This window comes from Nicotiana tabacum, chromosome 19 (assembly GCF_000715075.1).
Source record: "Nicotiana tabacum cultivar K326 chromosome 19, ASM71507v2, whole genome shotgun sequence".
In the NCBI taxonomy this organism is placed as follows: Eukaryota; Viridiplantae; Streptophyta; class Magnoliopsida; order Solanales; family Solanaceae; genus Nicotiana; species Nicotiana tabacum.
The window spans coordinates 90832028-90976206 of NC_134098.1; the positions used below are offsets into that span (position 1 = coordinate 90832028).

At 38.4% G+C, this 144179-nt stretch overlaps 4 protein-coding genes, 1 long non-coding RNA gene and 2 pseudogenes across 9 annotated transcripts; 4 read left to right on the forward strand and 3 right to left on the reverse strand.

The window, feature by feature from the left end:
- The first annotated feature begins 19361 nt into the window (after positions 1-19361).
- Positions 19362-86245, forward strand: LOC142173591 (uncharacterized; annotated as a pseudogene).
- A 7739-nt stretch (positions 86246-93984) lies between these two features.
- On the forward strand, positions 93985-98175 carry LOC107773763 (uncharacterized). The gene is made up of 9 exons (XM_075238196.1): positions 93985-94207; positions 94310-94472; positions 94861-94971; positions 95128-95262; positions 96190-96294; positions 96431-96600; positions 96851-96950; positions 97239-97492; positions 97769-98175. Exons 1-8 carry the CDS (start codon positions 94116-94118, stop codon positions 97488-97490), a joined length of 1128 nt encoding a protein of 375 aa, XP_075094297.1. The 5' UTR covers positions 93985-94115; the 3' UTR covers positions 97491-97492; positions 97769-98175.
- Positions 98176-99537: 1362 nt separating this feature from the next.
- Positions 99538-103081, reverse strand: LOC107820464 (uncharacterized). Of its 2 annotated transcripts, none has more exons than XM_016646752.2 (4): positions 102927-103081; positions 101905-102214; positions 101116-101176; positions 99538-100480 (listed from the first exon to the last, which is right to left on the reverse strand). In XM_016646752.2, the coding sequence occupies exons 1-4, from the start codon at positions 102995-102997 to the stop codon at positions 99912-99914; spliced, it is 1011 nt and encodes a 336-aa protein (XP_016502238.2). In that variant the 5' UTR covers positions 102998-103081; the 3' UTR covers positions 99538-99911. The 2 variants fall into 2 exon arrangements, with proteins under 2 accessions (XP_016502238.2, XP_016502239.2); XM_016646753.2 differs by lacking the exon at positions 102927-103081 and adding an exon at positions 102791-102910.
- Positions 103082-105577: 2496 nt separating this feature from the next.
- LOC107820463 (uncharacterized) lies at positions 105578-107407 on the reverse strand. Its single transcript, XM_016646750.2, has 2 exons — positions 106718-107407; positions 105578-106018 (listed from the first exon to the last, which is right to left on the reverse strand). The coding sequence occupies exons 1-2, from the start codon at positions 107246-107248 to the stop codon at positions 105848-105850; spliced, it is 702 nt and encodes a 233-aa protein (XP_016502236.1). The 5' UTR covers positions 107249-107407; the 3' UTR covers positions 105578-105847.
- An 805-nt stretch (positions 107408-108212) lies between these two features.
- Positions 108213-114302, reverse strand: LOC107820462 (DNA polymerase kappa). 4 transcript variants are annotated; one of them, XM_016646748.2, is made up of 14 exons: positions 113953-114302; positions 113581-113753; positions 112592-112765; positions 112285-112408; positions 112099-112199; positions 111866-111952; positions 111460-111555; positions 111211-111331; positions 110833-110961; positions 110573-110664; positions 110372-110483; positions 109127-109455; positions 108712-109022; positions 108213-108562 (listed from the first exon to the last, which is right to left on the reverse strand). In XM_016646748.2, exons 1-14 carry the CDS (start codon positions 114044-114046, stop codon positions 108439-108441), a joined length of 2067 nt encoding a protein of 688 aa, XP_016502234.1. In that variant the 5' UTR covers positions 114047-114302; the 3' UTR covers positions 108213-108438. The 4 variants fall into 4 exon arrangements, with proteins under 4 accessions (XP_016502234.1, XP_016502235.1, XP_075094299.1 ...); XM_016646749.2 differs by lacking the exon at positions 112285-112408 and having other exon boundaries at positions 112099-112191; positions 113953-114130; XM_075238198.1 differs by lacking the exon at positions 113581-113753 and having other exon boundaries at positions 113953-114094.
- A 2161-nt stretch (positions 114303-116463) lies between these two features.
- On the forward strand, positions 116464-117411 carry LOC142173335 (uncharacterized). The gene is made up of 3 exons (XR_012703095.1): positions 116464-116537; positions 116777-116856; positions 117226-117411. It is a non-coding gene; the product is annotated as an uncharacterized LOC142173335 (long non-coding RNA).
- A 781-nt stretch (positions 117412-118192) lies between these two features.
- LOC142173592 (endo-1,4-beta-xylanase 5-like) lies at positions 118193-121065 on the forward strand (annotated as a pseudogene).
- Positions 121066-144179: the final 23114 nt, after the last annotated feature.

A 144179-nucleotide genomic window follows, 5' to 3' on the forward strand; every position in this document is an offset into this window, starting at 1 on the left:
TATGATCATATCAGAGAACGTCAATATGATGACCCCCATCTGCTTGTCCTTAAGGACACGGTTCAGCACGGTGATGCCAAGGAAGTCACTATTGGAAATGACTATGTATTACGGATGTAGGGCAGGCTATGTGTGCCTAATGTAGATGGTTTGTGTGAGTTGATTCTCCAGGAAGCTCACAGTTTGCGGTACTCCATTCATCCAGGTGCCGCGAAGATGTATTAGGATTTGAGGCAGCACTATTGGTGGAGGCGAATGAAGAAAGATATAGTTGGGTTTGTAGCTCAGTGTTTAAATTGTCAACAGGTAAAGTACGAGCATCAGAGACCGGGAGGATTGCTTCAGAGACTTGAAATTCCGGAATGGAAATATGAGCGTATTACCATGGATTTCGTAGTTGGGCTCCCACGGACCTTGAGAAAGTTTGATGCTGTTTGGGTGATTGTAGATCGGTTGACCAAATCCGCACATTTTATTCCAGTTGGTACTAATTATTCTTCGGAGCGGTTGGCTGAGATTTATATCCGCGAGATTGTTCGCCTACACGGTATGCCAGTGTCCATCATTTCAGATCGGGCACGCAGTTTACATCACAGTTTTGGAGAGCAGAGCAGCGATAATTGGGCACAGGTTCAATTGAGTACAACATTATACCCTCAGATGGATGGTCAGTCCGAGCGCACTATTCAGATATTGGAGGATATGATGCGCGCTTGTGTCATTGATTTTGGGGGTTCTTGGGATCAATTTCTGCCACTCGCAGAGTTTGCTTACAATAACAGCTACCAGTCGAGCATCCATATAGCTCCGTATGAGGCTTTGTATGGGAGATGGTGCCGGTCTCCGGTGGGCTGGTTTAAGCCAGGTAAGACTAGGCTATTGGGTACTGACTTGGTTCAGGATGCTTTGGAGAAGGTTAAATTGATTCAGCAGCGGCTTCGCACGACGCAGTCTAGACAAAAGAGTTATACCGATAGGAAGGTCCGCCCTGTTGCTTACATGGTTGGAGAGAAGGTTCTGCTCAAGATTTCACCCATGAAGGGTGTGTTGAGGTTCGGGAAGAAGGTTAAGTTGAGCCCTCGGTATATTGGGCATTTTGAGATATTTAAGAAGATTGGAGAGGTGGCTTATGAACTTGCTTTTCCACCTAGTCTATCAGGTGTTCATCCAGTTTTCTATGTATCTATGCTCCGGAAGTATGTCGGGGGTCCGTCTCATATTTTGGATTTCAGTACCGTGCAGCTGGATGATAATTTGACGTATGATGTAGAGTCGGTGGCCATTTTAGACCGGCATGTTTGAAAGCTGAGGTCAAAGAATATAGCGTCAGTGAAGGTACAGTGGAGAGGCCAGCCAGTCGGAGAGGTTACTTGGGAGACTGAGCGGGAGATGTGGAGCAAATATTCACACTTATTTGAGGCTCCAGGTATAATTCTAAACCCGTTCGACAAACGTTTGTTTAAGAGGGGGAGAATATAACGACCCGACTGGTCGTTTTGAGTATTACAACACCGTTCCCCCATTTACTGCTCAATTTATGCTTTACAGTTGTTATGTGACTCGTCATGGTGATTGGTTCGGGTCCAGTGAGGTTTTGGAATGGAATGGAATACTTAGTTTCAAGGTTTAAAGCTTAAGTTAAAATAGTGACCGGATGTCGACTTATGTGTAAACGACCCCAGAATAGAGTTTTGATGATTCTAATAGCTCCGTATGGTGATTTTGGACTTAGGAACGTGTTCGAAAAATTATTTGGAAGTCCGTAGTTAAATTAGACTTGAAATGGCTAAAATAGAAATTTAAGTTTGGAAGTTTGATAGCGGGGTTGGCATTTTAATATCGGAGTAGGAATCCATTTCTGAAAATTTTATAGCTCCGTTATGTCATTTATGACTTGTGTGCACAATTTTAGGTCAATCGAAATTGAATTGATAGGTTTCGGCATCGAAGTATAAGTTAGAATCCGTTAGTTTTCGTTAAGCTTGAATTGGGGTGTGGTTGGTGATTTTAACATTGTTTGATGTGATTTGAGGTTTCAACTAAGTTAGTATGATATTTTAGGTATTGTTGGTGTATTTGGTTGAGGTCCCGGGGGCCCCGGATGAGTTTCAGATAGTTAACGAATTGAAAGATTGGACTTAAACAACTGTTGGAATTTTCTAATGCATGTGTCTGGTTTCCTTCTTCACGTTCGTTGGCTAGTGGGGTCTCGCGTTGGCTAGTGGGGTCTCGCGTTCGTGAAGAGGAGCTGGGGGCAGGCGAGGTTGTTCATTGCGTTCGCGAAAGGAAAAATAGCTGGTGAGGATTTTTGCCTTCGCGTTCTCGAAGGGAAACTCGCGTTTGCAAAGGTTCGCCCAGTAAAGCATAGCGTTCGCGAGTTGTGACTCGCGTTCGCGAAGGGCAATGTTGGACAACATAATTTTGTGCTTCACGAACACGAGGGACCTGTCGCGTTCACAAAGAAGAAAAGTCTGGACAGAAAGTTTAAGTTCTGAAAATGGGATCCATTTTTCATTTTTACGGATTGGAGCTCGGGAACAGGAGATTTTCAAGAAAAACAACAGGGTAATTGTTCTTAACTCAGTATTGGTCAAATTACCCGAATCCATGGTTGTTTTTAACATTTAATCGGTGAATTAAGTTGGAAAATTTAGAAAACCCTCTTAGTTTAATTTGAAGATTTGAGGGTCGAGTTGATGTCGAAATTTGGTAAAATTTTTATGGTTGGATTCGTGGTTGAATGGGCTTTCGAATTTTTTAACTTTTGTCGGGTTCCAAGACATGAGTCCCACGGGCGATGTTTGGGTGAAATTTCAGATTTTGATGGGAAATTTGGATTTTCATATAGAATTAATTCTTATAATTTTTATTGACTGAATCTGATTATTTGTGGCTAGATTCGAGAGGTTTAGAGGACAATTCGCGAGGCAAAGGCATTGTAGAATAAAGAATTACACGGTTTGAGGTAAGTAATAATTCTAAATTTGGTCCTGAGGGTATGAAACCCCGAATTATATGTTATGTGATTGGTTTTGAGGTGACCCACATGCTAGGTGACGGGCGTGTGGGCGTGCACCATAGGAATTGTAACTTGGTCAATTTCATGGAACCGTGTAGTTGAATAATCTGTTGATATCCGTACATTTTCCACGTTTTAGAGAAATCGAACTATAAATCATGTTTAAACCATGTGTTTACACTGTTGGAACCCACAAAGGTCGTGTATTTGTGGAATTATATGCTAAATTGTTGTTTTGCACTTAATCACAGTTTTATTTGCACATTTCATCTTAGTCTCTATTGTTCATTATTGATGCATCATATCATTGTTGTTTGGGTTGCTTTTCATGATATCTGAGAGCCCGAGATACTGGAGAGGTTGATGAATGAGTGAGGCCGAGGGCCTAATTGTGAGGATATTTATGGGATCGAGCTGCACGCCGCAGCATGTTTCATTGATTATGCCATGATTGGCTTGATATAGTGCTTGGGGTGAAGGAGTGTCTCTGGAGTCTGTACACACCCCTAGTGAGCGCAGGTACCTACTGAGTGCCGAGTGCTGAGTGACTGAGAGGAATGAGTGACTGTGAGGAAAGAGTGACTGTGAGGTTGGAGTGAATGGGGGGACTGGGTGACTGTTACTCTGAGAGGATGCATTGATTTCATTATTGTTGCATTTCAGTTGTCATATATCACTGTTTTGGAAATTTCTGAAAGACATTATCTTATGTTTCAGTCGAAGTTGATATGAAATTACTGTGAAATTTCAAATGTTGAACTTGAGAGAATGCCTACCCTTTTATGTTGAAAATTACTGTATTTGGACTTAGCCGTGAAGCTCGTCACTACTTTCAGTTCTTATTTATTATTGTTACTTACTGAGTTGGTTGTACTCATACTACACCCTGCACTTTGTGTGTAGATCAAGGTGATCCCGAACACAGTGGGTGTTGATTCTTTCGCACAGTTGATTTTTCAGATATTCAGAGGTAGCTGCCGTGTTTTGCAGACCTTGTCTCTCATTCCCTATCTTCTTGTTTACTGTATTTAGTCTCAGACTACTATAGATCGTGCTTTCCAGACTTGTAATGTATAGATGCTCATGTACTCAGTGACACCGGGTTTTGGGAGTGTATTTATATCCAGTATTTGTGAGATTTTCTCTTAAACTTAATTATTATGTTTTCTGTATTTAAAAAAAATTGTGGGTTATTGATGTTGTCGGCTTGCCTAGTATTGAGATAGGCGCCATCACGGTGGGTGAGATTTCGGGTCGTGACACTTACGATGTAAAAAAATTGAAATGCATAATAACATCACATTCTGATAAAAAGATCCATCATCGGAGTTGATAAAAGCTTACATACATTTTGGTCGAAAAAACTTATCTCAATTGCGATTAGTGGTGGTAAATTGGAGAAAAAATAATTATTCATCCATATTATCTACCAGTGTTTTAAAAGGCATTTTCGGGGAGAGGCGTACCAAAAATACCCCGGGGCGATGGTGTGGGGCGAAAGTCTCAAGAGGCGTACGCCCAACAATTCGGGGCGTACGCCCGGGCGTTTGAGGCGCGTTTTTTTTAGTGAGGAGTAGGCCCCAGAGACTTTTTCAAATTAAAACAAAATTTGTTGAATAAGTCCTTCATATAATACCCAAATTCTCAAAAGTCAGTTTGGTAATTACTCAAAAGGTTTAAAAAGGAACTCAAAAGTATTAAATTTAAAAGTCAAGACCTTTTTTATTGATTGAATCCCTAATTCATGGTCTTTCCCAATTCTTTTTCTTGTCCGCTAGTCTACTAATATCTCCCAAAAGCAACGAATATTAAATTTTTTTTTACAAATAAAAAGAGAACTCCATTCTCCTTCATAGCAGCAAGTTCAAAGTTTAAATTGCAGGTTAATCATCCTTTTTGTTCCTCTATGTAGAAAACTTTATTCTTTTAGACTCAAGTTACTTGTGCTTGTAAGTAGTTTATAATAGATTGTTTTGACTAGTTGTTTGTGGGGATGGTGTGTGTGTGTGTGTATATATATATATATATATATATATATATATATATATATATATATATATATATTTGTTATACCCTATATTTTCGTACGTAAAACTGCGTCGTGAGCAAACTAATGTAGGACCCAAAAATAATATCATCTTTGAAAATATATAAAGCAAGTTTATCATGTTACCTCGGAAGTTACAAATATTGAATATCATGAACAACAAGTACAAAGAGGGTTAGAAGGTTCATAAGCTAAAGGAATTGAAGAAAATAATATTTCGTCGAAAGCCGACAAGTTGGGAATGTTATAGAATGTACTTTTGGGGTGAGACCAGGGTGTTTAACATGATAAGGAGGTTATGTTATGAGTTATGTTATGAGTATGATATTCGTGTGTTATGTTTTGAAGTCAAGGGAGTGGTGGAACAAAAGTCGATGAAAGTCATCACAAGTTACATTCATAAGTTTTACTGAAACTTTGGGTCAAATGTAACTGTAATTTACTCCCAATAGACTTAGAGTTATGGGGTTTTCCACCCATAAAATTAAAGATATATGAGTCTAGTTTCCAACGCATTAAACCGTTTGTCAATACGATATCGGAGTAGAGAGATATGGATGTTTTTGCGAGACTGCGCAGACTGTCACCTACTTGCTTAAACGAGAATCCAAAATTGCTTAAATGAGAGCCCAAAAATGGGGCATTTCGGGTCGTCCAAAGAGGCCTTTTAAAGGCCTATTTTCTTCATATATTAGACTTAAAATAGAGCATAATAACCAGACATAAACTCTGCAAAAAACCTCCCAAAAATTTTCCACAAACCCTAATTGATTTTCTTTCCCTTTCAAGTTCTAATTGGAGGTAAAACCTAGAGTTTGAAGAACCAAGATAGGAGCTGAGTTATCCAACAAATTAGGTAAGTTTACTGCTCTCTTTCATCTATTCTTTACTGTTGTATATGCATAGTAAGTTGTTCTATATTTGTATGAACTCACGGGACGGTGATCGGAAGCCGTGAGTTCGAGTTATTCACTTGTAGTGAACTGTTTTGTAGATTGTTTTGTGGACTATTTGATGTTGCTGTTGGGCTGCATGATTTACTATTGTTTTGTGGAGTTTTAGAGGAGGAAGGGTGTGGAGAAATACCACATAAATTTAGGATGTTGGGCTGGTCATTCGTCGTAACATTTTCGGGTTGTTGACACTACTACGGTAGTCGTTTTATGTATGAAGAGATTGGGGGTGTGTTGGGCTGTTTTGTAGTATTGTGTGGTGTACATAAAGTTGGAAAATAATGTATATATGTTGTTATTGTTGTTTTTGGTGTTGTTGGTGTTATCTTGAATTTGGAGGAAGTAAGGATTATAGGGGAGATACTGTCCGTTTTAATACAAAATAAGCATGTCATTCGTTGTGCGATAGTTGTACCTTTCGTAACTTAATGATAGTATTATTATCGTTGTTGTAGATTAAGGTGATAAGAGGCGAGTTTAACTTGGTGATTGGAAATATCGTGATAAGGTACGTTAAGGCTAAGCCTTCATTCATTTTGGCATGATCTTGTAGCTACATGTGTTAATAATGAGACATAAAGAGAAGTTCGTATTCATGAATTTATTCACATTATTCTAGTCTCATAAGTTACAGTATTTTTCCTTATCGAGACTCTATATTCAATTTAGTATTGTCTTCTTCCAGTCAAGAGAGCAGAGGGTATATATATACAGTATTACAGTATTTTTACCACCATCGAGCTATAATTGGTGGGCAGGCCTCTATTGGGCAACCTGTGATCATATGGTAAGTTATATATACCGAGCCTACTGTGGCCGAGCGCCTATGAGCGAGCCCAGGAAGGTCGAGATACAGAGACTAGTATGGTCGAGCGCCTATGAGCGAGCCTACTACGGCCGAGCAGTTATACGTACCGAGCCTTATAGGGTCGAACATTTATTTTACTTACTATATTGAAGGAGTTGAGTCAGTATCGGCAGGTATGTATATATCCAGATCATCTTTGACTCCCAGTTACTTCCAATTATTATATTATCAGTTCAGTTTTCAGTTATGCTATTGCCCTACATACTCGGTATATTATTTCGTACTGACGTCCCTTTTTTGGGGACGCTGCATTTCATGCATGCAGGTTCAGATAGACAGACGAGTAGACCTCCTCAGTAGGTATTTCCAGAGTTCAGCCTGATTGGTAAGCTCCACATCCTTCGGAGTTATCGAGTCTAGGTTTTCGTGTATATCTTCTGTATGTATGTATATATGTTATGGGTAGGTCAGGCCCCTGTTCCGATCATAATATATCCATCAGTAGAGGCTTGTAGACATATCCTGTTGGTTAGTGCAGTATATTGGGCTTGTAGGCCTGGTATGTATATTTTTGTGGTTTGTCAGTTATAGTAGTTATGACGGCCTTGTCGGCCCAACTTTATATTGATGTTTAGTCAGCGCTAGTTTCCATTCAGTTTTATATTTTGCTTCGCAAATTGTCTTGCAAGGTGGCCCCATGGCCAAATTATGACATTATATGTTCAGAGTCCCTTAGTCGCAATTTGGTACACCAGGTTAGTTGAGGCACCGGGTGCCAGTCTCGCTCCCAGGTCGGGATGTGACAAACTTGGTATCAGAGCAGTTCTGTCCTAGGGAGTCTACAAGCCGTATCTAGTAGGGTCTTGTTTATAGATGTGTTGTGCACCACATTATATAAGCAGGGAACTACATGGCATTTAGGAGTTGGTTAAACTTCTTTCAAATCTAAATCGTGCTGTAGAACTGAGTTATAGGAAATTTGAGTTAAACTTACGTGTTGGTGTTTGCATACACAGATGACGGTGACTAGGAAGACTACGGCTAGCTAGAGGGGAGATACAACAACATGTGAGGGGACCAGCAGGGTACCCCCGTAGATGGGTCCCAGTCTGAGGCCCAAGGTGAGACCTCTACTCACCGGCTCCTCCACCACCTGAGGAGATTCCTAGGGATACCGCACATCGAGTTCCCCCTCTACTTCCACCAGATCAGGACTTGAGGAGTGCGGTGAATTTGTTGACACAATTGGTAGCTACCCAATAACAAGCTAGGGTATCAACTAGTGCAGGATCTTCTAAGGGGTCTGGAAGTTCAAGGGTCCGAGAGTTTATTGCTTTCAGTCCCCCAGAGTTCATAGGGGTAGATCAGATGGAGGACCCGTAGGATTTCATAGATCAGCTTCACAGGATCTTTTGGGTTATGCATGCCACAGAGAAAGAGGCAGTTGAGCTAGCAGCTTTTCGACTCCGAGATATAGCCATCCTTTGGTACGAGGGATGGGAGACTTCCAGGGCACGTGATGCACCTCCATCTAGTTGGGAGAATTTTTCAGATGCCTTCCTTGACCAGTACTTACCGTAGGAGATCCGACAGGCTTAGGTCAATCAGTTTCTAGCCCTCAAGTAGGGCAATATGAGTGTTCGAGAGTATAGTCTTCGTTTTGACTCATTAGCCAGATATGCACCATCCATAGTTGCTACTATGCATGACAGGATCCACAGGTTTATAGTAGGGTTAGCCCCAGAGTTGACCGAGGCATGTGCCACCGCTGCATTGCATGATAATATGGATATCTCTCAGATTCAAGCATTCGCTCAAAATATAGAGAGGGGTAGGCATCGACAACAGGGTGCAGAGAGGACTGAGCAAGGAAAGCGTAGGAGGATGAGATTTCCCATGTCTCAGGAGCAGTCTCAAGGTAGTTATAGGCCCCCGTACTTCGGACGGCCACCTAGGCCTCCGCCACCTCAGTTACAGTGTTACAGGTATGACCGCTATACTCAGTCAGGACCAGGTGAAAGCTCACGGGCGTCGGTTTTGCAACGACAATGAGGTTCAAGGCAGACATGGTCAATTTCTGCCGCGGTGTGACATATGTGGTAGAGGACACTTGGGCCAATGCCGAGCAAGTTCCGATGCTTATTATACATGTGGGCATCCGGGGCATATGATGCAAGATTGCCCAAATAGAGATTCTGGGGGTATGGCACAACCAGCAAGTTCAGCAATAGGATCATCTATGTCTATGCATCCTTCAGGGCGCGAGTCTCAGTCTTTGGCTGGTAGAGGTCGAGGCAGAGGTAGAGGTTTTAATTGAGGTGTTAATCAGAACCGTATCTATGCTTTAGCGGGTCGACAGGACCATGAGTCTTCACCAGACGTTGTGACAGGTATATTGACCATTTGCTCTCACGATGCTTATGCATTGATAGACCCGGGATCTACTTTATCATATAGTACCCCATTTGTCATGGGGAAGTTAAGTATAGTGCATGAAATACTAAATGATCCTTTTGCGGTATCTACACCGGTCGGAGAATCGATTATTGCTAGACGGGTTTACCGAGGTTTTACGGTGACAGTTTGTAGTCGTCAGACCTCAGCCGACCTAGTTGAGCTAGAGATGATAGATTTTGATGCTATCATGGGCATAGGCTGGTTGGCAGCTTGCTATTCCACAGTTGATTTCCGAGCAAAGGCAGCCAGATTTTATTTTTCGGGTGAGGCAGTCTTTGAATGGGTAGGTAATACAGCGGCACCCAGAGGTAGGTTTATTTCCTATCTGAAGGCGAGGAAAATGATTGCAAAAGGGTACATTTATCATATTGTACCAGTTAGAGATGCAGATGCTGAGATACCTACACTTTAGTTTATTCCCGTAGTCAAAGAGTATACATATGTGTTTCCAGATGAGTTTCTAGGTATTCCTCCAGAGCGAGAGATTGATTTTAGCATCGATTTACTTCCAGGAACTCAACCAATATCCATCCCTCCATATAGAATGGCACCTGCACAATTAAAGGAGTTGAAGGAGCAGTTAAAAGATTTGTTGGAGAAAGGTTTCATCAGGCCCAATACCTCACATTGGGGTGCACTGGTACTCTTTGTGCGAAAGAAAGACGGCTTGTTGAGGATGTGTATCGATTATAGGTAGTTGAACAAGGTAACTATTAAGAATAAGTATCCACTTCCAAGGATCGATGACTTGTTTGATCAGTTGCAGGGAGCTAGATGCTTTTCAAAGATAGATTTGAGATCGGGGTACCACCAGGTCAGAGTTCGGGAGAAAGATATTCCGAAGATAACCTTCAGGACCCGATATGGCCACTTCGAGTTCCTTATCATGTCCTTCGGGTTGACGAATGCACCTGCCGTATTTATGGACTTGATGAATAGCCTATTCCGGCCATTCTTAGATTTGTTCGTGATAGTATTTATTGATGATATTCTGGTCTATTCAAGTTCAGAGGATGAGCATGTGGACCACTTGCGAGCGGTACTCCAAACCCTCTGTAATCGTAAGTTATATGCGATGTTTTCTAAATGTGAGTTCTGGTTGAAGTCTGTAGCATTCTTGGGGCATATTGTATCCGATGAAGGTATAAAGGTAGACACTCAGAAGATTGAGGCCGTGAAATCTTGGCCTAGACCTACCACTCCGACAGAGGTTCGTAGCTTTCTAGGCTTAGCAGGATACTACCGGAGGTTCGTAGAGGGTTTTTCTTCCCTTTCGGCACCATTGACGAAGTTGACGCAAAAATCAACTAAGTTTCAGTGGACGGAGTCTTGCGAGCGGAGTTTCCAAGAGCTTAAGAACAGGTTGACCTCAGCACCAGTTCTAACACTTCCAGAGGGTCCAGAGGGTTATGTCGTGTATTATGATGCCTCAGGTGTCGGGCTAGGATGTGTCCTAATGCAACATGGGAAGGTAATGGCGTATGCTTCAAGGTAGTTAAGGAAGCACGAGAAGAATTATCCAACCCACGACCTCGAGTTAGTTGCGGTTGTCCATGCACTTAAGATATGGTGGCATTATTTATATGGTGTTCATGTTGATGTATTTACAGATCATAAAAGTCTACAATATATATTCAAGCAAAAAGAGTTGAATTTGCGACAGAGGCGATGGCTTGAGTTGTTGAAAGATTACGATGTTAACATTCTCTACCATCCAGGGAAAGCTAATGTTGTAGCAGACGCCTTAAGTCACCGATCTATGGGTAGCTTAGCATATGTAAAGGCCGAGAAAAGACAATTAACTAGAGATATTCATCAATTGGCTTGTTTGGGGGTTCGACTAGTAGATTCAGACGATGGTGGAGTTGTACTCCATAACATTGCAAAATCATCTCTCATAGCTGAAGTCAAGGAAAGGCACTACGAGGACCCAGAGTTGGTCGAGTTGAGAGAGTGAGTTCTGCAGCAGAAGAATCCATTGTTAGAGCTCAAGGGAGATGGGGTTCTCAGATACAGGGGTCGTCTGTGTGTTCCAGATGTAGCCGGGCTACGAGACAGGATTATATTAGAGGCACATTATTCGTGGTACTCCATTCATCCTGGGTCAACGAAGATGTATCATGACATTAAGGATGTATATTGGTGGAACGATATGAAGAAAAATATTGCTGAGTTTGTCGCCCAGTGTCCTAGTTGCCAACAGGTGAAGGCAGAGCATCAGAAGCCCGGAGAGCTAATGCAGACTATAGAGATCCCGACATGGAAATGGGAGGCGATAAATATGGACTTTGTCATGGGTTTACCTCATTCTCATCGTAAGTTCGATTCTATATGGGTGATAGTCTATAGGCTCACAAAATCAGCTCATTTCCTACTGGTCAGATCTACATAAACAGCAGAAGATTATGCAAAGTTATATATTAAGGAGATAGTGTGGCTACACGGAGTACCAGTATCTATTATATCTGACCGTGGGGCCCAATTTACAGCATATTTTTGGAGGTCATTTCAGAGAGGTCTAGGGACTCAGGTGAATCTTAGCACAACTTTTCATCCACAAATTGATGGACAAGACGAGCGCACAATTCAGACGCTCGAGGATATGTTACAAGCATGTGTGTTGGATTTTAAAAGAAGTTGGGATGAACATCTACCTCATATCGAGTTTTCATATAATAACAGTTACCACTCCAGTATCCAGATGGCTCCGTACGAGGCTTTGTATGAGCGTAAGTGCAGATCTCCTAAAGGGTGGTTTGATGTTGGAGAATCTGAGTTACATGGGCCAGACCTAGTTCAGCAGGCCGTAGAGAAAGTAAAGCTTATCCGGGAGTGACTGTTGACATCTCAGAGTCGCCAGAAGTCATATTCTGACGTGCGGCGACGAGACTTAGAGTTTGAGGTTAATGATTGGGTATTCTTAAAGGTATCCCCTATGAAGGGCGTGATGAGGTTTGGCAAGAAAGACAAGCTTAGCCCACGGTCTATTGGGCCTTATAGGCTCATTCGGAGTGTGGGCCAAGTAGCTTATGAGTTAGAATTGCCCTCAGAATTGGAGTCAGTCCATCCGGTTTTTCATGTATCTATGCTACGGAAGTGCATTGGCGATCCTACCAGAGTGGTGTCCACAGATGATGTACAGATTATGGAGGACTTGTCATACGAGGAAATTCCAGTTTCTATCCTAGACCGACAAATCCGCAAGCTACGAAATAAGGAGGTAGCCTCCGTGAAGATTTTATGGAGAAGCAAGAATGTGGAAAACATGACATGGGAAGCGGAGGAAGAAATGAAGTATAAATACCCCCACCTATTTCAAATTGAAGATATGGCTCGAGATGGGATGCTACAGCACAACTCTATTCAAGCTAGTAGGTCATCATGTAAGCTCTTATTTCCTGACTTTCAGTATTTATGATTTACGACTATTTGAGGCAAAGTGTTGTTATTTATAGACATTGGCCATGTGTGTCATGCATAGTATGTTTTCTGGCTGCATGCAGGTTGGTTATAGTCTAGTGTATGAAGTAAACTCTGGCAAAATTTTTCCAAAGTCTCTAAAAGTAAACATTCGAGGACGAATGTTCCTAAGGGGGAATGATATAATACCCTATATTTTCATACGTAAAACTGCATCGTGAGCAAACTAATGTAGGACCCAAATATGAGATCATCTTTGAAAATATATAAAGCAAGTTAATCATGTTACCTCGGAAGTTACAAATATTGAAGATCATGAACAATATGTACAAAGAGGGTTCGAAGGTTCAAAAGCTAAATGAATTGAAGAAAATAATGTTTTGTCGAAAGCCGACAAGTTGGGAATGTTATAGCATGTACTTTTGGGGTGAGACCAGGGTGTTTAACATGATAAGGAGGTTATATTATGAGTATGATAGTCGTGTGTTATGTTTTGAAGTCAAGGGAGTAGTGGAACAAAAGTCGATGAAAGTCATCACAAGTTACATTCATACGTTTTACTGAAACTTTGGGTCAAATGTAAGTACAATTTTCTCCCAATATACTTAGAGTTATGGGGTTTTCCACCCATCAAATTAAATATATATGAGTCTATTTTCCAACGCATTAAACCGTTTGTTAATACGATATTGGAGTAGATAGATATGGACATTTTTGCTAGATTGTGCATACTGTCACCTACTTGCTTAAACGAGAATCCAAAATTGGGCCAGTTCGGGTCATTCAAAGAGGCCTTTTTTAAAGGCCTATCACCTTCATATATTAGGATGATAATAGGGCAAAATAACCAGACTTAATCTCTGCAAAAATACTCTCAAAAATTTTCCACAAACCCCAATTGAGTTTCTCTCCCTTTCAAGTTCTAATTGGAGGTAAAGCCTAGATTTTGAAGAACCAAGATAGGAGCTGAGTTATCCCACAAATAAGGTAAGTTTACTTCTCTCTTTCATCAATTATTTACTATTGTAGATGCATAGTAATTTGTTCTATATTTGTATGAACTCACGGGACGGTGATCGGAAGCCGTGAGTTCGAGTTATTCACTTGTAGCGAACTATTTTGTGGACTGTTTGATATTGCTAATGGGCTATGTGATTTACTATTATTTTGTGGATTTTTGGAGGAGGAAGTGTATGGAGAAACACCACATAAATATAGGATGTTGGGCTAGTCGTTCGTCGTAACATTTTCGGGTTATTGATACTACTACGGTGGTCGTTTTGTGTATGAAGAGATTGGGGTGTGTTGGGCTGTTTTGTAATATTGTGTGGTGTACATAAGGTTGGAAAATAATGTATATATGTTGTTATTTTTGTTTTTGGTATTGTTGGTGTTATCTTGAATTTGGAGAAAGTAAAGATTATAGGGGAGATGCTGTTCGTTTTAATACAAAATAAGCATGTCGTTCGTTGTGCGATAGTTGTACCTTTCATAACTTAATGATAGTATTATTATCGTTGTTGTAGATTAAGGTGATAAGAGGCGAGTTTAACTTGGTGATATGGTAAGTTATATATACCGAGCCTACTGTGGCCGAGCGCCTATGAGCGAGCCCAAGATGGCCGAGATACAGAGCCTAGTATAGCCGAGCGCCTATGAGCCAGCCTACAACGACCGAGCAGTTACACGTACCGAGTCTTATAGAGCCGGACATTTATTTTGCTTACTATATTGAAAGAGTTGAGTCAGTATCAGCAGGTAAGTATATCTCCATATCATCTTTGACTCCTAATTACTTCCAGTTATTATATTATCAGTTCAGTTTCAGTTTTCAGTTATGTTATTGCCTTACATACTCGGTATATTATTTCGTACTAACGTTTCTTTTTCTGGGTACGCTGCATTTCATGCATGCAGGTTCAGATAGACAGACGGGTAGACCTCCTCAGTAGGTGTTTCTAGAGTTCAGCCTGATCGGTAAGCTCCACATCATTCAGAGTTATCGGGTTTAGGTTTTCGTGTACATCTTATGTATGTATGTATATATGTTATGGGTAGGTCGGGTCCCTGTTCCGATCACAATATATCCATCAGTAGAGGCTTGTAGACATATCCTGTTGGTTAGTGCAGTATGTTGAGCTTGTAGGCCTGGTATGTATATTTTGGTGGTTTATCAGCTGTAGTAGTTATGACGGCCTTGTCGGCCCAACTTTATATTGATGTTTAGTCAGCGCTAGTTTCCATTCAGTTTTATATTCTGCTTCACAAATTGTCTTGCAAGGTGGCCCCATGGCCAAATTATGACATTATATATTCAGAGTCCCTTAGTCACAATTTGGTATGCTAGGTTAGGTGAGGCACCGGGTGCCGGTCTCGCTCCCAGGTTCGAGGCGTGAAAATATTTCACACATTTATAATTTTCTTCAATTTTTATGCAATTTTACCCATTTATAAATATTTACTGTCATTATATTATTTTATAAAATATTAAAAATTAAATAACTATGGGGCTTACGCCCCGTGCCTCGGGGCTTACGCCTCGCTGAGGCATATATAAAACGCCTCGCATTACGCCCACGCCTTTTAAAATATTGTTATCTACTAAAAAATTATTTGGATAATAAACTTTTTAAATGGGTCAAATAGGGATAAGATCCAAATTATTCACTTAAAAAATAGATACTTAATGAATAGAATTTTTACATTTGTAAAGACTTAAATTGGAGGTTCCACAAATTTAAAAGACTTAAAATTCTCCCAAAAGTGATCACATTCAAGAAATCATGAATAATTTAAATATTTATATTATCCACCAATTCACCTGTTTTCTGTCCGTATTAAATATATGTGGATCAAATATTTTATCCATTTTTACATTACTCGTTCTCGATCCGCCCATATTCGACCCGACCTACCATTTACCGTCCCCAGTGTTATGATAGAGATTGTTTATGATATTAATGTGTGCAAAACATGAAATGTTAAATAGATTGATCTGTAATTAATATTAAGCAGTAAAAAAAAGTTACTACGACCCTATTCTTCTTAAGTTTGTTTGGATTATAGTGTTCAAGTCTAAGTCTAAGTTGTTCAACTCAAATTAATGGACAGTCTGGTACCTAAAATATTTTGTATTCATATCGTATCCCAAAAAATGTATAACTTATTCTAATGTAATTATCTAATTTTATGACTCGATCCCATAATCTATTGGTCACAACTTTACCATCGTTCAACTCAAAATCATTCTCAAATAATTTTTGTTACAACTTGATCAAAGAAAGATTGTCCCTCGATTCCTTTATGATAATGTCACTCCTTTTTTTTAAGGGTAGATAAGTAACTTAACGGCCTTTAACCTACTGGTTGAAAATCAATATGCTGGAATACTTTTCAGTTTTCACCCTTTTCAATCAAAACTTTAATAATGAGTCAATTTGCATTCAACTCATTGTTATTTGCCCTTTAAATATCTCTCACCTAACCTGTTAAATTTTGGACGAATTACTTAAACATCGGTTAAACATTTAACACATGCCTAGTAATGATTAAAACACGAATTTTAACTTGATTTAAAGAAACTAGCCAGCTGCTGTGTAAAGGATAAGGAAACTCAAGCTTGAAAAGTTGAAACTAGTGATGAATTGGTTGTACCTTAACATAATTATAACCAGTGAAGGTATGTTGTGCGTTCAACTTGTACTGTGTCTCAGTCAAAGCATAGAAAATGACACAACAAACATGGAGAAAGGAGTTAAATAAGCACGTTGAATGAAAAGGAAGGTCGAGACTTGAAAATTAATGGATTCCAACTGTCTGCTACGCGTTATTGATAGAGTCTTTTTCAATTTGATTCTGCTTGCCCACAGATTATATTAGTGGCCTTTCCCTGTTATACAATGTAAGTATTTTCTTCAACGGTAATACTTAATAATATCATTCTATTGAATCAAGTTGGTACACTCTTTTGACAATTTTGCATTAATCAAACTTGCTGACTATTCTTATCCATATCCATGAAACTTCCTCCTGCAGACTTTCTCCACTATAAATAAATGTCAGAACATTCCCATTTCTTACATCAAAACTTAAAAGAGTTAAACAACAACATCCAAAACTCATCCACCCAAAAGAAGAAAAGCTACTATATTTATCCTTATGGAAGGTCTAATCCCATTTCTCCTTCACGCTATGAAGAAACAGAAGCCTCACCATAATACTTTCCGGTGTCTCTCTGATACCTCTAATCGGAGCTACCACATGCTCATCGGAGCTGACTCTATCGAGGGCTCTTCTCACCGGAGAACTCGATCGGAGTTTCAGCCTCCGGTCACCGTTGATTTCTTGGAGCTGTCCCAGCCTAAAAGCTTCAATTACAGAGCTTCTTCTCTGGTTTCTCCTGTTTCGAACAAGAATGGCTCCAGATTGGCTGCTACGAGCAATTTACAAGGGACCACTACAGCTGATAATCTCCGTCATAGGAAATTCTGATGCTAGAGATTACGTTTTAAAAAAAAATACTGATGAATAATTTGTACTTTGTTGTGTTCTATCTTTAAAATCCAGAGCAGATGATCAAGTGTACATGTGCAATATTTGTTTGATTCTTTTGTAATACATACTGTTGTTTGAATATTATAAACTTGTGTGCTTTTTATGTTATTTAATGATTTTTAAGAGTCTATCTTCGTTAACAATTCTTTCTTTTTTCTTAATCTTATGTAGCTCGTATCATTTCTTTTGCTATTTCAATTGAGACTCTCCATAATATAGTTGGGTGTTTTGGAAAAGAAAATTTATGTAGTAGAGAACCCCGTTAATTATTCAAACTTCCTTTGTATTAAAAGGTTGAGTTCGAAGGCACTAAAAGCATTTCTAAATTTTAATCCGTATTGTTGGAAAAAGAAATGTTGGAAAATAAACTAAGGGGCAAGAGGTTCACGTAAGTGAAAAATTTCTTAACTTAAAAAATATACTCCCTCCGTTTCAATTTAGATGAACCTATTTTTTTTTTTAATCTGTGCCAAAAAGAATGACCTATTTCCTTATTTAGAAATAATTTACCGTTCGGAAAAGGGCCAAAAATGCCTTTGAACTATTTGAAATAGTTCAAAATTGTCCTCCGTTTGTTTTTGGTACCAAAAATATCAATGCCGTATATATTTTAGACCACAAATATTCTTAAACCGTTAGTCTTGCCATTGAATGTGATATGGTAGTCCAACTGGGTTAGATTTGCTTACGTAGCCATGTTCCTAAAAGAAAATGCCCATCTTTGTTTTCTTTTCTTCCCCTATCCCTTCAAAGCCCTTGTATAGGTTAGGCGCTAGCTCTTTACTAATATAATAAAAAGTCAGGTACTTCTGCTGAGCTAAGCTATGAGTTTCCATTAGCCCCTTTTCTAATTGAAGGAAGAAAGCTATTGAGCCAATCATTCAAAAAAGAAAATAAATAAAGAAAAAGAAAGGTGAACAAGAAGGGAATAAGCTCTCAAGCCTAGGAGGAGAGCAATCTCTTGTGGAAAAAAGGCAATTGCCTAGGAAGCCGTCCATCTAAGCAATTCAGCATGACAAAATTATTTTTTCAAAAAAATTATTTTTTCGGAATTGTTTTTAAAATACAAAATCAACACTTATTCCGAAAAAAGTAAAAAAATTTCGAAAAAATTATTTATTTCAATTTTTTTTTATTAAAATACAAAATCAATACTTATTCCAAAAAAGGTAAAACATTCCCGGAAAAATTATTTTTTTTGGAAATTTTTTTAAAAATAAAAAATTAACACTTATTCCAAAAAAAGTAAAAGATTTCCGAAAAAATTATTTATTTCAGAAATTTTTATTAAAATACAAATCAACACTTATTCATAAAAAAGTAAAAAAATTTCGAAAAAATTATTTATTTCGAAATTTTTTATTAAAATACAAAATCAACACTTATTCCGAAAAAGGTAAAAAAAATTCCGGAAAAAATATTTTTTTCGGATATTTTTATTAAAAATACAAAATCAATACTTATTCCGAAAAAAGTAAAAATTTCCGAAAAAATTATTTGTTTCGGAAATTTTTATTAAAATACAAAATTAACACTTATTCCGAAAAAAGTAAAATATTTCTGGAAAAATTATTTATTTCGAAATTTTTTATTAAAATATAAAATCAACACTTATTCCGAAAAAAGTAAAAAGTTTCCGGAAAATTATTTATTTCAATTTTTTTATTCACCTAAGCAATCCAGCATGGCAAAATTATTTTTTCGGAAAAAATATTTTTTCAAATTTTTTTATTAAAATACAAAATCAACACTTATTCCGAAAAAAGTAAAAAAATTCCGGAAAAATATTTATTTCTGAATTTTTTATTAAAATATAATATCAACACTTATTCCGAAAAAAGTACGAAAAAATAATTTTGCCATGCTGGATTGCTTAGGTGGATGGCCATGTAAGCAAATCTAACCCAGTTGGACTGCCATGTCACCTTCAATGGCAAGACTAACGGTTTAAGGGTATTTGTGGTCCAAAATATAGACGGCAGAGATATTTTTGGTACCAAAAACAAACGGAGTGCATTTTTGAACTATTTCAAATAGTTCAAGGGCATTTTTGGCCCTTTTTCGTTTACCTTTATATAATAATTTATAATCACATAAAATATATGTGTCTCATTGTACACTACAAATTCAAACCAAGAGACTACATCCCAACCTTGTTTAGCAATGCAGGTAACTGAGCTTGTTGATGGCATTTTCATTGGTTGCACAAACGATCAATCATGTGGTAGTTGACGGAACATCTTTTTGACATTTTTTTGGTTCTTGGGATGAGATATCTCGCGGTTCTAATGTCATCTCAAAAATTCCCTTTTTGAAACGTCAATTCCCTTTCAAACTTGACCATTTCTCTTATCGCATTGCTATACCGAACGAAAGAATTAGTGCTGGGCATAGGTTCATTCCACTAACCGTATACGGTCAAAATAGATTTTGGTCTTCATGCGATTGATCGAGGTCGAATCATAATGGATCGAAGAAAGACTTCATAATATCGAGATGGGTTCCGAAGATTGTACAAACAAGCTTCAGATTTCAGGTATAGATCAAACACCGAGTTCGAACTCATTTTCGAACTCGGGTCCGAATCGAACTATGATGAGATGATTTCGAGCTTAAGGGGCAGAGGCCAACCAGGACCGAGTCATCACCTGATCCCGAGTCCATATCGAGCTCTAGAAGCAATACCGACCAGCATCGAGGCCGATCGACCTCGAGCTCACAAACAGGAGCCGTTGCAAACACACTAAGGGAGAGAATCTCGGCGGAAAGTAGCGAAAAACTGATTTATCATGGGTTCTTTACTATGTATTTTTAATTATATCTAAAGTAGGATCCTCCACTATAAAGAGGATGGCTACATTTCTGTAGAGGATAGTTTTTTGCTTACATTGTAATTCAAGCACTATATTCTCATATATTCAAGGATTATTCTTTTAAATTTCATTAATTGATTCATTGTGCTTAGTCCTAAAAATCATCTTCTCTCTAACCTTGTTTATTTTGCATTCTTTGCAATCCATATTTGATATTTCTATTTATCCCTACGATTTGTATCAAGCTATATCACATATCCTTAGAACTACGTACAAATTCAACTCTATATGTTTTTCAGGTAAACAGTTTGGCGCCCACCGTGGGGCTAAGGATAACAGTGGTTATTTGATACGAATCTGCAAAAACACACTGTTATGCGCTTGTTTCCGAAAGTATCTTGGATTTCGGATTAACAACGACTAACTACCAATCAAATGGCTTCACCTATCGACAACGAAGCCGGTCTTCAAGATGAGAACAACAACTTGACACCCAGTACCGAAAGACCACTTGTCAACGTCATTGGAGCTCGAATCGAAGTGCCGATAGATATCAATTCACATGTGGCCATTGAGGTGAACCTACATTCTGAACCTGAAAATAGCATTCATAGTGGCACTCGGTCTGCAGCTCGAGATACCCATAACATCGAGAAAAACGACATCAACTTGCATATGATTTTCGAAATGTTGCAAGCTCAATAGGCAGCAATAGCTCAGTTGCAGAGCTAAACCCAGCTACCGAGCAGGCCGAAGCCCAGTCCACCTCGAGAAATAGCCCACAGAACGGAGCCAGCCATAGTGAGGTCAAATGAGCAAGAATCGGGGACTACTCCTGAAATTGCTAAAATATTCGAGGAGCTCACAAAGCGAGTCGAAGCCAACGATAAAAAAGTGAGAAACATATAACTCCAGGGTCGATCATATCCTGGGAGCTCCGCCAATGATAAAAGGGATGGATTCCAAAAAATTTGTGCAAAAACCTTTTCCCTCGAGCGCAGCCCCAAAACTAATCCCCAAAAAATTCCGTATGCCCGAAATTCCCAAATATAACGGAACGGCCGACCCCAACGAACACGTCACTTCCTACATGTGTGCCATCAAGGGCAATGATTTGGAAGACGATGAAATCGAATCTGTGTTGTTAAAAAAATTCGGAGAGACCCTCTCGAAGGGAGCAATGATTTGGTATCATAACCTACCACCGAATTCCATCGACTCGTTTGCCATGTTAGCAGATTCTTTTATAAAAGCACACTTCGGTGCCATAAAGTCGCAACAAGGAAATCAAACCTTTTCAAGGTAAGACAAAAGGATAATGAGATACTGAGAGAGTTCGTATCTCGTTTTCAAATGGAACGAATGGATCTGCCACCAGTCACAGACGATTGGGCTGTTCAGGCTTTCACTCAAGGTTTGAACAAATGAAGTTCGACGGCTTCACGGCTGTTGAAGCATAACCTGATCGAATGCCCAGCCATCACATGGGCCGACGTGCACAATCGGTACCAATCAAAAATTAGGGTTGAAGATGATAAGTTAGGGTCTGAACCCGTTACTCGAAGGGATATTAATCGAGAACAAGGTCCGATCAGGGATCGATACCGACCGTATAATGGAAACCACAGAGTCGGTGAATCGAGACATAACCCCGAACAAAATAACAAAAGAAGTGATCGAGGTCAAGGGTCCCGGGGGCTGATGAACAGAAGTAGGTTCGACAGGCCTGCCGGGTCTAAGGAAGCGCCTCGGTTATCGGAGTATAACTTCAGCATCGATGCATCCGCCATCGTGTCGGCTATCGGACGCATCAAAGACACTAAATGGCCTCGACCCATGCAGACCGATCCTGCCCAGAGGAATCCCAATCAAATGTGCGAATATCATGGCACCGATGGCCACAGAATGGAAGATTGCAGGCAACTAAGAGAGGAGGTAGCCCGGTTATTCAACAAAGGACACCTTCGAGAATTCTTAAGCAATAGAGCAAAGAACCATTTTAAAAACAGGGATTTCGGCAAGCAAAACGAACAAGAAGAACCACAACACGTCATTCACATGATCATCGACGGTGCCGATACCCCTCAGGGATCGGTGCTTAAACGCACTAAGACATCGATTGTGAGAGAAAAGCGATCTCGAACTCGGGATTACACACCCATAGGAACTTTGTCCTTCAATGATGAAGATGCAGAGGGAGTCATACAAACTCATAACGATGCACTGGTAATATCCATACTTATGAATAAAACTAAAGTTAAGCATGTGTTAATTGATCCAGGTAGCTCGGACAACATCATTAGATTGAAGGTCGTAGAACAGCTCGGTTTATAGGACCAGATCGTGCCTGCAACCCTGGTTCTAAACGGATTCAATATGGCATGTGAAACCACCAAAGGCGAGATAGTTCTACCGATAAACATGGTCGGGACCATCCAGGAAATGAAGTTCCACGTAATCGAAGGCGACATGAGGTACAACGCCCTTTTTGGAAGGCCATGGATCCACAACATGAGAGTTGTACCTTCGACCCTACACCAGGTCCTTAAATTCCCAACATCGAGGGGAGTCGAAATAGTGTATGGAGAACAACCGGTCGTAAGAGAAATGTTTGCCGTCGAGGAAGGGAATCCAATATCCTTGCCTTCGCCAATAAAGGGATCAGGCTCAAAAGGGGAACGAGATACCAAATAGCAATCACAGACATCAGCTTTAACCCGACCAGATAATCAGAAGATCGATGAAGATGATGATCAAAGGATCCCTCGATCCTTCATGGTTCCCTATGATTCCGATGCTACCAAATCAACGATTGAGGCATTGGAGCAAGTCATACTAATCGAGCATTGGCCCGAACGGAAGGTATACCTGGGAACAGGGTTGACCCCCGAACTCAGGAAAAAACTTATTCAATTTCTTATCGATAATGTAGATTGTTTTGCCTGGTCCCATTTAGATATAACAGGGATCCCACCAGATATAACGATGCACCGGCTAAGCTTGGACCCTAGGTTCATAAAGGACGAGGTAACCAAACTTCTCAAGATAGGGTACATTCGGGAGGTGAAATATCCTGAATGGTTAGCCAATGTAGTTGTAGTGCCTAAAAAATGGAACAAACTTAGAATGTGTGTAGATTATAAGGATTTGAACAGAGCATGCCCCAAAGATTCCTTTCCGATGCCCAACATCGATCGCATGATCGATGCCACGGCCGGCCACTAGATCCTTACTTTTCTCGATGCCTATTCCGGGTATAATCAAATCCAAATGAACCCGGAAGACCAGGAAAATACTTCATTTGTCACCAAGTATGGAACATATTGTTATAATGTGATGCCCTTCGGGCTAAAAAATGCAAGAGCTACTTACCAACACCTAGTAAATAAAATGTTCGAGGAACAAATAGGTAAATCAATGGAAGTTTATATTGATGACATACTAGTTAAGTCCCTGCGCGCAGAGAACCATTTGACCCATTTGCAGGAAACATTTGAAATTTTAAGGAAATACAACATGAAGCTCAACCCCAAGAAATGTGCTTTCGGGGTCGGTTCGGGCAAGTTCCTCGGCTTCATGGTGTCAAATAGGGGGATCGAGATTAACCCCGATAAAATCAAGGCCATCGAAGACATCACCATCGTGGACAGTGTGAAATCCGTACAGAGGCTAATGGGACGGATTGCAGCCTTAGGCCAATTCATTTCGAGGTCGTCAGATCGAAGTCATAAATTTTTCTCTCTACTCAAAAAGAAGAACGATTTCGCTTGGACCCCGGAATGCCAACAGGTATTAGAGGAATTAAAACGGTATATATCGAGCCCACTACTGCTTCAAACTCCAAAAACAGACGAAAAACTTTTCTTGTACTTGGCAGTATCGGAAATAGCGGTAAGCGGTGTCCTAGTTCGAGAAGAGCAAGGTACGCAATTTCCTGTTTATTATGTGAGTCGAACCTTAGGAGAAGCAGAAACTAGATATCCGCACCTAGAAAAATTGGCACTTGCACTTATAAGCGCCTCTAGAAAGTTAAGACCATACTTTCAATGTCACCCCATATGCGTGTTAACCACTTACCCGCTTCGTAATATTTTACACAAGCCCGAACTATCAGGCCGATTGGCCAAATAGGCCGTCGAACTTAGTGGGTACGATATCGAATATCAACCCCGTACGGCCATCAAGTCTCAAAATTTAGCAGACTTCGTGGCCGATTTCACGTCGACCATCGTACCCGAAGTCGAAAAAGAACTCTTATTGAAATCGGGTACGTCATCGGGGGTATGGACCTTTTTTACAGATGGGGCTTCGAACTTGAAGGGGTTTGGGCTAGGCATCATTTTAAAGCTACCCACGGGTAACACTATTAGGCAATCTATCAAAACTACCAGGTTGACTAACAAGGAGGCCGAGTCTGAGGCCATGATTGCAGGTCTCGAGCTAGCTAAAAGCTTGGGAGCAGAAGTCATTGAAGACAAGTGTGACTCTTTGCTGGTAGTAAATCAAGTAAACAAAACCTTCGAAGTTCGTGAAGATAGAATGCAAAGGTATTTGGACAAACTGCAGGTCACTTTGCTCCATTTCAAAGAATGGACTTTACAGCATGTTCCACCAGAGCAAAACAGTGAGGCTGATGCACTTGCAAATTTGGGATCATCGGTCGAGGAAGGCGAGATAAGATCGGGGACTGTCGTTCAACTCTCGAGATCCGTGATCGAAGAAGGTCATGCCGAGATAAATTTTATGAGCTTAACCTGGGATTGGAGGAATAAGTATATTGAATACTTAAAGAATGGAAAGCTCCCATCGGACCCTAAAATTTCGAGGGCCCTACGAACCAAAGCTGCTCGATTCACATTAACTGCAGATGGAACGCTATACCAAAGGACATTCAATGGACCATTTGGCAGTATGCTTAGGTCCAGGAGACACCGATTACATCGTACGTGAGGTGCACGAGGGCACTTGTGAAAATCACTCCAGTGCCGATTCATTAGTCCGAAACATAATCATGGCAGGGTATTATTGGATCGATATGGGCAAAGATGCAAAGGAGTTTGTTCGAAAATGTGACAAATGTCAAAGGTTTGCACCAATGATCCATCAGCCCGGAGAGCAACTTCACTCAGTCCTATCCCCTTGGCCATTCATGAAATGGGGAATGGATATCGTCTGCCCTCTGCCATCGGCCCCAGGTAAAGCTAAGTTCATTTTATTTATGACTGACTATTTCTATAAATGGGTTGAAGCACAGGTGTTCGTGAAAGTAAGAGAGAAAGAGGTTATAGACTTTATCTGGGATCATATCGTATGTCGATTCGGGATACCCACCGAAATAGTGTGTGACAATGGGAAACAGTTTGTCGGCAGCAAAGTGACGAAATTCTTCGAAGACCAGAAAATAAAAAGGATATTATCAACACTGTATCACCCCAGTAGGAACAGACAAGCCGAATCAACGAACAAAACTATCATTCAAAACCGAAGGAAGAGGCTGAACGACGCTAAAGGAAAATGGAGAGAAATCCTACCCGAAGTCCTTTGGGCATATCGAATAACATCAAAATCTAGTACGGGGGCAACCCCGTTCTCCTTAGTATATGGCTCTGAAGCCTTGATTCCAGTCGAAGTCGGGGAACCCAGTGCCAGGTTTCGATATACAACAGAAGAGTCAAATAATGAGGCTATGAACATAGCCTCGAATTATCAGATGAAAAACGAGATGCTGCTCTCGTCCAATTGGCCGCCCAAAAGCAACGAATCGAAAGATACTATAATCGAAGAACCAAGTTTCGCCATTTTAAACTCGGGGACTTAGTGCTAAGAAAAATCACCCTCAGTACCCGAAATCCAAACGAAGAAAAACTAGGACCGAATTGGGAAGGACCGTATCAGGTTGTCGAAAACGTCAGAAAAGGATCATACAAGCTCGGTATTATAAACGGTAAACAACTATCAAGCAATTGGAATGTATCACACCTAAACCGATACTACTGCTAAGGTAAGACCCTCCCATATTCGTTTACATTTCGAAACTAAACCCTGCAGGAGTCCGATTAGGAGCAAGGATGGATCCTTCAATACGAAGCCCTAGGTCTGAAAGCACGCGTTGCACTCTTTTTCCCTTAGACCGCTTTTATCCCAAATGGGTTTTTCGGCAAGGTTTTTAATGAGGCAACCAATGATTGTGCTATACGTAGAAATAATTCGACAGTATCCGAGGCCTCTTTACAATCGACCTCGAATAATGGGGCGCATTAGCCCTTAAATATATCATGTTCTGATGCAAGAAAGTTATTTCAGAACAACAGGGTTCCAATAGGAAAAGTTGTAAGAGCCAAATGGTCAAAACGAACCATGCTCATGTAGTGGCCCGAGCCCTAACGCAAAACATGAACACATGTATAATGACTTGCAAAGAAATTTCTCTTCTTTACCGATATCTTATATCCAAGAAAAATTCCTCTATTTCGAGATTTATTATGCAAACAGGATTGAGTTCGAGCAAGCACTCACTCGACTATTACGCCTACGGGCTACATTACTTCGAGTTTGAAACATTCATTCAACTAATAAAGCCTATGGGCTACTCTTATTCCGAGTTCGATCAAGCACTCACTCGACCATTATGCCTACGGGCTACATTACTTCGAGTTCGAAACATTCACTCGACTAATAAGCCTACGGGCTATTCTTATTCCGAGTTCGAGCAAGCACTCACTCGACCATTACGCCTACGGGCTACATTACTTCGAGTTCGAAACATTCACTCGACTAATAAGCCTACAAGCTATTCTTATTCCGAATTCGAGCGAGCACTCACTCGACCATTACACCTACGGGCTACATTACTTCGAGTTCGAAACATTCACCCGACTAATAAGCCTACGGGCTACTCTTATTTCGAGTTCGAGCAAGACCTCACTCGACCATTACGCCTACGGGCTACATTACTTTGAGTTCGAAACATTCACTCGACTAATAAGCCTACGGGATATTCTTATTCCGAGTTCGAGCAAGCACTCACTCGACCATTATGCCTACGGGCTACATTACGTCGAGTTCAAAACATTCACTCGACTAATAAGCCTACGGGCTACTCTTATTCTGAGTTCGAGCAAGCCCTCACTCGATCATTATGCCTACATGCTACATTACTTCAAGTTCGAATCATTCACTCGACTACTAAGCCTATGAGCTATTTTTATTTTGAGTTCGAGCAAGCATTCACTCGACTATTACGCCTACGGGCTATATTACTTCGAGTTCGAATAACTCACTCAACTAATAAGCCTAAGGGCTACATCATACTTCAAGTTCAAACAATCACTCAACTCGACTACTAAGTCTATGGGCTACCTTATTTCAAGCTTGAGTAAACGCTCACTCGGTTATAAAGGCTATGAAGTCCAAATTCGATCAAATTGCCTAAATCCTTATGAAAACATTCATAAGTCATAAATAAAATCTTCACAAGGCAGGAAACAAAACAGAAGCAAGTCGGTAAAATAAAAAGATATTTATATATATATACAAGATTGTTTACATGATTTATTGCAACATATAAACTAAGGGCTAAGTTTCTTGGCTATCTTCGGGAGCGGTCTCTTCTCCGCCGGGCTCCTCCCCATTCTCGGACCCGCTCTTACTCCCATCATTATCATCATTATCATCATCGTTGTCATCGGAAGCCAAGGATTCAGTATCAACTTCGAGTTCTTTGGCCCTTTTTATCTCTTCAGCGAGGTCGAAACCTCGAGCATGGATCTCCTCGAGGGTCTCCCTCCGAGATCGGCACTTAGCAAGTTCAGCGACCCAATGTGCTCTAGTATCGACGGTCTCGGCTGCCTCTCTTGCTTGGACCTGGGCAGCTTCAGCGTCAGCCCGATAGACGGCTACGAGTGCATCCACATCGGTATTTTCCTTTCCAGCATCAGATTCAGCCTTGGCAAGTTCAGAGGCCAACCGAGCCTCGAGCTCTTTTATTCTTCTTGCTTGAACCGAGCCTTTCTCCTTTATACTTTGAAGTTGGTTTTCGGCCGATGATAATTGGGCTCGAGCAGCTTCTTTCTCTGCAACAAAGCGGTCCATACCTTCTTTCCACTTCAAAGACTCCGCTTTTATCACATCGACCTCCTCACGGAGTTTTCCGATCATCTCAATTTTCTGCTGCAGCTGTGAGACCGAAAAATTAGCAATCGTTCTGGTATCGAGCCCATAGGATTTTAAAAGTATCATTACCTACTCGGACAGATCGGTCTGATCTTGGTGAGCCTTGGCCAACTCAGCTTGGAGGTCTTTTATTTCCTCTGCCCTTTGCCCTAAGAGGAGTTTAAGGTAGTTCCTCTCCTCCGTAACCCGTTGAAGATCGGCCTCATATCGACGCAGCTCGGTTTGGGACCGAGAACATGCTTCTCGATAAACTTCCGCGGTCTGCAAAGAAAGAAGAAATGAAGTTAGAAAAGAAAAGCAAACATAAAGGTAATGCCAACAAAATAATTTAAGGCTTACCTGATTCAAAGCCTGCTACACTCTGTAAAAAAGATTCGATGTGTCACTTGTACCGGTTGTATCCTCAACACCGGTAAATAGACCACGAAAAGGATCCTCTCCATCATGAGGCCTGTCTAATTCGAGGGCCCCCAAAGCTTGGGCCTCCCGAATCGCCCCTGCGGAAAAAGCAGGGAAGGTGGGCGAGTCTTCGGTTGCTACTGCCCTAAGTGAAGAGATTCGAGGAGAACCCGTTCAGACATATCCCCTATCTGTTGGCTTCGACGGGAAGCATCTTCGATCTCCAACAACTCGGGGACTCCGCCCGAATCTTTCTCCGATATATCCTCAGTTCGAGGCGGAGCCTTATGAACTACCATCGATCCAGCTGCCTGTGGAACGTCAGTAGTCTTCTTCGTTCGGGCTGCTAGCGCGAACCCATTGTTTTCTTCTTCTTCTTCTTCTTCTTCTTCGTCTTCATCCCTTAGACGCAGAACTGATTCTACGGTCAAAGGAATGATATTCTTGTTCGGCTTATGAGTCGTCCTCTTCTTCGGTTTTGGATCTTCAGGAGCAGAGGCTCTTTTCCTCTTATTATCTTTCACCGGCTTTGGGACAGAGGCTGAAGCCTCTTCCTCGATGGACGAGGGCCTCAAAACTGCATCTTTGCCCACACCTACATATGGAAAATTTCATTAAAGTATATGGAAGGCATCTCGTTCAAACTACCAAAAGGTACGAGAAAGGGGCTTACCATGATTTTTGGCCACCCGTCGGCCCTTTGACAAATCACGCCATGAGCGCTCGACATATGTGGAGGTCGAAGCCAGAGCTCGTATCCAGTTCTTGAGATCGGGAACTGCTTCGGGCATCCAGGGAACCGCTGCATCACAAAAAGAGGAATATCGGTGAGAAAAGAAATAAAAGGGCAAAATAGAAGGAAGTAACAACAGAATTACACTTACGTTTCATATTCCACTCCTCGGGAAAAGGCATCTTTTCAGTCGGAATCAGGTTCAAAGTCCTTACTCGAACGAACCTGCCTATCCAGCCTCGATCCCTATCCTCGTCTATGCTCGAGAATAGAGCTTTGGTAGCCCGACACTGAAGTTTTATTAACCCTCCTCGAAAAAGGCGAGGACGGTACAATCGGATGAGATGGTCGAGGGTGAACGGCATCCCCTTAATTTTGTTCACAAAGTATCGAATCAAAATAACGATCCGCCAAAAAGAAGGATGGACCTGGCCTAGGGTTATTTGGTATTGTCGGCAGAAGTCAATAATAACATAATCGAGGGGACCTAACGTGAAAGAGTAAGTATACACACTTAAAAACCTTTTCACGTAAGTGGTGATATCTTCGTCACAAGAAGGGATTATTATTTCTTTGTTCTCCCAATTGCAATCTTTCTGTAGCTGTTTGAGGTGCCTCTCGGTTATTGAACACATGTACCTCGATACTGGCTCGCATCGGTCGGGAATCGATGAGCCTTTATCGACCTTAAAATCAGAGGTAAGAACACACGCCCCAGTAACGCACTCCTCAGGCCATGGCTCTACCGGTGTTTTGTCGGCGGCAAACTGTGAAGATGAAGCTTTCTCTTTCTGAGGAATAGTTTGTGATGTTTTCACCATTTTCGAGATTAAAGGTCGAGAATAGAAGAAAGTAACAAAGATTTGGTAATTTTGAAGAAGGGCTTTTGCAAAGAGGAATCACAGATTGGCGAATAAACTTAGAAGGTACGAAAAAAAGCTTGGAAAATTTGGAACATTGAAGATGTAAAAGTGGTAAATGGTAAAAGGAAGGGCTATTTATAGATTAAAGCAATGGCGGTTCAATATCAGCGATGGACGACCACCGTCTGACATGCATTAAATGCCTTAAAAAACTAAATCGATGGGATAGCTATCACGTGTGTCATGATCGAGCCCAATGTGAACGTCAGCTTATAATCCAATCGAGCCATTGAGAAATCATATCGTTTCTCACCATATCCATCTCGAGAAACGAGGGGACTATCTGTATACGGTCAAAATAAATTTCGGCCTTCATACGATTAATCGAGGTCGAAACATAATGGATCAAAGAAAGGCTTCATAATATCGAGATGGGTTCCGAAGATTGTACAAACAAGCTTCAGATTTCAGGTATAGATCAAACACCGAGTTCGAACTCATTTTCGAACTCGGGTCCGAATCGAACTATGATGAGATGATTTCGAGCTTAAGGGGCAGAGGCCAACCAGGACCGAGTCATCACCTGATCCCGAGTCCATATCGAGCTCTAGAAGCAATACCGACCAGCATCGAGGCCGATCGAGCTCGAGTTTACAGACAGAAGTCGTTGCAAACACACTAAGGGAGAGAATCTCGGCGGGAAGTAGGGAAAAACTGATTTACCATGGGTTCTCCACTATGTATTTTTAATTCTATCTAAAGTAGGATCCTCCGCTATAAAGAGGATGGCTACATTTCTGTAGAGGATAATTTTTTGCTTACATTGTAATTCAAGCACCATATTCTCGTATATTCAAGGATTATTCTTTTAAGCTTTATTAATTGATTCATTGTGCTTAGTCCTAAAAATCATCTTCTCTCCAACCTTGTTTATTTTGCATTCTTTGCAATCAATATTTGATATTTCTATTTATCCCTACGATTTGTATCAATCTATATCACATATCCTTAGAACTACGTACAAATTCAACTCTATCCATTTTTCGGGTAAATACCACCTATGCTACAAGAAAGGGTGTTTCATTTTTCCTAAGACAATGTGGCCAAGCTAAAAGCAAAGGCCAATCTTAAAATGAACACCACCAAAACTTCATCTCTTCAAGCTGTATTGGCTCATGTTTGGCGATCCGTTATACGTTTCCGACTTCCATCGTCTCAATCACAACTAGGCCTATCAAATTTGGCCCGAGTCCAAATGACCCGTCCAAAGTTGGGCTGGTTGTTAACCCGCCCATTTATTGAATTTAGCTCATCTTGGCCCAACCTACCAAAATAGTCGGAAAGTATCTATTCCGACTATTTTTCGACTGTTTTTAAGTATTCGGAAAATGGCACGTCGGAAAAACATTTCCGACTACTGTAGTCAGAAAATTTATTTTGCCAAAGATCCGAAAAGGTAGGTATTTTCCGACTGAAGTACTTGGAATATTAATTAAATAATTATTTATTTTAAAAATTATTTTCTACCACTGTAGTCGGAATATTATATATAAAAATATTATTGATTAAATATTTTGACTGTTGTACTTGGAACATAGAGGCGTGAAAATAATTTTTTATTATTTTTTCTGATAACAGTAGTCAGAATTTGCAATTTGCTGAAAATTTTCAATAAAGTTTTTGACTGTTGTCGTAAAAATTATTATTTCTGGGTAGAATGTATTATTTTTTCGATTACTTTCCGATTAGAGTAGTCGGAAAATTGGGTATCTTTGGGGTAGAATTCTGCCATTTTATTAGCTACACCACCTGCCAAATAACAATACAATAAACAACCTAGTAATCCAACAAATTCCAAAAAATCATTTCCAACCAATTAACTCCAACCAATCAAATCGAAGAAAATTCAAATTACTAAAGCATTCAACAAACAAATATTCAAATCCCATTAAATAATATCAAGCTAAAACATTAATCAAAGTCTAAATACTCAAACCTATTGAAATCAAATCTAAGTAGCTAATAGATATCGACACTAATATAATAAAGTCTAAACATACCACAACGTCTGAACTTACCATAAAGTCTAAACATACAAGAATAACAAACAACCATAACACACTACTCTTCATCAGATTATGTCGCTTCATCATCATAAGATTGGGGCATGTGCTTTTTCATGAACTTATCCACTTTATCAAAGTGAGCTTCGACTATTTCACACCGTTTCGACAACAATTCAGTCTGCTTTCGCATCAGTTCCATTTCTTCCTATTTTTGCACAGTAGAAGCATCCGATAACAATGGCGAGGGACGACAAGAGGAAGGTTGTACTCAAAGCATGTAAACTGTAAACTCTACCTTTCGATACACCACCTGCCACATCTGTCCATATTGAAATTATATCATCAGGTGACAGTTGAATTGGGGTACCATTCTCAGAAGCGTGCTGCGTCTGATGCCATTCATCCAAGCTTCTATGAAATCCATCCTGAAATAAGAATAATAAGGATTATATAGATAGATTAATATCAAAGTAAAATAGAAATATTCTTAAAGTTATGATCTTACATTTGTTTCCTATGCACGTTGCTTGACCTGTCCTTCTCTTGAACCGCCCTTCTTCTTTTCTTATATATCTCTGCAGAGACCTCAACATGAGACACTGGTCCCCCTTTTAGCTTTTTCTGCAAAATTAATAGGATATAGAATTTAGATAAAAGTTCAATTGTGTTTAAATAAAATCAAAAAAATAAAGGTGAAATTACCAATCTCCATCGATGCGCAGAAAAACTCATAGATCCCCCGGTGTGCAACGAGCCACCCTTTTGAGAGGCTCGGGCTGCCTTTGCTCGTTCATTCTTCTTCTTAAATTCAGTACCATCCCATATTTTTAAATAATTTAGCCACACATCTTCTCTTATCCAATTAGACTTCTTCTTCTTCTTCTTCTTCTTCTCTCGAGCTTCATACAATGAATCTGAAATCTTTTTTTTTTGCTTTCTTCTCGAAAATATCTTTTATTTTATTGTCATAACATTGCTACCACACACACTTCGTCTGCAAATTAATTAAATAAAGTAGTAAAATTGGGTATTTGATAAATAATTTAAAAATAAAATTTATATGTACCCTAAACTTATTCCATGTTACATCTCTGACATGATATGTAATTTCTTTCCATCTGTCCCACGCACCAATGTAAAGTGGCTTAAGAGACTCTATAACCATATGCTTGGGGTAGATGGAAAGAAACTCCATATGTATTATAGATGCAGTGTGGAATAAGTTTAGGGTACATATAAACTTATTTTTAATTTATTTATCAAATACCCAATTTCACTCTACTTTATTTAGTTATTTTGCAGACGAAGGGTGTGTGGCAGCAATTTTATGACAATGAAATAAACAACATTTTTGAAAAAAAAGCAAAACAGAAGAAGATTTCAGATTTGTTGTCTGAATCTCGAGAAAAGAAAAAGAAGCCTGATTGAATAAGAGAAGATGTGTGGTTAATATTTTTAGAAATATGGGATGGTGCTGATGATGAGTAGTGTGCTATGGTTGTTTGTTATTCTTGGATGTTTAGACTTTATGGTAGGTTTGGACGTTGTGGTATATTTAGACTTTATTATATTAGTGTCAAAGTCTATTAGCTACCAGACTTGATTTGAATATTTTTGAGTATTTAGACTTTGATTAATGCTTTTGTTTGATATTATTTAATGGGGTTTGAATGTTTGTTTGTTGAATGCTTTAGTAATTTGAATTTTCTTCGGTTTAATTGATTGAAAATGATTTATTTGAATTGGTTGGATTATTAGGTTATTTATTGTATTGGTTATTTGGCAGATGGTGTAGCTAATAAAATGACATAATTCTGCAAATAAAATCCAATTTTCCGACTAATGTAATCGAAAAAATGGTACATTCTACCCAAAATATAATGATTTTTCCAACTATAGTGGTCGGAAAGTTTATTGAAAATTTCTAGCTAGCATATTGCAAATTCTGACTACTACACTCTGATAAGTGGGGATTTTGACTATTTATTAGCGCCTTTTAGCTTTTGTTTTAGTCCAAAAATATTTAATTGTGTTCCTGAAAACTGTTAAAATGTGCTAAATTACAGGAATATTGGAAGATGGACTCCCGAGATAAAATCCAACTTAAAAAGGAGTAATCTGAACTCAAGGACATAAAAGGCACAAAGGCTCAAAAGTGCGGACTGTAGACTATCATCTGCGGCTGCAGGTTATGAAGGAAAAGCCATCAGAGTTTGGTGCAAAGTGCGGTCCGCACATGAATTGTGCGGCCGCAAAAGCTAAGCCAGAGCAAAGTTCAGAGAAGGTGCATTCCAAATCCCCAAGAAGTTTGGACCGCACAATAATTGTGCGGCCACAAAAGATGAGCTATGCGGCCGCATATGTAAAAGTGCAGACCACATAAGAGCAAGGTGCGACCGCACATGTAAAAGTGCGGACCACAGAAGAGCAAGGTGCGACCGCACATATAAAAGTGCGGACCGTAGAAAGAGTGCATTGCGGCCGCAGATTAGAATTATGAGGCTGCAGACTTCCAATCCTCACAAATTGAAGAAAAGTGCGGACCGCACATGGAATTGTGCGGCCGCAGAACCTCCCCAAGGGCATTTTTGTCCGAAATTTCCAGTCATGTATAAATAGACAAGTTTTATATTTTTAGGTCAACTTTTGACATCAGCTGCTACAATAGACGTTTCCTTTTACTCTTTTTAGTAGTTTTTCATATTTTGAGCTATTTTAACTTAGATTTTATCATTTTGATCTTGCAATATGAGTTTAATTATCATTTCTTCTTCTATTTGTTCCATTTCAAGCATGAGTTCTAGATTTTTACTAGGGTTGTGACCCAACCCTAGTGTGTAAACTTAATAGGTGTTTGATTTAATGCTTGTTTATGGTTGTGTGTTTATTATTTAGCCTTGTTCATGCTTTTATTTGTGGAATTTATAGTTGTAAACATTAGTTCATACCTATTTGACTTGGTCTCTACTTGATAAAGAGAGACTTAGTCTAGAAAAACTTGGCTAACAAGAAATTAGGTCAATCGAGAGATTGATAATCCCAATTAAATGGTTCAACCTAGAGATAGTAATAACCCGACTTGAGCTTTTATCAACCGTTTTGTTCAATACCCATTTGGACTTGAGAAAGCCAAATTGGGTAAAATCACTCTCTGACCGAGAGGTATTGAGTGGGTAATTGAATGTTGATAGTTATAATACTCCCCGATCAATAAAACAAGCATTAAGGTTTATATCACATTAGGCAAACACCTAGGTAAAGGTCATAGCCTTAGCTTTTTACAACATTTGAAAAACAACAAAAACAATCTCTTAGTTTTATTTCCTAACTTGAAATTGTAGTTTTAAATTAGACTTTAAAACAACCCCATTCTGTGAAAGAGTAAACTTAAATATTCAAACTCTCACGCTACGATATATACTACTAACTCCCATCTATAGCTCCCTGCGTAATTCGACCCCGATTCTTTTTGGGTATTATTATTGCATTGACCGTTTTTATAACCTTGAATTGAGGTGTGAAATTGGACGAGACCAATTTTTGGCGCCGTTGTCGGGGAGCTAAAAACGGTGTTAGCTATATATATAGGTGTATTTTTGGGAATATATTCTTTTCCTTCCTTGTTATTAACATGTTGAGAAATTGTAAGTGCAATCATGACAAATAATGAGCTCGAAAACTTACCTTTGGGGGATGTGGATGTTGAGGATGATCAAATGGATGAGGTCCCTATTGAACCTCAAGCCAATAGACGAGGCCGAGCGCCTCAAGACAATATGCCCGCTCCACCCCCACCTCCACCACGAGTGGCTCCACACCGGGTATTGCCGAATGAGGGTATGCAAGTGCTATAGTCCCTCCCCGTATTAGGGCGGGCAACTTCCCAATAACCAACGTGATGCTCACTTTGCTCGAGAAATGAGGGTTCTTCACCGGTGCACCGGGTCAAAATGCATATAAACACTTGAAGGGTTCGTAGATACGTGTTGGGGGAGTAAACAAACAAATATCTCCGAGGATGCTTTAAGGCTAAGGCTTTTTCCCTTCTCTCAATGGGGGAAAGCTTTAGATTGGTTGGAACGTTTTCCAAATCATTCCATTCATACTTGGGATGAATTAGCAGAGAAATTTATTTCTAAGTACTTCTCGCCCGAGCACATGGCTATTCTTCAGGATGAAATTCTAGCATTCAAGCAAGAGCCCAATAAACCACTACACGAGATATGGGAAAGGTATAGAACAATAGTGAAAGAATGCCCCAATAATGATATGACGGAGAACATGATTCAACAAATTTTCTATCGAGGGATCAATACAACCAACCAATGTGTAGTGAATCAACTTGCCGGTGGGAACTTCATGACTACGCCTTATGCGGAGGCGTGTGATATCTTGGATGAGATGGTGGATACTTCATCGGCGTGGCAATCTCGGGCTAATGTTCCACAAGGTGATCCCAACGTGATTCACCTTCACAAAGAGTTACATGATCATGGACAAGCCATAGCCGAGTTGACTACCACCATGAACTAATTGGCAAAGGCTCAACTTCAACAAGTGCAAAACCCGAGGCAAGTCAATGCAATGGAGGGAGTAAGTATGATGGTGAACAAGCGAAGAACAAGAAGTCCACAAGTGCAACAAAGAGTTGCCAATTTTGTGCAAGATGATAGTGGATTAGATAAAGATGAATCTTAAAATGACCAAGAAGAGGAGGTCCAATATGTGAACAACTTTCAAGGGCAAAGAAACAACTACTAAGGCCCTAGCCAACAACAATGGAGACCTCAAAATAATCAAGGCAATTAGAATTCTCACAACCAAGGTAATTGGAGTAGTTGAAACAATCAAAGCAATTGAAATAACAACAACAATCAAGGCAATTGGAGTGGAAGCAATAATCAAGGTAATTGGCATAACAATAATAACCAAAGCAATGGGGGAGGCAACAATCAAGGTGGGTGGAATAACAATCAAGTAAATCGGGGATCGGGTTTTCAAAGGCCCCCGATGTATTAACAATCGAGAAATCCACCTCCTTATACTTCCCATGGTCCTAGTTCTTCCAACAATGAAATAGGCCGTATTGAGAACATGTTCAAGCAAATGATGGAAAAGAACGCCGATTCCGATGCTCAACTTGCTTTACACAACACCTCGATCCGTAACTTGGAAGTACAAATGGGACAAATCTCTTAAGCTTTAAATTCTCGTCCTAAGGGGGCACTACCAAGTGACACGGTGGTGAACCCAAAGGGTGGGAACAACACGGGGCATGCCATGACCGTTACTACAAGAAGTGGAAGAGGTGGGAATGCACCCACCTCAAGTCAAAGGCAACTTCTGGATGATGAGAAAGTGGTAGAAGAAGAGATGATCCCGAACAATGTGGTGCAAGCACATGATGAAGTGCAGATTGCTATTGATGACACTGTAGAAAAGACTCAAGAGGAAGTGAACCCGTCTAGGGATCATGTTATTGACATACCGGAACTGATAGTGCAAAAGGCTAAGGCACCATTGCCTAAGCCACCTCCTCCATAACCTCAAAGGCTCGCCAAGCAAAATGGCAAAAATCAATTAAAAAAGTTCATTAACATGATGAAGAGTCTCTCGATAAATGTACCATTAGCTGAAGCCTTGGAGAAAATGCTCGGTTATGCAAAGTTTATGAAGGACTTGGTGAAAAAGAAGCGGTCGATGAATTTTGAAACTATCAAGGTCACTCATCAAGTGAGTGAAATTGTGCATTCGATGGCTCCTAAATTGGAAGATCCCGGCGCTTTCACAATCCCTTGTACCATTGGAAGTGCCGAGTTTGCTAAAGCTCTTTGTGATCTTGGGGGGAGTATAAATTTGATGCCCTATTCGATTTTCAAGACCTTGGGAATCGGGAAACCAAGACCCATATCTATGAGATTACAAATGGATGATCGTACAATGAAAAAACCGTTGGGTGGTGATTGAAGATGTATTGGTTCATGTTGATAAGTTCATTATCCAGGAGGATTTTGTTATTCTTGATTGTGAAGTGGACTATGAGGTGCCGATTATTCTTGGTAGACCTTTCCTTGCTACTGTGAAGGCTCTGGTTGATGCGGAAGCCGGAGAACTCACTTTCCGGGTAGGTGATGAAAAGGTGGTGTTCCACGTGTGCAAATCTATCCGGCAACCAAATTGCAATGAAGTGTGTTCTTTCGTGGACTTGGTGACCGATGTGATTATTGATGATACAAGTTCCACGATTAATGGCTTCATGGAATGTGTTAATTCTTTGCAAGGAATGGGGTCGTACAACTATGCACCCCGAAAACTTTCCTTGGATCTTGAGAATAGTAAAACTCCTCCTACAAAGCCTTCAATTGAAGAGCCTCCCATCTTGGAGTTGAAGCCATTTCATCCACATCTCAGGTATGAATTTCTTGGCCCTTGTTCCACTTTACTGGTTATTCTTTCCTCTTGTTTGACTATCATGCAGGTTGACTCTACATTGGCGGTGCTCCACAAGAGGAAGAATGCTATTGGGTGGACTTTGGCGGATATTCGGGGAATAAGCCCCACATTTTGCATGCACAAGATTAACTTGGAGGAATATGCCAAACCATCGATTAAACATCAAAGGAGACTCAATGAAGCCATGCAAGATGTGGTCAAAAAGGAGATCATCAAATTATTAGATGCTGGCGTTGTCTACCCCATTGACAGTTCGTGGACTTCTCCGGTGCAATGTGTCCCGAAGAAGGGGGAATAACAGTGGTCACCAATGACAAGAACAAGTTGATTCCCACAAGAACGGTGACCCGGTGGAGAGTGTGTATGGACTATCAGAAGCTAAACAAAGTCACAAGGAAAGACCACTTTCCACTTCCCTTCCTTTACCAAATGCTTTATAGGTTGGCCGGCCGTGCTTTATAGATGGATATTGAGGCTATAACCAAATCCTTATTGCCCCAGAAGATCAAGAGAAAATAACTTTCACTTGTCCCTATGGCACTTTCACTTTCAAGCGGATGCCATTTGGCTTATGCAATGCACCGGCGACTTTTCAACGGTGTATGATGGCGATCTTTACGGATATGGTAGAGGACTACCTTGAAGTCTTCATGGATGACTTCTCGGTAGTTGGGTATTCATTTGATGATTGCTTGGCAAATTTGGATAGAGTATTTTCAAGGTGTGAAGAAACGAATATGTGTTGAATTGGGAGAAATGCTATTTCATGGTCGAGGAAGGCATTGTCCTTGGCCACAAGATTTCAAAGAATGTCATAGAGGTCGACAAGGCGAAGATAGATGTGATTTCTAAACTTCCACCTCCAACCTCAGTGAAATGCGTGAGAAGTTTCTTGGGTCACGTGGGGTTCTATCAGCGCTTCATAAAGGATTTTTCTAAAGTGGTGAACCCATTGTGCAAGCTCTTAGAGAAAGATGCTAAATTTCACTTCAATGATGATTGCATGAGAGCCTTTGAATTGTTAAAGTTCAAGTTGACAACAACTCCCATTATCACCGCTCCTAATTGGAGCATTCCTTTTGAGCTCATGTACGATGCTAGTGATGTAGCGGTTGGAGCAGTTTTGGGGAAATGCATCAATAAAATTTTTCATCCGGTCTACTATTCTAGTAAGACCATGAATGATGCCCAAGTCAATTACACGGTTACAGAAAAATAGCTCCTTGCCATTGTGTCTGCAATTGAAAAACTCTGCCCATACTTGATGGGTGCAAAGGTTATTATTCACACGGATCATGCGGCACTTCGCTATCTTATGAGCAAGAAAGATTCAAAAGCTAGGTTGATGAGATGGGTGCTATTGTTGCAAGAGTTTGATATTGACATCCGAGATAAAAAAAAGGGAGTGAAAATCAAGTGGCAGACCACTTGTCTCGTTTGGAGGAGGAGGGGAGGCCGCATGATTGCCTTGAAATCAATGACTCTTTCTCCGACGAGCAACTCTTGGCTATTTCAATAAAGGAGGTGCCATGGTTCGCGGATCTAGCAAACTTCCTTGTGTGTGGAATCATTCCGGATGAATTCTCTTCAAATCAAAGGAAGAAGTTCAAATGGGATTGTCAAAATTATTATTGGGACAAGCCATACCTTTTCCGGATTTGCACAGATGAGGGTAATTAGAAGATGTGTACCGGACAAAGAGAAAAATGTTATTCTTGAGGCTGGCCATTCTTCGCCTTATAGTGATCACCATGGCGGAGCAAGAACGGCGACTAAAGTGCTAAGTTGCTGTTACTATTGGCCCACTCTTTACAAATATGCAAGTCATATGGTGAAGCGATGTGATGAATGCCAATGGGCTGGTGGAATCTCGAAGAAGAATGAAATGCCTCTCACTACTATTTTGGAGATTGATATCTTTGATTTGTGGGGTATTGACTTCATGGGTCCTTTTGTGAGTTCTTGTGGAAACACCTACATCTTGTTCTCGGTTGATTATGTGTCTAAATGGGTTGAGGCCATTTCTCTACCCAACAATGAAGCGATAAGTGTGGTGGCGTTCTTGAAGAAGAATATTTTCACAAGATTTGGTACTCCGCGGGCTATCATAAGCGATGGGGGGTCGCATTTTTGCAACAAAGCTTTTGACACTTTGTTTAGAAAGTATGGTGTCACTCATAAAGTTATGACTCCATATCATCCACAAGCTAGCGGTCAAGTGGAAGTCTCCAACCGGGAGATAAAGAGTATCCTGTCCAAAACAGTGAATGCTAACCGGACGGATTGGTCAAAGAAGTTTGATAATGCACTATGGGCTTATCGGACTGCTTTTAAAACTCATATAGGGATGTCTCCATACCGGTTGGTGTTCGGCAAAGCTTGTCATCTTCCGGTGGAGCTTGAGCACAAATCCATGTGGGCTTTAAAGAAATTGAATCTTGATTGGGATGCAACCTCTACCTTGCGAGTTGCACATTTGAATGAATTGGATGAGTTCTGGTACCATGCCTATGCAAGTTCATCCTTGTACACAGAGAAGATGAAGTACCTTTCATGACAAATACATCCAAAACAAGGAGTTCAAGTGGGCGATCTTGTTTTGTTATTCAACTCATGATTGAAGATGTTTCCCGGAAAGCTAAAATCTAAATGGAGTGGTCCCTTTGAAATTGTGGGTGTGACATCTTTTGGTGCATTGGACTTGAAGAACAAAAATGATGAGGTATTCCGAGTCTATGGTAACCGGGTGAAGCATTATTTGGGAAAATTTGATGATGGCCACGTGGTGGCAGTTATTCATTTGAAATGATGATAATTTGCATCGTGTCGCGACGTTAAATCAGGCGCTTCTTGGGAGGCAACCCATTTTTTCCTTTTGTTTTCTTTTCTTCTTTTGTAGATAGGTGTTATTTTTGTGCTAACTGGATTTGAAGTGTATTGCATGGATGAGTGTACTTTACAGGAACTGCGCCCAGAAAATTAGCTAAGTGTGGAGAAAAGTGCGGACCGCATGTGTATTGTGCGGACCAGACAATTTAGGTTGCTACAGCAGAAGGGAAGTGCGGCTACACAATTATAGTGCGGACCGCACAAATTGGAAAGGAAAAATGCAAACTCTCTGAAGTTTGGTTTGTCAGAGAAATGGCCAAAGTGCGTCCGCACAATTGTAGTGCGGACCACACAAATTGGAAAGGGAAAATACAAACTCTCTGAAGTTTGGTTTGTCAGAGAAATGGCCAAAGTGCGGCCGCACATCAAAATCTGCGGTCCGCAGAAAAAATCTGCGGTCCGCAGAAAAAATCTGCGATCGCACCACAAATTCTACGGACCGCAGATCAGCAAGGGCATTTGAGTCCCAAGTAACAGAGTGCGGACCGCAGAAGGAATTCTGCGGCTGCACTCATCACCTTTGTCCCTTACTCAGACCATCTGTATAAATAGTGAACTTAGGGTTACTGTACATTTTTTTCCCTCTCTGAGCACTCAAAAACCTAACATATTGAAATCGTCTGTTCAATCATCTGCCACACTAAATCCACATTTGTGATCACTCATTTGAACTGCTTCATATATGGTATGCTTCAATTACTCATAGAATTTTTCAATTTTTTTAGTTTAATTTATAATTTTTTAGGTAGTTTTAGGCCATTTGTCAGTAGAATTCGATTTTACTACCATGTGGGGTTTAAACTGTGTTGGGTCAACTGCTAATTGCTACATGGGGAATGGGTGAATTGATTTTCATGCTTAATTGTTAATAACATGTCGAATTTGTGCAATCATTGAACAACCCTAGAAAGTCTGCTCGTACTTGTTTTGAAATCTGCGGCCACACAAGAAATTATGTGGTCCGCAGAAGTTGAGATTAGGGTTCATTGGTGAAGCATGATTCTGCGGCTGCACTTGAAAATGTGCGGACCGCAGAAATCCCATCGCGACCACAGAAAAGTGAGTGCGGCCGCAAAATAGCCCAATCTCTATCTTTAGAGAATCGATATGTTAATGAATCTCATGTGCGACCGCGATGATAAAAGTACGGACTGAACTCCAAATCTTCTGTCGCACTAATAATTATGCAGACCGCAAATCCAGTTATGCGGCCGCAAGATCAAATTAAGCGGTCCGCATAGCCCAGCCTGCGGCCGCACTTGTAATTGTGAGGACCGCACTTCCCCACCTTGCTTATGTTTTACACTGTCTATTGCACTTGACTTACAACTGACTACTGATGTTGCTTGTTAGAGAAAATGGTGAGATCTCGAGGCCATGGAGATACATCAAAGGGAAGGGGTGAACCTTCCAGAGGCCGAGGCAAAAGTACTTTACCCCTCACTCTCCAAAAGATAATCGCAAAGAAGGCTACAGTCAGCCGAGGAAGAAATGCGGAGACCTCTGAATCTAGTTCTTATGCCCCATATCGGGAAGAATCAGAGGGTGACTCAGTTCAAGAGCAGCCAACTGTCCAATCACAGCCACCAGGGAGGTACCAACTTCGGGATGAGCCTTCCTCCTCACATAGCACCTCCGAGGGTTCGGAGAGTGCTAGTCAGGCTTCGGAGCCCTCTTCTACACCTGTCCCTGAGGCACCAGCAGCTACTGTCGATGATATTCTGGATGATGGCCGAGGGGGTGATACTAAAGTTGCTGGCCTTGAGAGATCGAAGAAGAAAGAGGTCTGACATGACCGTTTCGTCAGTCTAGCTGCCTTCACCGGCTTTCGTGGGTGGTGGCCGGTGAGATTGCTCACTCTTGAGCGACAGTTCCAACTTAAAGATCTTGACAAGTATAATCCAGTAGTATTGAGATAGTTCTGAGACTGGAAGGGATGAATGTGGTTCACCCAGAGTGTAGTTGATGCCAAGGAGTATCTGGTACGGAAATTCTACACCAATGTGGCACATATAAAGAAAGGGACCAAAGCGACAAAAGTGAGGAATCTGAAGGTGAGATTTGACCAACACACACTGAACACGTATTTGGGGTTTGAGGATGTTGAGCAGACAAAGTACTTGGAGAAGCTGGCGATGGGTGATGCTGCTCGCCCATGGCTAGCTGAGATTCTTGTAGCCCCGGGGCCACCTCCACCATGGATCACAGCAGGGGTTCCTATTCAACGGAACACCCTAAACTTTGAGGCGAAGGGATGGCAGACCTTCGTATGCAGTAGACTAGACCCGTTCCAGAATGAAACCAACCCCCCTATTCCGTGGGCAGTTCTAGTCGCCTCCATTATGGCCGGGTACCCGATCAATATGGGTGACGTGATATAGGCCAACATGTCTATGGTCGCCAGGCAATCTGATACCTCTTACCGTATCCCAACACCATCACTGAGTTCCTTACGGATGCACAGGTGGAGCCGAGAGATTTTGACACAAAGTTTCAGGCTAATAAGCCTTTCTCTTGGTATTCTCTGATGGATGCACACAACCCGAAGAGAAAGGGTCAGCCGACTACTACCGTAGGCCAGTCTGATGAGCCATCGGTGGTAACTGAAGAGTTAGCAGATATGCCTTTCACTTTAGCAGAGCCTTCAGCCAATGTAGCTGCCATGCCTCCACCTTCAGCCTCAGTGCCTCCCATCTCGACTTTCAAGCTGATGCATATGCCCTCTACTCCACTTTCTACACTGTGAGTCTCCCAGACACTGGCAAGCCTCAACAACTGGATGCAGATAACTACTGCAAAGATGTTTGACAAATTAAGTCATATTGCAGCACAATCATCTATTCCAGCACCTCAGATTCCACCCACAGTTGAAGAAACCCTAAAGAAGATCTTGGAAAATCAGAACACAATAATGGCCACTCTAGTGCAGCATGGTCAGTGATAGAAGAGCTGGAAAAGGAAGTGAAGAAGATGCGGAAGTCCCAAGCCTCCAAGAAGTCAGCGGACAAGCTCCGGCGACAAGTTACCAAGATTGCAGCAGCCGGAGACATTCCATTTGATATGTTGATAGATCCGTACCACCCAGGTCCAGATCCTACAACACCTACAGCACCAGCTGGACAGTCTAAGGAGCCAGTCACTGCTACTGACACTACTGAGATAGTCTGTCAGATGTTCACCAACCCAGCCACTCCCGGACTTGAGGATGATGAGATCCAATTGGATGAGGCTGAGGTCGGTGCCACTGCTGAGGACACAGAGATGGCCACAGAGCCATAGGGAGTTTTCGTCACTCTCACCTTTCTTTTACTCGTATTTTGTTAAGCATTGGGGACAATGCTTATTTTTATTCGGGGTGGGGGTGCGGTGGGGTGAGGTGGAGTTTCTTTGACACATTTTAATGATTATGTATTTTGATAACTATGAGACATTTGGCCTATATTTTTTGCTTTGTCGCTTCTTTATACTTGTTTTCTTATTAGTTAGTGTTTAACTAAATAGCTTCTTTTTGAATTAGTATCTTCTTCTTGATTTAATAGCTTCTTTCTATGTTTTAGTGGATAATAAGCCTTTGGTTTTCTTAATACCACGGTTCTTTCCAAAGGTAGTTTTGTGTGAACCGGGTGACTCTTCCCAACGATGGATGGCGTGACAACCTTCTTAAGGGACTGAGTCCATTTTGGTGTTTAGGTAATAATAGTAGTAGTAATGAATAAAAAGACCTAATTGAGTCATGCTCGAAGAGTCAAACATGCTTCACTTGGCACCAACACACTTAACTACGTGCTTATGGTTAAAAATAAGGTTTTTGGAAAGAAATAGCTCTAGTTAGTGACCTTGTGACTCTTGTGTTGACTTAGGCAATCATCGAGTGGTTTGATCGAACCATAGTGATTTTCAATCTTGAATATGGTTGTTGTGGACCTTCGACTCTATCCTCTTTAACAATCCAGCTGCGTGAGAGGTGAGATGTTTGTGTTGCAAGTACCCGTGTGAATGGTCTCGAGCTTGCCCCGAATGTGTTTCTAGGCGAAATTTTAAGTTTTGCTTGGCTTGAGAAGTGATTGTAGGCTCTCCTTGGCCCACTTGAAGTTTTCCATTGTCCACCAATGTTGTTATCCCTATTCAACCCATTTGAGCCTAAAACCCTTCTCATGTGATAACTATGTTACAAGACTTTACCCGTTTTGTCGTGACCCTCTCTTGGCACCCGAGCTTTCCTTAACACTCTTGTGAAATAATTGGCTAAAAACGTAAGTTTAGGGAAGAGACGAGGAACTTGAAAGAGGTATCAAGGCAAAAAAAGAAAATAAATGATGAGAAGGAAAGTCAAGAAAAGAAAAAACAAAAAGAAAAGTGCAAAAAGAAAGTGAATAAGTTGAAGGGTTGATGGGATTCAAAGAAAAGTAATGATGCAAAGCATGGAGAAATAAAAAGAGGGAGGAAATGAATATCATGATCGAGAAAGAGTGATGTTAAGTCTCTCTAGTTCCCCCAAAGAAAAGAAAATGCCTCAAAGAGTTGGCAAAGCATGAGCCTAGAAAAGAAAATGGAGTGCTTAAGGAAAGATGAACCCGTTCTATCATAGCATATCCAACCTTAGTTCAAAAGCCTTCATTGCATTCCGAAAAAACCCTACATGATTTCAAGCCGGGTGAGATTACATTAGTGGTGATCTACATGAGGGGAAAGCCTATGGTACTTAAAGTCGTACTTGCGACATTCTTTTGAGATAGATGAGTGAACCTTTCGCAAATCTTTGGATTGAGTGCTAAATTCTTAAGCGAGATAGGCAAACGGAGAGTAGAGGAGGAGGATTTTGGGATCCACAATGACCTACATGAAAGAGCGAGCTTTCTTGATGAATAAAGTCAACTCTTGATGCTCAAGTGTCACATTAGAACTATTTGTGCATGAAAGTTTAACTTGTTGACTTGTTGATAATTCATAAGTGGTGTGGGTAATTTTTGGTCCTAATTGATATGTGAATGACTCACTTTTGATTAGCTGGAATGGCTCTTAACTTGGGGAGGTGGGAACTACTTTATTTGCTTGAGGACAAGCAAACACTTAAATTTGAGGGAGTTGATAAGTGGGGATTTTGACTATTTATTAGCGCCTTTTAGCTTTTATTTTAGTCCAAAAGCGTTTAATTGTGTTCCCGAAAACTTAAATGTGCTTAATTGCAGGAATATTGGAAGATGAACTCCCGAGATGAAATCCAAATCAAAAATGAGTAAACTGAACTCAAGGACATAAAAGGCACAAAAGCTCAGAAGAGCGGACCGCAGAATATCATCTGCGACCGCAGGTTATGAAGGAAAAGCCATCAGAGTTTGGTGTAAAGTGCGGTCCACACATGAATTGTGCGGCCGCAAAAGCTAAGCCTGAGCAAAGTTCAAAGAAGGTGCATTCCAAGTCTCCCAGAAGTGTGGACCGCACAATAATTATGCGGCCGCAGATGTAAAATTGCGGACCGCAGAAGAAGAGCTATGCGACCGCAGATGTAAAATTTCGGACCGCAGAAGAAGAGCTATACGGCCGCAGATGTAAAAGTGCGGACCGCGAAGAGCAAGGTTTGGCCGCACATGTAAAAGTGCGGATCGCAGAAGAGCAAGGTGCGACCGCACATGTAAAAGTGCGGACCGCAGAAAGAGTGTATTGCGGCTGCAGATCAGAATCATGCGGTCGCAAACTTCCAATCTTGACAAATTGAAGAAAAGTGCAAACCGCACATGGAATTGTGCGACCGTAGAACCTCCCCAAGGGCATTTTTGTCCGAAATTTCTAGACTTGTATAAATAGACGAGTTTAATATTTTTAGGTCAACTTTTGACATCAGCTACTACAGTAGACGTTTCCTTTTACTCTTTTTAGTAGTTTTTCATATTTTGAGCTATTTTAACTTAGATTTTATCATTTTGATCTTGTAATATGAGTTTAATTATCATTTCTTCTTCTATTTCTTCCATTTCAAGCATGAGTTACTAGATTTTTACTAGGGTTGTGACCCAACCCTAGTGTGTAAACTTAATGGGTGTTTGATTTAATACTTGTTTATGGTTGGGTATTTATTATTAAGCCTTGTTCTTACTTTTATTTGTGGAATTTATGGTTGCAAATATTAGTTCATGCCTATTTGACTTGGTCTCTACTTGAGAAAGAGAGACTTAGTCTAGAAAAACTTGGCTAACAAGAAATTAGGTCAATCGAGAGATTGATAATCCCAATTAAAGGGTTCAACCTAGAGATAGTAATAAGCAGACTTGAGCTTTTATCAACCGTTTTGTTCAATACCCATTTGGACTTGAGAAAGCCAAATTGGGCAAAATCACTCTCTGATTAAGAGGTATTGAGTGGTTAATTGAGTGTTGATAGCTATAATACACCCCGATCAATAAAATAAGCATTAAGGTTTATATCCAATTAGGCAAACACCGAGGTGAAGGTCATAGCCCTAGCTTTTTACAACATTTGAAAAACAAAAAAAACAATCTCTTAGTTTTATTTCCCAACTCGCAATTGTAGTTTTAAATTAGACTTTAAAACAACCCCATTTTGTGGAAGAGTAAACTTAGATATTCAAACTCCCACGCTACGATATATACTACTAACTCCCATCTATAGCTTTTTGCATAATTCGACCCCGACTCTTGTTGGGTATTATTATTGCATCGACCGTTTTCATAACCTTGAATTGAGGTGTGAAATTGGACGAGACCACACTCAGAAATAAAATTTTATTTTCACACCTCTATATTCCGACTACAACAGTTGAAATATTTAATAAATAAATATTTTTTTATATAACATTCCGACTACATTGGTCGAAAATAATTATTTAATTAATTTTTCGACTACTTTAGTTGGAAAATACCTACCTTTTCGAATATTTAGCAAAATAAATTTTCTGACTACAGTAGTCGAAAATGTTTTTGCGACGTACCATTTTCTGACTACTTAAAAACAGTCGGAATAGATACTTTTTCGACTATTTTGTGTCACGACCCAAACTAACCCCTGTCGTGATGGCGCCTATCGTGGAACTAGGCTAGCCAAATCATTTCCAAAACAAACCGATATTTTTATTTCAAAGATAATTCCAATGTTATTTAACATAAAAACCTTCGTAAAGGAGTTCCAATCAAAATAAAAGTGCGGAAGGAAAAACCCGACATCGGGGTGTCACTAGTCATGAGCATCTACTACAATATGTCTAACAATATCAAGGCTAACTCAGCCTGAAAAATAGCTAAATACAACTAGAGGAAGATAAGAGGGAGAAGAGCAGGAGCTGCGATTGCCAAACAGCTACCTTGCTATCTCCAAGAAAATCTACAACCAGAATAATCAATAACCGCTACCGTGTCCAGCTACACCTGAATCTGCACACAAGGTGCAGGGAGTAACGTGAGTACGCCAACTCAGTAAGTAACAACAATAAATAAAGACTAAGTAGTAGTGACTAGCAATAAAGCATATAACATTCATATTGGGAAATCTCAGTAAAATACCACATGCTTTTAAAATCAGAATTTGAATCAAAACATCTCGTTTAACCCAATTCCAGTAAAAATCATTTAAAGATATTTTTCAACAGTTTTAAGACAGAGGAAAAATGCAAAGGTGAGCAAAAATGATGAAATCATAAACAGCCCCCGGGCAAACCTCACAGTCACTCGTGCCACTCAGGCATACCTCACAATCACTCATGCATCTCAGTCACTCAACACTCGGCACTCGCACGCAGTAGGTACCTGCGCTCACTAGGGTGTGTACAGACTCCGGAGGGGCCCCTTCAGCCCAAGCGCTATAATCTGCATGGACAACTCACGTGCTAGAATAATAAAGTATGCTGCAAGCGGGCAGCTCCGATCCACACTCATCCTCACAATCAGGCCCTCGACCGATATCAACATACTGCGGCGTGCAGCCCGATCCCATAAATATCCTCACAAATCAGGCCCTCGGCCTCACTTAGTCATAAACCTCTAAAGCCACTCTGGCATTTTAGTAAAATAGGGCATTCGGCCCAAAACATTTATATGCATCAAAATAGAGTCATAAAACTGAGTTATGCGATAAACAAGTATAAACATGACTCAGTATAGATTTTCAATCGAAAACAATGAGAGGATAGTAAGAAAAAGCCCCTAAGGGTCCAAACAGCACTGGCGCAAGATCCAAACATGGCATTCAGCCTAATTTACATAAACTCTTTCTAAAACATATAAGTATCATATAGTTTCAACAAAGTATGCAACTTTACAGTTTTTACGGGACGTACCAAGTCACAATCCCCAACAGTGCACGCCTACAATCCCCTTTTCCGCATCTGCGCCCCAGGTTTTGCACCTGCGGGCTCGCAGATGCGACCTCCAACTCGCACCTACGCGACCTGCCTAGCCCAGCATTTCTCGCACCTGCACACTCCCCACGCGCACCAGCGGCCTCGCACCTGCGACTGTCTCTTCCACAAGTGCGAAAATAGCAGTAGCAGCAGTTTCAGCTGCATTTTCCAACTTCAACAAATCCGTTAACCACCCGGAATCACCCCGAGGCCCTCGGGACCTCAACCAAAAATACCAACAAGTCATATATCAACATACCAAATTATGCAAACCTTCGAATCACTCAAAAAAAACATCAAATCATCAAATTACCCTCGGATTCAAGCCTCAGAACTTCTAAATTTTTAAATTCGGCAACCGATGCCGAAACTGACCAAACCACGTCTGAATGACCTCAAATTTTGCACACACATCACAAATGACACTACGAACCTACTCCAACTTCTGGAATTCCATTCCGACCCCGATATCAAATTTTCCACTGCCGACCGAAATTGCCAAATTTCCAATTTCGCCAATTCAAGCCTAATTCTACCACGGACCTCCAAATCACATTTCAGACGCACTCCTAAGTCCAAAATCACCTAACGGAGCTAACGGAATCATCAGAATTCAAATCCGAGATCGTTTACACATAGGTCAACATCCGGTTGACTTTTCTAACTTAAGTTTCTACTTAAGAGACTAAGTGTCTCAGTTCATTCTGAAACCACTCCGTTCCCGACCAACTAATCTGATATAACATAATATAGCTGAACAACACAAAAAGAAGTAGAAATTGAGAAAACGGGGCTATAACTCTCGAAACAACCGGCCGGGTCGTTATATCCTCCCCTTCTTAAACATCTGTTCGTCCTCGAACGGGTCTAGAAACATACCTGGAGTCTCGAATAGGCGTGGATATCTGCTACGCATCTCCCGCTCAGTCTCCCAGGTGGCCTCCTCCACAGGATGACCTCTCCATTGCACCTTCACTGAAGCTATATCCTTTGAGCTCAACATTCGAACCTGCCGATCCAAAATAGCCACCGGCTCCACATCATAAGTCATATCACCCTCCAACTGGACCGTGCTGAAATCCAAAACATGGGACGGATCTCCAATATACTTCCGGAGCATGGAAACATGAAACACTGGATGCACACTCGATAAGCTGGGTGGCAAGGCAAGCTTATAAGCCAACTCTCCTATCCTCTGAAGCACCTCAAAAGGCCCAATAAACCAGGGGTTCAACTTGCCCCTCTTCCCAAACCTCATAACACCCTTCATGGGTGATACCTTCAGCAAAACCTTCTCCCCAACCATAAAAGACACATCACGGACCTTCCTATCCGCGTAGCTCTTCTGCCTAAACTTCGCCATGTGAAGCCGCTCCTGAATCAATTTCACCTTATCTAATGCGTCCTGGACCAATTCTGTACCTAAGAGCCTAGCCTCACCTCGCTCAAACCATCCAACCGGAGATCTACACCTCCTCCCATATAAAGCCTCATACGGAGCCATCTGAATACTCGACTGATAACTGTTGTTATATGCAAACTCCGTGAGTGGTAGAAACTAGTCCCATGAACCCCTAAAGTCAATGACACAAGCACGCAACATGTCCTCCAATATCTAAATAGTGCGCTCAGACTGCCCGTTCGTCTGAGGGTGAAAAGCTGTGCTCAACGCAACCTGAGTACCCAACTCTCGCTGCACGGCCCTCCAAAACTGCGATGTGAACTGAGTACCCCTATCTAAAATGATGGAAACTAGGACACCATGCAGGCGAACGATCTCTCGGATGTAAATCTCAGCCAACCACTCTGAAGAGTAAGTAGTATCAACTAGAATGAAGTGCGCGGCCTTGGTCAGCCGATCCATAATAACCCAAATAGCATCAAACTTCCTCGAAGTCTGTGGGAGCCTAACTACAAAGTCCATGGTGATCCGCTCCCACTTCCACTCTGGGATCTCTAATCTCTGAAGTAAGCCACCCGGTCTCTGATGCTCATACTTAACCTGCTGACAGTTGAGACACCGAGCCACAAACCCAACTATATCCTTCTTCATCCTCCTTCACCAATAGTGCTGCCTCAAATCCTGGTAAATCTTCGCGGCACCCGGATGGATGGAATACCGCTAGCTATAGGCCTCCTGAAGAATCAACTATCGAATCCTATCTACATTAGGCACACATATCCGGCCCTGCATTCTCAGCATGTCGCCATCACCAATAGTCACATACCTAGCATCACCTCTCCGAACCCTATCCTGAAGAACGAGCAAGTAGGGGTTATCATACTGACGCTCCCTGATACGGTCATAAAGAGAAGACCTGGAGACCACACAAGCCAATACCCGACTAGGCTCCGAAATATCTAATCTGGCAAGCTGGCACGCTAAGGCCTGAACATCCAATGCCAAAGGTCTCTCTACTGCTGGAAGATATGCTAAGCTCCCCAAACTCTCTGCCCGGCGACTCAAAGCATCGGCCACCACATTGGCCTTCCCCGAATGGTACAAAATAGTGATATCATAGTCCTTAAGAAGCTCCAACCATCTCCACTGATGCAAATTAAGATCCTTCTGCTTTAACAGATATTGCAGACTTCGGTGATCAGTATAGATCTCATAATGAACCCCATACAAATAATGACACCAAATTGTCAAGGCGTGAACAATGGCTGCTAACTCAAGATCATGGACGGGATAGTTCTTCTCATGGGTCTTCAACTGGCGCGAGGCATAGGCAATCACCCTACCCTCCTGCATCAAAACACAACCAATGCCTATCCTCGAGGCATCACAATACAAGGTATAAAAACCTAAAGCTGATAGCAGAACTAACACTGGAGCTGTGGTCAAAGTAGTCTTGAGCTTCTGAAAGCTCTCCTCACACTTATCCGACCACCTGAATGGAGCACCCTTTTGGGTCAATTTGGTTAAGGGCGATGCAATAGATGAAAATCCCTCCACAAAGCGACGGTAGTAACCCGCCAAACCAAGAAAACTCCTAATCTCCGTGGTTGAGGACGGTCTGGGACAACTCTGGACCGCCTCTATCTTCTTCGGATCCACCTGAATACCCTCACTGGACACCACGTGCCCCAAGAATGCTACAGAGCTGAGCCAAAACTCATACTTAGAGAACTTTGCATAAAGCTTCTCCTCCCTCCATCTCTGTAATACAATCCTCAAATGCTGAGCGTGCTCCTCCTAGATACGAGAATACACCAGGATATCATCAATGAATACAACGACGAATGAGTCCAAATAGGGCTGGAATACACTGTTCATCAAATGCATGAACGATGTTGGGGCATTGGTCAGCCCAAAAGACATCACCAAGAACTCATAATTGCCATATCGGGTCCTGAAAGGTGTCTTAAGAATATCTGAATCCCGAATCTTCAGCTGGTAATAACCGGACCTCAAATCAATCTTGGAGAACACCCTCGCTCCCTAAAGCTGGTCGAATAAATCATCAATATAAGGCAAAGGATACTTGTTCTTGACTGTGACCTTGTTCAACTACCTGTAATCAATACACATTCTCATGGAACCATCCTTCTTCTTCACAAATAGAACCGGTGCACCCCTAGGCCGAATAAACCCCTTATCAAGGAGTTCCTGAAGCTGTTTTTTCAATTCCTTCAACTCCGCCGGTGCCATACGATACGGTGAAATAGAAATGGGCTGAGTGCCCGGCACCAAATCAATACCAAAGTCAATATCCCTGTCAGGCGGCATGCCCGGCAGGTCTGCGGGAAACACATCCGAAAAATCACGTACCACCGGAACAAAATCAATGACAGGAGTCTCTGCACTAACATCCCTCACAAAAGCCAAATAAGATAGGCAACCCTTCTCAACCATGCACTGAGCCTTCAAATATGAAATCACCCTACTTGGTACATAATCTACAGAACCGCTCCACTCAACCCTCGGAATTCTCGGCATAGTCAACGTCACCGTCTTAGCGTGACAATCTAGAACAACATGACATGGAGATAACCAATCCATACCCAATATCACATCAAAGTCGACCATACTGAGCAGCAAAAGGTCCACTTGGGTCTCCATACCCCCAATAGTCACCACACATGACCGATATACGCGGTCCACAATAATAGTATCGCCCACATCAGTAGATACATGAACAAAAGAAACTAGAGACTCACGGATCATATCCAGAAAATGGGCAAAATACGAGGAAACATATGAATACGTGGAACCAGGGTCAAATAATACTGAGGCATCTCTATGACATAGGTTTCGCATCTGCGCCCCAGGTTTTGCACCTGCGGGCTCGCAGATGCGACCTCCAACTCGCACCTGCGCGACCTGCCTAGCCCAGCATTTCCCGCACCTGCGCACTCCCCACGTGCACCAGCGGCCTCGCACCTGCGACTCTTTCTTCCACAGGTGCAAAAATAGCAGTAGCAGCAACTTCGGCTGCATTTTCCAACTTCGACAAATCTGTTAACCACCCGGAATCACCCCGAGGCCCTCGGACCTCAACCAAAAATACCAACAAGTCATATATCAACATACCAACTTAGTCGAACCTTCGAATCACTCAAAATAACATCAAATCATCAAATTACCCTCGGATTCAAGCCTAAGAACTTCTAAATTTTCAAATTCGGCAACTGATGCCGAAATCAACCAAACCACGTCCGAATGACCTCAAATTTTGCACACATATCCAAAATGACACTACAAACCTACTCCAACTTCCGGAATTCCATTCCGACCCCGATATCAAATTTTTCACTGCCAACCGAAATTGCCAAATTTTTAATTTCGCCAATTCAAGCCTAATTCTACCACGGACCTCCAAATCACATTCTGGATGCACTCCTAAGTCCAAAATCACCTAACGGGGCTAACGGAACCATCAGAATTCAAATCCGAGATTGTTTACACATAGATCAACATCCGGTCGACTTTTCCAACTTAAGTTTGTACTTAAGAGACTAAATGTCTCAATTCACTCTGAAACCACTCCGGTCCCGAACCAACTAACCCGATATAACATAATATAGCTAAACAACACAAAAAAAAGTAGAAATGGGAAAAACGGGGCTATAACTCTCGAAATGACTGGCTGGATCATTACATTTTGGTAGTGTATATATAGCGCGGTTATTCACCGCGCAATACCTTAACGACAGTTTTATCCGTTATGGTATAGCGCGGTGAATAACCGCCCTATATTTGAACTCAAAAAGGGAGGGATGTATAGCGCATGTATATAGGGCGCTATAGTATAGCGCAGTGAATACATGCGTTATACATACATAAAAACGTGGGCCTCCATCTTCCCCAACCAGAACTAGTGCCCTCCCCCTTTCCCTTATTCCAGCGGTCCCCCTCTCCATTTTTAAAGAAAAAAAAACTCAATGGAGCCCACCCATCCCACAAAAAGTGTATCTTCTCGGTATTATAGCAAGCTTACAATGGATCTAAGGCATTATCGCTTAGTGGATTGCTCGTTTCGCCCCCCAAATCATCAAACACCTTTCAAAAAATTATAAATCAAGGTATTCCGGCTTACTTTTTGTTAAAAAGCATGTATAAAAAATGCGTATTAGTTATTTTTTACTGTGATCTATATTTTTTCGTGATTGTTTTGTGATTTAATTAATTTGTTATTTTTTATCCTGATTAGATTATTGTTGTGGTAAAAAGTTAGTAAAATAGATAAATTATTATTTTATGAATAATTAATGTTATTAGTTGTTATAAAAAATATTTATTAGTTATTGTTTTATTGTGGCATATGTATTTTCATGATTATTTTGTGATTAAATTAATTTGTTATTTTTTATCCGGATTAGATTAGTTATGTGCTAAAAGATTAGTAAAATTGATAAATTATTATTTTATGAATAATTAATGTTACATATGTATTAGTGTTATGTTGTGCCCGTAATTGTAATGTCGTACCCGTAATTGTAATCTAGTGCCCTTTATCTTAGTAAAATATAGTGCCCTTTAGCGTAGTATCTTTATAGTTATTGAAATTAATCATTTAATTATTTGTTAATCCCAAAATTATTTGAAAAAAAGATGATAGTTCAAACACAAACTCTCTCGAATGTTAGTCAATAAATGTAAGAAAATAACATAAAAAATAACAATATTTGTCAAACTAAGTATTTTTATATGAATACTTATTAATTATATCATGTATAGTTATAAAATAATAAACTAACATATAAAATAAGAAACAAACATAGAAAGTAATAAACTAACATATAAATTAATAAACTAACATACAAAATAATAAACTAAGATATAAAATAATAAATAAACATATAAAATAATAAACTAACATACAAAATAATAAACTAAGATATAAAATAATAAATAAACATATAAAATAATAAATATATATATATATATATATATATATATATATATATATATATATATATATATAAGTTGTTTTAGCCTGATCATAGTATAATAATCAAGGATTTAATCTCTTACTACACCATATATACCAACATACTAACTTACAACATGTAACTTAGAAAATCAAAATTGCATCCAATATTTTTATTTTTAAATATTAAAAAAAGCAGTTCAGTGCACAAAGCATCCCGTATTCATGTAAAATAATAAACTAACATATAAATTAAGAAACAAACATATAAAATGATAAACTAACGTATAAATTAATAAACTAACATATAGAATAATTAACTAACATATAAAATAATAAACTAATATATAAAATAATAACCTAACATATAAAATAATAAATTAACATATAAAATAATAATATAAAAAATGTATCAACTTAAGCAATAATATAGTAAAAATATCGATTAAATATTAATATAAAAGATATTACAATATATTTAAAGACGTTAAGCAATCAAAAAGAAAAATACTTTAATTAATATTGTTCAATTTACAGACATCGTCATGTAGGTTCCCCCTGTGCATCTCGGATCTTTATATCGAGAGCTAATGTTGCTACAGGGCAACCATATGTCTTCATACATTTGGGATGGGCAGTTTTTGTCCCAGACATTCCGCCTCAGACGTATAGACGATATGTGTGAGTTTATTAGGGATCACCCACTCCATCCCCGTATAGTAAGACGCCTTCAGGATACGGGTTTCTACAGGATCATAGAGATCGCCCGATTGCAGTTCGATTGGGCGTTGATCACGGCTATGATAGAGCGGTGCCGACCAGAGACGCACACGTTTCATCTACCCATCGGTGAGGCTACCATCACGCTTGAGGACGTGGAGGTTCTCTTCGGATTGCCGGTTGATGGATTACCTGTAGCTTACCCGCATGCTCTTAGAGACTATAGGGTAGTGCATTAACTGTATATGTTGCAGCGACTCGCCGGTTTCCAGCCAGCGAAGGAGACTACATTGAGTGGGGCTAGTCGATTGCAGCTGACGCCCGTCCGGCAGCATCTGGAGGCGATAGATGCGGAGATTACTGATGCTTACCGGCGGAGAATATCGACCGACATACGAGATTGTTGTTGTTACTGATGTTTGGTGGTGTAATGTTCTCGAGCACTTCGGGAAACCTAGTCAGCTTGAGATTTTACATCATATGGAGCGGCTAGATGATTTACATGGTTACAGATGTTCTAGGTTATCTGTATATGCAAATGTGTCGGGCGTGCATGGGCACCCAGAGAGACGTTACCGAATTTTTACCGCTGCTGCAGGTGAAAACATAGATAATTCTTTTCACGTTAATGCGAGCTTAACGGACGATTGAGGTATCTTTATGGTTGGCGTTGTATGAGCTTGAGAAGAATTTTTGTTGTACTGACTACAGTAATAGAGTATAAGTATTATACTCATATAGTGTTTTAATTTATGGCTTTGAACCAAGTGGGGGAGCCTTCTATTGACAATTTGATTTTATGGTTATGTGTTAAATTTTAATTTTGGTCTGAGGTATACTTGTGGATTAGTTATGACTTGCAGAGGTTGAGTTTGAGAGTGACTCGAGTAAGGAAATTTCTGGATGCGGGTTATGGCACTTTAGGAGTATATGAAAATCATGGGAATCATAAAACAATTGAGTGGTTATTCGCGAAGGATGTAGTGTACACAGAGTATGAATTTGATCGGTGGTATTAAGGCAGTGTTACTTCTTTGGGTGTTGTTATGCTAATGGGGCACATGTCGTTCGGTCCGTTTGGTCGGTTTAATTGAGATTTGAGTAGAGTAGATGACTCTCGAGAATGGTTCTAATGGATTCAAGATTTATATGTAGCGATTTGGAATTTTCAAGAATTGTATATGGCCAGAAACTGAGAGTTATATTGGATGGTGTCAAGATTTATGGCATTTTTATACCATTGTGGATTATGCATTTCAGCATCAAAAAGGTAAAAGAAGCAGATTTTTGTTCACATTAGGTCTCTTTAGAGTGGGTGTCGCGGTTGTGGTGCTTTGGGTGATTAAGAGGGAAGTCAGCGGCTTATGGGCCTTAGGGCGTTGTGGTTTTATACTAGGGTCTCTTGTGTGGTGAATTTTGGTTAAGGATCGTGGTATTCCAGCAAGGATAAGTATCAATTTTAAGGCAATTTGGAAGGGACTTGGAGAAATAGGACAACGTGGTGATAGGTTGGATCAGCACAGTAACGGGTATAATCGGTCCTTTGGGTACTTATGATGTGGCTAGCCTCCACAGGTGTTTCGTGGCAATGCTTTTGGATTTTGGCGACCTGCGTGGCTGGGTTGAGTTAGAGAGATTCGGTTCTGATAGCTTGGTTGTGTGCAAATGGGTGTTGAAGAGTTCTCAATGGTTTTTACCATGGTTCAAAGGGTATATTTCCTACCGGCGTGATGAATATGTTGCGTATTGGAATTTTCTTCGGGATGAGATCAAATGGAAGGTTTCTGACTGATCGAGTGAATATTCTGCTTGTGACTCAGAGTTGATTATGAGATTCTTGTACTCTTCGCAGGATGTCATGGTAGACGTGGTGTATTGCGTGGGATTAAGATTTGCATGTGCAAGGTCACAATTCAGTTTTGAAGAGAAGGATATAAATTTGTAGGCAGCATGGACCGTTTCTGATGACTAGGCAAATGATATTACTAATCGGTATGGCCTGATGAGAGTATACATTTCAGAAGGGGCAATGTGTTTTGATTTATGGATACTTCACTGGTACTGCGGCACTCTCCTGGTTGATCGATTGCTGATATTCAAATTTTGCTATGTGGCACGGAAAAATTTTAGAAGTATTCCCCGTGGGATGATCGTGTATGAGAGATGAGTTAGACATTCTGGCGGTGGAGTTGGGATCAGATAAGGTGATTCGTGTGTTCTATGGATTTGGAGACTGGAAGTTCTCAGGAGCAGACTGTTTCATGGTTGTGGACAGTGAAGTCGTGGCCGAAGCTATCCAGATGATAGTATGTGTTATAATTCAGTCAATTATAGGCTTTCAGAGGTTTATTTATCTATTTGTGGGTGCCCGGAGTTGATTTGAGGGTCCATTGGTAGTCCCAATTAGGATATGTATTCTACACTGAGTTGGATTGGTTGGCTTCATAATGCTATTGTTGAGGGATATGTGATTCAGTTGATGCTGAGCTTATTTGTGTCCTGAAATGATATATAAGTTACTCTTCTATGCTACGAGGAGTTGTGATTCGTTGGTTATAAGCACATCGGTGTAGTTCTATTGGGGCCTTATGGCGGAATTTGCGCGATATGGGTATTTGGGTGATACATGATTGATTGCGCATTGGTTATGTTCTTTCGGGTTTGTGTAGAATTGTGTCATTTGCTTCTCCATGGTTATGGTAGTGCACTTTGAGTACTTGATGTCGGATTGCACGTGGTTATTGATTTTGAGCGCGGTGGCTGAGGTATTTCATATGGATCAGTGTTTGGATGGGGTCACGCATTGCAGCAGAGTTATGTTGAGATATAATCCCTTATGTTAGATTCGTGTTTATGGTTCTACGGTGTGTGATGGGCTCTTAGCATTGTGTTGGGGTGGTAACCGTCGAGCTTTCGAGACGGTTCTCTTGTCTGAGTCATTTTTCCATGATTAAGTACATTTGGAATGTTGCTTATTAATGCACGGGTTGTGGCTTTAGATAGTATTGGTGTGGCATGTTAGTAGAGTAGCTGGTATTTGATAAGATGAAGTCGTCGTACCTAGAATGAATATTATCGGAATTGATTACAGCATGGTTGGAAGGATAATATCGAAAATCGGCTTACAAATTTGCTATAGTTCTTGTCGAAGAGGACGGAGTACCATGACTTATTGATCTGATGAATAGTTATGAGTCTGCATGTTTGTTTCATCATTTGCAGTGTACGAAGGTTTTTTAATGGAGTCTTGTTTGATATGAGGTTTATTACCGGTATTGGGTTGTTTTGAGCAGCTACTGTGATTAGAAATAATTGCTTCGAGCATTTGAGCTATGTGGTATTTGAGTTTTGAGTATTTGAGTTATGGTTACGGCTTTTGGTACAGCTTGTTCAGACTTATATAGTGTGTAGGTTGCGGCTTCAGATCTTATAAGAAATTTCGGATGTTGGAAATTGGATTCTAAGGCTTGTGGGCTAGGTTGAATTAAGAAATTTCAGTTATGTGGTGTTATCAAGCCTATATGGGATAGGGTGATGTGGGATCACCCCCGGGTACGTGCGTGGTAAGATGAAATAGTGATATGGTGGCTTGGAAACAACTCCTGGCACGTTCGAGGACGAACGTATGTTTAAGTGGGGGAGGATGTAACGACCCAACCGGTTGTTTTGAGCATTTGCACTTCGCTCGGTAGTTTACGAGCATGAGTAGCTCCGTATGATGTATTATGACTTATGTGAATAGTCAGTTTTGATTTTTCAAGTTATGCGGAATCGAATTGGAAGAATGGATTTCATTGTCGAAACTTTAAATTGGGATAGTTGACCAAGTTTGACTTTTTGTGAATTTGAACCCGGAACGGAGTTTTGATGGTTCCGTTAGCTCTGTTGGGTGGTTTTGGACTTAGGAGCGCGTTCGGATTGTGATTCGGAGGTCCATAGTGGAATTTGGCTTGAAATGGCGAAAGTTGAATTTTTGAGAAGTTTGACCGGGGGTTGACTTTTTGATATCGGGGTCAAAATTCGATTCTGAAAAATGGAATATGTCTGTAATGTGAAATGTGACGTGTGCGCAAAAATTTGAGGGCAATCGGACGTAATTCGATAGGTTTCGGCATCGGTTGTGGAAGTTGAAGTTTCAAAGTTCATAAATTTTGATTTGAGGTGCGATTCATCATTTCGATATTGTTATGTGTGATTTGAGGCCTTGAGTAGGTCCGTGTTATGTTATTGGACTTGTTAGTATATTCGGACAGGGTCCCAAGTGGCCCGGATGAGTTTTGGACGAGGTTCGGATCATTTTCACTTCATGTGCAAAGCTAAAGGTTGTTGGTTATGGTATGATCGCACTTGCGGTTGGTTTGCGCAGGTGCGATGGCCGCAAAAGAGACAAAGGCATCACAGATATGAGATGAGATATGGATGAGGAAGACCACAGAAGCAGAGATTTGGGCGCATATGCGATGCCGCAGGTGCGGCAGCTCGAGCGCAGGTGCGGAGTTGGAGGGTGTCAGCAAAGGTCGCAGGTGCGATGGGATTTCTACACCTACGACTGCGCAGATGCGGGCAGGAAGTCGCAGAAGCGGAAATGGTGAGGAAGCCAGGTGTCGCAGGTGCGAAGTCTTTCTGCAAAAGCGGTGGTCGCAGGTGCAACGAATTGTCCGCAAATGCGGAAGTGCTAGGCAGAATGTTATATACAAGGGTTCGCGATTTTGGCTTCATTTTTACATTTTCAAGCTCGGATGGAGGCGATTGTTGGAGCAATTTTCATCACAAGGATTGGGGTAAGTGTTCTCTACTCGGTTTTAGTTATATTTTATGAATCTACCTTCGTTTTTGGAAATTGGATTGTGAATTTTAAAGAGTAATTTGGGGGTTTTGGCCTAAAGTTTCATAATATGAATTTTCGAGTTTTGAACATCGAATTGGAGTCAGAGTTGAGTGAAACTAGTATGGTTGGAGTCATAATTGAATGGGTTGTCGGATTCTGTAAATTTTGTCGGGTTCCGAGGTGCGGGCCCGGGTTGGGCTTTTGGCCGATTTTGGACTTTTGATTCAAGATTTGATCTTTTTCGATCGGGATTGGTTCCTTTAGCATTGTTTGATGTATTTGAGTTGTTTTTGGTTAGTTTCGAGCCGTTCGGAGGTCGGAACGTGCGTGATGGCATTTGGAGCATCGCTTGGCTTGCTCAGTGTTGGAATTAGATTGTTCGAAGTAAATAACTCTTCTAATCCTAGTGCTGAGGGTATGAAACCCCGAAATACGTGTTATGAGATTGGTATTGAGGTGACGCACATGCTAGGTGACGGGCGTGTGTGCATGCACCATTGATAAGTTGGTATTTTACCAACTTATCTCCTCTTGATACTTAGGCTTTTGTATGATTTTGTTGAGAAACTAAGGCATTTATTGAGGTTTATTGGCATATTTCAGGTATCAAGTGATTTAGGAATGATGGTGAAGAACCCATGTGAAAGAGATTCAAAAAGGAGCTAAAATGCAAACAAAATACTGCCCAGTGAATTAAACTTCGCGAACGCGAAGGGTTAGACGTGAAAGCAAAATATCAGGACAACAAACCTTCGCGAACGTGAAGTGCTGTACGCGAACGCGGAGCCGGAGGAAGCCAACCTTCGCGAACGCGAAGGTATAATCGCGAACACGATACTGGAGGAAGCTAACCATTGCGAACGCGAAGGTATAAACGCGAACGCGATGTTGAAGGCAACAAGCCTTCGCAAACGCGAAGGAATAGTCGCAAACGCGAAGAACAATTGGGCGGAGAAACTGGGCAGTTCTGGAATTTCACGATTTTGACCCCAAACCATTTAATACACGACCTAGCTCATTTTGTAGAGAATCTTTGGCTTATTTTTCAGTTCCTAGACTAGAGAAGACAAGTTTTGAAGCTAAGGTTCTTGCACACACACTTGGGTCTTGAAGATTTGAAGCTTTTGATTGAGAATTTCTTACTCATTTATGCTCGGTTCTTCATTTTCTTGCTTTGTATTGAATATATAAGTGTGTAGTATTTTTTCCAACACTTGAATCTTGTTTATGAGAATATTCATATTTAAAGTGTGGATTAAATATCTTGTTGTGCTTATGTATTGAACGATTTTTATTTATTATGAAGTGAGTTATTGTTTCTTTAATTATTCTTGTTTTTTAATGTTTACAAAGGGATTAGTTAACCCTAGGACTCGCCCATTAACTTCGAATTAATTTTGGGAAAGATTATTTGGGGTTGGGAAAGATTAATTGACAAGAACTTGAGGCTTTAACCCTCAATTTATAGATTCTACCTAGGGATAGGATTGAACTACTTGTAGTCGTATCCGGGTGTGCCCAATCTCTTAATTGTTTTAGGGATAATTCAATTAGGAAGTCTTGTTAGTCTTCGGAAGAAGCCAATATAGAATTATTACCCGAGGCTAATTAACGCTCATATTTGTAAAATCATGAAATACATTGGATCGTTACTTGAGTGTAAATCCCGATGCATCCATGCTTGTAGCCATTGATCATTTTACTTGCTTTCTAGCTTAGTTTACATTTTCGCATTTAGCTATAATATTTTCACCACCAAATTCTAAGTGTTTGGCATTGCATAACAAGTGATAATTCTCTTACATTTCTAATCGCCTACATATTGTTCTCTGTGGGATTCGACCCCAACTCATAATTGGGTAAATTATATTGCATGTGCTCGTGTCCATATACTTTTTAGTAGTGGATTTGGACGTCATCAAAATTGGCACCATTGCCGGGGAACAAGTTGGCATAATTTAGGTTATTTGAGAAGTAAGCGTAAGTGCTTTGGTCCAAACTTATGAATATTTGTGTAATATTTTCTTATCTTTGTTTATCTTCTTGTTTGTTTCTTGTTTATTTTCTTAGTTTTAAAAAAAATGTCATCATATAATGAAAATTGGTCGGATGGTAGTTGTTCATACTTTGATGACCCTTGTCCTTATTGTGAAGGACCACACTCGTGGCAAAATTGTTTAAATTCTCCCGGGGGTGGATTGTGCGCACAATCTCAAACCCATGGGTGGAGTATTTAAGATAAGTGTGGCCGTCAAAATGGTCATTGGAAAAATTATGCTTATTTGTCCTTCCCTTTTCCAAGCCCCCGCTATGATGATTCTACTTTTTGTGATAAAAATTATAGGGATATGAAAGTGGAAGAAATTGAGCATGGTCAAAATGAAAGAGTTTAAGCTCATGTTAGAATGCCTACTTGAAGGAGGAAACAAAGAGCAAAATGATTTGGAGGAGCTTTTGGAAAATAGTCTCCAAAATGATTTGGTGCTTGAAAGGTTGAACTTACAAATGGGAGAAATGCTTGAAGCTTTAGAGGTCCAAAAAGCCTCGGAAGTGAATGATAGCCAAGACCAAGAAGATCCTTCCTTGGCACTTGATCAAAAACAAGAAGAACTCTCAAATGCTAAAAATGAGAGGATGATGCTCATGTTGGAGGCCGTTCTTGAAAATGAGGAGAAGCAAAGCTTGGCACTCGAGGACTTAAAACAAGCACTACATCGAAATGATGAGACTATCCGCACTTTGGAAGATCAAATGAAATCATTGATTGAGGCTCATTATGCCTATCAATTTGAAAGTGTGGAAAGAGGTCAAGAAGAGTCCAACTCCGAGGAAGAAAGTGAGATTTATTTTGAGGAATCAAGAATTGAACATCCGCCGACCGACTCCATGAGCATTAGTGATGCCAAGAAAAATATGGAATTAGAGTCAACTAAAAAATTTGAAGAGATGGTTGAAAAGGACTCTAGTTCGGGGGACCAAGAGGATGTCAAAATCCAGAAAGAATTGCACTTTGGAGGCTTGAGGTCACATTTCAAGCATTTCTCAACATTAGAATTATGTGGTGATATGGGAATTGAACTACACGAGTCAATAAGAGAATGCGAGGAGGAAAGACAAAGGCCATACATTTTACAGTTTGAAGGTACAAGGAAGCAAAATGACATTCCTCACATGAAAGCCAAGAAGTACAAAATGAAGAAGTTAATGCTTGGCTTGATCATCTACTTAGCACCCCCATCGCTCGTGGTCACAAACTTGATTCTAAGTTAGGTGCCCAATTCATATCGTCCAAGTGGCGAGAAAAGTGGTAAAGTTGATTCGCGTCGTGCCACGACATTAAATGCAGCACTTGGTGGGAGGCAACCCATCGTTTTCAATTTGTTTTGGTCATTTTTTAATTTTTCTCTTCTAGAATAGCTTAGTATATTATTTTGACTAATCTGCCAAGTTTTAGAATTTTTGGAGTTAATTTGAGTAGGTCGGGGTGACCGGACAGCCAAAAACCAGTAGTTGTTGGAAACTGTAGACGCAATGCTTTGCGTTCGCAATGGACCTATGCTTTCGTGAAGGTTTATGAAAATTTAACCCTTCGCGTCCGCGGTGAACTCATCACGTTCGCGACAATTTGGCACTTTTTACTCTTCGCGTAGGCGATAAGGCCCTCGTGAACGCGACTCGTCAGGTAAGTTTTAAAGTTCAAAAATAACACTAGAAAGGGACGTTTAATCCTTTTTGGATCAAGAACAATTCCTACTACTTAAATCCCAAAAATTCAAACTCCCCATATTCTTCAAGTCCATTGCGATTCTCCCTCATCATTTTCTAGTTATGTAATTTCCTCTCTTGTCTCTTAAATCTTTCTTCTCTTTCTTGGTGTAAAACAATAGAAGAACAACCATGGTTGTTTGGTTTTTAGGATTCAAATTTTGAGTATTAATTGCCAAGCTTGTTCTTGAAATTTGTTGTTATTGCTGGGTGAGATTGGTTGAGTGTGAGTGTCTTTTTATTGAAGAAAATTTGGGCAAGATTTTTGCTTCAATGGTCTATAAAATGAACATAGAAAAGAGGGCATCCCAACTGTTTGAAAAAATGCCTGAACGAAAATAGGCCTGAGCGAAGAAGATGACCTTCGCGAACGCGATGGTCTGCTCGCGAACGCGTAGGCCAAATTCCTGGGCAAAATATTTTGACCTTCGCGAACTCGATTGTCTGATCGCGAACGCGAAGGTCTAAATCTGGGGAAAAAAATCTCTCTTCGCTAACGCGATTGTCTTCTCGCGAACGCGAAGAGCAATCACTGGCAGTCCCAAAAATGGAAAACAAATAGTAGCTTTGCAAAGCTCTATCCGGGACCTTTTTCGCCCATTTCTTTGACCTAAATACTTCCTAATACATTGTTTTAAGTGTATATATGAGCTTTTGACATTGTTGGTCTATTTTGTAGGTACCTTGGGCATAAAATGGATCCGGAACACAATGAAATTGCGCAAGAACATGTCCTTGAAGTTGAACAAGAGGAACCCTTTGATCATGACTGGTTTCTATCTGCAGCATGTGAGAGGAAATATGATAGACTCTTGTCAAAGACCATCGTCAGGGAAATAGGCATAAACATGGAAAAGGTTGAAGCTAAAATGTCGGTCTTTTACACAAGATTGGTATAAAGCAGGTGGATTTGTTTTGCCGAGCAACCAAATGATGCCAATCACATAGTAGTTTTGGAATTTTATGCAAACGCCTTGAGGACCGACTTCCAAGGTACCTTAGTTACTACTGTGCGGGGTGTGCAAGTCCATTTCAGCCCTGAGGTAATCAACGGAATTTATTGTCTTCCCAATGCTGATAATGAGGTCTGCAAAGACAGAGTTAAAGCAGGAGGAAACCAGTGGTTAGTGGAAAATTTACATGATGGGGTGTCCCCGAAGTGGATAACAGTGCACAAGGGAGTTGATTCTCATGATTTCAGGGCTAAGGCAAAGACATGGCTCTCTATTATCTGTGCAAGAGTCTTGCCTTCTACAAATAACACTGATGTGACACCAGAGAGGGCACTGATAATTGCTGCTATCATGGATGGGCTACTTGTGAACGTGGGGGAGCACATTGTTAGAGAAATCGAGGAAGCCACCCATGGGAGGTCCAAGAGCCTATTCTTCCCATCCTTGATCACTCGACTATGCTATGAGGCTGGGGTGTTAAAATGCCCAAATGATGTTGAGAAAGGTCCGGGAAAGCCGATGATCCATCCTTTGCTGAAAAGGGGACCCAGTGACAAGCAGAAAAAGAGGAGAATTAATGTGGCATCCTCTTCATTTGGGAAGTTCTCTGAGGCCACCACCGATACCGTTGGATCCTTTACACCTGCACCAAGGTCATTTGACCCCATGGTACCACTCCAGCCCGACCCTCACACTATGCGTCACTTATCCAGTCAGATACACGAAGTAGATGCACACATTAGGCAGCTCATAGCTGGCCTTCCTACTGGCCCACCTGGGGCTAGCACATCTACTGGCACTGCTACCCCACTATCCCTGGATGACGTGGTCAAAGAGCAAAAATCAATAACGGGCAAGATGGAGGCCATGAACAACAGGTTGGAAAATATGAGCCGCCGGCAAGGGAAGATTGAGAAGCGGCAGAGAAAGTTCAAGGAGCATGAGAAAAGAAAAGCAAATTTATGTCCAAAATGATGCACAAGCTGAGTTCATTCTGTGGCTCACATGAATCAGAGGACGATGATGATGAGGATTTGGAGCTCAAATTTCCCACCACCTCCAGCTCTAAGTGATGCAGTTTCAGGGAGCACCTCCTTCATTTTATCTTGTTTTGCTTAGTTGCATTGAGGACAGTGCAACACTCTAGGTTGGGGTTGACTCATTTACATGTGATGATGTAATTGGAGCATGATTATTTTTTGTGGTAACTTGTGTAGATTGGTTGATGTAGTAGTTTATTAGTGATAGTTTGAAGTTTAATTCTAGCATGTTAGCATTAATTTTGCTACTTTATTTACTTGTAGTAGTATTAATTAAAATCCTTGGTTTTTTTATGTCGCGGTTCTTTTCCAAGAAAATAATTTGTGTCGAACCGGGTGACATTTCCCTATGCTGGATGGCGTGACAACTTTCTTAAGGGATTAGTCTCGTCTCAGTGCTTGCTTTTAGGTAAATATTTGTTTCTTTTTTTTTAGTTAGTAGCTAGTAGTGAATAAATTGGTTATTGGGTGTGATCTTTTTGTCCATAAACCAACATGTGGCTTGTTTGGTACCAACATGATTTAAACCTCGGCATATGAATTCTTGATCTTTGAAAAAGAAAAATGATTAAGGTAAATATCAGTGTCATGACTTTTAGACTCAATTTTTGGCTCTTTGATTCACTAAATAGCTTCTTAGGCTATATGTGACTTACTTGAGTTCATTGGTTTCAATTGGATTTTGGATTTGTATTCCACTTGAATTTTCATGTTCCATGTGTGGTGAGACTTATTGTGAAGTTCTTTTGCATCATTTGTAGTCTAGAACTCGCCCGGAATGTGCTTCAAGGAGAAATCCTAGATTAACTTGGGTTTAAAAATAATTTTAGGCCTTCCTTGAACCGTTATTGTGCCTTAAATTTCCTACCCTTGCATATTTTCCCTAGCCAACCCCTTTTGAGACTTTAAACCTTTTCCTTGGCAACCATGTTACAAGCTTGAACCCTTCATTCTTTATTGATCTTTCTTTTGGCATCCTACCTTCCTAAGTACTTTGAGAATGTAAATGTAGGCTAAAAGCCTAAGTTTGGGGGTGAAGGTTGCAAAAGTTGTGATATGGAAGTTGCTTAAAACGGTGAAAGGTAATAATAAAAAAAAGGAAGGAAAAATAAGGAGTTGTGAATAAAGGGAAGATTAGGTGTAGAATGAAAAGTGAAGAAAGGATGGAAAATATTTTTGAAGGAAGTGTGCTTTAATTATTGCAAATTTTAGTGCTTAGGGAGGTTTTGAGTCACTCTTATCCAAATTGTGCCTTACCTTAGCCAATAACCTACATTACAACCCTTTAAGTCCTACTTGATTTTGAACAAAGTGTGTCTACATAAGTGGATAAATACATGAAGGGCAAGCCTATGGCACTACTTTTGTGCATTTGAATATCTTTGTGTGAGAGGGAGAGTTAATTCTTTCCATTTGATATCCCGTTTGTGTTTAAATTGCAATTTATAAGTCAGGATTCTCTCTTAAGTGTGAGGGCACATGAAATTTTGAGTTGTGAACTTAATCCAATCTCCAATTGGGAGGAATGAACAAAAGAAAATTGTTTGTGATAATGAGGCAAATTTTGAAGCTTTAGTATCATGACTTGGTTGCTACTTTGATTAAAGTGGTGTTTGAGCACTTGAATTGAAATGAAATTTGTGAGAAGTTGTTGGCGATTCTTATGCTTTGGATTAATTGTTTGAACCAACCGAAGTCACTAGGTTGTGTTTAACGTAAACCTTTTTGACTTGAAATGATGTTCGGTATAACATTGAGCTTAATTGATAATTTTATTGAAGGATGTTCTTAGTTGTTGAATTGCTTAAGGACAAGCAATAGTTTAAGTTTGGGGGTTTGATAAGTTGGTATTTTACCAACTTATATCATCTTGATACTTAGGCTTTTGTATGATTTTGTTGAGAAACTAAGGCATTTATTGAGGTTTATTGGCATATTTCAGGTATCAAGTGATTTAGGAGTGATGGTGAAGAAACCACGTGAAAACGAGTCAAAAAGGAGCTAAAATGCAAACAAAATACTGCCCAGTGAATTACCCTTCGCGTTCGAAGAAACCACGTGAAAACGAGTCAAAAAGGAGCTAAAATGCAAACAAAATACTGCCCAGTGAATTACCCTTCGCGAACGCGAAGGGTTAGACGCGAACGCGAAACATCAGGACAACAAACCTTCGCGACCGAGAAGTGTTGTACGCGAACGCGAAGCCGGAAGAAGCCAACCTTCGCGAACACGATACTGGAGGAAGCTAACCATTGCGAACGCGAAGGTATAAACGCGAACGCGATGTTGAAGGCAACAAGCTTTCGCAAACGCGAAGGAATAGTCGCGAACGCGAAGAACAACTGGGCGGAGAAACTGGGCAGTTCTGGAATTTCACGATTTTGACCCCAAATCATTTAATACACAACCTAGCTCATTTTGTAGGGAATCTTTGGCTTATTTTTCAGTTCCTAGACTAGAGAAGACAAGTTTTGAAGCTAAGGTTCTTGCACACACACTTGGGTCTTGAAGATTTGAAGCTTTTGGTTGAGAATTTCTTACTCATTTATGCTCGGTTCTTCATTTTCTTGCTTTGTATTGAATATATAAGTGTGTAGTATTTTTTCCAACACTTGAATCTTGTTTATGAGAATATTCATATTTAAAGTGTGGATTAAATATCTTGTTGTGCTTATGTATTGAACGATTTTTATTTATTATGAAGTGAGTTATTATTTCTTTAATTATTCTTGTTTTTTAATGTTTACAAAGGGATTAGCTAACCCTAGGACTCACCCATTAACTTTGAATTAATTTTGAGAAAGATTATTTGGGGTTGGGAAAGATTAATTGACAAGAACTTGAGGCTTTAACCCTCACTTTATAGATTCTACCTAGGGATAGGATTGAACTACTTGTAGTCGTATCCGGGTGTGCCCAATCTCTTAATTATTTTAGGGATAATTCAATTAGGAAGTCTTGTTAGTCTTCGGAAGAAGCTAATATAGAATTATTACCCGAGGCTAATTAACATAAACTCGCTCATATTTATAAAATCGTGAAATACATTGGATCGTTACTTGAGTGTAAATCCCGATGCATCCATGCTTGTAGCCATTGATCATTTTACTTGCTTTCTAGCTTAGTTTACATTTTCGCATTTAGCTATAATATTTTCACCACCAAATTCTAAGTGTTTGGAATTTCATAAGAAGTGATAATTCTCTTACATTCCTAATCGCCTACATATTGTTCTCTGTGGGATTCGACCCCGACTCATAGTTGGGTAAATTATATTGCATGCGACCGTGTCCATTTATTTTTTAATAGTGGATTTGGACGTCATCAACCATGTGAATTGGGACTCTATTATTTCCATGGCACTGTGTAGTGGTCCTACTTTATTGATATTCGTGTTTTCACCGTGTGATAAAGTAGTTAAGTTATCAATCATGCTAGATATCATGTTTAGGCATTATGCCCATATTGTTTGGACCCATAGTGGTTGTTTCTTACTGTCATTTCACTGATTTCATTGATATTTCGTACTAAGTCATAATCATGCATTTATATCATATCTCAGTCTCAGTTATTTATTAATACGTCATATCATTGTGGTCGGTCTAGTTTCATGACTTTGTGAGCCCGTGAGTGAGACTGGAGAGATTGATGACTAAGTGAGGTCGGTGGCCTGTTTGTGAGGATATTGATATTACATCACGTGAGTTGTCCGTGCGGCACATAAGTTGTCCATGCGATTCCAGATGTTGATATTATAGTACGTGAGTTATCCGTGCAGCACGTGAGTTGTCCGTGCGATTCTAGATATTGATATTATGGCACGTGAGTTGTCCGTGCAGCACGTGAGTTGTCCGTGTGGATTATAGATCTTGGGCTGAAAGAAGCCCCTCCGGAGTCTGCACACCCCTAGTGAGCGCAGTCGACTATAAATAGGGATCGGGTTGCACGCCGCAGCGGGTATGGTACAATGCTGAGTGTTTGAGTATGCTGAGCATAGTGAGAGAGAATGCGAGACAGTGAGATTGAGTACTCTGAGAGTATGAGTACATGAGCTCATCATCGATATGCATTGTATTTGACATGCGTACTTGAGATACATGCATAGAGGTGCATTTCCTTCTGCTACCCAGTTTTGGGGACATTTATGATTTTACCTGTATCTTGACATGTAGGCATAGAGAAGTACTTTCCTCATGCTATCTAAAAAGGAAACATCTTACTATTTGTTGAAAGGAGTTTGAGGAAAATCACAGTTTTCAAACTTACTCGTATATTGGCTTTTCGGTAAAAGATTTGGATATAGACTGAGATACTTGAAAAGAAATGCCTATTTTTCTGCACTGTGAACGAACTGAGCCTTTTATTTCTGAGATTCTTCTTTTGTTATTGTACTATGTTGTTATGAACTGTTGTGGAATATTGGTGTTGGACCTGACCTTTCTGTTAGCTCGTCACTACTTTCAACCTAAGGTTAGGTTTGTTACTTATTGAGTACATGGGGTCGGTTGTACTCATACTACACTTCTGCACCTTGCGTGTAGATGTTGGTTGCTGATGTTGCTGTGTTCGATGGGAGCTAGATTGAAGATGTACATGTGTCCCGGTTGTAGCTGCCTCTTGTTTGTGGTAGCCTTAGATCTATAAAACTCTGTTTATGTGCTTTCCAAACAGACGATGTATTTATTTCATTTTCGCTTTGTAAAATCTATTTTTAGAAGCTCATGATTTGTACTACCAGTTCTTGGGGAATGTATAAGATTCAGATAATTTCTTTACTTAATTGCTTTATTTATTGTTATTGGAATTGGTTAGTGGTTAACTGGCTTACCTAGCGGGTTGGGTTAGGTGCCATCACGACTAGTTAGATTTTGGGTCGTGACAATACCATACATAGTAAAAACAATACCTTAAATTTTACGTCCACAATCTATATTAGGTCTGGGCCTGGGAGCGGTTCCTGTTGTTCCATCCACCTCTACCACCGATGGCTCCGGATGCACCACCTCCACCGTTTCTCCCTTTTTCTTGGAGGTAGGTTGATAGGCGAGGCTACGGATGCGAGTTCGAGGCTCGACATCATCTTCCCTATTACAGGGATTTGTTGGATTTGCTTGAAGGCATGCAGGTACATGTATACTTAACTTTACTTGGCCTGGCTTTATATTTGTTGTGTTTAGTGACGATTCCTGTGTTTAATTAATATTTCATATAGAGGGCCATATAACGACGCGCTCATAGCTGGTTTGCCCAATTATTGCTCCCGCGGCCGAGCTATGTGGAGCTCTTCCGTCCTGCTGATAGGTCTCGATATTGTCGAGCATCATGCCGCCGAGCGAGGCCTTTGCCAGTTTGGTCAACCGCATCTTGTACCTATTCTGCCCACTTGGATTAGGACACATTACTAGCGGGATGATCGTTCCAGGGTTGACCAGACATACTTGGCCTGGCTAGAGGCCCAGATTGAGGTTTGGGACCAGAGGTATGACCTTATTCCTCCACCCCCTGCACCTGAGCGTACGGATGGCGAGCATGGGTATATGGGTTGGTATAGCAGTGTTACCCGACTTCTCGTCGAGAACCCCATTCATCTCGCTGGAGTTCGATACATTCCATACGTCGGGAGGCATGAGGCACTTGTATGTTATTTGTTATACTTACTTATAATGTTACATTATCCTTACGTAATTAATAGTTTACATGTTATGCAAGCTATTGGCTTACATTAGTTCTACCAGTTGGAACAGTAGATATTGCAGTATACCGGCGAGGGAGCGGTACCTTTGCATGGGTATGGCCGTGGGGTTACTATTCTTGTTGCCGAGACATTGAGACGTGACCGAGATGATGAGCGCTTAGGATACGAGGCTGCTTATGTGCCGCTAGAGGAGTACCATCATGGGCCACCAGTGGAGCCTAAACGTGGTAGACGTGACAGGCATGGGCAGAGAGGAAGGGGTATCCCATGAGGTCGTGATGGTCGGCGAGGACAGGGTCCCCAGTAAGGGGGAGTTGAGGCACCCATGGACGATATTAGAGATGATCAGCCGGGTGACCACCCTGAGCCACACGATGCTCATCATGACATGCCATCATTCAGCCTTCAGTTGTCGCCAGGGACTTCGCAGGTGACCCCGTCAGCTCCATTATTGATCGTGGGCATGGCCATTACTCGACAGGAGTGGGATTAGTATTTTCCTGATCCCCCAGAGCCATCGACGGTTGTTGATTCTCGTCCGACACGAGAGGTGCATAGTGGGTGACGACTGAGTTATGCTCATCACCGAGGGATGTTGAGGATCTAGCACATACTTCATCTACTACAGTGCACCCTGATGTTCCGACAGAGCCTTAGGGTGCTACTCATGCGCAGGTTTGTTTGTATTACTGTTATTTCTATTTGTTTTTATCTCATTGATTAGTAAGTAATATCTAAAGCGTTTTTAGATATTATTCAGGAGGCCGCATTGTGCGATACTGAGATGCCGGAGACGGATGATCTTATACAGGAGCCCGCTAAGACCATGGTATGACTATCTAAAAAAGGTTTTCCTAACACGTATGTTAGTAATTATTATTTCATATAGTAAAATATCTTATTATTTTGTAGGTTACTACCGACCCGACGGCCGCTTCTACCGAGTCTGCCAGCCTTACCGACGATCATGTTGTAAGGCCCCGGAAAATTTTGCAAAAGAAAGATAATATTTCATCATGCCGGACTAGGCTTACATAATTGAGGGATCAGACTTTTTGGGCTGAACAATGCACTGGAAAGTGAAGGAAAAATTTGGGCAGAAAAATGTATTTCTGCGGCCCACTATGCAGCCGCAGAATCACTCTGCGGACCGCATAATGGTCGCAGAATGAAGCAGGGGTGAGGACGTTTGGGCGAAAGTCTGCGGTGCATTATACGACCGCAGACCAGTTCTGCGGTGCATTATGCGACTGCAGAACAGGTCTGCGGGCCTCATAACTACCGCAGACCCATACAGATTTTTTTCTGATTTGTGGCACCAAATTGTGCGGCCGATATGCGAACCGCATATCCATTCCGCGGTCCCTATTTTGGAGCTTCATTTTTGGGTTTTTATAACCCGACCCTACTTAGTTAAATGGACGCAATGAGCCATTTTTGAGCTAAAATTTGACATTTTTAGATTAAGAAAGTGCCCTAGAGTGAGAGAGTAATCTTCAACAAATTGTCCTTCAATTCTTTCTCAAATCTTTGAAGATTAACAAGGAAAACTCACTAGGTTTTCATCCTAGAGGTAAGATTCTACACTCTAATCCCTAATTTTGATATTATCTGAAAATGGGTAATTAGCAAGATAATTTTTGGGCATGAGAGTTGTTTATTTTATATGCATGTATTTATCAAAGGGGTTTAGGAAGATTGTTGAACTAAAAATGGTAAGGAATGTGTTGTGGGATGATGGAATCCTCCATAAAAGGACCTTGAAACCTTAATGCATACTTAGTGTTTGATAAAATGCTCAAATGAGCTAGAACCATGATCATCTTTCTAACTTTGGTTCAACTTGTTAAATTTCTAAAATAGATTGAATTTGCTAAGAATTCCGGAACATTTTAGTGTTTAAGGAAGTTCAATTGAGGTATGTTGGCTAAACTCTTCTTTAAGAATTGGAACCCCAATATCCTTGTAAGTTCCAAGATATTTATTACAAGTTGAGTATTCCGAATAATTTTTGTGGCAAAAATATATGTTTAATTTGTGTTTCAAATGCTCTCATGATACTATATTATAAATCGAGGATGTGTTCCAAACTATAGATTGTGTATCTACGTGTTATGATTCCAAGTCGTGATTTATGTGGAAAACTATTATGCCAAATTGTGTAGAGATTGTGATTGGGGTTACACCTCTACCCGCATATATTGGGGTGAGGCGGCAGGGCCGCTTTGTGTATGATTTTGGTATTATTGTTGTACCACCACCCACATATATATATTGGGGTGAGGCGACATGGCCGTTTTGTATAGGTACTGGTATCGTTGAAGCATTTCCACCCGTATATATATATATATATTGGGGTGAGGCGGAGGGTCCGCTTTGTGTGAAAATGGTTACAGAGGATCTCACCTTAAATTCTATAAATGTTAATGATAGCTCTTGATAAGTTTGCTTTGGTTTAAACGGCTATCTATGCTATTCCATTGTCGCCTTGATTCATCATATTCATATTGTATTTCTGAGTTCTTAAATTGGTGTTTGATTTTCATACTAGTACTATTCGACATGTACTAACGTCCCTTTTACCGAGGGCACTGCATCTTTAATGGATGTAGGTGGTTCCACAGTGGAGGATACTGACCAGTGATAGGAGTGCTCATTCTTCCCAGCTGACTTGGTGATCCCCATCTCATTCCGGGGTTGTGCATATTTATTTTGTATGTGTTATCGTGTTTTGAGGTATAGCCGGAGCTTTATTGCCGGCACTATTATTGTACTCTTTGGTATTTTTAGAGGCTCTATAGACTGTGTGTGAGTTGTGTATGGGTATTGGAAATGTTAAACAAGTTGTGTTGTGATTAAATCAAATCACTTGTTCCACTTTGAACCATGAAGAGGTGTGTGTGTGTTTTGAGACTTATTAATGGAGTAACTAATGGTAATGAATTGGTATTGTAGACATGATCATCTTACTGTCTAATTAACGAAAATACGTATTCTCTTTATTCATGGATGAGTTTGGGTAGAAGAAAATCTAATAGGCTTGCTCGGCCGGGTTTACTCGGTTGAGCGTCGGTCGCGCTCCCCGAGTTTGGGGCGTGACACATGCTGCAGCGCATCCTCCGATAAAGAGGCTACGTGATGAGGATGATCCTGATAGTGTAGCCGGGCGGGATGGGATGCGCCTCAGGCCAGCCAATGCTTTAAAGCATACACTATGTGGGACACATTGACATTTATTATTATTTGTATATATGACATTAAATATATAATAACCACATTATTTATGTTTTACATAATTTGCGCATGTGTTTTTATTTCTCGAGATATTTATTAGTTTAACACTTCAACACAAAAAAAATGACAGTTTAACATAAAATTTAAATTCGTTACCAATTAAAGATAATACATGACATGTACAACATAAAAGTAAAATACTACACTCAACACATCAATGTGTTTGTTTAGTCACTATCGCCCATTATTCTGTGCTTCAACCACTTAAATTTCTCCTCCAACCTATTTTTTCTTCTTCTGCCTCTTTTAGTTTCTCCTGCAATGCCGCAAGTTGTTCTTGTAGTTTCACGATTTGGAGTTCGTATTCACCGGTCAGATTCCAAATGTTTAGCAAACATGATTTGTAGTATTCCTGATTAATGGGTTCATCATACCATTCATCAAAACTACATTTCTTTTCGTCCTACCAATGAGAGAATAATACAAGACTATTAATTAATATGTTATAAAAAAGTATTAACAAACAATTCTTCCAAGAATAAAACTTACAACTTGTTTACACATCCAACGTCTGCGCACCAAATTGCAATTTGACCAACATGGCTTCAAAATCGCACGTTTGCCACAGTAACACCTTGGTACGTAATTGCGTCCAAACATGTCGTAATGCTCGAAAATGGAAAATTAATGGAAAGTTTTTCTATTCGTTTCATTACGACGCAAATAATAACTAAAATACGTGAGATTTTTATAGGAAGCTAAGAGTGATTTTAGGTTACATAACGCATATTGGTGATGCGCTATATTTCGCGTGATAATGATTATTTCGGGTACAAGTGGGTCCATCTTTTTCAGTACGATAGCTTTTTCAGGTCATCAGCTTTTTTAGTCTGACAACTTTTTCATGTCGACATCACAATACATATAGCGCATATTGGTGAGGCGCTATGTTTCGCGTGATAATGATTCATTCGGGTACAAGTGGGTCCAGCATTTCATGTCAACAGCTTTTTTAGTCCGACAACTTTTTCAGGTCGACATGACAATATACATAGCGCATATTGGTGAGGCACTATATTTCGCGTGATAATGATTCATTCGGGTACAAGTGGGTCCAGAATTTCATGTCAACAACACTTTTAGTCCGACAGCTTTTTTAGGTCAACATGACAATACACATAGCGCATATTAGTGAGGCGCTATATTACGTGTGATAATGATTCATTCGGGTACAAGTGGGTCCAGCATTTCATGTCAATAACTTTTTCAGGCCGGCAGCTTTTTCAGGTCGACATGACAATACACATAACGCATATTGGTGAGGCGTTATATTTCGCTTTCTTACAGTTCGACATGCAGTTTAGTTCTTCTTAAGTTGAACCAAGAGATCTATATTCAAATACCATTTGAAGAACCAGAACAGTATCTAATTCAGAAATGCCACTAACATTTAATAAGTGGTTTACGAAGAGACAAAAAGGTGAAGGTAGTTCAAAAGATCCAAATGGAACACGTCATAACACAATCGATCCCTACCTTAAAAAAATATGCTAGGTTGCTATGCTGATTTGGTTGATGATAAGTGGTATGGTGTTCTGCGTCCCTTGGAAAATAATCCTATCAATATACACACTGATCTCAAAGTTGCAGGGAACATTATTGAGGGCGAAGCGCATTCTACAAAGCTTGAAGGTATGCAAATTTGGGGCGAAAAACTACAATGGGTTCCCCTTTACTCAAAATGATGTGATTATGAAGTATTATGTCACTGGCATGGGCTTGTTGTGCCACAAGCACTGTCTGCAATCTTCCAAACAAACACACACAAAGATGAACCAGAAGTGATTCGGCATTTGATGAAGGAGATTCTAGAGATGGAAAAGGCACTTGTTATTCATCATGCAATGGATGATCTTAACTACCTGGAAGGAACGGATGATCAGTACTAGGATTTATTAGAAAATGAAAAATTGCATAGAGACAATTATTATCATGGTTTCCCAATAGTTGTCGGGTGGGAGGGACTACCTAAGTTTCTACCACACATGTTGGACGTAGGAGTCCCATATTATTGTAGAAATCAAGCAAGTGGTCTTATTGATGATAGCGATGAAATACGAGAAATGTGTGTCAACTGGGGCCTAGATTATGATGCCCTTGGTCCCGAAGGGTGCATACAAGATGTTGACGAAGAAGATGAAGACGGTGACAATGAAATAGTGCCAGACAGCGACGATAATGGCGAATGACAATTGTTTTTTATTCCTTGGGGTGTATGTTGAATTGTTGTATTGAATCTTTAATTCTAAATATCAATTAGATTCAACCCCATTGGAAACATAATTTTATTTGATACATTTTGCAACCTGAACATTTACATAAATTTAGTACAACAAAATTACTCCAATAAAACACTATGTTTATCCTTGATAATTGGGCACATTGAATGAACTACCACCTGGAGCTGAATTACCACCGCTTCCCAAACCAGCTAAAGGACTTTTACGGCGGTCGTGTCCTGTTTGGGAACATATGCCACATTTATGCGCATAAACGGTATCACCAACATCCATTTGGTTCCGTATACGCGTTCTTTTTTGCACTTGCCATTGACGCAAATAATCCTTGTTACACACTATTTTAAATGGTTCCGGCGGCCAATAATACTCAGCATCCACTGGCTGCAACTGTCCACTTTAGGTGTTTAAGTATGCAGCAACACTATATTCTTTATCAACGTACCTCGTTGCCGCGAAACCTGTATGTAGAAAGCACTTCATGGCATATGAGCATGGAAAGTGATAGATTGACCATTTTCCACAGGAGCATAATCTTCTAGCTTCATTGACGGTGTGTGTATTATTCCCACGGTTGTGATGCAGACCAGTACGAACTTCAAAAATATTTCGCTCGCTGCAATACTGCAAAAATGAATGTCACTGTGTTCGCTTCCTATATTTCTCAAATCATTTCATTGGTTGTGGCATAAATTCAACACCTCTTTCCATCAATGACAATGCACCTCTAGATCCTTCAACAAACCTCTATTCCATCTGCTTGAATGACATTCGCACCATGGCAGTGACTGGCAATCCACGTGTAGACTTCAATAACCCATTGAAAGACTCTGACACATTTGTAGTTAAAATTTTCCCATCTTCTACCACCATACGCATGCAAAGTTCACTTGTCAACCTCATGTCGCATCAACCAACGATAGGCTTCTGGGTCTTCCTGCCTAATCAATTCCATTCGCCTCCTGAATTTACACTCTTGGTGATCTGTTGCATCTATCCACATTAAATCATGCAAGTCCATGTTCGGATAAGCCCTATGGAAGATGGCCTTCAAGTGCCTAACACAGTAATGGTGGTAGGTATACGGTTCTTGCTATGCACACAGATTCTGTACAGAACTTAAAATACTGCCATGCCGATAAAATATTAGACAAATACCTGAACGTTGTTTGACAACGTGCTCCTTCAAGTGGTTCAAAAACAATGTCCACGTCTCTTGGCTTTTATTGGCACAAATAGCAAATGCTAGGGGAAATATACTTCCATTAGCATCTACAACAGTGACGATCAATAACTTAATATCATACTTTCCATAGACATGAGTGTTGTCTATGGATATTACCGGCCGATAATGCAGAAAACCATCAATTGCTGGTTTAAATGCCCAGAACACATATTTGAATATATGTTCTGGTATTCCCGGACTCCGCTCAAGCTTCCATTCAACAACAGTCCCGGGGTTAAAGTGTTGCAATGCATCCATATACCAGGGTAGAGCGGAAAACGACTTATCCCAGTTACCATAAGCAATTTCAAACGCACGTTTACGCCCGAGAAATTTCTTTCTTTTGGTAATGGTACATCCATATACCTGGTGGACAAATGTTACACACCCTTTGATCTTGTACCTTATGGGCGCTTCAATGTGTGGAATCAAGACAAGAGAAATCAAGTTAACATTCAAGTTAAAATGATTCCCACTGAATGTGTCCATTTCACAATTGTGGGTGCCAATGTATTTCCCCACAATTAATATATTTATTTTCAACTTTCTCGCACGCAGCATCAAATTACAACCTTGAAACCATCTACGACAAATAACCTTGTATACTTTCGAAGATGACTCATGAACCACGATCTCACGACACTCTTTTATGCTGTACATTCGCATCGCCCTGCTTAGGCGCATTTTATCAGCAAAAATCATGCCCTTTGACAGCACCGTTGCTCTAGATTCATCCCACATTGCTGTCCGAATTTCGTCAAGATCCCTTGTGAAGGCATCGACATCCGGCATACTTGGCAACTGATCAAGGTAGGGAACATCCCTTGAATGAAATGGAACATAGGACTCGTACACTCTTGGTCTAACAGGAAGTGGAGCATGCTCCCTGGTCAAATCAGGTTCATCATTCTCGTCCTCATCACCGTCACCCTCATCAGGGAAGGATGTGTCTTCTCCAGACTCGTCAGCATTGTTGTCATAATCACTATCATCTTCCTGACTCTACGCATCTGCCAGATCCTGATTAAATATGTCGCCTTTGGGCAATTGAGTAAGGACAAGAGCTTCAAGTTGCTCGTTTTTACTACATAACCAATAAAATAATGAGTTTCTCAAATTCATCCAAATATTACATATAGACTTTATCACTTCACTTACAAATCATAATGTGTTGATATCCCATGATGCACATTATCCGGTTGGTGATGACTCCCGGATGGACCACCATGATTCAACACACCAAAACTAGGCATATTCCAACTGTCTGTTGGTTCATAACTTGTAAAATTCATATCTGGCCGGTATCCCCTGTGGAATATATGAGTGTTAATACAAATTCAATACATAAAAATAAACATCGATTACAAAGGAAAATTGAAGTTTACCACTCGGCTTGTGGATTATGTAAACTTGGGGAGAAATTATGTGCCCGCTCCTCATTCGCCTGTGGAGATTGTTGATACCCAATTTTGCCCTCATATTTTAAAATAGTATATATACTTTCAAAATATCATTTTTACATCATTACGTAATTTACAAGAGTTATACAAGTATTTTCTATAATTTTTATAATTTGTAAAGCTTTAAAATTGATTTTTTTTTGCATTTTAATTACTTAAATATGCAATTAATTACCCCTTTAAATTATTTTGTGATGATTTAATCGTCCAAATTTATTATTTGCACCCTTATACATGTTTTATAATATTTTACTTCATTTGCATATAATCATATTTATATTTTTGAGCTATTTGCATAATTTTGCAATAATAGCCTATATTCTAGGCATAATTACATTATATTACATTATTTGTGCCAAAATAGCATTTTATATTTTTAATTTTAAGCTATTATTTTTAATTATTTTACTGCACGAGTAATATTTTTATTATTTATAAATTATTTTTAAAAAAATTACATATTTAATTTACAGCCCAATACAAGGCTAATTTCGGACCAAATTACAGGCCCAAACACTTAGCCCATTCATTTTTTCTCTTCAGCAGCCCAATCAAATGACCCCTTTTAAAATCCGGTCATGACCCATTTATTCAACCCGTCCCACCTTCCTTTTAATCTTGGTCGTTGATCTCAAATGATCAACGGCTCGAAATAAAAGCCTCACTCTCCTTATATCCCCACCCCAAACCCTAGAGACCATTTTCTTTTCCCAGCCGCCCTCACACGCTCTCATCTTCTACGAACCCTAGCTGTCTTACCCCCCAAAAATCTCTCCGAATCAAAAAAATCTCTCCGAATCCGGTTATACTATAGAGTCCTACGATCTACTTACCTTATTTACATTACCCTGCCACTACTCACACGCTCTTAATATTACTTAGTACTCGCCTATTCTTGGCAAATATCAGGCCCTGAGTTATGAACAATCGTCCTCAATCTTCGAGACTTAGATAATATTTTGTCTATATACACTCATCACCAGACTCTATGGGTCTGATTCAGTGAGATTTTTTTACCATTTTTGTTCTTCGTTTTAAATTAGAGTTTGCATGTTTCTTCTTAAATTGATTCTAATCGATTTTGCATGCTATATTTTCCTTATTTGTGTTTCATCGACTGTCTTTCCTTGTTTGGGTACTTAATTTTGATGTTATATAAACCCCTCCCCAATTTCCCCTTTAAACGGAGACTCCAATCGCTAAAATTACTACTGTCTTTCTTATTCTTTCTTCTTTTACACTATTCTGAGGCTCAATCTTTTGGCCGGCTGAAAGCCAAGGCCACCGTATTCTGTTAATCTTCCTCCAGTGCAAGCACTGCTCGGGGTCTGTTTCGAGACTCTTGTGAACTCTGAAGCGCTAGAGGTTTTGGGATTTTTCATCACTCTTTTGCAATTGTTGCTATTCCTGAGATTTTGAGTTTTTCGTTCTTTATTCGTTTGTTTGCAACTGGTTAGTGCCCTTTACCCTCGTAATTTTACTTCTTTCTGTTTGTGATTATGTTATGTGCATTAGTGTTATCTGGATTTCTCTGAGTTAATTTTGATATTATATACAATTCTGCTTATTTCAGCATTACATTATAGTTCCATTAGCTTCAATTTTATGCAAGTCTTGATGTTAACTCATATGTGTAAAGCTAAGTTGATTCATGACGCATGCCTGATTCGTAATTGAAACCCAATTGATGATTGTTGAATTTCGTTTGATTTCTTGCACTGAAACCCCTTTGTGAGACTATGTTCCTGCTCGAAATTGCTCTCTTCATGTTGAATCCTTTATGCCTAATTTGCTATTTTTCTGCAAGTCATGCCTAAATGCTTAGCCTAATATGCTAACCTTAATTGTGTCCAACCTGAATGATCATTATGTTACTCATACCTGTTGCTTATTCTGAGTTTGGCTTTTTGCCTTGTTCTGTACTATCATGATAACTAACTTATGCCCAGAATGTGTTCTAATTCCTGTTGAGGTATTCATACCCAACCTGTTATCTTTATGGAATTCTCATGTTAGCTATGATCCTTTCCCATGCTATTTGTAAATCTACTGAGTTCCTGACTTGTTCAATCTTGTGTTCCTAAGTACCAATTGAGACCTTTAGAGTAGATACCATAACCAACACTTTTTCCATATATGTGACCAACTAGCATAAGGTTTGATGTTTGTCTGGTGTGAAGGTGACATATTTTGTTCACCATAAGTCTTCTGGTATTGTAATTGATACTCAGCGCGTTAAAATTTTCTCATTCTCGACTAAGTGATTGTTCAAACCTGTTTTGTTATGTTGTCTTCATTAAGCCTTCATGTTGAAACTTTTCATGAGAAGGCTACGCTCTATTTATTCTTGTCTATGACTCTATTAGACTCTTACGCTTAAATCTTATGTCTAAGGTTTTTTAGGCTAATTCTGAATCAGTTTACTCTTGAATAATATGAGCAACTCCTACCTAAAAGGAGTTGCGAAATATTATTTATGTTGCACGGGGTGATTCTTTAGACTAAAAAATTTAGGATCCCCTCCCCCCTTCCCCTTATATGGTTGCTAAGAGGATTTAGTCATTATATACAGACCGACGCAGTTGCAATCCTTGTGATCTTTAAAACTTGTGTCAATTATTCATATAGTTTAATAATTTTTACACTGGTTTATGTTATAATAGGACTTTCAACTTTCATATTTTTCTTTACTTATATGCTCGCCTAGTTTAATCATATAATCCACATGGTGTAAAATTCGGTCGGGAACCACAGTTGTGAACCTCGAATAGTGCCTAACACCTTCTCTTTGAGGTAATTTGAGCCCTTACCCGATCTTTGGTGGCATTGACTAGTCAAACAGAGTTATTTGCAAATAGGTGCCCTATCGCACCTTAAAAATCGTTAGGTGGCGACTCTTCTCTTTTAATTACCTTCCTTTAAAAGAGTTGTCACACGTCTAAACCCGTTTTCGCGAGAAAACGGGGCGCGACAGAGATAAGTTTTGATCAGGCCAAACTCTTTCACCCGAAACCTGTTTGGCTAAAATATTCCAAAATAACCACCCGATGATTGAGGGATATTATTGCGAACGTTTTCAGCCTTGACGTACATTTCCAATATTTTTATCACAAGAAGTTCCCGATGTTCATCCGGAGTCCTCAAAAAATCTGTCAGAGTTTCATCGTCTTCGATGTTAAACTTAGCATAACAAGCAACCCCTTGCGGAGTAACAGAATACGGATATTTTTCGGTTACTTTAATATTCACTGAATATTTGCTCACACTCATTTTTTTATATAACAACGATATCAATCTATCGTACCCCATTGTAAGTGCCAACTTAACATGATACTATGGAGAACAATCATAGCGTACTGAATTGTTCTCCGCCACAACCTCATCCCCCCCCTCCCCTCCCCCCCTCCCAATATAATGAAACCCTAATATTTTGCTATTCTGACATTATGACAAAATGCAAAATAACTTAACGAACAAATATTTCGGAAGTCTTGAAGGATCGTGAATGGATTTTTACCAAATTCTGAATCTCCTTAAATAAGAAAAAAATCAGTTCGGGGGTACAATTATTTGATGTATAGCGCATGCATAATAGGCTTTATACCCATATGAATTATTGGTGGGTCAGTTAAGTGCAGATGAATTATTGGTAGGGCCACATTTTATATATAGCGCGGTTATTCACTGCGCTATACCTTAACGGATAAAACTGCCGTTAAGGTATAGTGCGATGAATAACCGCGCTATATATAAAATGGTGCCTAGTTTTTTTAAACCTATTTGTGTTTCTTGAGTCCAAAAGAACCACACTTTGGTTCCGGACACTAATTTTTAGCCTAAATTGATCTATGAGTAACTCTGTCAAAATATCTTAGAAATAATTTTTTTTTTGGTTGATATGTTATATATGACCGTAACTAAAGAAAAATAATTATTTAGTAATTATACAATTTATAAGAAAACAACACATATTAATAAAGCTTAATAAAATTTGGGTAGGTTGGGCTATGACCCGAATTTTATCCTATCTTGACCCAATCCATCTTAGCCTAAGTAATTTTTGGACGGGTCAAATTATTAACTTAACCCATTTTGACCCGTCCAAAATCGACCCAACGCGTCCATTTAACACCCCTAGATTCACAACCAAGAGACTACTTTTGAGGTATCCATTAACATGAGGGAAAGACTGAATCCTCCTTTATCTGAAAGAAACATTGGAAACAGGGGAGCTACTCGAGCACGAATTAATCATTATATAATGATGGGCTGCTTTACAAATTAATGAGATGATTTTTGCGCATGATCATGAAATATTGAAGTGTATATACGAGAATTGGATGAATGACCCTGAGATAACAAAATTGGGAGATTTACTTAGCAATTACTTAATGCTGCATAACTCTCCGCGATTCGATTTTTATAAGTATGATTTTGGCTGGGGAAAACCAATCGCACGTAGGAGTGGCATGGGAAATATGTTAGAGGGGAAAATAACTGTGTCACCAGGGCTAGAAGAAGGGAGCATGATACTTGAGATTTGCCTTTCTTCAGAGACGATACGTGCATTGGAGGAAGACATAATATTTGGGGAGTTTGCTAACACACCTGTTGTTGGTTTGGAACGAACAATTCGAGCTCGTATCTAAATTAAATGCTTCTCATGTTATTTCTTGTTGAATTATATGCGTCAATAATGAGAAACATGTAACGTTTAAATTTGTTATAGGCTTCTTTTTCTATGAATCCGCGTGTCAATCTATCTCAGAGTAATGTTCTTTCGATTAAGACGGCAGAGTAACATCTATATACTCAATGAGTAGTACTCCCTTAGGTCCTTTTCATTTGTCATTAAATTCTTCTTCACACGTACTAAGAATACTGTTTAACATTAATCATAAAGAGTATTTGACTAAATCACTCTTATTTTTCATTTAATAAGTAACTAATCATCCTATATTTTATTGGAACAACAAGAATGGATTTTTGCATTCTTTCTTGATTTTCTAAAGGATTAAATATTTCTAACCAAATTCTAATTGACTAAAATGACAGATATATAAAAAGACCGGAGGAGTAATATTGAGGAAGCTAGCTTGTTGGCTGACCGCACTGACACTCTTGAGAATATATGAAAACAATTGATACTTGGTTAAAAGTGGAGTAATAGCTGATGTTGGGCATATTTTGATATGTGTTGATATTACTTTACCCATATTTTAACCACTTTTTGATGCTATTTGATCTTTAAAATGCCCAACATGGTTTAATTATTGGTTTTATGACTAATTGAGTTGTGTGTGATGAATTAGGGTGTTTGGAGTACAAAAATATGAAGAAAAGGTGCTCTAGGTAGAGGAAGAGGGGTTGGATTTCGTGCACCCTTAGCAGTGAAGTCGGCCCATAGCATCCGCCATAGCATCCGCACCTGGGCAAAGCTGAGAAGGAGGAACAAAGGGTGGATGCGACGCATCCACCCTAGCATGCGAAGCTGAGAAGTGGAGGACGAGGTGGATGCGACGCATCCACCCCAGCATCAATCCCTGTAGCCAAGTCGGATTAGGAATAGGAGAACTTTGGCCCACGACTTTTGTACGCAATATATAAGCCAAAAACGCCTCTTTTAGGGCATCTAACATATTGGGAAGAGGAGAAAAGCCACGACAAAGCTGGGGAACCACGGAATTCATCTTGAGTTCCATCTTTCTCCCACCAAACTTAGTAATTTTTATGTTTCTTTGTATGATTTGTTGTTTGGCTACCATGTCTATATGGAGCTAAACTTCACGTTCTAGGGTTGTGATTCTTTCATGACTATTGTTATTCGGATATTGATTTTGCCTTCTTGATTTATCATATTAGTTTATTTATTCAATCTTGCGCTTAATTATTTAATTGCTTGATCACCAATTGAATATTATCTACGAATCTAGAATTGAACTCGAAAGTGGGAATTCTATATTGCATATAGGATTGAGCAGGACAAGTTCTTGAACTCGGGCATCGGGGAACAGATTCGTGGTTAGGATAGACATATACCTAATTGCCTTGCTTGGTTGATTTACAAGAATTATAAATGTGTTCTTGTTGATTCTAACTCCATAGACATATAGGCGTTAGGTTAGCTTGAATATGCGAGTAAGAACTCGACAGATTCCTATGAGCAATATTAACCCTGTCAACCAATAAGCTAGATAAATTAGTCGGTCAATTCAATTTAAGAATACAATATGATTGTTAGATAGCCCATAACCCTAGATCGTTTTCATTACATTGATATCATAAAAAATCTGCTCTTTCTCTGTTCAAAGTTCATTATTTATATTTTTTTATTTAATTAGTTTAGAATAAAATATTTTTAGGTTTAATTCTTGTTTAGATAATTAGGATAGTCTAATTTAGTTAATAGTTAATCATAAGTCCTCGTGGGTTCGACATCCGACTTTTAGTCACTTTATTACTTGACGACTGCGTATACTTGCGTGTGCGTTTGGCCGTAACAAGTTTTTGGCGCCGTTGCCGGAGACTTAGAATTAGCTTATTTTCTATATTAGACTTTTACTTTTATCTTTACAAGTTTTTTTTTCCTTTTTGTAAATATTTTTATTTTTATAACAATTTGATCTTTCTCTTAGTGTGCTTCTAGTTCTTTCAACATGACATCTGGGGATGAAATATCCGGAGGTAAGGTTATTGATGAAGACGCTTGGTTGACGAGACTTTTATGACCCGTCTTTTTGGGCTTGTCATGACTTGAAATCTGGGAGGTCTGAATTTGAATATGGGTGTAAGGTTTGGTATTGGGACGGGTATTCTCGATTAAGGGAATATGTGGAACGACGTTGTCTTCTAACAACGTTGGTGAGTAACTGGTCTAAGGAGAGAGATGAGCTTACACATAAAATTGACAATTTTGGCTTAGTTGTGCATAACTTGAATGCATATTTGAGTGCAAAGGTTGATGCGTGTAACGCCCAATAATTTAATGATGAGTTGTGTGAAGGTAAAAAAAAAATTCTAGACCAAATTGAGGAGCTAAAACAAGAATACCAATCATTAGACCATATTTTTCTTGATAATGCCAATGTTGAGAAGAGTGCTCTAGAGTCATATAAGGGAGTAGATAACATTAATTTGGGAGACTTGAGTGTATGTATATATGGGGATGTAAATAGTAGTACAATTCATGAGTTAGGGCGCATTAGACCTCACTCCAATTATTTTTTCACATTGTGTTTAGATAGTGAGATAGTAATCGAGCCATCTGAGCCTATAGGGGAGTCAAAGAGTGAGGATGAGAATGCCTATATTCTTGAATTTGTCGTGCCAGAGAGAAAAAATTATATTTCTCATATAAAGGCCGAGAAGTATAGAGTGAAAAATTTGTTACTTGACCTATTTATTTTTGTATCCCCACCAAAGGAGCATAGCCACAGACTGGATGCCATGTTAGGGGTACAATTCATAAGTTTGAGGTGGAGGCAGAAAGTGGTTCAAGTCGTGCCGCGACGTTAAATCAGGCGCTTGTTGGGAGGCAACCCAGCTTTACTGCTTTCTTTTATTTTTGTTTACTTTTTATTTTATTTTATTTTTATTATTTTGTAGTATTTATTTTTATTTTGTAGGATTATGAGCATAGGAAGCAAAGCCATTAGAAGAGTGCAAAAGCGAGCTAGATGGTGAAGACTAAGTGTAGGGTGCCCACACAAAGCACGATGCCTGGGGGAAGTCTGAGTACCTTGTGAGCCGCTATTGCTTCGGCCTTTGGCCTACCAGGGAGTCTCATTTACCCTCTTATTATTTATAGTGTGCATTGAGGACATTGCAAAATTTTAAGTGTGGGGTGAGGAGATCGTTTGGATGAGTTTTTGTGCTATTTTAGTTTAGTTGTAGTACTCATTCTTAAGTATAGTAGCTTTTGTGGAAAAAAAAAACGAAAAAAGTAGAAAAATTGGACGTTTCCCGACGATTGATCTCCTAGACAGTTTTCTTGAGGGATTAAAGTCTAAACAAAAATCTAAAAATATGTCTTTTAGCTTTCTTTAGGTAGTAATAATCCCCTGTATTTTTTCTTTGTGCCTCGGTTCTTTTTCATGAGATGTAGTTTGAACTGGGTAGTTTTTTTCTTTCCGAGTAGATTAGGAATTTAGAAAATAAAAGGAGGAAGAATGATGAACCTAAGCGCTCTTGACTTATTTCATAGTAGCATATTTATGCTTTGGCATGTGTAGTATCTCCCCTATATTTTGATATTAATCTTGATGCCTTTATATATTGGATAGCATGTTTTGTGACGACTATTTCTCGTTTTCTTGACTTGTGTTCACTTTGCGCTTAATGCTTAATATCGCGTGGCTCTGTGAATACTTGCATTATTTGAGAGTCGGAATGGGATCGTCCCTTAGTGAGTCATGTGCCATGTGTGGTGAGATTTTTTGTGTAGTCTATGTCATTGTACTTATGTCTAGAACTTGCCCGGTATGTGAGTTGAAGCGAAATTTTAGGTGATGCTCGGTTTGAGAATTGATTTTAGGCTTTCTTTGATCTTTTTGAGCTTAATTGCTTATCACAAATAAAATCTATCCCTAGTTAACCCTTTTGAGCCTGTAGACCTGTTATTTGGTACCCACATTACAAGTCTATACCCTTTTTATTCTTAATTGATATTGTTTTGATCCTTTTACCTCTTAAAGCACTTTAATTGTTAGATGAGCGCTAAAAGAAGTAAGAAGGGACTAAGTGTGGGGTGACTTTTGAGTGGAACCAATGAAAGGAAGAAAGGTGCACTTGTTTTGTAAAATACTACACCACTAGCGAAAATCAAAAAAAAAAAGGAAAAATAGAAATGAATAAATTGTTGTCTTGTTCTTGCTAGTGGGTATGAACTGAAGTAGTGCTTAAAGAAAAAGGGACTATTTTGGGGGTGATATTGTTTGTGAAATTGAAGTGGTGTTGAAGAAAATACGCTTAAAGTAATTTTGTGATGTATTAAAGTGCTTAGGAGGTTGAGTCACTATTCCTAAAATATATCCTACCCTTCCCTTAGCCCACATTACAACCATGAAAAAGTCCTAATTGATTTTAGATCGAGCGAGCTTACATTAGTAGAGATCTACATTAAGGGCAAGCCTATGGTACCAATTGCATGCATGTGACTTCTTTGTGAGAGTGAGCGATTTTCTTTGATATATGTGAGTCGTTAAAATATATTTGATCATGAGACTCGAATGTGTGGATTGAACTCGCTCTCTTGTTCTTGTTGTGAGGGCACATGGTTTCACGAGGGATAGGTAACGTTATTAGACTTCTCTATGATGTTGGGTGTTCAAGCCATGAGTGCATTGTGACATTGAATCGGTTTTTGAGGTTAGGATTGTTGTGAGCATGTTGTCTTTGTTTGAATATTTTTAAAGAATGGCATAAGTAAAGGGAAGTGTATGTGATGCATATTCTAGAACCTAATTGTGGCAAATGACCATGGTCATAGGTGTAGTATGCTTTGAATGATAAGAGCTTAATTTTGTTTCGTCTACTATAGTGATGGTTTGTTCGAGGACGAACAAAGGTTTAAGTGTGGGGTGGTGATGTTGGGCATATTTCGATATGTGTTGATGTTACTTTACCCATATTTTAACCGCTTTTTGATGCTATTTGATCTTTAAAATGCCCAACATAGTTTAATTATTGGTTTTATGACTAATTGAGTTGTGTGTGATGAATTAGGGTGTTTGGAGTACAAAAATATGAAGAAAAGGTGCTCTAGGTAGAGGAAGAGGGGTTGGATTTCGTGTACCCTTAGCAGTGAAGTCGACCCATAGCATCCGCCATAGCATCCGCACCTGGGCAAAGCTGAGAAGGAGGAACAAAGGGTGGATGCGACGCATCCACCCTAGCATGCGAAGCTGAGAAGTGGAGGACGAGGTGGATGCGACGCATCCACCCCAGCATCAATCCCTGAAGCTGAGTTGGATTAGAAATAAGAGAACTTTGGCCCACGACTTTTGTACGCAATATATAAGCCAAAAATGCCTCTTTTATGTCATCTAACATATTGGGAAGGGAAAAAAAGCCACAACAAAGCTGGGGAACCATATTGGGAAGGGGAAAAAAAGCCACGACAAAGCTGTGGAGGCCGGAATTCATCAAGTTCCATCTTTCTCCCACCAAACTTAGTAATTTTTATGTTTCTTTGTATGATTTGTTGTTTGGCTACCATGTCTATATGGAGCTAAACTTCACGTTCTAGGGTTGTGGTTCTTTCATGACTATTGTTATTCGGATATTGATTTTGCCTTCTTGATTTATCATATTAGTTTATTTATTCAATCTTGCGCTTAATTATTTAATTGATTGATTACCAATTGAATATTATCTACGAATCTAGAATTGAATTCGAAAGTGAGAATTCTATATTGCATATAGGATTGAGTAGGGCAAGTTTTTGAACTCGGGCATCGGGGAACGGATTCGTGGTTAGGATAGACATATACCTAATTGCCTTGCTTGATTGATTTACAGGAATTATAAATGCGTTCTTGTTGATTCTAACTCCATAGACATATAGGAGTTAGGTTAGCTTGAATAAGTGAGTAAGAACTCGACAGATTTTTATGAGCAATATTAACCTTGTCAACCAATAAGCTAGATAAATTAGTCGGTCAATTCAATTTAAGAATACAATATGATTGTTAGATAGCCCATAACCCTAGATCGTTTTTATTACATTGATATCATAAAAAATCTGCTCTTTCTCTATTCAAAGTTCATTATTTATATTTTTTTATTTAATTAGTTTAGAATAAAATATTTTTAGGTTTAATTTTTGTTTAGATAATTATGATAGTCTAATTTAGTTAATAGTTAATCATAAGTCCTTGTGGGTTCGATATCCGACTTTTAGTCACTTTATTACTTGACGACCGCGTATACTTGCGTGTGCGTTTGGCCGCAACAATACCTTGCCTACAACTCCTCTGAGATTTGCTGGTATTGAATTTCTTTTAGATCCCTTTAATTCTTTGTAATAATGGTATTGGTCAATGGAGTCACCCTTTTTATTAATACGATTGAAGTTACATTAATGGAAAAAGGGGCAAAATCTAGGATCTTTTCTGCCAAATGAAATGAGTAGTAGTACCAAACAATCAGCATACGTCATTTTGGTAAGGTCATTGTTTGCATCACAAGGCTGTCTAATTAATTAATAATTTACTATACAAATCATAAACTTATACCCGTTTGGCAAGCGGTAAAAATTAGCTTATTTGGAGAAGTGTCTTTTCTCAAAAGTACTTTTGGTGAGAAGCAATTTGTGTTTGACTAATTAATTTTAAAAACACTTCTGCGCAACAATTAGTGTTTGGTCAAGCTTTAAAAAACTGTCTCTAAATATATTTTTTTTAAAAGTGCTTTTCAAAAAAGTATTTTTTGAAAATAAACTACTTTTTTCTACTTGTCCTCAAAAGTACTACTTTTTTCTTTCAAAAGCTCGGTCAAACACCTTAATTTTAGAAAAAAATACTTTTGACCATAAAAAAACGTTTTTGCTTCAAAAGAAGCTTGGCCAAGCAGGCTATTAATTAGCTAGTATTAACGAGTTACCCTAGATGCCTCAGAGAAAGGTATGAGAGGTTGGAAGCGATAGGTCCAAGGAGAGGTAGGAGTAGACCGAGAAAGAATTGGCGAGAGATGATAGGACAGGACATGACACATCTTTACCTTACTGAGGACATGACCCTAGATAGAAGAGCTTGGAGGTCAAGGTCGGGATTAGAGTAAAAGGATAGTAGGTAGTCGAGCAATTTTTCTCTCTTTCTTGGGAGAGCATGATTCTAGTTTAGAGCACCTTATGTGCTCCCACTTCTATTTATCATCGTTATTATTAGTATTCTAGTATTATCTTATTCTTCAATTTAATTAGTACCGTTGTTTCTTTTACTTTGATTTTTTTTCCACCATTTTTCTGGCAATATTTTTTTTCTTTTATTTCATCATTGGTTTTTCACTCTTGGAAGAAAATACTTTTCTTTAGTTGAGAGTCAATTCGAAAAAACAACATCTCTATGCCATATTCTCACCCGACTCCACATATGAGATTGCATTGGATATATTGTTGTTGTTGTTGAATGAGTTTAAATCTCTATATGTTAGCTATTAATGAATCCTCAATCTCTAAACAATTAAATAATCTATAAGCTTTGCAATACCTTTTTTTCTAAAACCACACGTTAAATTTTGAGCGACACTTAGAGAGTGGCAAGATATATGGCAGAAATTCCCAAAGGGTGTGATCAGTAATTTGGAACAAGTTTTAGGGTGTATTAATGCCGTCTCCAAAACTTAAAAGGTTTAAAGTGTCAGAATTTAAAAATTAAGGGGATGACATGGCATTTAAGAAAAAGCATAGTCTTTTTGCCGATGGCAAACGCCGCCGTTAGCCCATCGTTCATTGCCCTTGTCCCCAATTGAATTGAAGGAAAGAATAGCTTCTTTTCTACCACTGGTAAGGTCAAGTGCAGGAATGCAATGGCATTAAAATCAGTATTCGATGCTTCAGTCATTAGGTCTGAATTCGACAAGGCCAGCATCAACACTCGCTTCATCCCGCTTATTTGGAAGTAAGTTTATCCGTCTCTTCCTTTGTGTGTCTTATTAATAAGTAACACAAAGTTAGAATTTTTTTCTTTGTGTTGTTTTGCTCACGATATTTGTATGTATAGGTATGTAATACAGAACCCAGATTGCGATTGGGAAGATATTCCATCTCTGCCCTCCTCGGCTTACACTTTGCTTCGTTCCAAGTTCAGAACTTCAACTTCTGTTGTCCACTCTGTCTTGGAGTCCAGCGACGGCGTCACCACCAAGCTCCTCATCAAGCTCCAGGTTTTACCTTTTAGCTGACCCACCCCACAGCTTTTTAATTGGCCATGTTAAATTCGTATTTCATGTTCAATTTTATCATAAGAGGAAAGGCAATTCACTGACAACAGCAGCAAAAAGGGACACAAAACTGCTATTCAAAAACTATATCATTTACAATCCCCCATTCCTTGAAGATGAGAGTATGTGCAAGATTTTGATTATTTCCCAATTTGAATTTGTACTATTGTTCTAATTTTATATATTTGTAGGCCTGATGCATTGGTTTGCCTGCTTTAAATGTTTCTGATTGTATCTGCTTATTAAGAAAAAGGGTGACTCTTGCTTTACAGTATATCTGATTGACACTGGTTTTCTGATAAAATATCTCATTGACATTGTTAAATGCTAGAATGGAACATTTGTGGAGTCTGTGATTATGAGATACGACACACGTTTGGGGAAATATAATGGAAAGCCTCGTCCTGGAGGACCAAGATCAACCTTGTGCATATCGTCTCAGGTATGTCATTTCATTAACTCTATTTATTTATTAGTAAAAGGCCCGTTCCTTGTATATTAGGTGCAAATTATTTCTTTCCTTTTGCGTGCCTAAGTATTTTGTGTTTTGTTCTCTTAGAAAGCCATTTTATGTTGACCAGACACTTTTTTCGTAAAGGTTGGATGCAAAATGGGCTGCACATTCTGTGCTACAGGAAGCATGGGGTTCAAAAGTAACCTGACTTCTGGAGAGATAGTTGAACAATTGGTCCATGCCTCTCGTTTATCAACCATCCGGAATGTTGTTTTCATGGTATTTCTTTTCTCCTTTGTTCATAATTGCTTTTCTCCATAATAGCAGTTGTCTACTCAGTGGTGGATCTAGGATTTGAGGGAAGTGGGATCTAAGTTCTAAGTGCCGCTATTCATTTTGCTCTATCACAACGTGCTTTCTGAAACCCTGTCTCTCTCTTCTCAGTTTCACTCTGCTCTCTGCAATTTTATGACATCCGTGATTAAGAAGAAAAGAGAGAGAGAGTTCAGAATAATGTTACAGTTTTTGGTCTATGCATCTTTAGTATGGTTGTTAGAAACGGGATGGTGGGCACCCAGAGCACCAACGTTGTGTCCATTTATGGATGAGTTCAGCTGTACGAGTCATGCTTGTGCATCAGTTGCTGTAGTGAGTTCTTGTTGAGGTTACTTGATACTGATGCAACTAGAGGGACATTCTTCTATAACTAAGAAGCTATATCTTTTTTGCCATTTTTCTTTTCTTGTCCAAAAAATTTAAAAAGCTATCCATATTAAACAACATACCCAGTGATTTCCCACAAGTGGGGTCTGGGGAGGGTAGAGTATACGCAAACCTTACCCCTACCCTGGAGGGTAGAGAGGCCGTTTCTGGTAGACCCTCGGCTAATATCCATATCAAATAAATAGGAACAAATTAATGAATTTAACAGTTTATCATCTAGAATAACATTGAGTTACTTTAAGTACAGACAATAGTAGTTTTTTCCAATAGCTGCCTAATGCTTGTGTTTTTTATGGGAATATCTAGGTAGATTTCAAATGTGAAATCATCCAGTCAAAATGACTAAGAATTTTGGATCTCTTCATGTTTTTTGACTTTCTTGGTTCACTTTAAGTGTTATATCTTTTATTTTTTGATTTGTTTCGACTCTACTCATTCTTGAGTCTTCATTTTTGGTTGCATTATCATTCAACTGGTGGACAGGGAATGGGGGAACCATTGAACAACTACTCTGCCCTGGTAGATGCCATACGTGTCATGACAGCATTTCCCTTTCAGCTCTCTCCTAGGAGAATTACAGTCTCAACGGTATGAATGACCCTGTGATGTCTTTTCCTCTCAAGTTACAATGTTGTATGGTTTCTCACCTGGACATAATTAGCTGTTTAGTTGCATGCTTTTATAGATCACATGAACATCAATATAACCAATTAAATGTTTGTAGGTCGGGATAATTCATGCTATCACCAAGCTCCACAATGACGTCCCAAATGTGAACCTGGCTGTCTCTTTGCATGCACCAGTCCAAGAAATCCGTTGTCAGATAATGCCTGCAGCAAGAGCTTTTCCTTTGGAAAGACTCATGAATGCACTGCAGGAATATCAAAAGAAAAGGTGTTCTGCCATTGGCCTGTTATATTTCAGTAGCATTCACTCTCTCCCCATTTTATATTATTTATATTATGCCATTTGAGTTGCTTGGAGATTAAGATATTAGTTTAACTTATGTATCATTCATTTTTGGACCGTTCCAAGATGGAAAGAGTGGCATAAATGAAGGCACATAAATTATCTTTAATGTCCATGATAACCAATTTGGTAGCTTTGGCAAGTTGCTGAAAGATCTTATCTACCTTCTTTGTAGCCAGCAAAAGATCTTTATTGAATACATAATGCTTGATGGAGTAAATGATGAGGAGCAGCACGCGCATCAGCTCGGGAAATTGCTAGAAGCATTTCAAGTGGTGAGTTTTAAGCATATTATATAGATTACACCCTAAGGGTAGGATGTGAGCATGTATGTGGGTTAGTTTATGCTTAACGCACTTGAGCTGTATCCGTGGATGCTTTCCAAACGAAACCATTACTTGGTGGGAAAAGAAAAAAACGGGGAGAGAGAGAGAGAGACTATATTGATCAGCCAGCAGACAGTGGGGGGCTAAGACCTATATAGCTATACAGTTCATTTCGTCTTTTACTCGCGAAGAATTTGGTAACAATGGCTTTGCATTGACATCAAAATATTCTCACAGGTTGTGAATCTCATACCTTTTAATCCAATTGGATCATTAAGTCATTTCAGTACCAGTACCAATCAGAAAGTCACCACGTTTCAGAAAATATTGAGGGATACCTATGATATTCGCACAACTGTTCGCAAGGAAATGGGCCGAGATATAAGCGGTGCCTGTGGTCAATTGGTGGTTAATCTACCAGATAAGCGCTCCATCAGCAGCGCCGCTCCTCTAACAGACATTGAGGATCTCCATAGGCAGCAGAGTTAAAGGTACCTTTTATGTTTGGCTGTTCCTAAATTAGATTGAACTTTCAATCAGGAACCACTTGATCGGGTTTAATATTTGCAGAAATGTGATACCAAATTCAGTTGTAAAAGAAGTCTGTTTCTTTCTTCTTTTTATTTTTTATCAGTAGTTTTTTTAAAAAGAAGACCCGATAAGTCATTCATCACCCATGTACAGTATTGATGCACACAGAATCTAACCATGACCAATGCACTATCTGTACGCTTATTTCTGAAGGTTTGTTTAACTCTGTTTCTCAGAAATTCTATTTAAAAAGGAGAGACGATTAGCAGCTCTATCTACAGGGATATATGTAGCTTTCAGTCTTGACCGCAAGTTGACGTTGGTCCCTGCTATTAGTTGAAGGGGAGATGTGAACGGCGCATCACAGGCTCAAGGGAGATGTATACGACACATGACAAGCCGTCTTTCTAATGTTTCCTTTGTTTTTTCATGGAAAATGTAAATTCTTTTTTATTAGAAATCGCACTGAAGAGGCCTGGACGTGTACGAGAATATGTTCAAAGAGATGTGAGCACTAAAATATTTGGGAAAATGCATAGGTACCCCCAAACTTATCTCGTATTTGCTGTTACACACTTGTACTTTATGGGATCCTATTACCCTCTTCAACATTTTCGAAGTGAAATAAATACCCCCTTCAACATTTTCGAAGTGAAATAAATACCCCCTTGAAAAGTCTCAACCAGACCTGTGCTTAAGAGGTGAAATACACCCCCCTGGCAGATGCTGAATCTTTATTTTTTTAATTTTTTTTTCTTCTTCTTTCTTTTTTCTTCCATCATCCACCACCCCAACCACTACTCCACCATCGCTGGAGAAATAATAGAACCACATTAAAACTACCCATTTGATATATTCATTAGATCTTATCCTTGCTCATCAGAAATTGGACGATTAATATGATCTTTCCAAAAAATAGTTGCATATCTTATTAAATGGAATTGGTGGTGCTTCGATCTCCCTCAAGCACTGAGAACTTGATGTGACATAGTTTGAACGTTATTCACACTTCTAGGCGTCCGACCTTTAACCCTAAAAGAATAAAATCTCGATATCTTCCTTTAACTCAAGTACAGTAGCGAGTAGAAGAAAATTTCTGTTGAGGTTTCTTATTGTAATGAGATATGATTAGACAAGTGGCTGAAAAAATTTGTGACGAGGTGAAGAAAAATTGTCGTTGAGGTTTCTGCCATGGGGAGCTTGCAAAGATGAAGAAGAGGGAGAAAGGTTTACAGATAATGAAGTAAAATTAGTTTTAGTGTCCACTAAGAAACTGACACACGTAAGTATTAGTCAGTTTTTAACTTATATTTTGCTTCTCACTTGCTTCTAAGAGAGTGTACTCACTTTCTCTGCCATGTCATCACTCAAGGAGGTATTTAAGGATCCCGCAAAGTATAGGTGTGTAATAGCAAATAATGCATTTGAAGGGTCCCAAAATATTTTGTACGAACCTGAATCAGAAGACATCATAAGCTAGCTTTGGCATGCACATATGATCTGAGATCTCTGTATTCAGTTGTTCACTCAAGGTCCTCACCTAATTTTCGCAAGCTGCAATGTTAGCTGATCACAACCATGCCTTCCTTGGTTTAGGTTTTGGACGAACCCCGGTTCATAATTTCAATTCAGGAGTTGAGAAGAGAATTTAACTTTTATATATATTTATTTATATATTGCATTCAGTTAAAAAAGTGCAACACCTAATTGAACAATTGCCTCTGCTGTTCAAGTCGACTTTTCTTTCTGCAGGGGTTGAGGTCGACATCACAGATCGAACTTAACTTCAGCATAAGGGGTGACTGAAAGTGGGAACTACAAAGAAAGTGGTATATACAAAATAAGACATCAGACGCATACCGCATAAGTTTGCCAAAGAGAAATCATGCATAGTAGAAAAGATGGACAAATAATGGAACATATATTTATTTTGCATGAAAGACCCCAAACCCACATGTATGAGATTTCCCCCATGTTATTTAGGCATGAACTTAATATTCGAGTATAAAGATAATGTTGTATGCAGTTTTACTGCAGACTTCATTAACCAAAGATGAATTCAATCATTCCGTACAGAAGAATCCAAAGTGAAAATGGGTCCATGCTGTAATCAATCCTTGGTGCCTCACTAATCAGTGTTCACAGAACGCAACTAAAAACAGTATCTTGAGCAACGTCCTTCAAGTCCACAGCTAAAATCTTATCGCTAGGAGTCAACCGAACACAAATCCAAGCACCTAATGAAGATTTGAGTTGCTTAAAATCATAATTGAGTGGATTTTACAGCACTAGCTTTGGCCATCAGTAACAGTTCCCCTTGGCTTTTTTGAGGGAAAAAAAGAAAACGAAACTACTACAAATCATCGCAGGATGAGGGGTCTATGAAGCCAATAGTTCTTCAATTTTGGCTATTTGATCTTCTTCATTCTTTGGAGTTGGACTCTTGTTTGCCTCATCATAAAGATCATGTTTCCACTTTTCAACCACCTTACTTTGATAATGTCCTTGCCTTGAATTGAATCTATCTCGCGCCCTGTAGTCACCATTGCCGTGATACCTGTCTCTTGGTGGAAACTTGCCCCTCCATGCTTCACCCCTGTTTGCATCCCTCTCACCAGTAAATGGTCTCTCATATCTACCAGGATGACGTGACATGTGCTCAGCTCTTTCATTCTTTCTTCCTCCAGCTACCTCAGAGTGCGAGGGATTAGGCTTAACAAGCTCCGTTGCTGCTTTCTCAACTTTCTCAGTATCCACTGGAATCTTTTCCTCTCTAAATGACCTTTTCTTCACAGGTGGTTTAGGATCTTCCTTTACTTCGAAGTACCTATCATGGCGCCAAACATCACTTTGTTTGCCTGAAACTTTGCTCTTATCATCATTCATCTGCTTATCAGTTGTTGTCGTTCTGTTCCAGTGCTCTTTCGGATCTTTCCACCATCCTCGCTCTTCACGGGAAACATAAGATGGTAACTATGTTGTGAATAATTTGTAATAGGCAAGTAGGAAAAAAAAAACGCAGGTAGGAAAGAAAAAACTTTCACAGATATCTTTAGCTAACTCTGCTATCAGGCATTTCCTGCTTTTCAAAATTAAGATCATGTGATTTGGCAGATTAAGAATATAAGGTACTTGCACCAAGGGCGTGGCCTAATGACCAATGAAGTGAGTGCAAACCTAAGAGACAAGGGTTCAAATTCTAGCAGAGATAAAAAAATACTAGGTGATTTCATCTCCTTTGCCCAATTCTTGATGAGCAAAGTAACCCGGTCTCTATACTGGTGGAAGGTAGCAGGTACCCGGTGCAATAATCGAGGTGCGCTAAATCTGGCATGGAAACCACCGTTATAAAAGAAAATAATAACGTAGTAATAACAAATTTAAATTCCTATCACAGCACCAAGCAATTAAAGAGGTCTCTCATAACAGAATATAAAGATCTGATCACAGGTCAAGTGAGACATCAAGAGTTAGAGGTCATACAACGGTCTGATCCTTGCTTTTGCTCCTCGGCAAAGAAAAAGAAAAAAAAATGGAAAGTTCAATACTCATCAAAATGCTAGGATAATATGTGGAAACTCACCAGTTGCTGCCTTATGCCTGGAGCTTCGATCAACTTGCCCAGCACTACCACGCTCATCGTGCTGTTATAAGACATGCACAGGCAAGTCTAACATTGTTATATACACGGATCTACTTGGAATCAACAGGCTGAACAATCCCACAACATCAGCCCCAATATAAGGAACAAAAACAGATAAACAAAATCAATGCACTAGTTTGAGGCAAATCTATCTTCGTCTACTCAAGTTCAGAAGCTGTAATTTATTTTATTTATTTTTTTGATACATAGCATATATATTTTATTTTTAAGCAACATTGTTCTTTCTTTAAGAATTAAAATTGTAGTTTCTTAATGAGGCTGAGTAATAAGAAAGAACTGGGAGGAAAGGAACGAAGCAACATTATTCTTACGATGCTCAAATTGAACACACCAAATTATCTAGATACAGACAAATGAAATCAAATATAACTGCTTAAAAATATAAATGAAATAAATTAAAGTTAAAAGAAGTATTCTCTGGTTTCATTAGTTCTCTAGCTAAGCTGAATTCCACTCCCCAACCCCTCTCCACCAACACCAGTGGCGGTATCCAAATTTTGCACACGAATGGAAAAAGAAACTATGATAAGTTTTTTTTTTTTGAAATAGGAACTATGATCAAGTTTTTCGGCGTGCTTCAATTGAGTTTTAGGAGCAAACCTCTCCAAAGAACCTGCTCATCAAAGTTCTACCATGCCAATAGTGCATAAGCATAATCTAATACAAACTGACACGAGAAGGAAAATGATGTCAACACAACACAGAAACCTGAAAATATGATGTAGAACGAGGTGCTTCGGTTGGGTTTGAAGAGTTTTTGGATGATCGATGGCGAGATCCTTCATTGTGATCAGACGGCTCTTTGATCCCATCATCTTTAACTGTTACATTCTCAGATGGTTTCCTCGCAGTTCTATCTGATTTGGAATCTTGTGCTGACGAAGCATCAAGAGGTACAGCATCTTGCAGCCTACGGTGGTGTTTTAGATCTCGTTCTGAATTGTTTCCACCATCTAAATTGTGTGTGGTAGGTGGCCTCTCAGGTTCTGGTCTACTGTGCTTCCTAGATCTCTTTGGACTAGCAAGAACAAATATGATACAGAATATTAGCACATGGTTTGTATGCGAAACTCATAGCATTTACAGATTGAGTAAAATTCCAAACAAAGCGCAAAATGTGCAATAAAACAGAACCCCAATTTTTCAAAATAAAATTAACTCTTTCCAGTTGTGAAGTAGTTCAAGATATATCTATCTTTAAATCTCAAAACCAACAATGGTTCTTTTTTATCACTCCATTATTTTTCATACAGCAACCCGTCCATTTTTTGTCGGTAAGCTTTAAATTTCAACGGCCATAAAAAGGTTCTTTTTTCTCTATCCAATGATTTTTTATACATCAATCCATCTACTATTTTTCTTCAATAAACTTTATACTCGGACCAAAAAAGGTTCTTTTTTCTCACTCCACTATTTTTCCTATTAGCAATCCTTTCATTCCAGTCTTTCAGACGGAACCAATAGGCAAGGCAGTGGTCCTTTAAGCTTAGTCCTAAACATAAACCCCAATTTCACATAACTATTTTTCACGTGAACACTGATACAAAAAGAAAAAAAAAAAGGAGAAAACTTGATAACAACAGGAAATTCTAACCGCATCTGAAATTCGTAGATAACAAAATCCCATCAACTATTTCTTCTTCCTTATCTCTTTTAAAATTAAAACTCACTTGCGTACTTTTGTTATTCTTCTCTAAATGCAAGTGGAAATAAGTTCACAAATGTGTTACCTGGGTTCTTGATCGAATCGGGAACGGTGACGTTTCGAGTCAGAATCGCGGCCCTCTCGACGAGACGACATTAGGGTTGTTCTTGAACAAAGACGACTAAAAATGCTACTACCATGGGAGCTTATGTAAATCCGATAGATTTTTGTGTGTTAAAACTTAAAACTAGATAAAATCGGGTCGAGGATACAGTGATAGGCCCAATATTAGTGGGCTTTAACATCTAATCCAGAGTTAGTCGGGCTTGCTATTAGGATATGAAATTAAAGGTTAAAATTGCGTGGGATTTGGTCGCCCCTTTTTAACTTGTACCCATTTTATTTTTCCGTTTGCATCCGTACCCGTTTAAAAAGATAATTTTACCCTTCTTTAATAAAAGACTATTGACAAAACTATAGACTGCAGGACAAAACTTTAGCTTTTGGTATGAAATTTTAGCAAATAAACTAAATAACTTCAGCATGCATTAGCAAAAACTCATTAGAAAATTACATAACGCAGTACAAAACTTTAAGCATGATTAGTCTGAAGTTTTAGCAAATGAACTAAAAAATTTCAGCTTGTTTAGACTGAAGTTTCGGATAAAACTCATGACAAAACTATAGACTGCAGGAAAAAATTTCAGCATGTTTTGGTATGAAATTTTAGCAAATGAACTAAATAACTTCAGCATGCATTAGCAAAAACTCATTAGAAAATTACATACTGCAGGACAAAAACTTAAGCATGTTTAATCTGATATTTTAACAAAATGAACTAAAAAACTTCAACATGTTTAGACTGAAGTTTCGGATAAAACTCATGAAAAAATTGTAGACTGTTGGACATAACTTCAGTATGTTTTGGTATGAAATTTTAGCAAATGAACTAAATAATTTCAGCATGCATTAGCAAAAACTCATTAGAAAATTATATATTGCAAGACAAAAACTTAAGTATGCTTAGTCTGAGGTTTTAACAAATGAACTAAAAAAATTTCAGTTTGTTTAGACTGAAGTTTCTAATAAAACTCATGACAAACTGTAGACTGCAGGACAAAATTTCAGCATGTTTTGGTATGAAGTTTTAGCAAATAAACTAAATAACTTCAACATACATTAGCAAAAACTCATTAGAAAATTACATACTGCAGGACAAAAACTTAAGCATGTTTAGTCTGAAGTTTTAGCAAAATGAACTAAAAAACTTCAACATGTTTAGACTGAAGTTTCGGATAAAACTCATGACAAAACTGTAGACTGCTGGACATAACTTTAACATGTTTTGGTATGAAATTTTAGCAAATGAACTAAATAATTTCAGCATGCATTAACAAAAACTCATTAGAAAATTACATACTGCAAGACAAAAACTTAAGTATGCTTAGTCTGAGGTTTTAGCAAATAAACTAAAAAAATTCAGTTTGTTTAGACTGAAATTTCGGATAAAACACATGACAAAACTGTAGACTGTAGGACAAAATTTAAGCATGTTTTGGTATGAAATTTTAGCAAATAAACTAAATAACTTCAACATACATTAGCAAAAACTCATTAGAAAATTACATACTGCAGGACAAAAACTTAAGTATGTTTAGTCTGAAATTTTAGCAAAATGAACAAAAAAAACTTTAGCATGTTTAGACTGAAGTTTAGGATAAAACTCATAACAAAACTGTAGACTGCAGGATAAATAATTTCAGCCTGCATCAGCATGAAGTTTTAGCTTCAATGGGAAATTTTTCGCGAATGAGGTTGCCGATCACGCGATTAATGCGTGATGCAGATTTTATATCTTTTGTCAGAGGTATAATTGTCATATTATTACGGATTTTTTGCCAGCTGGCTACCAAATCAATAATTTTTAAAAATAGGGTATAGGTTAAAAGGTGACACAAATATAGGGTACGACTGCAAATTCCCAAATTAAAGAGTTTTAACTTCTACTATGAACTAACGACTTAACTATATTTTTATTTTTTTTTACACTCTCTTGTCTTTTTTTTTAACTCTCATGCCAGCATTTATAAGTTAAGTCCTGAAATATAAAATGGTAGATGATCTTAAATACTTGTATGCCAAGATGTTTTTTGAGAAGCAAACTCAAAATTAATTATATCATAACTATAAAAGGGCAACCCGATGCACTAAGCTCCCGTTATGCGCGGGGTCCGGGGAAGGGCAGGACCACAAGGGTCTATCGTACGTAGCCTTACCCTGCATTTCTGTAAGAGGTTGTTTCCACGGCTCAAATCCATGACCTCCTGGTCACATGACAGCAACTCCCCTTCTATGTCAAAACTATACCCAAATTAAAATTCAAACACCACTTCAGCTCATAAACTAAGGATAGGAGGGAAAAAAAAAAAGAAAAATTAACCCAAATAGCCTCCCACCTAATCTCTAAAACTAAAAATAATCGACGGATATATATTGTATATATAATTCATGTATAATATATGTATAACTGTGTATAAACTATATATACTGGTTAGAAAAAGTATTCATTGAATTTGACCGGCTATTTGTGTAACAACCGGCCAGTTTATGAATCAACTCTGAGATAAAACATAGTAATACAAGAGTTTATCTACTTGCATCATACCTTATTTCAGACGAAACTAAAAACTTCTTAGGGATAAATAAAAGTTGGCGTTTTGATTGAAAACTAACATTGTGGCATTGGATATTTTCCAAGTCTCTTCAAATCTTATAATAATACAAATGCCAAACACACCACGTTTGGTAGGTAATCGTCCTATAGATCTTTAAGTTTGGTGAAAATGTTCGTCAGTTCGATATATAGCAGAAACAATTCTTCTTGTGAAAAGAAAAACACAAACTACACTTATTTTAGTATTCGTCATTTTTCATATATACACCTCGGACTTGGCAAAAGCGATTGTGCTATAAACAAACTGAGGATGAGCTCTCCTTGAAGTCAATTTAACTCTTCGGTTTAAATCTGGTGCACCATTTAACAAGAAGATCTTCAATATCTGCATCCATTCGAGTTCCTAAGCCTCCCCAAACCAACATGTGACCAACATCTCCCAGTGATTCTCCAGTAACTTGGTGTACTGACTTGAAACCAATCCTTGTGTAGAACCTCACAAGCTGTTACATTGAAAGAGAGAAGCCAAAGATGAGAACCCACTCTTCTACTTGAAGCAACACAAACTAGAAAGTAAACATGAATAGATATGATACCTAATATGATGAAGTAAAAGCACCTAATGAGGCTTTCAGGGCAATGATCTAGTGGTAAGAACAGTTGTGAAGAAAGATAGAGGGATTGATCCATTATCCACTAAATTTCAAATCGTGCTGACCCTCAGGAATATTTCGATTATAAAAAAATTCTAATGGGAAGAGAACTAGAATCACCATCAGATTGTACACTATAAATTTTTACAGGAAACATCATTAAAATGTTACTCCTATTAGTTAATGGCTCTCAAAGATTCAATTTTAAGAAAAGTTCCTGATTTTACTTCTATAATAAGATCATCAACCAATCAATAGCGTCAATCTCAAATTAATTGGAGCCATTTCATTTCAAGAGCCAATAATTTTTGTGAATACAAACCTTGTAGCAAACAACAACAACAACAACAACAACAAAGCCAGTGAATACAAACCTTGCAGAAAATAAATAAATAAAGTTCTGAGGTCCCAATCCAAAGACGGGGGAAACAATGCATCAATGGGTTAGTTAACTCAGAAGGAGAAAACTACACCAAAGAACACATTTTTATGCAATAAATCATGAACTCAAAAATTGTGACTGAAATGGAAGAGGGAGTGGTGAATGACCTTGGAGTGATAAAGGTCAGTGTCATAAATGGCCAGCAACTCAGCTTTTCCACAACCAGAATCATAACCATGCCTAATTGCAACTGCTCCAATGAACAAGCCAATCCCAAATATTGATTTTTCCATCCCCAAAGTCTCTCTCTTTAGTCTTATGGAGTCCAAGTGTAGAATCTTACCTTGAAACCAGACCCTTATCAAACCCTCAGTTTTTCCAAGTTCCCTTTGGGTTTTTAAGCTCCTAGCTGTTATTCTAAAAAAAGGTCCCAATGTTTTGAGCTGAAGATCAAGATTTTGGGATCTTGATGCTTCCATTATTTCTGACATAGTGGGATATTTGTCTTCAGAACTAGCACTGTAGGTTCTTGTTGAGGAGCTACTGGAGACTGAAATCTGGGATATGAGGGGTTTACTTTTAATAATGAAAGGATAAGAAATAATTTGCTTCCCAGATGTTGGTGTTTCTGGATAAGGGAATTTAGTTGTGGAGTTTCTGACAGCAGTTGGGCATTTTGTGTAAGGATATGAACTCATTGTTCCAGAATTTTGAGGATATGGAATTGTGGAATCTCTTACAAATTAGACATAACAGTACTAAACTCTTCTTCTCTCCTCTCTCTCTTTTCTGGATATCATTTTCGAGTATATATTTCTCCTATTTTCGGGTAGAGTAGAGCAGGGAAATCAGGGATAGAGCAGGAGAGGAGGTGAGGATGAGGATATAACAAGGTCGAAAATATTTTTACATCGTATCAATTTTACTTTTTATTTCAATTTTGAACTCTGTAATTTGTGCAAAAGAAAGAATTTATCGAACATTTGGAGTTATTATCTTCCAAATAATCATAATAGCTGAACTTTTTTTTACTAATCATAATATTTTATTCTTGAGCATAAAGCATCAATTCATATAATCCCAATTAATCACATAATATGATTCGCTCATCTGTATAAACAACAAAAACAACAACAACCCAGTATAATCCACTAGTGGGGTCGATGTTTCCGATAGATACTCGGTTTTATCCCTTCAAGAACTCCGCACCTTGCTCTTGGGGTTACTCGAACTCACAACCTCTTCGTTGGAAGGAAGTGGAGGGTGCTCACCACTAGAGCAACCACTCTTGTCCGTTCATCCATATAAAGTGAATGAATTTCACATTCCCTATAACACTGGTTCATCAAAAACATTGACGAGGGGAAGTACGAAGGTTTAGTAATTTGCCAAGGTAAAACAAAGAACAGGAGTTAAACATACCATGGCCTAATACTCATCACCTATTGCAAAAGCAAAGCACGATAGGAGATCGGAATTAGTAGCGTAAACTTAAGGAATTTTCAAAAATAACTATCACCAATAATTTTGCTAGAAAACTACTGATTCCCCTATCGCAAAAGAATTTCCGCCATTTGTTTTTCAATGTTGGTCGTCACGGGTTTGATAAAGTGCACCATTCCACCATAACTGAGAGTTAGTATCATTTGAATAAAACAGTAGCAACGTAAGAGGACGTCGTATTGTAGATAATACACGAATTAGACTAACAATACATTGCTGGTTCATGTCAGCAAATCTGGTCTACTAGCTTTGAAGTTAACTATAACACTTGTTGCATCTGTTTACTATATACAAGGATTTACACAATTATATACAAAGAATATATGGATAAAGAAATAGATTTGTCATTATTTTCTGAATAAATAGATTCACTATTTTATGCCTCTCAAAAATTCTGGTTTGTTTTGACAAAGAACGCATCAATTGGTACATATTTGCTAGCAGTTGGAGATGATTTCTGTTTCTTTTTCAGCCGACCGCTGCTTCCAGTATGGCATTTTGGGGCAGCCCTAACAAGAATTCAGAAAAAATGAGACGACACTGCCAATACTGAGAAGGGAAAGGGAAAACAAAAGGAAGAGAAATAATCGAAACCATAGCACTTAGCAGGACGCGGAAATATATTCTTGTATCAGTAACATCATGAAGTAGAAGGTACCTCTGTTGTGGCACAAAACTCCTGAGGTTGTTACCTGATTCTTCACCTTGCAGCCTTTCAGCAAGATGAAAATCAGAATGTTCTTGCCTTTCTTCAATGAAACTTGTCGGCAGCTCAATACCACATATAGAGCATTTGTAGTCATCAACCCAAACAAAGAATTGCTTCCGATCTGATATAGACCCTGCTTCATCATCTACACAGCTAAAACCATTTTGCCAATTATCCCGGGGGCATGCCTCCAATTGTCCTGTATAAGAGTCGATCTTCTCAAACTTCATTTTATGATCAGTATTTGTTGGTTTATGAACCTGAATACAAACACATGTTGAAAATTAGAAACCACAGTATTTGAATCACAAATTTTTCTTTGGTGATATATGTATGCCTTAGCTCTTTGGGGGGAAAAGTATACCTTAGCTCTAGGTTCACTACTTTGAGGTACAACAGTTCCATTCACTTCTTCATTAGTGTTGCTTAATATACTGCGACTGAAAGTAGAATCTGATGTCTGGTTCTCCATTGACGAGTCACGCAGATCACAAGATGTCTCAGCAGAGTAGGTAGGATAACAATTCAAATCAACTGAGAAAGTATTATCACAAACATCAGAGACCAAGGGCCTGCAATCACTCGTCTTTCCTCCAGAAGCATCTCTGGCAAGAATGAAATCTGAAAGGGTTTTTTGTGTAGGATCAGGCGGAATGCCATTCTTGTCTTCACTGAAATGAGACATACGAAGTCCTGATGGAAAAGTTCAACTGATTGGTCAACATGCCTCATGCTGGAAATTTGCAGTCAAATAACACAACATTCAAGAGTGACAACTCAACATGTCATTTATAGCTAAGGGAAGAGAAAACAATTTAAATGGAGTTGAATTCTGTTTTGGGATTTTTGTTGCCCAAAGTATACTCATAAATCATGGTTTAACCAATAACTACAATTAAAAGTTACAGCAAATCCAAATAACCTAAGGAATCAAAAAAATCTATGAGACTGTGTTCCATAATTGCTCCTTTTGCCTGCCTCATAATGTTATCCTTCTTCACCACGGGAAATTATGGGCTTTCAAATGTTCTATTCATTACTAGCCGTAACCTCCCCTTTAATTCGATAGTAGAGCTTCATTAAAGTTTTGGAGAGATAAACTTTACAAAATGCAAGCTACACAATGCTACCGATTGAAATTGATATCGTGGATTGTCTTTTCAAACCAAATTGAAGATTTTAACACTTTGTATTTAACATCCTTGTTCACTCTCCATAAGCAGTAATTACGCAGAAGGAAGATAGATGGCTTTATTCCCCCAAGATGTAAAAGCTGGACCAACATTTGATCAAGACAGCTTATAATCTTTTTTTTTATTTTTAAAAACATTGTTTTGAAGCGTATCGTGGTAACAAAGGAATACAAATTATTACAGATACTCTGCCTGATTTTTAGATGATTTCAGCCACACATAAATTTGTATCTTTAATTGATGAACGTCCTTGATTCCTTTCCAAAGAACAGAATAACCATATAATCCCACACAAAAAAATTAAAAAGAAAAAAGAAACAATCACAGCTTTTTTGTAGCACTGAGCAATTAACAGAAGGGAAACCACACAAGACAGCATATTTATTAAGAGCACTGAACAATGTTAAACCGCTCACCCATGAGTCTCAAAGAAACGGGAAATTCGGCCTTCAGCAGCTTTGAAGCATGGTTCAAGATTTCCTCACTTGAACAAATGTAACTAGGCAAAGTCACCGCTCGAGTTCGAACCTGGAGATTTTGAATATATAAGCTAATTTTAAATAGAAATTACTTAAATTTATGTAATAGAAGTCATTAAACCAAAATGTTGGAAGTACCTCAAAGGATGCGGTTTTCAGTTTTAGCGTCAATGTTCGCCCAAAAAGACCTTCCTTTATCATATCAGCAGAAAGCATCTCTGATAGATCAACTGCAAGCCAAAGTTGATGAAATTAACATTGAGATCATACCAAATGATTATAAAACACATGCAAAAGTTCCGGCTGAAGGAAGATTTCTCCATGCTAAAATCTGAGGGGGGGAAAACATATGTATAGGTCGGGCAAGCACAAACCCGATAGAAAGCCTAAAACCATACCTAATTTTTGAAAAAGCAAAGCTTCATCCTTAGTGGCCGAAAAGGTTCTTTCATTACTTATATTCTTTCGCATCTTATATTGAGGAGTATCGGTTCCGCCAAGCCCTAGACCGACAGAAAGGAAAAAGTCTGCAAAAAAGAGGCAACTGATATGTTGTCAATATACAGAAGAATCCATCATAAACAGTAAGAACGGCAAAATTAGGAAACAAGCAGTGACCACACCAGTTAATCAAATTTGAAGAAGACCTCTCAAACACAACAGAACATCACAGTATACAGCTCAAATGAGCTGGAAATTTCTACGAAAATAGTTCTAGGTTGTGTTTTTGTCAGATTAAGGGGAAACAGAAGAGATGGATTATATCATTAACAAACCTGCTGAAGAACGAGAAAACAGGGCACAAATGAAACTACTCTTTTGCAGCATATCCGCACAGGTTGTTATTTCAAAGACATCCTTTAAGATGCATTCGGTGACCTTACCTATGCCCCCAATCTGTACATAGTTTCCTGAATGTCAGATTATAAACCTACATCTGAAAATGTAAAAGCAGAACTGAACTGCCTAATTGGAACGGAGATGCTTCACAAACCAAAGAGCCTAAAAACAGCTACTCTCAATACCTTCCTTATTGGAAGTGAAGAAATAAACGTCATGACAGCACTTCGATCATTTGGCAAAACAAACTGGCCATTGGGTTTGTTGATATCTGAACAAACCTGTGAGAAGGAACAGAGAAGTTATGATTCAGAAATCCGCATCTTCATTTTGATACAAAAAGTACGAATAGCTGGACCGTGGGTGCCTTGGCTGTGAAGCATCGTTGCTCATAGTTTTCGAAAATTATGATGCAATTATTTCCTAGATTGGGTGAGGCATACCCAGATATACTACTTTGGATGATGCTCATAGCCTGAATGCAAAAACTAATGCCTCCTGTAGATGCCTCAAGAATGGTCTATGTAGAAAACGCAATATTCATTTCATAAGAGGACAGGAAACTAACATAAAATAATTCATTTCCAATACCTTAGCAAGTAGGCGGTTTGGTGCCACTCCAGCGCTACACGTGAGACCTGTCTCAAGGTGTACACTTTGTCTGAGCTCATCAGCCACCTTAAAGGAGTGGAACAACCAAAAAAGGGAGGATCAGCAAGATACCGACAAACAAAGTCAAGGGTAAGGTAAAGCAGGATACATAAGATTGGGAGGAAATTCTAATGGAAATAGATAAAGATGGAACAGATCTACTGTAGACTAACTTCTTCACTCGTAATGCCTCTCTCTTTGCAAACAGTAGTAATATCTAGATATGCCTCATCCAAGCTAGCAGCCAGAAAGTTTGGATCATAATTCTGAAAAACTATAGAAGAGATGGATTAATAATCCAAATAATTAGGCACATACCAATCAAAAATTGCAAAGTCCTTAGAAGTACAGTATGCAACCTTTCCTTGTTAAGTTGCTGTAATAAGTATACTTCTGAAAGTCTACAGGGACAAATAATAATTCTGGACATAGTTTGCGTGCAATGAATCCAGGCATCGCAGCACGAACACCAAATTTACGGGCCTATAAAGCATGAGTTCATGATGTTTCAAAAAAAGAAAAAGAAAAGAAAAAGCAACAACAAACTTCACTGAATAGGAATCTGAAAGATAAACTGTAAATGAGTTAAACATGAACATCCACCAGCCACATTCGTGCAGCAAGCATCTTCAATTAACCTAAAAGCTCTTCATCTGAAATTCGAACCTCATAACTAGCCGTGGAAATCATGGACATGCTGCCAACAGCCACTGGCTTGCCTTTTAATGAAGGATTACACAAAGTTTCAACAGCCGCATAAAAAGCATCCATATCCACGTGCAGCCAAATCCTTGACAAATCACGTGTGACTTCTAGCTCTAAAATCCTTTTGTCAGCCATCTGGCAAAAAAGAAGAAGTAATATTCTTAGGCAAAAGTTATTTAAAAAAAAAAAAAAGAATCTCATATCAAAAGAAAATAGTGAAAAGTTGGCTATTCAGTTAAAGCCACCCAGCGCCCTAACAGAGATAAGGGGGAAAAGGAAAAGCCAAAGCTACAATGCAAGAGAAGTAGATGATCTCATGACCTAAATGAAAGGATGGGATTACTGTCAACTAACAACTACTTCCAACTATTAATTTTCTAGCGAACCAACTTTGAGCCCTTGACGTGACATTTAATAATAAAGAGATGCTAGATTTAAGACTTAGAAGTAACAACAGTTTTCTCACTAGGGACGGGGCAATGCCAGCTCAAGAAAAGCTAACTGTAAAACAGCACGTCTATTAAAGTTTGGATGAAGCTTCAATAGTATCATATGAGGCCATGCCCATAGTGAAAAGTACCACGCAGTTTTCAATATCAGATGATGCTCAAAATAATCCTTAGATAAAACACGTCCACACACATCTTTGTTCTTTTCTTTTCCACCCCCAGCCCTTCTCATATCCCCACTGAGCGCAAAACTAATTGAATTTCATTCAACTCACATTTGGAATCTCATAATTATAAACTCCGTGTATCTTTATATGGCAGCAGTCAACTGATCCTAGACTTTAAAAATCTTTTCTCTAGCTGCACCGGCACAACATTTTTTAGCATAGATACTCAGTCAAAGACACTCAATTCAACCGATACACATCAAATCGTGTGTGCAGAGAACACAGATGACACATTTGAAACATAACCATTTTCCTAATTGACATTAAAAATTACCTTCTGATGATGAGATATATCTTGTGGAGTAAGTTTAGTGTACTGAGCACGCATGTTCTCAATTTTCTGCTTCATATAAGCGTCCTTCTTTTCCTCATTCTCAAAATACTTTGACCCTTTACTCATTTCATACACTATTCTCTGCACTTTTTCCTTGTCCACTCCTTCCATTCCTACAATTTCAATCATCCAGCACAATTTTTACAGTGGTTTGAACAAGTAAAGTCAAATCAATCAATTCGCTATACAATCCGCTCTATTCAGGGACATTTAATTTGTGGAATTACACTTTATACAGATGAATTTAGCAATTAATTACATTAAAATGATTGGAAATACCTAAATTTTCAAAAAAAGAAAAATTAAAATTACCAGCTTTGGCATTGGTGTAGACTGTGTGATAAGATTCCCATGGGCGAGAGGAAGAAGGCTCTTCGCTTCCTACTGAGGTTTGCTTCTTCGCCATTGATTGGTTGCTTCCACGAGAAGGCTAAAATTTTCACCTAAAACGGCAAAGACCGCTCCTTTTGATTTTGCCCCAATTTGATGAAATTTTACCCGCCACCTCTTCAGTTTTTGAAATTATACTTTGCACACTTAAGTTCTTGCGTTCACGGAAATATCCCCCGTACTTATCTCCCGGTCACAAAACCACGCTTAATGATTCAGTAAACAAAAAAGTTGTCCCTCAATTACACAACCACACATGGTAGTGTGTCAATGGTGCGGGGATCTCTCAGTTTGGAAGTTAAAGCCCGTTGAATTAATAAACGAGTTATAATTCAACTAATTCAAAACTTACTTAGATTAGAGATAGGTTGAGTGACACGTCATAACTTAATAACTTAACATATTTAAGTTGAGCTATGATATATTACACTTATATTCCGTTTGGTCAAGCTAGAAAAATCAGCTTATTTTGATAAGCGCTTTGTATTTTTGAAAAAAAACAGTTTGTGTTTGGCTAATTAATTTAAAAAGCACTTCTAAGCAACAATTAGTGTTTGACCAAGCTTTTAAAAAGTATTTCTAAGTGTATTTTTTCTCAAAAGTGCTTCTCAAAAAAGTGCTTATAGGAAAAAACTACTTTTTTCTGCTTCTCCAAAACTGTTTCTGCTTCTACTCAAAAGTAATTTTTTTTTTCCAAAAGCTTGGCCAAACACTTCAACTTTGAAAAATATTACTTTTCAGCTTGAAGAAGCTTGTGCAAACATGCTATTATACGGAGAAATCAACTCCTTAAACATTCATTTGCTTACTTGGATTAGGAAATTTTTTTGGTATAAAGTTTGGTATTATTTTGGAGTTTCAAAGGTAAAAATTCTAAAGCGACATACAAAACACATATGCATGTTTGGGGAAACACATAAACAAACAGAGGCTCATGTATACCTCCTCAAAATAAAACACCTAAAATATCATGCCTTGCACGTACGTTTAGGTCTGATTTAAAAAAGCATTAAAGACGAAGGAGATGGGGTTGCTAAGGTAGTTTTAGTTTATTGAATAACTCAGATAAGAAGTCTGACCAAAAATACATGTTGGATGGATTGGATTATGGCTTGCTTCTCATTTCTCAATCTTTGCCCAACATTTTTCTTTATATAATCAAACGTTGAGGAACTGTGGGGTGACCTGTTAATTAACTCATCCAATTTTTACATGGCCACGCGTAATTCTAGCCTTTTATTTGGACAAAATACATAAAAGAGATCATTTAGTTCACGAACAAAGTTATGCAGAAATTGAAATAAAAAACTATAATACGTGAATCAGTAATCATTGGATTATTTAATATTGATTGAGATGAAAAATTACTCCTTTTTTATGCCAAAAGTAACACCAGTACTAGTCGGGGTTATGGTCAGTCAAATGAAAAAGGTGTATGCATGCTTCTAGTAGGGGAAAAGAATCATTCAAAAGAGAAAAGAGGGGGGCAAAACCAAAAGTCATAAAGTACTATTTTCCATGTTCATTTTTCAAAATCTCCATATGCATGCAATGCAAGTTAATTAAAGGCAAAATTTCCCGGTAGCTTACAAAGAGCGGATACAATCAACAGGAACTTCCAAATTGTCACGCGGATCCAGAATTTTCATCAAAGGATGTCAAAATATAAATAATTAGATATATCGAAAAGTCAAGAGGAGTCAACGTATAGTAAATATATATAAAATAAAATAAAATATTTAACAAAGTAGTGTAATTTATCGGCGAATGAATATCGCTTGACACATCTTGGTTCAACGTGGAACCGCCATTGTCACCATCAAGTATCAAAAGCTCCCATTAGAAATGGTTCGGAAACATTTTTTAAGATTCATAAATAATCGTGATGAGGAAAATCGTATTAAATAATTTTGACGAAAAGTAACACCTAAACGATGCTTTAAAACCTATTATTCCAAATTACTTTTTAATACGAGGGTTTAAGGCCTTACAATAGTAAACCTTGACAATGACATTCACTACCATGTACCAAACTCAGGTTGAAGGTTAACCGTGTTTCCATATATAAATATAATTAAATTTTATTATATGTCCGAGATGGACCGCATGACCAAAACGTTGAAATTTTTTTGTTTATTTCGTGTATTTCCTTAGTTTCCACAAGCAAATTATTATATTCATAACATGATCATTTATATTGGGTTTGGCAGGACAACTGAACGTCGTCGGAAAATTCACTAATTCGTGTCAAACGTAGCTTAGAGCATTGACTTGAATCTCTTAGTACTAGTACTAGCTCAAGTCATGTTAATAAAAAAAAAACTACAATTACAAGATAATTTCCATATTAATTAATTAATTAACACATACTAAAATGTACAGGCTTCAACTATATATATTCATGCATTCATAGCTTAATCCGACACCTCGAGTAAACACAATATCAAGTGTTTTAAAGTAGTATATTATTTATCTCCATTCCACCATCCCAGAGTTAAAGTCTAGAGGTAATCAAACATGGAAGGATAGCACACATTTTTCATTTTATTTCTTTTATATTGAAGGGCACGTGCATGTAATAAACGGAAGTAAAGTATTTGTCATCAGGAATTTTTTTGGAAAAATGCGGTTTTGCAGCCAATACTTTTCTGGGAGATGCATATCTTCTTTAATTTTTGTCTTAAGTTATTTTTTATTTTTATTTTTGTATATACTCTAATTTTTAGTGTTATTGTGATTGAAACAGCGAACTCGTGGCCATGGAAACCGTGAAGATGGAGAATTTTCTACCTTGGCTTGTGATTTATTTCCTTGTTTATTATCCAGGTTTGCAATTAAGCCTAGCCTATTTGATAAATCATTAGTTAAGACCTTTGGTTTTTCGTTACTACTAGCCAATTGATTTGATACACTGTTGAAACATACTAATTAAATTGCAAACAAATATATATATTTCTCTTTCCATTTTCCAAGACGAGTAAAAGAAGAAATTACTTGCAATATAACGAAAAATGCACTGATTAAGTCAAAAATAATAATGCAAAGGAATAATATTCCTTCAAAGAATATTTGACATTTTGGTGAAGCAAAATCAAGCACAAATTTTAAATTTTGATATACGCATGCCTTTTCTGTGACGGGTCGTATAGATTTATATATCCTCTATTTTTACTTTTTGTGCCTTTGCTTTTGTAGGGGTTGAAGTTTATGCTGAAGATTACGATTATAGCTTCACAGCTGAGGCAAGCTTCCACTACTGCTATCTTTATAATATTTTACAACCTGGAGGATTTGAACTCCAGATTTTCTGAAGAGGATTTAGTATATACACCGACAATGCAAATAATTTATATACTATGTTTTAGGGGTGTACAAATGGAACCAAAAAACCACACCAAATTGAAAAGTCAAACCGAACCGATTAAAAAAATCCGACTAAGTTTGGTTTGATTTGGTTTGGTATTGAGTAAAAAACCCGAACCAAACTGACATATAAATGTATAAGTTTTATATATATACGTTTAAGATTTTATATATAATTTTCTTTAAAAAATGTTTAGAAATATTTGAGATTCTATTATGCGATAAAATATTTAATAGAATATGAAGTGCTCCATATTTATTAACCCTAAATAATGGATTGTATGATCACTTTCTTATCAAGTATTACTGAAATGCGTCAATCTCTTTTTGTTCTTCCTTATTCATATGTCAAGATATATTAAATTTTTATATTTTTTTTGAATTTGAAGTGGTTATTATTATTTAGGTATCATATTGATTTCTATGTTTAATTACTAAATTCAATTAACCTTGAAAGTGCACATCAACGAAAAGTTATTGTGAAACGACTAAAAAAATAATTATCATGTCTTACTAAAAAAATTCTCCCATAAAAATATTTTAATAGATAATATATTTGTAATTTTTTAAATTTTTACTAAACATATATTTACTTATAAAAAATTTAACAAAGTAAGATTAAAATAATATTTAATGACGAAAAACCCGAAAACCACGACAAAACCGAACCAATCCGAACCGATATAGTTAGTTTGGTTTGGTTTGGTTTTGATAAAAATCGAACCAATCCGGTCCGATCCATGTAGTGATGTACACCCCTACTATATTTTAACATATTTAACAGATAACTTGCTCAGCTATGTTTAACATATATATATGCTTCCAGTGTTTGGCAGATCCTCTCAGAGCTCAATACAATGGAGGAATAGTCGTGAATCCAGACATGAATGAGGGACTAAAGGGCTGGAGTAAATCTGGATTTGCAAATATGGCCACTAGGATGTCCAGCAGTACTAATAACACTTTCATTGTGGCTACCAACAGGAAAGGAGCCCTTCATGGTTTTACCCAAAAATATTTCTTGCAAAAGGATACTCACTACGTAACTTCAGGTATTTTCGCATACGGCGTACACAAGGATTTTGCCCAACTGTTTGTTTTAATTTTGACCATTATTTTCAAGCCGTGTCGTCGATGTAGCATATATATTATAGGAGATGGTTGTTACTGATCGGTCAAAATGTATATGTATTGAAATTCAATTGCAGCTTGGGTACAAGTGAGCCAAGGAGACATGATTCACGTAGCTCTTGCATTCGGAACAGCATTTGGCATCCAACGTAGTGGATGGGCTATTGCTCGTTCTGGTTGCTGGTCTATGCTAAAAGGTGGTTTTGTGCTCAATATTTCTGGTCCTGTCGAGCTATATCTTGAAGTGAGTTTTCACTTTTTCATAATTATTAGTCATTGTTCATATTCTATAACCATACTTAAACAGAATAAAATGTACTAGCTAGTACTATTATGTTTTCAAACACAAAATTCTGATTGTTGGACCTAATTTGTTTATTTTCACTTAATTCCCTTGTCTGTTCCTAGGCAAACAACACAGTCGTTGAGCTATGGGCAGATAGCATATCAGTAAAGCCATTTTCTCTAGATGAGTGGAAATTTCATCAAGATCAAAGCACTGAGAAGGTGAATGAAATTAAATATTATACATCTCACTGAACCGTTAATTAATTGAAAACACTATATATATATATAATATATTACGTAGCAAACTTGTGACTGCTTTAATCCTATATATATAAATATGAAGGAGAATAACTTAACTAGTTCTTACGATATGTTTAATTTTATTTCACGAGATTTCTCATTTAAAATGAATTTAATTTATATATATTGACAATAATATAATTTTTTTTTATGCTGTCAATGATTTTAACATATTATAGCATGTTACAATCTTATTATAGGTTGCATGTATTATCTTGTAACTTTTCTCATAGTATTAAAAACAATTAGTTTATGTAAGCTAAATTCTAAAAAATCACTAGAAAATGCCGCAGGTACGCAAAGCTAGAGTGAAAATCCAAGCAGTGGATTCTCAAGGCCAACCTTTACCAAACGCAACTGTCTCCCTGGCACAATTTCCCGTTTGGCAATGCAATAAGCCAACACATCCTAAACAACAAAGCCTACCAAGATTGGTTTACTTCAAGATTTAAATACACAGTTTTCGAAAACGAAATGAAATGGTACGCCAACGAGAAAATCCCCGGCCAACTAGACTACAACGTAGCTGATGCTATGCTTAGTCTTGTCCAAAAATATAACATTAAAGTCCGCGGCCACAATGTCTTTTGGGATAATCCTCAGAATATGCCCACGTGGACGCGCTATCTTTCACCAGCACAGTTATCCGCAGCTGCATCAAGAAGGATAAATTCAGTGATGAATAGATATTTAGGCCGACTTATTCATTGGGATGTTGTGAATGAAAATGTCCACTTCTCGTTCTTAGAGCAGATGCTAGGGAAGAATGCGTCTGCTGTTTACTACAAAAAGGCTAACGAAATTGATAGCAAGGCAATTCCGTTCTTGAATGAATTCAATACGCTTGAACATGGATTTGATGGAACTTCAAATCAGCTGGATTGCCAATTTGGATCACCGAGTTAGATGTTGCAAATACCACCAACCAGGTAATCTTCCTTAATTATTGAGTTTGAAAGGGAAAAAAACAATTACAATATAAAAAAGGGTTTGGATTTAGGAACTGAACATATCTATATCGTAATTGTTTATTCTTTTGGCTCCATTTAAAGGTCTTTTTAATTGTCTTTTATTTAAAATATGGGTAAACGAAATTTTTGCCAGGTAGAACTTTTTAATTTTCTTACATGAAATGTACTGCATGACATAACAAGTAATGTGTCAAAAACTTGAACCTATGATCATTTGTATTTTTTGAGCAATACATACATAGTTGAGTTACTTTAATGTAATACAAAATATTTTTGTGAATTTTACTTTCATAGGGGTAAAATTTTAGTTATTTTAATGTGCCTAGTAACAATTTTGTAAATTTATTGTCACAGTGGGTAAATCTCAGTAATAATACGTGAAATTAACCTCTAATTCATGAGTTGGTGATCTTCAATTTGGACAGGAAATATATTTGGAGGAGATAATAAGGGAGGTACATACACATCCAGGAGTGAAAGGGATAATGATGTGGGCACCATGGAATCCTAAAGGATGTTACAGGATGTGTTTGACTGATAATAATTTCAAGAATTTGCCTACTGGAGATGTTGTAGACAAAATTATTAAGGAATGGAATCACCAGGATTTTTCGGGGAATACCGATGAAAATGGTTTCTTTGAAGCTTCACTTTTTCATGGGGAATATGAAGTTGAAATCAGCCATCCTCAAGTAACATATAATACCTCTGTGGCTCAGAATTTGGTTAAGGTGGAACCAACTGGGGAAAGTTCACAATCACATTACACGATCTTTGTTTGACTGGATCTATTATGCTAATTACTCATAAAAATTAATTATTAGGCAGTTTGCTTAGTTTTTTTGGTATCTTATTTCGAAACTAGCAGTTCAACTGTGGCCGTGAGATTGTTTTTAAAAGAAGTTTTAATGTGGGTATGTGTATCAATTGATGCACAAAACAGTATCTCCGAATCCCATAGTCTAAGCGTGAAATTATTTATCTTGTAGCTGAATTAAAAAAAAAACATACTCTATATTTCCCAGATTGATAAAAATTACTCTAAAAGTTGTTGCCATTTTAACTTTCTATTATCACCGTCATCATATCTCACTAGCTACGATTAAGTAATTCCATGGTAACACTATAAAGTTTAAAGAGATAATTTTTTAGGGGGTTTTTTTTGTGGAGGGGGAGGGGAGGGGGAGGGGGAGGGGGAGGGGTAGGAGCTAGTCCGTGAATATGAGAGGAGGGCTTTTGGTGAAAAAAGCCCAATTTGAACCCTACACTACTTAACTAAAAATGAAAGTTATATAGTAGAGTCCATTATTTAAATGGTTACTCAATTATCCGAAGTTATCTAGTAAAGTTATCTTTCTTTTGTTTATAACAGAAAAATCACTTAATTATGCATATAACACTCAGAATGTCACTCGACTAGATTTCTCAAACTTTTGATTGTCAAATACCTATTTTACCCTCTAAATTATCAACTTTTATCTTTTTTTAATATTATGATTTTTTTCTCTTTTTAATCTACATTATGGACTTACCTAAAGAACAAATAAATTTATTTTTAAAATAAAAAAAGTTTTCTAGCATAAATAATATCGGAATAATAATATAATTGAGCATAATTTTCAAGAATATATAATGCATATTATAATAATATCTTTATTTTAAATAATTATTTTTTATATTACGTTGATAGATTATATATATTTTAAAACATTTATTTTCTTTCATTCTCAATTATGTAAATAAATTTTGAGTTTTCATTATTAATATAATATCATTACTAATAAATTATTCTGATTAATATTTTTACTATTCTCAACATTTTATTATTCCAACATTATACATGCTTAAATACTATTTTTATCTTTTTAATTTATAAATAAAATTTATTTATTCTATAAGTAAAACCATAATATAAATTAAAAGAGAAAAAAAATTATAATATTATATTTTTTTAAAATAAAAATAAAAAAAAGACAAACGATGATAATTTAGAAGGTAAATAGGTATATGGTAATTGATGGTAGGCTAGGAACACGTATTTTAGCCGCATTTTGCACACTAATTCACTATACTTTACTTGTGTTTGAGCTTTAATTGATAGTGTTTTACACTTATTGTGTGTTTTATGCTTTGTAGGAGATGATGCCGAGTTAAGAAGATGTTCTGGAGTTAAATCGGATAATTTGGAGCTTTGAAATCTGAATAAAAACCCAAGGAATTAAACCGGGATCGCGTCCGGGGCTCGTGGACCGGCGTTGCATACGAAAGTTGGAAGAAAGAGCAAGGGCTAGAGCAAAAAAAAAAAGTACTAGTGTGTCGCATAAGGCGTGGCATTAAGCGTCGCACTAGTACAAAAATTCGTTAGACAAGCTAAGCTTAGAGAGTTTACAACCGAGCAAAATACACTAATGATACGCACCCTACGTAGCATAGTGCGATGCATGAAGTGTAAAAAGTTTGTAGGTTTTTCCACTTCAGCTCAAAGAGGGTAGTTTCATCCGGGTTCATTCCTACTTGGTATCAATACACTAGAAACACGTTTTTGAGAGGACTTTTGACATACTTTCGACCTAAGGAAGCTAAGGATGAGTTGGAAGAACACAAGCACAAGGATTTCATCATTCCTTCCTCACTCAAGACCTGAGTTTGGACCGAATCTATGTTTTTCTATACTTTAATTATATTTGTGATGAATTTCTCCATGTCTATGAAGTAGTTTCCTTTAGGGTTTGATGGATTTAGTGTATTGATGATTGTTTGTAAATTATAACTCTAGATTTATGTATTGAATTGTTATGGAAGATTTAATTATTGTATCTATATTCACTAGTTCATATAATCGAGAGAGGTATAACTTGTGATATCTTTGCATTATATTGTTGGTTGAGTTCATAGATTTTTTTAAGTATTCGAAAGAGGCTAGTTCAATCATTGATTAAACCTGGTTAGGAGAATAATCGAAATAAGTTTTTCTAAAGACCAATCTACTACACATTCTTGCATATCTTCACAGTGCTTAATTTGGTTTGTCTCGTGAGGTTAAGGTTTAATAGAGAGAGAAGTTTCTGCTGAACGTTTGAACCAATAAGTGAGTGAATTCGAGAGACTCACTTGAACATTAGAAGTGAACTATCTGGAGTTAGATCCCGAATAATTATCTTGCACCTATCCTATCAAAACCCTACCTTGTCCCATTGATAACCTTATTTGCTTATTCCTTGTCTTGATAGTCACTAGTCAATAGCTTTAGATTCTTAGTTAATTTTAATTATGAATCATATATATCTCAACTGTTGATCCACCTGGATAGCAATCAAGCTAGAAGCTACGAGAATACTGTTTAAATCCAATCCTTGTGGATACGATATTATACTATAATATCTTTGATTAGCGAGCATAATTTAAGTGTATTTTGCGCTCGTCAAAATTTGGCCTCGTTGCCGGAGATTGGAAATCAATAGTGTTCAAAATAGTTTTTGGTGCTAATTCAGTAATTTATTTTATTTTTTTATTTTTATTTTTTATTCTTCATGGGTTTCCTCTTCCGTGTACAGGAAACATATTGACTCCTTTGGTGTATGACTCGATCTTCTTCAAAGGAATTGATTCCATATAACTCAGAGGTAGAAAAGAGTATGCAAAAGTTGAGGAAAGAGAAAGAACTCACCGAAAAGTTCTTGGGGGCAGCCTTTAACCCAAGAACACATGGCTAATCACGGTGAAGATGAGGCAAATCTGGCTGCAAGAGAAGTAACACAACAATGAGAAGAAGCTACAAGGATAGTAGCTGAGGCAACCCGTAGAGCTGCTGATGAGACTGTCAACGATGATGGGGGTCGAAGGTTCAATCTGAATCGACCCTTGATTGAAGATCCATTCGAGAATGCGGTACCCAGGCCTGGTAGAGAATTGGGTGATTATGCCAGACTAGTCTACAATCATGGATTGTCCAGTGTCAGACCTCCACCAGTAGCAATGGATAACTTCGAGTTGAAGCAATGCTTTCTTCAAACAATCCAAAATAACTGCATTTTCAGAGGAAAGGTGAACGAAGATCCTAACACTCACTTGATGGACTTTGAAAAAAATAATGAACACCTTCCTAATACAATGGAGTATCAAAGGATGCGGTCTACTTAAGGACATTCCCATTTTCACTGAAGGATAACGCGAAGCACTGGCTTCGTAGCTTACCAACAGGGTCGATCAGGACATGGGAAGATATGACTAGAAAGTTTCTTGATAAATAATTCTTAGCTGCAAAAACAGTGAAGTTCAGAAGGGAAATTCACAACTTTTGCCAGACGGACACCGAAACAGTTTTCGAGTCTTGGGAAAGATTCAACAAGATAGTGAGGAAGTGTCAGCATAATGGGATTGAATTGTGGATGCATCTCCAAGAGTTTTGGGATGGACTAACACCTCCCTCACGATGAACTCTGAACACTGCAGTTGGAGGTCCTTTAATGAAGAAGACTCCTGAGGATATTGTGTCAATATTTGATGAGCTCTTTGAAGATGCTAACCAATGGCCTTCTGAGAGCAATTATAGAAGAAAATCAGTTGGGGTTCCTCAAGTAGATTCCAATACAGTGGTGCAAGTCCAACTAGATGCCATGGCCAAAGAGAAAAGAAAACTGACCTTAGCCAAGATCCAGAGTCAACCATCACCTGTTTATGATTTCTATGGAAAAAGTCATCCAACGTATGAGTGTCAGGCCGTAGCTATAGATAAAGTGGTAAATTATGTGGGAAGTTTTGATATAGGCAACTAACAGAGTGGTAATAATTTCAATCCTATGGGACAGAGACACCCAGGCTTTTCGTGGAACTCACAAAATGGTAGCTAGGACTCATGACAACAAAATAACTCTAGATTTCAGGGACAATGAGCTCCGGGTTTTCAAAATCAGCAGAGGCAGCAATATCAGCCTCCACAGTCTAATCGGTCTAGCATGAAAGATCTAATGAAGGCTTTCATTATCAAGACATATGAGAGGCTTGATGTCTATGGTACATCTATCAAAGAACTGGGCATATCTTTTCGAAACCTGGAAAGACAGGTTGGGAAACTAGCTACTCTAATATTTGAGAGGGTCTTACGAACGCTCCCGAATGATACAGAAAGAAATTCCAAAGAAATAGTGAATGTTGTAACGTTGAGAAGTGGGCAAGTGTTGAAAGATCTCACCCCAACCCAGAAAGATATGAGACTTGAAAAGGAAAGTGGGTAGTAACTAAAAAGTGATGTTGATAAGAAGAAGAAATGCTATATAGAAGCTAAGAAAAAGAAGAAGGGAGAAAACTCGAGCAGGGAGGAACCGTAGGAGAGCAAGCATATGCATGCTTTACCTTTTCCCCAAAAGCTAAGTAGAGAAAAGCCGGACAAGCAGTCTGAAGATTTCTGGATGTGCTGAAACAGATTCATGTAAACTTACCATTCACAGAAGTGCTTTCACAGATGCCTGCTTATGCTAAATTCTTGAAAGATCCTTACGAAGAAGAAGAAAATAGAGGAGACCTCAGTGGTCAAGCTCACCGAGCATTGCAATGCGATATTGCAAAATAAACTCCCATAAAAATGTGGAGATCCAGGAAGTTTTACTATACTTTTCTCTTTAGGAACTATTAATTTTGATAAATCCTTATGTGATTCAGGTGCTTCAATTAATTTAATGCCTCTATATATCTATAGAAAAATGTAGAAGGAGATTGGAGAGATAAGGTCTGCACCCATATCTTTGCAACTGGTAGACCAAACGACTATAACACCCGAGGGGATAGTGGAAGATGTAATAGTTCGGGTGGATAAGTTTATATTTTCTGTGGATTTTATAGTGGTGAATATGGAGGAAAACAAGGAGGTCTCTCTCATCCTAGGAAGATCATTTTTAGCAAAGGGTAGAGCTATATTAGATATACACGAGAGAAAACTCATGCTTAGAGTTGGTGAGGAAACTGTGACTTTTAAGATGGATGTTGCAAATGGGGCACAAAAGGACAAACCAGTTGCGAGTGTTGAGTGAACGTTAAAGGGATCGAAAGAGAAGGCTGTGGTGAGCGAGAAAGATAAGTGTGGAGTGTACCCAAAAAAGGCCGAGAAGAAGTTGTCCGCATGGATGTGTGCATTAGTTCGGGCGCGAGGAATGGAGTCCGACTTCGACTCAGACCCCGACTAGATGATCAGGGAAGTTTATTTTACCTTATGTTTTTTTATTGTGTACCATGAGGACATGCCACAACTTAAAGTGTGGGGTGGGGGATATTTGTGTGTATGTATGTATGTATGTATGTATGTATATATATATGTATGTATGTATGTATGTATGTATGTATGTATGTATGTATGTATGTATGTATGTGTGTATGCATATGTGTGTGCGTGTGTATGTGTGTGTGTGTGTGTGTGTGTGTGTGTGTGTATTAGTTTTCCTTTTTGTTAGTTGTAGAAGTTAGAGATAGAAAAGTTAAATTTTTTTTAAGTTTTCGATTTTTCCCAACGAAGGATATCATCGACGGGTTTCTTGAGGGATTAAAGTCGAAGGAAAAAGAACAAAAAGATTTTCTTTTGGTTTGTTTTATTTTTTTTCGTAGGTAGTGTAATAATTCCCCTTTTTCAAGGGTTTTTCTTGAATCAGGTGTAGTTATTCTTTCTTTTATTAGGAGTAGTATAGTCTTGTGCTATGTATTAAATGGAGATGACTTTTCTTGACTTTGTTGTACCTTGAGAGAAAAGAGTGCCTTATTTGTGACGCCTAGGCTCAGTTCTTGACTCCTAAATAAGCACCTTAAATTGTGTGATTGCAACTTTGCTTAACTGTTTTGACTAGAGAGTCGGGATAGATCCGATCCTAAGTGAGTTATGTGCCAATGTATGAGTGAGGTTTTTGTTGTAATTTTGTGCATTTAAGTGATGTCTAGAACTTGCCCCGTGTGTTTGCAAAGCGAAATGGTAGTCTTGTTCAGTCTAGGAAGTGATATAGACATTTTTTTGTTGAGACAATTATATGTCTGTGACCCACCTAATTGTTGTGTATCCTAGTTAATTCCGTTGAGCCCGTGATCCTATTTCTTTGGCAACCACACTGCAAGCCTGATCCACTTTGTTTGAATTAACAATATCTTTGAACTTTTTATCTCTCTTGAGTACTTAATATATTTATGGGCTTGTTAAAAGCTAAGTGGATGTATGGTTGGGGTTTTGAGTGGAACTACATAGAAGGAAAAAGTGCACTATTTGAAATAAATTATTGTGAGAGCCACTTGTAGGGAATTGAAAAAATAAGAGGACAAAATCAGAATCTAGAAAAAGAAAAAAAATGTTGGTGTGTATATATTCTAAAGAAAATTATTCTTTGCTAGTGGTAAATCTTGCTTTGTCTGTGCTTAAAGAAATTGGGAGCTTGGTGCTATTATGAATGAAGGTTGTGGTTTGGTTCAACATAGGTGTGGGGTTTGAATTATTAATTTATATGTATTAAAGTGCTTAGGGAGGTGTAGGCATTATATCTAAATGTATCCTACCCATCCCGCAGCCTACATTACAACCAAATAAAGTCCTACTTAATTTTTGACTGAATGGGCTCAATTAGTAGAGTATTACACTACGGGCAAGCCTATAGTACGTCTCTTGTGGCATATGTGTCACACCCCCTTTTACCCCGAAAAGATATGTATTTTATGGATTACAGGTTAAAGAGTTTTTGCAATTAAAGTGACAAACTTGAGTAGGGATTATTTTATTTAAAGAGTCGTCATTTGGAATTGATTTTTTTTTTTCTGGTGTTCCAAGTCACCTTTTATTTGAATCCCTAGTCAAAGGAAGGTTTGACTCTATTGTATCGGTCTGCGAAACCAAAGTTCAGATAAGAAATTCTGTTAACCGGGGAGAAGATGTAAGGTATTCCCCGAGCCCGTGGTTCTAGCACGATCGCTTTATTGACTTAAACTTGGCCTGAATTAATTTTGGACATACTGTGATTTATAAGATTTTTATGTTTTACTTATCCGCTTTTATTGCTTGATTATTGAAAAAACTGAAGAATTTTTGAATGATAAGATGTCATAACGATACTACGCAAGCGAATGCGTGATCGAGACGAAATTTATTAATTTTATCATAATAGTGCTACGCAAGAGAATCCGCAGTCATGACAAAGGATTATTAGCACGTTAATATTATTATTATTATTTTTGGAAAAAAAGTTACTACAATTGTGCTTTGAGAAAATTAATTTTTAAAATTAATACAAAATTACTATCATGCTACGCAAGCGAATATGCGGTTAGCCAAGGATTGATTAAATTAGAAAGTAATTAAAGTTATTAGATACAGTATGTGATTATTGAATTTATTTATTGAATATTAAATATCACTATACGCAAGCAAATCTGTGAGCGAAAAGGTTAAAATGCGCCTACTAATTGTCTAACGTTTAAATTAATTACTAAGGTTATTAAATTACATAGGTAATTAAGCTACATAGTTTAGAAGAAAATATGACAAATTGAAAGTTATTTGAAAAGCTGATAATTGAAAATTTGGACCAGCTTTGTTTATTGGGTTTAAAATGGCATTGGGCCACTTTCTTTGTTATTGGGGCTGCTTGGCCAATTTTGGTGCATTTACACTGCTGGCCCATTTTGGATAACTTTAACATTGGGCCAGCCCTTAACTTGTTGTAGTTAAGCCTGCAGAAATTTAGGTTTTGGCCCGGGATACTTTGAAATTGGGGTTTGCATAGACAACTATCTGAAGGCCAGATTATTGACCCAACCAATTTTACTATAGCCATTTCTACCAAGTTATGATTGCATAAACAACCACTTTATTAAGCTGTCACTTTTATCTTAATTAAGATCTAAATTAGAGTGGCATGCCAAAAATTCAGCACTAATCAATTTTCAATATTTTATACATAAAGCATTCAAAACTAACCTCCATAAACATACAAAAAAAAATGGTTTCAACTACCCACGTAAAAGAAAGTTAATGTTAACTGACTTCTAGCACGTTTTCAGGCTCAATCACAATCATAATATTTATTCTTATATAAAATTGAATATATTCATGTTCCAACAATCCAAACTAAATTCAAATCTTTATTACTTATGCAAGTATCTACAATACAAAGTAAAATAAATACATGGATCACAATATTGTAAAAATACAGTCGTAGAATGAGCAAGAATAGCAACAAAAAATAGCAGCAGAAATGGCGTTAAGACATCCCAGAAAACCAACAAAGATGCTTGAAACTAGTGGCTAAACAAGTTCACAAATTGCCTGAAGAGTCTTTCTATTTTTTCTTAAAGGTTTTACACTCTTAGAGACACTCACAAAGCTCACAATTTTCACCTACTAAAGATGATTTTTACTGAAATTTCTCTCTCTAAATTCTCTCCTTTTTTTTAGTCAGTAGAGATCTCCCTGCTACTCTAAAGATGTATGTTTTTTTATAGGAGAAAAATCAAGCATTTCATGATTAAAAATTTGTCTCCTTTTTTTTAATAGATGTTTCAACAAGATCTGCTCTAAAATTCAAAAGGCAAGACTTTCGAGTTCAATCTTGTCCAAAAGAGAGTATTCCAAATAAAATCTGCTCTTCAGTATTCAAAGACATACTTTTGTTCAAAAACTGTCCAAAAGTATATATTTTCTTACCAAACAATTGACTTTTGAGTTTTGTACTCAAAAAGTCTCTGAAGTTGTAAATAAGAAACCAAACAAGTTCCCTATACTCTCAAGTATTCCTTCATTACCTCATCTTTCATCAATACAAAACCATTCTACTACTTCAACAAGTGCAAAAACAAAAATATTTAGCATTTCAAACTTTAAAAACTAATGCTAAAATAATTAATCAGAGACAGAATATAATCTGGAAAACAAAATCAGCATTGAAAATTGAATAGGATTTTTACCATTTTACAATTTAAGTGGCCGAAACAATGGTGGTATGTCAACTCGGTAGAACTTTGAACTTCGTGCACAATTTTCTTATTGATAAATCGTGATCGCAAACTCCGGTGAGCCAATGATTAGTCACGGAATCATCAACAACAAAGTCGTATTTCGAGTTTGAGACTAGCCTAAGCAGAGGCGAGGTAGTGATGGCGTCCGACGGCAGTGGCAGCGGTATCGCGGCGGTGACACTAGTGTTCTTGGGGTGAAATTGACATTAATGGATAGGTCTTGAGGATCTCTATCCGTTGGTCTAGGTATTGCGAGGTGGTAGTGGCCAGAGCTTCAAGAATTTGGGAAAAGAAGTGGCGGCTAAAGTTTTCTAAATCTAAAATTCAAGGAGTTTGAGGTTTTTTTTTTAAGGATTTGGTTTGGAGATATGAAAATAGGAGGTTGTGGAGATTACATGGTGTGAATTTGGGGGTGTTTGGAGGTGGTCCGCCGCCAATGGGCATTGTTTGGCTACAACGGAGGGGCTGCGGCTCGGGAGAAAGAGAGAGTGAAAAGAGAGAGAAGAGAGAGGAATGAGAAAAGAAATATGGGTGAAAATAGGGGCAATTTTCAGATTTTTTAGGCTTTAAATACCTAGGTAGATAGTGAATGAGACAAATTGGATCAAGATGGAATGGATGAGTAAGATTTGATCTTGCTTCATTTAGTGAAACGACGTAGTTTTATTATGAAACTACGTCGTTTTGATCCGGGTCTTGGCAAGCCAACAATTGGACTGGGTCAGCCGAATTGGGCTAAAAAGTTGAGCCTGATTTGTGCATAATTCAACTGAAAAATGGCATTAATCCAAGCCTTTAAACCCCTCAATAAATTAATTAATAATCTAATGCTAAAGTCTATAAACACACACAATAAACCTAAAAACAATGTAATATAGGAGAAATATAAAGAGAAAAAAATAGATATTTACAACTGCCCCTATTTGCTCGAGAACCCAAAGAGTTTTCATGCAAAGTAAAATGAATGCTATAGCAAATTTTGCTTGTGCGTAACTCCAATCAAAACATATTTATTTTTGAAAAACGTGACCGAACCTTGGTTTCGAGGTTGCCTACATATCCTTGGCTATAAAGTAATCATGTCAGTATAGTTTTGACAAAATTTTGGTAGCTAGGACTACCAGACACTGAAGTTAAGACTGTTGTTACTGCTATTGTTGCTGTTACTGTCACTTGCTGCTTACATCAAAAGAAAAAGAGAAGATAACTAAATATGTCTGCAAGCTAAGATTTACAAAATTCCTATATATGTGTCTTCTAGAGTCAAATATTGATTCTTGACCTGCTCGCTTGCGTTGACCTTAGATTGGATCTTGACGCCCTTTGAAGAAAAGATTATGGCTCATTATCAATTTCTTGATTTCCCGATCAGCATTTGAGAAAATGAATCTTGATAAGATGGGCTACTAACACATTATCAAAGCTAACTACTAGTATCTTGTGATCGAACGACTTCTCTCTTCTGATGAGAAACTTAAACTGCAAGCTTCAATCGTCACTTGTACTTAAGGCAGGGCCTGTAGTCCCATCAAAAACGAACAAAACGAACAAAATTTCTGTGCCCTAGTTTGGACTAGGGAAATTTTGTGAGTTGTTAGAGAAAGCTATAAACTATCTAACTTGTTGAAAGGAAGACAAAGACAACAGTATAACTTAGCTATGTGAGGATATGTAACCACGAGCTAGTATCATGTGTTACCAAAAGGAAATGTAACCAAGTGTTGGTACCCTGTATTACTGAAAGGAATGTAACCAAGGGTTGGTACCCTATATTACTGAAAGAATGTAACCAGGAGTTGGTACCCTATTTTACTAAGGAGGAATCTAACTAGGGGTTTGCGCTCTGTATCATTAAGGAGAAATGTAACCAGGGGTTGGTACCTTGTATAACCGAAAGGAATATAACCAGGGGTTAGCGCCTTGTATCACTAAGGAGAAATGTAACCAGGGGTTGGTACCCTGTATTAATGAACGTAATTTAACAAGGGGTTGGTACCCTGCATTACTGAAAGAAATATAATGAGGGGTTAGTACCCTATATTACTGAACGGAATATAACCAGGGGTTGGTACCCTGTATTACCGAAAGAAATATAATTAGGGGTTGGTACCCCGTATTACTGAAAAAGTGTTAAATCCATCTAGGTGAAAAAGGTTATACCTGAGTTGAGCTACGTAAAATAGCCTGAGCGAAGAGTACTTCTACCCGGAAATATGAGTTGGATCTCCCTAGGCGAAAAGGTTCTACCTGGGTTAAGCTACGTAAAACAAACCCGAGTGAAGAGTACTTCTACCCGAAAATATGACCTGGATCCCCCTAGGTAAAAATATTCTACCTGGATTAAGCTATGTAAAACAAGCGTGAGCGAAGAGTACTTCTACTCGGAAATATGAGCTGGATCCCCCTAGACGAAAAGGTACTACATGGGTTAAGCTACATAAAATAACCTGAGCGAAGAGTACTTCTACCTGAAAATATGAGCTGGATCCCAATAGGCGAAAAGGTTCCACCTGGGTTAAGCTACGAAAGTGGTCTATATGAACAGTAGTGATGCATGCTAAAAATAAAAGAAAATGGAAATTTTGCGGAAACTTGCCTTTGGTGACATTTGTCCTTTAAGAATCACCATTCTGCATTGCTTTGTTACTGCTTCAAATAAAGAAAAATTATGAGTTTTAAAAGTGGTGGACGGTTTGTGGCCATGATGTCTTTGGCAGCTTGGTTTTATGCCCATTCGCTTCTCGAAGACTGATTGCATTGGTAGTTGGCTACACTGCTGTTTAACTGTTTTGACTAGAGAGTCGGGATAGATCCGATCCTAAGTGAGTTATGTGCCAATGTATGAGTGAGGGTTTTGTTGATATTTTGTGCATTTCAGTGATGTCTAGAAACTTGCCCCGTGTGTTTGCAAAGAGAAATAGTAGTTTTGTTCAGTTTAGGAAGTGATATAGATATTTTTTTGTTGATTCAATTATATGTCTGTGACCCTCATAATTGTTGTGTATCCTTGTTAACCCTGTTGAGCCCGTGATCCTATTTCTTTGGAAACCACACTGCAAGCCTGATCTACTTTTTTTGAATTAACTATCTGTTTGAACTTTTTACTTCTTTTGAGCACTTAATATATTTATGATCTTGTTAGAAACTAAGTGGATGTATGGTTGAGTTTTTGAGTGGAACTATAGAGAAGGAAAAAGGTGCACTATTTGAAAAAAATTGTCGTGAGAGCCATTTGTAAGGAATTGAAAAAAAGAGAGGACAAAATCAGAATCTAGAAAAAGAAAAAAAATATTAGTGTGTATATATTATAAAGAAAATTATTCCTTGCTAGTGGTAAATCTTAGTTTGTTTATGCTTAAATAAATTGGGAGCTTGGTGCTATTATGAATGAAGGTTGGGGTTTGGTTCAACATAGGTGTGGGGTTTGAATTGTTAATTTATATGTATTAAAATGCTTAGGGAGGTGTATGCATTATATCTAAATGTATCCTACTCATCCCGCAACCTACATTACAATCAAATAAAGTCCTACTTGATCCTTGACTGAATGAGCTCAATTAGTAGAGTATTACACTACGGGCAAGTCTATGGAACGTCTCTTGTGGCATATGTGTCACACCCCCTTTTACCCCGAAAAGATATGTGTTTTATGGATTACAGGTTAAAGAGTTTTTGTAATTAAAGTGACAAACTTGAGTAGGGATTATTTTATTTAAAGAGTCGCCATTTGGAATTGATTTTTTTTTTCTGGTGTTCCAAGTTACCTTTTTTTTGAATCCCTAGTCAAAGGAAGATTTGACTCTATTTTTATCGGTCTACTAAACCAATGTTCAGGTAAGGAATTCTGTTGACCGGGGAGAAGGTGTAAGCCATTTTCCGAGCCCCGTGGTACTAGCACGGTCGCTTTATTGACTTAAACTTGGCCTAAATTAATTTTGGACAAACTGTGTTTTATAAGATTTTCATATTTTATTTATCTGCTTTTATTGCTTGATTATTGAAAAAACTGAAGAATTTTTGAATGATAAGATGTCATAACCACACTACGCAAGCAAATACGTGATCGAGACAAAAGTAATTAATTTTGTCATAATAGTGCTACGCAAGCGAATCCGCAGTCATAGCAAAGATTATTAGATCGTTAATATTATTATTATTTTTTTGGAAGAAAAATTATTACAATTGTGCTTAGAGAAAATTAATTTTTAAAATTAATACAAAATTACTATTATGCTACGCAAGCGAATATGCGGTTAGCCAAGGATTGATTAAATTATAAATTAATTAAAGTTATTAGATACTGTATATGATTATTGAATTTATTTATTGAATATTAAATATCACAATACGCAAGCGAATCTGTGAGCGAAAAGGTTAAAACGCGCCTACTAATTGTCTAGCGTTTAAATTAATTACTAAGGTTATTAAATTATATAGGCAATTAAGCTACATAGTTTAGAAGGAAATATGACAAATTAAAAATTATTTGAAAAGCTGATAATTGAAAATTTGGACCAGCTTTGTTTATTGGGTTTAAAATGGCATTGGGACACTTTCTTTATTATTGGACTGCTGGGCCAATTTTGGTGCATTTACATTGCTGGCCCATTTTGGACAACTTTAACATTGGGCTTGCCCTTAACTTGTTATAGTTGGGCCTACAGAAATTTAGGTTTTGGCCCAAAATACTTTGAAATTGGGGTTTGCATAGACAGCCACCTGTAGGCCAGATTATTGACCGAACCAATTTTACTATAGCCATTTCTACCTAGTTATGATTGTATAAATAACCACTTTATTAAAATGCCACTTTTATCTTAATTAAGATCTAAATTAGAGTGGCAGGCCAAAAATTCAACACTAATCAATTTTTAATATTTTAAACATAAAGCATTCAAAACTAACCTCCATAAACACACACAAAAAATAGTTTCAACGACCCATGAAAAAGAAAGTTAATGTTAACTGACTTCTATCACGTTTCTAGGCTCAATCACAATCATAATATTTATTCTTAGACAAAATTAAACATATTCATGTTCCAACAATCCAAACTAAATTCAAATCTTTATTACTTCTAAAAGTATCTGCAATACAAAGTAAAAACAATGCCTAGATCGCAGAATTTTAAAATTACAGCCGTAGAACGAGCAAGAATAGCAGCAAAAAACAGCAGCAAAAATGGCATTAAGACATCCCAGAAAACCAACAATGATGCTTGAAACTAGTGGCTAAACAAGTTCACAAATTGCCTGAAGAGTCTTTCTATTTTTTCTTAAAGGTTTTGCACTCTAAGAGACACTCACAAAGCTCACAATTTTCACCTACTAAAGATGATTTTACTGGAATGTTTCTCTCAAAATTCTCTCTTTTTTTTCCAGTCAGTAGAGATCTCCATGCTACTCGAAAGATGTATGTTTTTTTATAGGAGAAAAACCATGCATTTCATGATTAAAAAATTGTCTCCTTATTTTTGGACAGATTTTTCAATAAGATATGCTCTAAAATTCAAAAGGCAAGACTTTCGAGTTCAATCTTGTCCAAAAGAGAGTATTCCAAACAAAATCTTCTCTTCACTATTCAAAGAAAGACTTTTGTTTATAAAACTGTCCAAAAGTATATATTTTCTTACCAAACAATTGACTTTTGAGTTTTATACTCAAAAGGTCTCCGAAGTAGTAAATAAGAAACCAAACAAGTGAAGAGAGAGAGAGAGAGAAGAGAGAGAAAGGAGAAAAGAAATATGGGTGGAAATGGGGGCAACTTTCAGATTTTTGAGGCTTTAAATACCTAGGCAAATAGTGAATGAGAGCCATTTGATCAAGATAGAATGGATGGGTAAGATTTGATCTTGCTTCATTTAGTGAAAAGACGTAGTTTTATTATGAAACTACGTCGTTTTGATCCGGGTTTTGGCAAGCCAACAATTGGACTGGGTCAGCCGAATTGGGCTAAAAAATTGGGCCTAATTTGTGCATAACTCAACTGAAAAATGGCATTAATCCAAACCTTTAAACCTCTTAATAAATTAATAAATAATCTAATGCTAAAGTTTATAAATACACACAATAAACTAAAAACAATGTAACGTAGGAGAAATATAAAGAGCAAAAAATATATATTTACAGCTGCCCCTATTTGCTCGAGAACACGAAGAGTTTTCGTGCAAAGCAAAATGAATGCCATAGCAAATTTTGCTTGTGCGTAGCTCCAATGAAAGCATAATTTTTTTTGAAAAACGTGACCAAACCTTGGTTCCGAGGTTGCCTACATATCCTTGGCTATAAAGTAATCAGGTTAGTGTAGTTCTGGCAAGATTTTGGTAGCTAGGACTACCGGACACTGGAGTTAAGACTGTTGTCGTTGCTGTTGTTGCTGTTACTGTCACCTGCTGCTTACATCAAAAGAAAGAGAGAAGATATCTAAATATGTCTGCAAGCTAAGATTTACAAAATTCCTATCTATGTGTCTTCTGAAGTCAAATATTGATTCTTAACCTGCTCGCTTGCGTTGACCTTAGATTGGATCTTGACGCCCTTTGAAGAAACGATTATGGCTCATTATCAATTTCTTGATTTCCCGATCAGCATTTGAGAAAATGAAACTTGAGAAGATGGGCTACTGACACATTATCAAAGCTAACTTCAAGTATCTTATGATCGAATGACTTCTCTCTTCTTATGAGAAATTGAAACTGCAAGCTACCTGCTCGCTTGCATTGACCTTAGATTGGATCTTGACGCCCTTTGAAGAAACGATTATGGCTCATTATCAATTGCTTGATTTTCCAATCAGCATTTGAGAAAATGAAACTTGAGAAGATTGGCTACTGTCACATTATCAAAGCTAACTCCAAGTATCTTGTGATCGAACGACTTCTCTCTTCTTATGAGAAATTGAAACTGCAAGCTTCAATTGTCACTTGTGCTTAAGGCAGGGCCTGCAAACCCATCAAAACGAACAAAACGAACAAAATTTCTCTGCCCCAGTTTGGACTAGGGAAATTTTATGAGTTTTTAGAGAAAGCTATAAACTATCTAACTTATTGAAAGTAAGACAAAGACAACAGTATAACCTAGCTATGTGAGGATTTGCAACCACGGGCTAGTACCATGTGTTACCAAAAGGAAATGTAACTAGGGGTTAGAACCCTGCATCACTAAATGGAATGTAACCAGGGGTTGGTACCCTGTTTTACTGAGGAGGAATCTAACAAGGGGTTTGCGCCCTATATCACTAAGGAGAAATGTAACCAAGGGTTGGTACCCTGTACAACCAAAAGGAATGTAACCAGGGCTTGGCACCCTGTATCACTAAGGAGAAATGTAACCAGGGATTGGTACCCTGTATTACTGAACAGAATGTAACCAGGGGTTGGTACCCTGCATTATTAAAAGAAATATAACCAGGGATTGGTACCCTGTATTACGGAATGGAATGTAACCAAGGGTTGGTACCCTATATAACCGAAAGGAATGTAACAAGTGGATGGTACCCTATGTTACTGAAAAAGTGCTGAATCCATCTAGGTGAATAAGGTTTTACCTGAGTTGAGCTACATAAAATAGCCTGAGCGAAGAGTACTTCTACTCGGAAATATGAGCTGGATCCCCCTAGGCGAAAAGGTTCTACCTGGGTTAAGCTACGTAAAACAAACCCGAGTGAAGAGTACTTCTACCCGGAAATATAAGCTGGATCCCCATAGGCGAAAAGGTTCTACCTCGGTTAGGCTATGTAAAACAAACCTGAGCGAAGAGTACTTCTACTCAAAAATATGAGCTGGATCCCCTTAGACGAAAAGGTTCTACCTGGGTTAAGCTATGTAAAATAACCTGAGCGAAGAGTACTTCTACCCGAAAATATGAGCTGGATCCCCCAAGGCGAAAAGGTTCCACCTTGGTTAAGCTACTATGATGACCCAAAATGTCATCTTTAAATCTTATAACTAATTTTGTGCTCTAAGGCCTCGAAAAATACTATTTATCATTTTCTCGACTTGCGTGCGCAGTCCATAAAATTTATTTGAAAGTTTTTATGTGAAATATGGATTAAAATATGAATTAGAGCTTTAAAACTCAACTGAGTTGACTTCGGTCAACATTTTGAGCAAACGGACTTGGATCAGTATTTTGACAGTTCCAGTAGGTCCGTATCGTGATTTGGGACTTGAGCGTATGCTCAGAATCAAATTCCGAGGTCCCTAGCTCGAGATATGGAATTTTGATAAAAAATTAAAAGTTTAAGTTTAAATAATGACCGGATATCAAATTATGTGCAAACGACCCCGGAATAGAATTTTGATGATTCCAACACATCCGTATGGTGATTTTGGACTTAGGAGCGTGATCGAAATTTTATTTGAAAGTCCGTAGTGGAATTAGGCTTGAAATGCCAAAAGTTGAATTTTTGGGAAGTTTGACCGGGGGGTTGACTTTTTGTTATCGAGGTCGGAATCCGATTCTAGAAATTGGAATAGGTCTGTTATGTCATTTATGACTTGTGTGCAAAATTTGAAGTCATTCCGAATTGATTTGATGTGTTTTAACACAAGATATAGAATTTGAAAGTTCAAAGTTAATAGATTTTTATTTGAGGTGAGATTCGCCGTTTTGATGTGGTTTGAAGCCTCGACTAAGTTCGTATTGTATTTTGGGACATGTTGGTATAATTGGTTAAGGTCCCGATGGTCTCGGGTGGATTTTGGAAGACTGACCCATTTCTTAACATACTCTTCGATTCTTCTTTGGGGTAACCCTTACCCCTATTTATACACAACGATCACAAAAGTAGAGCTCCATACAGACAAATCTTGGCACAAACCACATAGTCCAGAATCTCGTCAATAACTTTACTTCATCCGAAGCACCCCAAAATCCGCAACCGTAATGTCCAAGCTGAGTAGACCTTCTGTAATTTAGAGTTGTTTCTATACCGCTACAAAATCTGAGGCCTTAAACATGTGTAAATATTAGGGAGTGTATATATATATATATATATATATATATATATATATATATATATATATATATATATATATATATATATATATATATATATATATATATATATATATATATATATATATATATATATATATATATATATATAAGCCCAAAACTGATATAACACATGACCCCGCAATCCACCCATTGGTAGTGGACTCCCCCCACTCGGTGCGAAGTCATAGGTCACAACGTCCGATGATCCACAATAATAACCTTCACAGCTTGTATAAATCAATTAGACGCCAACGTACGTTGCACCCCCGCATGATTCTCTAGGTGATCTCTCAATACGCCTGCATCTTCAGTCAGAACCACACGTTGAGGCAATGTTTGAGCATCTCTGGCTCCCTCGTAGTCCATCTGCGGCATCACGAACCTTCGACGCACAACTGATACCGAGTATGCAATGTCATACACGAGTGGATATAAAAGAATATAATATATATATGTTTCAAGCTAAATCAATGTCGCACGATAAGGAATCAAAGAAGTGAATATTTCCTAATAGTTCCATAGCCTCTCGGAGATAAGTACAAACGTCTCCGTACCGATCCGCAAGACTCTACTAAACTTGCTTGTGACTCATGACACCTATGAACCTAGTGCTCTGATACCAACTTGTCACGACCCCAAATTCTCTATGTAGGATGTCGTGATGGCACCTAGACTCTAAAACTAGGAAAACCTATCAATGCGGAAAAATAATAAATATCTGAAATAAATAAACTACAATTCAAACAATTTCAACTTCCAAAACCCGGTAGAAATAAGTCACAAGCTTTTAAGAATTTATCCTCAATGTCTCTATATAACAGAGTCTAAAGAAAATAAGGAAGCAACATAACAAGAATAGAAGGGGACTTCGGAGTCTGTGGGCGCTGGCAGATATACCTCGAAGTCTCCTCGTACAGCTAGTTTACTGATGCCTGGTCTGATAAGATGTACCTGGATCTGCACAAAAAGATATGCAGAAGCGTAGTATGAGTACACCACAGCGGTACCCAATAAGTGCCAAGCCTAACCTCGGTAGAGTAGTGACGAGGTCAGGTCAGGCGCTACTGGAGAATAAATAATAACATGCTAAAAATGTTTAAACAATATAATAAGATAAAATGACAATGGAAATGAATCAAGTAGAATGTCACATTTAATTACACCAAATAATGGTAAATAAATACCTCGTGGAAACAAACAGAATTTCTTTTCAACTTTAAGAAAATCACAACAATAATCAAAGACAACTGCGGCCATAAATCAATATCAACAAGGGCACTCCCGAGGTACCGCCTCGTAGTCCCAAATCATAAATAAATTCACAATATCTCATTTCCTTATCTCACCGCGGGAGCCTTCACAATTTATTTTATAGAAAATATTTTTCCCGAAATAGCATCCCGCGTTTAGCCATCCTTATCACACCGCATGACTTCTAGTAGTTTCCCCTACTAGCTACGCGTATCAAGCCACCCTTATCTCACCGCATGCATTTCAATACCCAGACCTTATACCACCGCATGCGTATCAATATTACAATATATCACAATTTGCACCTCAAGTGCTCAAATAATGTAACTTGCCAAAATAATTCAACAACAATATTTTTCAACAATAAAGAGCTCACGGCTCATGCCAAAATAAATCATCAATAATATTTTTCCACAATAAATAGCTCACGGCTCCATCACAATGAGTACGAAAATCTTACAAAAATATTCAGGAATAAATAATTCAAGAAAATAATATTTCAAAATCTTTAATACGTTGCTTCAATATAAAATTTAAGAAAAATATCAAATACTTCATATTAATAATATTTAATTTAAAGAAAATCAACCTTCAAATAATGCACAGAATAAAAGAAACCTAAGTTTCAACTGAACAGGTAAAACAATTAGCAGGAAAAGGTCAAACAAATTTAAAGTATATATCTCAGATCAATAATGAAAAATAATAAGATAAAATAATTTAATAAATGCGCAACAGTGATCTACACAATTTAAAAATATAATCTTTCATATTTAGCCCATGTACACACTCGTCACCTCATGTACACGACTTTCAATACATTTTAATAATCACATCAATACCAATCCTAGGGAAAATTTCTCCCACACAAGGTTAGACAAGTCACTTACCTCGACTTGCTCCAATTTAACCAAGTATTATGCCTTTTCCTCGATTTTCCGACTCCGATCGACTCGTATCTAGTCATAATTAATTTGATACAGTCAACAAAAATTATAGAAATCAATTTCATAAGAAAATACTATATTTTTTAATAAAATCTAAAATTAGCTCAAAAATCGCCCGTGGCCCATGTCTCGGAATCCGGCAAAACTCACAAAATCCGACAACACATTCAATTACGAGTCCACCCATACCAATTTTATCAAATTCCGATAACAACTCGACCTCCAAATCTTAAATTTTTGTTTTTGGAAGATTTTGCAAAAATCTTGATTTTTCTTCCATAAATTCACAGATTCATGATGTAAATGAGTATGGAATCATGAAATATAATCAATATAGGATAAGGAACACTTATCCCAATATTTTCCCGTGAAAATCGCCCAAGAACCGTGCTCCAAAAATCCAAAACGAAATGAAGGAAATGATCACTTTTGGTCCTTAAGTTTTTGCCCATCCGTCACTAAAAGTCCATTTTCCGTCACTAAAATTCCACCAGAACTTGCTTGTACCAGCCTTCATTCAATCGATCATAACTTTATGTACAAATGTCCAAATGATGAATGGTTTAACTTTCTGGAAACTAGAATCAAACGACTACAATTTTTATGTTTTAAAACTTTTTTGATTCCTTATTAATTGTGAGATATAAACTTCTAAATTCGGCTCCACGCATCAGAAATTTCTGGCGAAATTTCTGACGAAACTGCTCTACCATCCTTTATTCAATCCATCATAACTTTCTGTACAAATTTCCAAATAATGAATAGTTTAACTTTCCGGAAACTAGAATCAGAGGTCTACAACTTTGAAGTTTTAAACATTTTCATATTCTTTATAGATTGCGATGTATAAGCTTCCAAAGTTGGCTCCATGCACTAGAAATTTCTGGCGAACAGCTCTGCAACAGAAATTTCTAGAAACCCTCCTTGTCCGAAATCCATTCCTGAGTGTTGAGTCAGCATAACAAAAGAAGAAATTGGCCTTGGGAGAGATAATTCTCCACCGGTGTTCGTGGCAAGCCTATTAAGAGAACAGACTAGCCAATGCAACACCGCTCACTTAGCTCAGTTCTCAGAAATGCTTTTGAAAGAGTTTGTTTCCCGGACTCTCCGTAATGCGTGGCGCATAGGGTTTGAACGTGTAACGACCCGGCCGGTATTTTTGAGAATTAGAGCCCCGATCCCCTAATATATGCTTTCCCCATATTTGTTTATGCTTTTGGGACTTGCTAGAGTGATTGGTTATGGAATTCAGAGAGTTTTGGGACACTTAGTCCCTAGTTGTAAGTTTAAGCCTTGGAGTTTGGACCATAGTCGGAACTGTGTGAAGACGGATCCAGAATGAAATTTGGTCGACTCCGTTAGCTCCGTTGAGTGATTTTGGGGTTAGAAGCGCGTCCGGAATGTGTTTTGGAGGTCTGTAGTAGATTTAGGCTTGAATTGGCGGAAGCTAGTTTTTCGGCGATTTCGACAGAGAGTAGAAATTTTGATGTCGAGCTCGGAATGGAATTCTGAAAGTGGTTATAGGTTCTTAGTGTCATTTTTGGCCTGTGTGTAAAATTTAAGGTCATTCGGACAAGATTTGATGTGGTTCGACGTCATTTGTAGAATTTTGAAAATTTTAAATTCTTAGGCTTGAATCCGTGCTTAATTCATGATTTTGGTGTTGTGCGACGTGGTTTAAAGGCTCGACTAAGTTCGTATGGTGTTTTAGGATTGGTTTTTATATTTGGTTGAGGTCCCGAGGGCCTTGGGTGTGTTTCGAATGCTTAACGGGTGAAAGCTTGGAATTAGAGGAACTTTTGATTTTTTGTTGCTTCTATTGTTTTCGCACCTGCGGTGGGGATTCCGCTGGTGCGGCCTCGCAGAAGCGAGGCTTGGATCATAGGTACGCTTTTAGGCCGGGAAGTCAATGGTCGCAGATGCGATGAGTGAGCCGCAGAAGCGCATCCGCAGGTGCGGACTCAAGTGCGTAGGTGCGAACCCAGCCCGGATAAGTGACCTTCGCACCTGTGATGATTTTTCCGCAGGTGCGTGACCGCAGATGCGGCCCCATGAGCGCAGGTGCGGAAATCACTGGGTTGAAGTGACAGCTTCGAGGGTTCATCCTTTATTTTTTCACCAATTCGATTTAGAGCTCGGTGGGAGACGATTTCTTGAGGGATTTTGAAGGAGAACTATTGGGTAACTAATTCTAACTCTATTTTGATCATAATACATTAATCTATTGTTGTTTTCCTCGTCTAATTAAGGAAATTTAGGGTAGAAGTTTGGAAATGGGGGAAAAGGTTCCCCAATTTATAATCTGAGATTTGAATAGGAATTTGACGTGGGATTTAGATGATTTTTGTTCGAGTGAACTCGTGAGTGAATGGGTGTTCATAATTTATAATTTTTACCCGATTCCGAGACGTGGGACCAGGGAGACCTTTTGGGCGTTTTTCCTAATTTCATGCTTTAGCTTTGAATTAATTAGCTAAATTAGTTACTTGTAGCCATATTTACATTATGCAATTAATTTGAATAGATTTGGGCCATGTAGAGTCGGATAATTTGAATAGATTTGGGCCATATCGAGTTGATTTGAGCGGTTCGAGGTAAGTGGCTTGCCTAACCTTGTGTTGGGGACTTTCCTTTAAGATGTTTGATATTAATTTATGTGTGGGCGCCGTGTACGTGAGGAGATGAGTACGTACACATGCTATTATTGCAAAAATCCCGTTTTCCCTTCTGAATCATAATCTGTTTTTCCTTATTAAATTGCACTAATACATTTAATTGTTAAACTTAGACTAGAGAAGCATGCTTACGTGTTTTAACTGCCTATTTGACATTCTGTGTGCCATGCTTAGTTAAGTCCCTACTTTCCTTATATGTGTTCAATATAGACTGTATAACTCGATGCCATACCTGCCATTTCATCTTGC

Excerpts from the sequence above, each read along its gene's own strand:
- LOC107773763 (XM_075238196.1), top strand. The coding sequence starts at position 94,116 with ATGGCATTAAAATCAGTATTCGATGCTTCAGTCATTAGGTCTGAATTC. Across the intron at positions 94,473-94,860 it reads AGCTCCTCATCAAGCTCCAG|AATGGAACATTTGTGGAGTC; the intron begins GTTTTACCTTTT and ends GTTAAATGCTAG. Across the intron at positions 94,972-95,127 it reads CCTTGTGCATATCGTCTCAG|GTTGGATGCAAAATGGGCTG; the intron begins GTATGTCATTTC and ends TTTTTCGTAAAG.
- LOC107820464 (XM_016646752.2), bottom strand. The coding sequence starts at position 102,997 with ATGTCGTCTCGTCGAGAGGGCCGCGATTCTGACTCGAAACGTCACCGT. Across the intron at positions 102,215-102,926 it reads CGATTCGATCAAGAACCCAG|TCCAAAGAGATCTAGGAAGC; the intron begins GTAACACATTTG and ends TGTTCTTGCTAG. Across the intron at positions 101,177-101,904 it reads GTTCTACATCATATTTTCAG|CACGATGAGCGTGGTAGTGC; the intron begins GTTTCTGTGTTG and ends GTCTTATAACAG.
- LOC107820463 (XM_016646750.2), bottom strand. The coding sequence starts at position 107,248 with ATGAGTTCATATCCTTACACAAAATGCCCAACTGCTGTCAGAAACTCC. Across the intron at positions 106,019-106,717 it reads CTGACCTTTATCACTCCAAG|CTTGTGAGGTTCTACACAAG; the intron begins GTCATTCACCAC and ends TCAATGTAACAG.
- LOC107820462 (XM_016646748.2), bottom strand. The coding sequence starts at position 114,046 with ATGGCGAAGAAGCAAACCTCAGTAGGAAGCGAAGAGCCTTCTTCCTCT. Across the intron at positions 112,409-112,591 it reads TTTCCACGGCTAGTTATGAG|GCCCGTAAATTTGGTGTTCG; the intron begins GTTCGAATTTCA and ends CATGCTTTATAG. Across the intron at positions 110,484-110,572 it reads TGAAAACCGCATCCTTTGAG|GTTCGAACTCGAGCGGTGAC; the intron begins GTACTTCCAACA and ends CAAAATCTCCAG.